This window comes from Haemaphysalis longicornis, unplaced genomic scaffold (assembly GCF_048455015.1).
Source record: "Haemaphysalis longicornis isolate Haplotype H1 unplaced genomic scaffold, Haemaphysalis longicornis Haplotype H1 scaffold_3, whole genome shotgun sequence".
Lineage (NCBI taxonomy): Eukaryota > Metazoa > Arthropoda > Arachnida > Ixodida > Ixodidae > Haemaphysalis > Haemaphysalis longicornis.
The window spans coordinates 97,921,979-98,066,157 of record NW_027526335.1 but is presented as its reverse complement, the minus strand read 5'-3'; the positions used below and the strand labels follow the sequence as shown (position 1 = coordinate 98,066,157).

The 144,179-nt window shown below is 48.9% G+C and overlaps 3 protein-coding genes across 4 annotated transcripts; all 3 read left to right on the top strand.

Annotated features, from left to right (window-relative positions):
- Positions 1-6,726: 6,726 nt before the first annotated feature.
- On the top strand, positions 6,727-13,356 carry LOC144174918 (uncharacterized). The gene has a single exon (XM_077703904.1). The coding sequence runs from the start codon at positions 7,660-7,662 to the stop codon at positions 12,238-12,240; it is 4,581 nt and encodes a 1,526-aa protein (XP_077560030.1). The 5' UTR covers positions 6,727-7,659; the 3' UTR covers positions 12,241-13,356.
- A 29,056-nt stretch (positions 13,357-42,412) lies between these two features.
- On the top strand, positions 42,413-43,869 carry LOC144175345 (chitinase-like protein 3). Its single transcript, XM_077704425.1, has one exon. The coding sequence runs from the start codon at positions 42,413-42,415 to the stop codon at positions 43,778-43,780; it is 1,368 nt and encodes a 455-aa protein (XP_077560551.1). The 3' UTR covers positions 43,781-43,869.
- A 7,228-nt stretch (positions 43,870-51,097) lies between these two features.
- LOC144174917 (uncharacterized) lies at positions 51,098-141,231 on the top strand. Of its 2 annotated transcripts, none has more exons than XM_077703902.1 (4): positions 51,098-51,579; positions 97,227-97,540; positions 136,922-137,047; positions 137,458-141,231. In XM_077703902.1, exons 2-4 carry the CDS (start codon positions 97,236-97,238, stop codon positions 137,882-137,884), a joined length of 858 nt encoding a protein of 285 aa, XP_077560028.1. In that variant the 5' UTR covers positions 51,098-51,579; positions 97,227-97,235; the 3' UTR covers positions 137,885-141,231. The 2 variants fall into 2 exon arrangements, with proteins under 2 accessions (XP_077560028.1, XP_077560029.1); XM_077703903.1 differs by lacking the exon at positions 51,098-51,579 and adding an exon at positions 96,594-96,713.
- The last annotated feature ends 2,948 nt before the right edge of the window (positions 141,232-144,179 follow it).

Below are 144,179 nucleotides of genomic sequence, written 5' to 3'. Positions count from 1 at the left end.
CGCCATTTTATCGAATGCAGTTTTATCGAACAACGTACGTCCGTTTGATCGAAAGTGGGTTTTTGCGGTTTTCATTGTAATTTTCGGGATTTATTTTGTTTAACTGGCCATCGCATTAACCTAACTTGCAGTTCGCTTCATTCTACATTTGCTCTGCTGTGCATTACATACGAAATAAAATTTCGCGCAGCGAAAAACACCGACAGTAAAAGGACGGGACGGGTGCCAGCCCGTCCCGTCATTTTACCGTTAGTGTCTTTCGCTGCGCTAAATTTTATTTCTGTAATATGAATCAACTCACCCAGCAACACGTTTTACTGAATTACATGCGAAAACCTGTCTACATGTGTTGACGCGTCTTGTATTTTGGATCACCCGTGCTTTATTAGAAATTTTTAAAAAATTTTTGAGTCTTCATTGATTGCGCTCAAGCACGTATATACGTCTTATTCATATTATAGAATTTGGTACTGTAGTAGGAACCCTAGCCCCGTGCGCAATATTCCTAAATGTGTATCGGTATATTTAGGTTGGTGTTTCCAAATAGATTCCCTGCGCCAAAGTCTTGCCCTCCCCCAATTTTTCTAGTCACGTGGTTTTCACGCGACTCCTACTCGGACCATGTGGTCACAATGTTTGCATGCGGGGAAAATCGTTCCAAGAACTCAGGAAAGATTAGTGCTATATATGAATGAATCAGAGGTTGGGGGGGGGGGGGTTCCGACATTGAAAGTGAGGCCCCAACACAGGGCGAGGAGTCTAGAAAAACTCTAGTTCTTGTATCTAAATAAAATAGAGAACTGTATGAAGTCCTGTATTTTTTTATTTCAGCATGATTAACAAAACACGTAAATTGTTACTAGATACTTAGAACTAGAGATACAAGGGGACTCCCTATGTCAGTACCACCTGCGCAATGAACAGAACAAAATTTGTGGAGACAAATTTCGCGCATCCCGAAAACAAGATGCACGCAGGAAATAAAAGACAAATACAAAGACTACAAATTCTGTCAAATAGGCTCGCTGTGGAAATATTTGCAAATTACATAGCCAGGAATAAACTAAAAAACGTACTGCAAATTTTGTTATACGAAAGACCGGGAAAAACACTTTCGATAAAACGGCTTCGATAAAACAACCGTCGATAAAACGGCATTCGATAAAACAGCGTTCGTTAAAACGGCTTCGATACAACGGCGTTCGATAAAACGACGCTCGAAAAACTGTCCGGACCTCACGCGTGACACATATATACACAGGAAGAATTCACCAAAACCCTTAATATGTATGCGTACACAGGAAGTCATCTGCCTCAAATCACTACCCACAATTCAGTACACGTGACACAAAAGCAGCTCTAGAGATTGTTTTGTTGTTTTAGAGCGACAACTTGAGAACTTGGGGTTATCATCCGTAAATTTCTTTGGTGAGCCCCTCCCGACTACAGGACTCGGCACTGACATTTTGAGCAGATGGGCACCCTTTTTTTTTCTTTCTATAAAAAATGGAGAAAAGGGTGCCAGTTTCTATAAGAAATGGGGTGTCGCAACCATGGTGTAAGAATATTTAGGTGTTGACACAACGCGGGGCGGCGCGGCCAGATCTTGTTCGCAGCTCCATGCGCTTCTCCGGAACGCCACCAGAGTGCGCCCCGCCACGCGGGCCTATCTTCTCGTCAATCTGCGTTGGTCGTAATGCAGGTGCTGTGGGATCGTTCGGTTGAGCGGCGTGTACGTGTACTTTTTTAGTTGCAGATAGGCACAGACAGATTGAAAATGCTGCCTACACCAAATAATTTTGGGCTACTGTCATTTTTACTCGCAGAAACTGCAGCAGTGCGGGGAACAGCAGCGAGAACGCGGTCGTACGACCCGTCCGAGCTCGTTGACGAAACGCTTTTATTGCAAACAATTTTTTTTTCAGTCATCCGTGCGACCCCAGAGAGCGTAGTTTTTTACCGCCTTTTAGAGTAAAAGGTTGTCCGAAACGCACACGCTGACCTCTGCGGTAGGGGGAGAAGAGTAAGATTGAAAAGAAGTGGAGAGAGGAGTGCCCCTTGCGGGATGCCCCTGTCACCATTAAGCCGTAGAGCCTACGCGTAGCATAAAATGTTGCTTGAGCAGTGTAAATTGCCGAAGCTGTGAGGTAGTACTGCTCGCCGTGTAGAGAATATGGTAAAATTCGTCCAACTCTGGTTCTTTAATGTGTCCAGAGACGTCAGTGATGTTACCGTATAATTCGCCTGTATCAAAAATGCTACCTCCATAGCAAGGCACACAACACACACACAGGGTTTTGCTGTGTAGCGAGACGCCTCCGCCGCTGTACGCGCGAGGGCACGGAACGAAGCGAAACCAAGACTACATATGCGACGTTTTAATGGCTAAGGCAGTGCAGTGCTACGTACTCGACGCGAAAATGGTCAGTGAAAATTTCCCAGGAGTTTTTCTATCAAGCTCGTCTTTCACGCCGATATCGACGGGGATGAGTGGTTGTCTGTCCCACGGAAACACAGGCATGCACGCGCAGATATAAAATACTGACGCGGCGCTAAACTGAGATTGAGGGATGTCAGTTTAGAATAATTGCAGTCGGCGTGATAAAGCGACTTGCTGGACCACAAAATTCTCCAGCTATCTTAAAAAGGTCAGGGCAAATTATACAGCTTTACCAACATATTATGTTGAACCAAAATGTACAGCGGGTAAAAACTGGGCCCGAGATGGCTGTATAAATTTAGCCGCTGCGCTGCCCTGACATACGGCATGTGGTGTGCCTGTGTAAATGCTTCTTTGAAAACAGATTAAAGATACCGCCATCGGTAGCCTCAATTATTTCTCCTAAATTTAAAACTTGGGCTAACTGTTTTTTTTGCATATTTTGACAAAAAACTGCACGTAGACAAAGGCGAAGAAAGGAAGACACAAGAGCTCGTGTTGTTTTCCTTTCTTTGTTCTTTTTTTTGTCAAAATTTGCAGAAGCCTCAATTATTTCGTCCAGGGACCTTGTGACCTCCAGACTTTTGATACTGTGAGATTTTAGTGATCAGGGAGCTCAATTGAAGAACATAAGAGTAACGCTGACTGCGGCATCAGCGAAAGAATGCAAATGGTGCCCGTGTTTTGGGCGATGTGAATAATCCCATTTGGTCCTAATTTGGAGCCTTCCATTGTGGTGTCCATTATTTTCCACAGTGGCGTATCCAGAAATTATTTTCGGGGGTTGCTATACGCCAGACGTAAAAAAAATAACAAGAAATAGATCCTGCGGTGAAACAATTTTCGTTTTTCTCTTAGTAATGTCTAAAGGGTTATTTGTTTCGTCGATTAATATCTTCACGAAAATACGGGTACATGCAGGACTCCGAAGAGCCATATGTCTGAACAAACCAACCTTCCTGTTATCTTTGTTTTTAAATTTTAATATAACGGGTCGGCGTGTTAATAGCATTGCTCTGTCTACGCATCTGGTTGCCCATGTATACATTCAGCAAAAGAATAATAAAATATCTTTGTTCCACGGAAGCCAAAAAAGCATTTACGTGTAACCGACATTTTTAACTACAAGACGCCTTGGGCCGCCGCGACATCCGCGCACAGCGTCGCCTCGCTGTACCGCGTGAGTTCCACAACGATCACTGCGGCAGTGATCGGTGACGAACACAACGTGGAAGCTGAAACATTGTGTCTACTCTTCGGGATTAACTCTGGCAGCAGAAAACACCGAAACGCAGCTTGAACGACGCGGGAAGTCAAGCACGCCGCCCATCCACCGCAGCTGCGCCCGCCACTCCGCAAGCGATAGCCGGCACCTACCGGCCCCCCCGATGATGATGATGGTGATTATGATGATGATGATTGATATTGGTTTCCCCTTTGAAGCGGGGTGATGACATGTCATCTTACCAAAAAGGACTAATATAACCATGTCTTACACCCTTGGTTTAATACTAGCGCTGCTTAGGACAGGCACTAAAGCTTACTAGACACGAAATACTTTTTTTCCCTGTTACAGGTGGTAACTGTCCTAGGCAATATTTCCCTCTCTGCTTTTCGTCCACCAGCATTCTAATCTTCTTTTCGTTCCTTCGACAGCCTTGAAGTTAACTTCCTCTGTGATACCCTTAAATCCTAGGGCTGAATGCGACAGTAGCGTATCGCATTGGTTTGTCGAATCGGGCAAATTCGACGCGTTTGCGTTTACATGTATGTGCATTGGAGACTAGCGCCACCCTGTGTCATATCTGAGAGTTATGATGTCGCATTTCCGGTGTTGTTAACAGTTTCCGGTAACGGGCTAGTTTCTTGTGGGCGTTTTGGCATCTGTCGCGACCGACGTTGATCGGTTGATCGCGGCGTTCGTACACGCGAAAATGTTCGGTAATGCTGCTCTTCGGCTGCAAGTTCTGTTGCTTCTGGCGGCGTGGACGAATCTCCATCTGTTTTTCTACGCCACTGCATTGTCGCGCTACGTACCGGCAGCGTTGCCACCGTGTACGCTCGCAGTACGCGCAAGCCCTACTGCAAGCGACCCGCCTTGTTGGGGATTCGACTGTCGCTGAATGGGCGCACTTGCAAGGTGAGCACTTTGATTCCCGTAACGTTAAATCAATAGTTTGTTATCTGGCGTGTGCTAACAGACAGAACAACGGCGATGCCGGCTAAAGTCTTTCTTAGCTCCTAATACGCGAAGCTTTTAGTGTAAAAATAGCACTGCGAGCTGCTGATGTACCGAACACAGCAACAGAATTCAGGCGTTAGGCTAGGCCGCGCGCTATCAATCAAACTCATCCTCGCCACTCCGCGCTGCGGCATGCTCGCTGTTCAAACTAGCTGTCAACCACGGCGGCCGGTGATATCACTGGCTGCTTCTTTCATGGGGGATTATATAACCAGTAGTGCTTGCAACTGCGCTTCTCGAAATGGAGCTAGCGCCGGGCAGCAGCTACCCCTTTTCCCTTTCAGCTTGTCCGCGTAAATTGGTATAGCGTATCCTTAAAGGCCCGTTCACACTTGCGACGAAGCGACGACCATTTTTTTGTCGCCACGACAGAAATTCGCAAGGGTAGTATTATTTTAATTTCTTTTTTTTTTTTCATACGCTTTTGTGTTGGAGGTGTCTCAAGCCACAACAAGAGGCGTCGAAAGACTGCGTGGGCGAAACCACGGTCACTGACTGGTGGGATCCCGTTGTGCTGACAGAGTTCACAGATGAAGACTGGCGAGAAAACTTTCGGATGACACGTGCCTCATTTGTGAAGCTCGTGTCGATGATTGCACCTTTCATTTCACCAAAGCCAGATTGTGTGCGACCACCCGTTCCTCTCGACAAGAGGGTTGCCATAGCCCTGTACAAAATGGGCAGCTGTGCTGAATACAGGATTGTGGCAAACCAGTTCGGCATTCACAAGAGTACTGTTAAGAAGTGTGTTTACATCTTCTGCAGTGCCATAGTGAAAAACTACCTCGCTGAAATTGTGTGCTTGCCCTCGGAAGAAGTAGTAGCAGCCATAGCCAGCAGATTTGAAAACATGTGCTATATACCACAAATTTTCGGTTCCATCGATGGTACCCACATACCGATCCAGCCTCCAGCAAAAGGCTATCGTGATTTCATCAACCGTAAGATGTGGGCATCTTATAATATGCAGCCTGTGGTTGATGACCGAGGACTGTAAGTTTATGCGTTTCTTTCCTTTGCAGTCAATCGGTTTTACTGTACCCCAAACCTGGTCAAGTGTTTTGTAGCTGCACATTACATCTTAAAGCCATGCCTAACTATGGCATTGAGTTCTTGAGTTCAGACAGGTTCATACCAAGTTACAGAGGCTGGTTCTCACTCTTGGTGGAGAATTGTGTAAATGTGGTTTCTAGGTGACTACACTACCTGTGGAGCACCATTGCTTAATTGTAAATATAAAATCTGCAAGTGCTCATGGGACCTATGCTACCAGTGCACTCTAGACCAAAAAAAAGAAATGATGCTGAAGTCAGAGGTGTTGCATACTTTTTCGCAGTGCGGCCAGGAACATCGTCAGTTTTCGTGATTTTAATACCTTAGAGCGGTGGCACCAGTGCCAAAGATAGAGCAGACTGAAATTTTTAGTGAGTTTTGTGACCATGTCTGCATGTACAGCGGGGATTAAAAGAAATACGAACAACGGAGCACACAGCCTCCGACGCATGCTGCACCGTCTGGCTGTACTGCCAGTAAACTACGCGCACGCGCACTTCGAGAGCGTGTGAGAGTGTGGCCTATATTTATGGGAAATGCTTGATCAAGAAGCGACCCCGGTCATTTATTTTAGGCCGCCTTTTCATGCTGCCTCGCCACTGAACAGGATGATTGCTGAACGGCATCATGCTAGTTGCAATCAGCCTGGTGCGCCATTGGCTCCCGAATGTAGTAGATAACAGGATGCTCAGTGGCGACAGAGCATAGAATATTGCCTCAAAATAAATTGCCGGTGTCGCTTCCTTCTCAAGCATTTCCCCTAACAGTAGGCCACAATCAAACGCTCTTAAAAAACTACGCATGCGCGCAGTTTACTGGCAGTGCAGCCAGACGGTGCAGCATGCGTCGGAGGCTGTGTGCTCCGTTGTTCGTATTTGTTTTAATCCCCCCTGTACTGCATGTCATCTCGCTGTTGCAGTATATTCCTGGCTAATGCTTCAGACCATAATAAATTCACAGTTATAAAGAGTACAGCTTGTTACGAATCGGCCAGCAACACGTGTTTCCCGCATCAGCGACCACGTGGGAATCGACCATGTGCGCCCGCGTGTCGGTGAATCGTACTTTCGTGTCTCGACATGCCGGGTCAGTCACCTCGCTTTGCCATGTGCCACCGGTGGCTGCCAAGCGCCACACCCTTCAGGCACCTGCGCGTCGGAGAGTCCCGCCCTGACCTACCCGGCTTAGACGTTTCGCTATCAGCGCGATCAGAGTTGATAGCGCGACCCCGGCACCTTTCAAGGACACTCTCCCCCCTCTCTCGGACGCCACAAGGGGCGAAGATGACTCGCGATCTTGGAAAGACTGTGCGTGTGTGTGTCTATGATTTCGTGGCGTGTTACTCTTGGGGGCGTTTTTTGGGTATAAAAGAAGCAGCACAAACGCTGATAATCATTCCTGTCTGAGCAGCGAATCCATGCGGTCGCTCTGCTCGTGTCCTGTATTGTAACCTCGCCCGTCGGGGCATTGTATGTTTTTTTGGCTTCGGCTCACCTCTCGCTATGAAGTAAACAGTTACGTTATCCTACTGCTCTGGACTTCTTCACGGCTGCAACACCGGCTGGCCGCTCGCACCATACACGCTACCCATCGTATGTTGGAGGCCACGGAGAAAGGATCGGGTGCCCCCGCTCGGTCGCAACAACTGGTGTCAGCGCTGGGATGACACGGTTGCAACAACTGGTTGGCAGCGGTCGGATGACAACTTCACCTGGAGCCAGCGGTGCGAGACCCAACACCACGGACGTCAAGGCGGCTTCGGACTTCGCAGAATTCATGGCGGTCAAGGGTGAGTGCGGGACTTTTCTTCACTGAGTTTTACCAGGCTTCTGAGGATAGCTGGTAGGGCGTGTGTTTTTGTCGCGTGGGTTATTCGCGCAAAACATTTTTTGGAGCAGTGGGAAAGCAGTACTCTAGACCGGCCATGAATTTGAAAGCGTTGAAAAAACCGCAGTTGTTGGAGCTTGCAAAAGAGTTGCGCTTGGATGTTACGGACGCGCTGAGAAAGCCAGAGCTGATACAGGCTATACTCGCTATTGGGGCTGACGATGACGAGCTGTCTGAGTGCATTGAGACGATCGATGGCAGGGAGACCGCTAAACGTCAGGCTGCAGAGGCAGAGGCTGTGCGCCAGCGTGAGGAACGCGAGGGAAGAAAGCGCGAAGAGGAACGCGAGGAAAGAAATCGAGAACAGGAACGCGAAGATAGAAAGCGAGAAGAGGAACGCGAGGAAAGAAAGCGAGAACAGGAACGCGAAGATAGAAAGCGAGAACAGGAGCGACAGCATGAGCTGGAAATGAAGCGTCTAGACGTCGAGGCGTCTCGACCTAGACGTCAGAGTGGCAGCAGCGTGCAGTCTGCGGCGACTGAGCGACCTACGTTGCGAATGTGTGACCTAATGCGACCCTACAAGGTAGGAGAAGACATCGGTCTTTTTTTGGTCAACTTCGAGCGTACGTGTGAGAGGGCCCAGTTTAGCCGAGACTCATGGCCGCAAAAGCTGCTTACGCTTTTGCCAGGTGAGGCATCCGACGTGATGGCCCGCTTGCCAAAGGAGGAGGCGGAGGACTACCAAAAAGTCAAGTCGAGCCTCCTGCGTAAGTACAGGCTGTCAGCAGAGGCGTTTCGCCAGAAGTTCCGGGAAGCCGAGAAAGCTAGAGGCGAGTCGTACTCGGAGTTCGCCTACAAGCTTAAGGCCAATATGGAAGAGTGGCTCAAAGAGGCAGAAGCTTTCGGAGAGCACGACAAAGTAGTTGAGTGCTTCGGTCTTGAGCAGTTTTACCGCCGACTACCGGAGAACCTGAGACTCTGGGTGCAAGATAGGCCAGGGGTAAAAACTGTGGATCAGGCAGCTCAACTAGCCGACGAGTTCGTCGCACGTCGAGGTGCGCAGGGGCCGAGAGACGGCCACAAAGAGTTCAGGCCGAGGCCTGATAAGTCAGGGCCGAAAGGCAGAGCTCCCCAGGTAGACGGTGGAGCAAGGAAAGTCGTTGTCGGGGATAGAGAAACTGGCCACGACAACGAAACGAGAGCAGCAGACGCTGACGAGCAGCGCAGAAAGAAAGCCTATGAAGCGCGCAGACAGGCTGCGTGTTACAACTGCGGCGAGACTGGACATTTCGCCGCTAGTTGCAAAAAGGGAAAACTAGTCTTTCATGTACTAGATCCGGATGAGGATAGCAGGCAACTTTTAGAGCCCTACGTACGCGAGCTAGCAGTTAACGGCAAACCGTGCCGAGTTCTTCGCGATTCCGCAGCAACGATGGACGTGGTCCACCCGTCCTACGTCGAACCGCATCAATTCACGGGCGATTGCGCGTGGATAAAGCAGGCCGTAGAGGCACAAGGCGTGTGTCTTCCGATCGCCAGGATAACCATCGATGGTCCCTTCGGAAAGCTCGAAACCGAGGCCGCTGTTTCTCCCAGCCTTCCAGCGCAGTATCCGTATCTTTTCTCGAACAGGTCCGATCAGCTACTGCGCGAAAGGGGACTCGTTTTCGGGGAAGGGATAGTGTTCGCGCTAACGCGCTCGAAGGCTCGCGAACTCGGAGCAAAGGTGGCCGTTGAAAGCAGGAAGGATTCGCGAAGAGAGGAGGTTGGGAAGCTTGCTGAGACTAGCAACGACGTTGCTTCCGAACGCGGCCAGTCGGCCTCCTTGCAGGTTCAGATCGCGGGTGTCGAGCAGCAGCAGCATCCAGCCGAAACAGATGATTCTCCGGCAGAGATTTTTGTAGCACCTACGTCGGAAAGTTTAGAGCGGTTGCTGCACGTCGATAGTAAAGCACTGAGCGCGGAGCAAAGAAAAGATCACACGCTGGAAAAGTTACTGGACAATGTAACTGAAGGGGTTGCGAAAAAGAACGTAAGATTCCAGACGAGGGAGGAGATACTTTATCGTAAGTATCGAGACCGGAGAGGGGTGGAGTTTGACCAATTAGTTGTCCCGCAGGTCTATCGTCAGGATTTGTTGCGTCTCGCACACGGCAACTCGTGGTCAGGGCACCTAGGCATACGAAAAACGAAAGACCGCCTGTTGCAGGAGTACTACTGGCCAGGATGCTTTCGCGACGTCGAAAACTTTGTGCGCACTTGTGATGTGTGCCAGAGAGTGGGCAAGCCGGGAGACAAAACCAAAGCGCCCATGAAACTTGTGCCGGTTATCACGGAGCCCTTTCGCCGTCTCGTGATCGACACGGTTGGCCCACTGCCCGCGACGACCTCTGGCTACCGTCACATCTTGACAGTGCTCTGTCCTGCTACTAAGTTCCCCGAGGCCGTACCCTTGAAGGAGTTAAGCTCAGTGGAAATTGTGAACGCCCTACTGTCAGTGTTCGCGAGGGTCGGCTTCCCGGCAGAGATACAGTCAGACCAGGGCACAGTTTTTACGAGCGCACTGACGACGACGTTTCTCGAGAAGTGCGGAGTAAAACTCATTCATAGTTCCGTGTACCATCCTCAGTCGAACTCTGTCGAGAAGCTTCACTCAGTAATGAAGCGCGTTCTCAGAGCCATGTGCTACGAACGAAAGACTGACTGGGAGCTGTGTTTGCCGGCCGCGATGTTTGCTTTGAGAACGGCTCCTCACGAGACTACCGGGTTCACGCCAGCGGAACTTGTTTACGGGCGCTCGTTACGTTCCCCCCTCCGCATCCTCCGGGAATCGTGGGAAGGTAGGGGCGAAGACCCAATGGTTGTAGAATACGTACTCTCGCTAATGGACCGCTTGCACAGGGCACAGCAGCTAGCGGGCACCGCAATGAGCACAGCCCAGAAAAAGTCCAAACCCTACTACGACAAGGGAGCCAGGGCACGTCAGTTTGAGGTGGGAGACCAGGTAATGATTTTGCGGCCATCTCAACGCCACAAACTAGAGGTTCAGTGGGAAGGCCCGGCAAAAATCCTTCAAAAATTGTCTGAAACGAACTACGTTGTGAGTGTACCTGGAAAGCGCAAGCTCCAGCAAGTATACCACAGCAACCTACTAAAGCCCTACAGGCAGCGGGAAGCGGTGGTGCAGATGCTAGTTAACATACCCGAGGAGATTCCCCCCGATATTCCGGAATTAGGGCCGCTTACCCATGACAGCACGAGTAGCCTCGTTAACGACCTAGTAACGAAGGCGGAGCTAGAGCCTGACCAAAAACGCGAGTTGGAGGCACTGTTAGAAGAGTTCTCGGACCGGTTTTCGGATAAGCCCGGCAGAACTTCCCTCTTAACGCATGACATCGAGCTTACGTCTTCCCAGCCCGTACGTTCAAAAGCGTATCGAGTGTCGCCGCGACAGCGCGAGATTCTGGAAACTGAAATCCAGAAAATGTTGGCTCTGGATGTGATAGAGGCTTGCGAAAGCGACTATACTTCACCCCTGATACTGGTTGAAGTTCCTGGCAAGGATCCGCGACCATGTGTAGACTATAGGAAGTTAAACCTTATCACCAGAGACCAAACCTACCCGATACCGAACATCGAGGAACGTATCGAGAAAGTAAGCAGCGCTTGCTTCATTTCCACTTTTGACTTGGTGCGGGGATACTGGCAGGTTCCGCTGACGAAGGAAGCTAGCCGGTACGCGGCGTTTATTTCACCCATGGGCACCTTCCGACCGAAGGTTTTGAGTTTTGGGCTGAAAAACGCGCCATACTGTTTTTCAAGTCTCATGGACAAAGTGTTACGGGGGTACGACGACTTCGCGTTGCCCTATTTAGACGACGTGGCTATCTATTCCGCCTCGTGGCCAGAGCATCTGGAACACCTGCGCTCCGTGCTTTCACGGTTGCGCGAAGCGGGCTTAACGATCAAGGCACCTAAATGTCAAACGGCACGCGCGGAAGTCACTTACCTTGGTCACGTTATAGGTAGGGGTCATCGCCGACCTTCGGAAGTTAAGGTAGCTGCAATCCGAGACTTCCCGCAGCCCCGAACCAAGACAGACATTAGGTCGTTCTTGGGAATCACAGGTTACTATCAGAGGTACATTCCGAGGTACTCTGAGCTGGCTAGCCCTCTAACCGACGCGCTTCGGAAAAACGAACCGCTAACAGTCGCGTGGGACGAAACAAAAGAGCAGGCTTTCGCCGACCTGAAAAATGCTCTAACTAGCCACCCTGTGCTGAACTCGCCAGACTACTCAGAGCCCTTCGTGGTCCAGTGTGATGCTAGTGACCGTGGGATGGGGGTTGTGTTGTGTCAGAAAGCTGACGACAATGAGGAACACCCAGTCTTGTACGCAAGTCGTAAGCTGACGATTCGCGAAGAAGCGTACAGCGCCTCCGAAAAAGAGTGTGCGTGTCTCGTCTGGGCGGTGCAAAAACTGGCCTGTTACCTCGCCGGCTCGAAGTTTATAGTAGAGACCGACCACTGCCCTCTCACGTGGCTGCACACGATGTCCTCAAAGAACGGTCGCCTCCTACGCTGGAGCCTGGCTCTGCAGCAGTATACGTTTGAAGTGCGGTACAAAAAGGGGAAACTGAATGGCAATGCTGATGGCTTAAGTCGGAGTCCTTAAGGCGAGAAATGGCCTGTAGACGCCTGACTTTCTCAAATTCCTTTGTTTTTCCTGAAGCAGGTTTCGCCCTTTATGATTACGTTTTTTTTTGTGTATGGGACATTTCCAATCACGCGAAATGTCACCTTTCAAGTTTGTGCACTTGTCTAAAGTACTGCTGGGCTAAAATATAACTAGTGTAGTTAGTTATTAGCGTATTTTTTCGCAACTCAAAGCCTGGTAGATCTTCAGTGTGGATTTGTCTTCGCACTTGCCGGCGATGCGGTTGTGTGTTGCTGTGTTGTTCTGTTGCTTGCCTGACCAATCCAGAGACGTTCTTGGGGAGCCACTACTCGTCCAGTGATCGGCCATGTGAAGCTCCAGCACGGTGTCGTACAGCCCAGGCCTGGAGTCGAGCGTCTGCTGAGCACTTCACTGCGAAAGCATCCCTCCGGAAAACGGTTGAAGACCCTTATCCATCGGGATCTCGGACCCCCGGCGGAGAAGCTGTTACGAATCGGCCAGCAACACGTGTTTCCCGCATCAGCGACCACGTGGGAATCGACCATGTGCGCCCGCGTGTCGGTGAATCGTACTTTCGTGTCTCGACATGCCGGGTCAGTCACCTCGCTTTGCCATGTGCCACCGGTGGCTGCCAAGCGCCACACCCTTCAGGCACCTGCGCGTCGGAGAGTCCCGCCCTGACCTACCCGGCTTAGACGTTTCGCTATCAGCGCGATCAGAGTTGATAGCGCGACCCCGGCACCTTTCAAGGACACTCTCCCCCCTCTCTCGGACGCCACAAGGGGCGAAGATGACTCGCGATCTTGGAAAGACTGTGCGTGTGTGTGTCTATGATTTCGTGGCGTGTTACTCTTGGGGGCGTTTTTTGGGTATAAAAGAAGCAGCACAAACGCTGATAATCATTCCTGTCTGAGCAGCGAATCCATGCGGTCGCTCTGCTCGTGTCCTGTATTGTAACCTCGCCCGTCGGGGCATTGTATGTTTTTTTGGCTTCGGCTCACCTCTCGCTATGAAGTAAACAGTTACGTTATCCTACTGCTCTGGACTTCTTCACGGCTGCAACACCGGCTGGCCGCTCGCACCATACACGCTACCCATCGTATGTTGGAGGCCACGGAGAAAGGATCGGGTGCCCCCGCCCGGTCACAACAAGCTGCTATGCTCTATATCGATGGTAAATGGTAGTAACTAACATGAAAAAGAGAATCCCACTGCATATCTTTGCAGCATACTACAGACGTGTCATTTCTCAATAGCCAGCCTCTTGCTCAACACAGACTACAGCTTAACATAATTGCACCGTATTGCGAGTGTGAAGGAACGGTGGTATTTTATTTTTATCAATTGTATTATTTTCAGGTTTCGAAGCATCTCGTGCAAAGCCCCTGGGAGCGCGCATGATGCCACTGCACTGAGGCTGTCAACATTGTATCAAAAAAGGGACGAGCGGCTGCCAAAGGGTGACAAGGCATTCCGTGGCCTTCAAATCCCGCTGATGCTGCTGGGTGATGCTGCTTACCCTCGTCTACCATGGATATTAAAAGGGTATGCAACACCATCAGGTGGACTTTCTAGGGAGGAAGAATCCTTCAATGCCTACCACAGCTCGGGCCGCAATGTTGTTGAGCGTGCTTTTGGCAGATTGAAGGGGCGGTGGCGCATAACTTTAAAGTGGGCTGATATCAACTACAAGTTCATGCCAAGTGTGGCAGCGGCAGCCTGCATTCTTCACAATTTCTGTGAAATGAACTCTGAAAATGTTCAGGACACTTGGATGACCACTGTCCGAGAAAGTGAGCAGGGCCTGTACCAGCAGCCTTCCTCCAGGCCTCGAGACTCCAATTCCGTCTGTGATGTTCGGGACTTCTTGCGGGACTACCTTGCACAGGAATTTCCTTTGCGCTCTGCTGCTTGGTAAAAATACTGTTGAATGGCTGCATGCTTGATTGATTGATTGTAGGGTTTAACGCGCTGACGCAACTCGGGCGATGAGGTGCGCCGTAGTGCAGGGCTCCGGATTAATTTTGACCACCTGGGTATCTTTAACATGCGCCGAAATCTCGTACACACGGGCCTTTTGCTTTTCGCCTCCATCAGAAAAGAGGCCGCCGCCACCGGGAATCAAACCCGCGAATGGCTGCATGCTGCACCACCCATTTATAAGACAGTCGTTAATGTAAGCGTATTCCATTCCTAGCGGCGACACACAGTGTGTTCCTTTGGGGACCTGCTAGATAAGTTCTGCCGTGTGTTTGTATGTAAACGCACCTGTTAGGAATGTAATTGTAGGGTTGTTCATTTTCGGGTAAAAGATTCTCACACCCCGACCATTTTTCAGGAGAATCCGGTTAAACCTTATTGCTCCCCGAATGGACCTTTTGAAAGTAGCGATCTGCATAATCGTCCTCTGACGCTCCGCCACTCTCAACCCTTGTACGGCAGGGAGTGGTTCTCCACAATGGCTTGTCTGTTTTTTTTTTTTTTTTTCAGTGTTCAAAGCAAATAGTTTTGCTGTTGCTTTACATAAATGTTTAACAAAGCAATCTGATTCAGCAGTGTCTCAATCATCAGCCTTGACTGAAGCACGGGTCCTGTTTCATGTTTGGCGGGCCATCGTGTCGTGGAGGGTACCATAAATGTGATGAAACGTAGAGACTGCGGTTGGAACCCATGTACGGCAGGGAGTGGTTCTCCACAATGGCTTGCCTGTTTTTTTTTTGTTTTTTTTTGCAGTGTTCAATGTAAATGTTTTGCTGTTGCTTTACATAAACGTTTAACCAAGCAATTTGATTCAGCAGTGTCTCAATCATCAACCTTGACTGAAGCATGCATCATTTCCCATTTAGGGAAGCTCCTAAGAACATAAACAACGCAGCTAACAAAGCCTCTTTTTACCTTCTCTTGATCGTGTCACAGTGCTGCCTTTTGTTAGACAAGCAGCAAAGAGTATTGTTTTCGTAAAGAATGCAGCTGACCACTCGCCTTCTAATAGATCTATGGATAGTTGAACACATACTGATAAATGAAAATGCTCTCATCTTGAGTGCCACTTCATTCATTCCAGGTTACCATGTAGTGGCAGGATATCTTCAGTTCTCATGTGCACAAAATCACTCAAACAACATCATTCTGCACAAACCCAGTTTTGAAATGCTCAGACTAGCATGGGAGTTTGCGCAGATGGGTAAGATATGCTGAAAGTAAACACTGCAAAGATAATAATGAGGCTGACACAAAAGTGCAGACTGCAACCCAGCTTTATTGTCGCAGTTAAATCGTTGCTCTTGCTGCGGAGTCAAAGACTGCTGCGCTGCTGAACTGGTGCCGATCCGACAAATGTGCCTTGTGGCGTTGTAAATGCCCCCTGTGGCATGGCGAAGCCCATAAGCCCAGCTTGGTGGGTATTCATGAGGGCTGACATCATCATCTGTGTGCCTTGTAGAAATGAGCTGGTTATTGTTGTGACCATTTGCTGCATATGAACAGCCTCCTGGTCAAGGAGCGCTTTCTGTTGTTCGAAAAGCTTGTTAATGCTGCTTTAGCAGCTGTGCGTTGCTCTTGTGCTGTGCGCCAGCAGCTCGTGCAGCTCCTCGTCTCCTTGCCTGCGCCTTTTGCGTGGCCTGCTGGAGGGACTGCTGGTTTCGCTGGCTGCTGCATTCAACAAACAAGACAAATCTTCCATGCCAAGAATAAAATAAGTTTGAAATGTGTGTGCAAAGCTTTGTCTTGTCGTGACTTCTCTAGACACTTGTGTACGCCAAAAATATTTTGACACAGACTTGCACGTAAATCCGTTATACTTTATGCTTGTGCACACATGCTCGCAACGGTGCCTTATTTTTCGTTTCCTGTAACACACAATTAACTGAATGTTGTAGTTGGAAAACAAATCCACTGGAGTACATAATTGCTGAGGCACCTGAATAAGGAATATGGAAGATGCAAAAAAAAAACAGTTTCACAAAGCATCTTGAAACAATTCCTGAAATATTGCCACCGAGTCATCTAGCTGTTACGTTATGCCTGTGGTGCGTATGGACATCGTACGTTACTCTCGAAAGTAACAAACTCCGTGTGCACCACGTTTTATAAAGAATAGAAATAAATCATGTACGAGGACTGCCTGCAAAGAGAAGGGAAATATACTTTCGTTTATATAGAACGTGCGCGGAAAGTGACACTCTTCACAACTTACATGGCGTCGCGCACAGCGTGTCGTCTTCGGGCTCGGTCCTGTCTGTGGAAACAAGAAAACAGCGAAATCGCGCTCACCCAGAGAGTATGAGCGCCCACCATCCATTTGCATTGTGTGTGCATTGTGTAGTCAGAAATACTGACATCACTTTATCGCTTCTAGAAAACAGTTGGAGTTTGTGGCTTTAAAAGTAGCCTGTAACAAAGAAAACAATGGAACACACTGCGGTATGTTTGTATTCATCCAAGGGCAGAAATCAGTTCGTATGAGATTGGTCCTCGTCCACGTCGGACTCGTTTCCGTCAGCGGCAACTGCGTCGCTGTCTACGCCGGTGCGGGCCGCTTGCGCCCTAGGTTGGTGCGCTAAAATCGCGTTCATTTCGGCGAAATAGACCCACGCGGAGGGCTCTGCGCCACTCTTGCTTACTTCGTACAGTTCCTGGCGGAAGAAAAAGGAAACCGCCGGACATTGCACAAAAACGCTACACCAAATGAACGTACCTTGTTGTATTTCGCCTTGAGGTTTTTCCAGTGGGTCCTCAGCTGCTGCCAACTCCACTAGTAACCCAGCTCCTGCATCTTTTCTTTGATTTGCAGAAAATACTTTTGGTTCCTTTGACGGCGTGAGTCTAGCAGCGCTCCCAAGTCCATCTCGCTTATTATGGCTAGAAAATGGTAAGTTTCCTAGCTCGAAAATGTTGCGCGCGCCGATGCGGGTGCATTGGAGGCGGACGCCATGTTCTGTTGCGAATTCCTCAGTGTGCGCGCGCGGGCGAGTGAACCAGAGTGAGCCGCTAGGAATAGTCCGCGCGGCACTCGTGGGCGGCGCGGCGGGCGCCTTCCCACAATTCATCAGTACCGCAAATACGATGCGACTGCCGCTACATGCGTTCGGGAAGCCGCATTTGCATTCTCGATCTACCCTGGTCTACGCATCGGATGCGACGCGTCTTCCAAGCGCATTGGCCTGCTTACATGCGATGCGATGCGCTACGGCAATGCGACAAATCCAATGCGATACGCTACTGTCGCATTCATGTAAACGCGCTTAATGTAAACGGGGCTTAGGTCCAGCTTCAACGTTCAAACAACCCGCTCCACCATTCACGGCAACAGCACGCGCACAATCTCGTCTGCCGGCGAGGACACTGAGGCACAGGCACCCCGATGCATGCTGGCATCCCTTTGCGGCAGCCGCTTCCAGTAACCTCTTCACAAGTCCCTTCCTAAGCCGAACCGAAATGTCCACGTGCGTAGGGCGACTCAACCGCATATGGCACTGATGAGCCAGCGTGACGGACCCGCTTTGAGCCTACCAGGAACTCGTTCCTTTGTCGGTCGCGGCTGCTACCTTCGAAGTGACCGCCGTCACCTTGGCGGGCCTTTTGAACGAGCCCAAGCGTGCGTCCCTCCTTGGCATGCTTTTATTGCAACCGCGCCAAAGGGGTCATCTGGGGTGACGTCCATGTGTTCAAACCGTCGAGCACAGCTTGTCACGTCAGAGAACAATTTTAAGCGGGAAACGTTCTCGGGCTCCTCGTCCGGCTTTTCGCGAAGATAGCTCTAATGATAAGAATGGTGTGGCCTAAGCCTTTGTTTCTGATTGACAGGCCAGGGAGGAACGCGCTCCCCGGGCCTTCAACTTACAGCGCCACCTCTTTGGTGGAGAAGAAGCCAAGGTCACACGTGGCTTCTGTTTCAGAGGTCGACGGCTAGAATTTTGGAACTTATTGATTTGCATATTCCTTCTAAGATGCTTTCCGCGAAACACCGGAAAAACAAACCATGGTTTGATAATCACACAAAGGTTCTACTTAATACGAGGAGTCGCATATTCAAACGCTATAGAGAAAATCCCGATCCACTGCAATTTTCTAGACTTCGAAAACTTGGTCTCGAAATCAAGAAGAAAATCAGAGAATGATTTCTCTTGGCTTTATGATTAAAGAAGATGCAAAGGAACTTTGGAAACTTGTAAAATCTAACAGCAAAGACGACGTTGGTATCCCTCTGTTGATCCACAATAGTTCAGCTGTTACTAATAACAGAGATAAATCAAGCTGTTTTAATGATTACTTTGAATTTCTATATTCCACGTCAGTTGCCCAACATCTGCCAGCATTCTTGATCAGCGCACCTGCTGTTATGCCGGATATTGATATTCATTACTTAGAAATATTCAACATTCTCCAAAAACTAAAACCAAACTCGGCACCAGGTCCACATGGGATACCCAATTTTGTTCTGAAATACTGCGCACACATCATCTCAATGTATTTGGAAGCACTGTATCGCAAATCCCTTGAAACCTCAGAATTACTTGAAGAGTTTAAGATTGGCAACATTGTTCCGACTCATAAAAGCGGTCCCGTGACAGTCTCGTCCCGGAACAAATGGTCCCGGAAGAAATGGCCCCGGAGCTTATGGTCCCGGAACTTATGGTCCCGGAACAAATGGTCCCAACCTTAAAGTAGGAACAAATGGTCCCGGAACTTATGGCCCCGGAACAAATGGTCCCATGCACCTGTTCAGGCAAAATGATTCTATAAAACTCCACGTGGGTTCTGTTTAAATTTGTTTTATTTTGCTGGAGTGCAGTTTCTAATTTCTTATGTTTCTTTATTTTTGTTTTCTTTTTTTTTAGATTTCGTTAAACCGGTTAGCTTAATTTGGGCGATTACAATGATTAAACGCGGTATTTCTGCCAATTACGTTATTGTGAAAGTGCAGGGTATTCATTACACGATTGGCCCGTCTTCGGATTTTTTTTGCGTATTTTATCCGGCCTTTTTATTTTAGTCGTCGCATTTTTTATACGTTCAAGACGAACATTCTTATTTATTACTTCCCTCTCTCTTTCGGTGTTTGATTTTTGTAATATTTTCCTTTTTTCGGTTTTTCACGTTTTGATTGTTTGTGAGTCCAGCCGTGTTCCAGGAAGCCGCACGTGTCGCGAGACGCCGCTAGTAAGCGAGGGGGGTGACAGGCACAGTGTCGAGACATGCGGACGTCTGGTCTGATAGCAAACACCAGCTGAGGCGCTCGTCAAGCCAGGCTGTCGCGACGGTCAGCACTGTTAAGTTCGTGCTTCATATTTGATTAATGAAAGCCGCCGGTGGCTCATGTATTGGCATCGCCTCCGCTTCTAGCTGTACGCCCAGTTCCTTTCTTGCAGCCGCAAAGACGCGAAGTTGGGGGTCGCGCAGTGCATGTTTTGTGCTCCTTCCTCTTTTGTGTGGCCAAAAGACTGGGGTGCTGAGCCTAGTTCCCCTGTTGGTATGCGGTCGTTGGGTGACGAGCTGACGGGAAGCGAAAGGGTGCCGTCTCTATTTTTTGACGAATTGCGAAGCTGGCGTCGGCGCTGTTTGTTGACGGTCATTCGCCTTAGGAATTCGCCTCGGGTTGAAGGAGCTCTTCTCGGTAGTCCGGTGGGCGGCGGCGTCCCAAGGGATTATCATCGACTCCCTCACTGTGCCCGCGCGCGCTGCAAAGGCAGGGCGGGAAGGCGACGACACCGTAAGGTGTTAGCCGCGCGAAGACCGCTCTAAACGTTCGGCTTTGGCTTTTGAGGACATGCCGCCCGCCAGCAAAGTATTGCCTATTTTCGGAGAAAAACCAGTTTCTAAACTGCAAGCTGTAAAATTATCGAGGTGCAAAATCTTGATTAGTGTTTCTTCCCTTGATTCGAACTGCAGATATCGAAGCATTTCAGGTGGTGAGCACAGTAACTCAGCTTAGCCAACCCAATAAACCCTCATCGAGTAAAGTTCCCTTTTGAAATAGCGACAAAACGGCGAGCGCAATGCACCAGTACAGCTCTATGTTGACTGACGGTCAACAGTACCGTCCCACTCATATTTTTGATACTTTACATAACCTAAATAATACCGTCACTGTAAATAGGCTCAACGCACTGGATGAAAGGCCAACTGCACTCAAATTTTCGACAACGTGAAAATAATCTCACCTAACAGTTCATATAAAAAGGGTGCGAAATGCATAATACCGCGCTTCAAACATCAACGTGCGCGACGCAAACGGCTCGCGACATTCGTGTTTTCGGAACCGAAACTGAATAGAAAAGGCGGCCATAGCGGCGGCCGGGCGTGACGTACGTGAGGGAACGGAAGCGACCGCGCCAGAGCCGGCGGCCGCTCAGAGCTAGGTGGTGTTGCTCAGAGCCGCCTTCAAATACGCGTGGTAGCGCCGCGGTTCGCATTTTTATTTCCACAGAAGAACTTCCACTAACGTTTGCCCATGATAATGGAGTTGGGCGCAATTCCGGCATCCCGTTGCTATCAATCGAGATGAAGTAGACCGCCCGACAGTAATTTTTTCCATCATGATAACTGCCGGAATAGCAATTTTTGGCATTGCAAGTAAAAAACGGACCCTGATTGACAAAGCTATTTGCTCGTATACGATATCGAAAAGCAGCTTTTATTATTGCCGTCCCCTCGGCTATCACGTCGCCATCTCTGAACGGAACAAATCGCACGCGGGCGGAGATAAATCACTCTTTCTACTATACATTACATGCAAACAGCTTCGTGAATATCAGCCCAGTATTTTTTCCCCTGTGTGCACATCGAGAATCGAATTATAAAAGGGATCTGAAACTATAAGCCCGCCACCAGAGCTAGATGACGCACTAAAACACGAAAACACTTCCTATCTACCGCTGTTTTCTACTTTAGCCAGAGACAGGTACTGTTGAAAATGTTTTACTTTCAAATAAACTAAATCTAACGCTCAAAGTAAATACTTCACTTGGGAATCGAACAAAAATATAATATATTGTTTAGGAGAGGAGCAGCTTAGGTTTCGCACTTCCCAAATACGACGGCCAATATTTGTGCGCGTGTATTTGTTACTACGAGAAAGGCTGATTTTGGTTCACTTAGCTAGGGAGACAAAAGTCGCACAAATTTTTATAGCCGCGTGTAAAAGAACTCTATTTGGGTCGTAAAACTTTTGGAAATGTCTAAAGGATAGAGGTGGCGTTGGGCCAGCCCAAATGAGGCCAATATTGGACGCGGAAGTGCAAGTGGTCAATAATTTATAATATATCTTTTTTTTCTGTGGTAAATGCAATAGGAATGACAAATGTAAGGCAAGTGCTCCTTTCGCGCTATTTTTTTTCTTTGAGTAAAAATATTATTTTCAAGTAAAAAGAGTTTTGCTAACTCCAACACATTCGCAAGCGCCTGAATAGGTTTAGGCTTCTAATGATTTTTTTTTTTGCATTGAGAAAAATGGGGGATATTACTGCCTATGCGGTTAGTTTAAACATTTGATGGCGACGCCGGTACAGCGCGCTGGTGTAGCAGAGAAACCCCGGGTGAACGCATCCCTGCGCCCGGCGGAGCGCCCTGCAAGTCGCCGGAGAAGCGCGAGCTTCACGGGACAGGTTCCCCAACCTCCGACACAGGCCGCTCGGAACTTGTTACGGCGACTCTCCGCCAGGTGCAAATGCCGTCTGCTCGGAGGTACTTTGAACGGCGGTACCTAGCGCTCTCTGTGATTACGAAGCTAAGGATTTCGCCATGGTGATTTTAAGAGCATAGACTACTTATTTGTACACAAAAATTTTTGAGTGCAGTTGGCCTTGGATGAAGTCAGACTCACTTCTCAAGCATTAACAAAATTTTGTATTCTTGCGAGTATTGCACGTCAGCCATGTTAATTTAAACAGTTGTGTTGTTCCACTTCATAAGAAAACTGCATTCACGAAGAAAATTACGGTAGCCCGTTATTGTATTCACTTTAAACACCCGCCAAGGGCGGCCCAGTACACGCAGATTTTTTATTGAAAGGTGCATCACTGGTTTGCCTGGCACTCGGAATAACAAAAAGTACGAACAAAGCAAGCACAAGAGATCGTACACGTGCGACAAAAAAAGGTTTGTATACAGCATTGAGCTCAAGCAAATTCAGCATTAGCAAATATACTGTGTACGAACAGACGCAAAATACAGTGTGCACACATACAAGCATAAATATAAATACATTGACCCCCCTCCTTCCCTCATGCAGGCGCTGAGGCGTAGTAATGGTGGGACCATTTCTTCCTACTTTGAGGTTGGGACCATTTGTTCCGGGACCATTAGTTCAGGGACCATAAGTTCCGGGGCCATTTGTTCCGGGACCATTTGTTCCGGGACCATTTATTCCGCGACCGCATGAGGGTATAGATCTATATCTCTAACATAGGTGTGTTGCAAAACCCTGGATCACATAATTTACACTAAAGTCTTTAGCCACCTTCAAAAAAAAAAAAACAGTTTCTTTGTTTCTTATCAACACGAGTTTAGAACAGGTCACTCATGCGTAACTCATTTAGTAGAATTTACCCACGACATATTTACATCATTTGATAAAAGTTTACAAACAGATTGCATACTATTTGATTTCCAGAAAGCATTCTACTAAGTGTCCCATGTTCTCTTACGTCATAAGCTTTCACTTCTTGGATTACCAGAGAAAATTCTTAATTGTCTCAAAAACTACTTGACCGGTCGCTCACAAAAAGTAGTGATTAATGGCACAGACTCGGAGTTTTCATGTATATAGTCTGGCGTTCTGCAGGGTTCTGTTTTAGGTCCTCTTTTATTTCTTATTGAAATAAATGACATTGGTACAGGAGTCACTTCGAAAATCCGGCTGTATCCAGATGATTGCGTCCTTTACAGAGAAATTAATAACGATTCTGACCAAGTTGCATTGCAAACAGATCTGAATAAACTTTCTTCCTAGTGCGACAAGTGACTTATGTCCCCGAACTTCTAAAAATGTGAGCATATTTGTTTTACCTGTAAACACAAACCAATCCGTACACATCATTGCTTGAAGGGCTCCCCATTATCAGAAAAAAATGAAACAAAATACTTATAACTTCTATTGCTGTTAATGCTTTGCAATGCTAGACAGTGTGCTGTGTTACAAATATACGACTTGTATTTTCTGTTACAACTGATATTTCTCCCCCACCCTCTCTCTCTCTCTTGCCTTTTGATGAGTGCAATCTTGCATTTTATATCGATTATCTGTCCCCCTACTATAATTCCCAACGGGCGATATAAATAAATAAATAAATAAATAAATAAATAAATAAATAAATAAATTGTCTGCCTTCTTACCACTGCACACGCCAATTTCTTGCCTTTCACTCCGCAAACGATGTCCACATCAAACCTCAGTTGCAAGGCAGCGCCAAATGAAGATTCATGCTTTGAATTGATGAAGCGATTGGTACGTAACTTCAAAATGGGTTTTCTCATAAGCAGTGGCCCTGTTAACCATGCCAAATCACGTTCTTGTCCGTTTGTTTGTCTTCCGTCTGATATTCAGATTTGACGGTTATGGTTTTAATTACATTTCATAGCACTTAAATATTGGCCCGGAAACTTTCTTAGACACGCATAAAGAAGGCCTGATATGTTTCTGCGTCAAACCTGTAGCTACAGTTGAGTGCTCGAAAACAGCTACTCATAAATCATCGAACGTAACTTGAAGAGGATGGCGGAGCTCAGACAAACGTGTTTAGTAACAAACTGCAACGAAGCGGCTGACGCGTGACTTATCCGATCTCATGTGGTTACTCGTAGCCTCCTTCGTGTCGGCGCAGTACTGCCGAATGGCGCCGACACTCGTATGGTTTCGCGTCCACGTGGTTAGGCCTTAAAGGGCTATTGAAGCGCTTTTAAAACCGGGCAGAACTATACTTTTTACAATTATTACATTGGTCAGTTCATGCCTATAAAATTTATTTAGGCATTTTTAGCTTGGGGACAGCGGTATTTCTCGTTTAAGTTGACCCTATGCCCCGCCCACTGCTCCCTGCCGCATCGCCGGAAGGGCGAGAAACCGAGAGACAGCGACCGGAAGTAGCGTCATATTCAGAAGACGGCCAGCGACGTGCGCCGGCGTTTCGCTGTGCCCCAGTGGTCCCAATCTTCTGGGCGAAGTTCCGAATTAAGCAGGCGTGTAATCTGCACTTTATTAATCTTTATTGTGTAGAGTTGCTTCCGCGTCGATTTTTAACGGTAATGCTACTGTGTGATTCCCTAAAGCGACTCTTAGATACCAGAGATTTCCTACCCGAGTGCCGTGGCTACTACATTGCCTTCACGAGTAGTCGCGGGACCGGCCGTGTTGTCGGGTTCTCTGTGCTTCCTATGCAAAGCGAAGGGCTCAAACGAATACGGAGGTACCCCCAGTTCCTGATCCATCATTATAAGTGGATTAGAAATTTTGTGGGACCGCAGCGCTCTGGGCTTCCCGAACTTCTGGCTCGTTTTACAGATCAAAGTTGTTGGCTGTGACGACAGCTTAGCTGAGTAGCTAGATTTTAAGAAGAAATCAAGCAAGCTGAAAGCATGAAGCGTTTTCTGCGCGCGGAAGCGCTCATCACACGCGCCGGTCGTGCATGCCCGTACAGCACCCGAAACGGCTCGCACCATTCATGCTGCGGCAGCGACCATTCTTCGCTTCCGTCCAGAATCAAGGCCGTCGCGAAAAGCAAGTGAACGTGCAAGAGAGTGGATGATGGTGTGGTGAAAAATTGTGCTATGGATTGTCATCCAAGGGGATTTTGAAAGAGGTGATTGAATTTGTATCGCGATGCGGAGCGCCGGCCGGTCGCGGAGCTCGTCGACGGTGGCAAATGAACCTGCCCGAGCACGAGATGCGGGGAGAGGCCGATGTGTGGCGTTACCCTGCGCGCAAGAACGAACACAGCACCGATCGCTAGAACGACTATCAACGTAAAAATAAGGTTCCACACACGAGAAAGGGGATGATATAGTGTGGTGAAAAAATGTGTTAAGGATAGTCATTCGCAATAGCAGAGATAGCAGCGGCCAAATATGTGCCTCGGTGCTAAGCCTAAAGTTCCCAACATCCGAGGCGATCCGTGCAACCCAAGCTGGCAGGAGCTGTTGGGGAAGGCGTTCTTCTAAAGTTCGTCGGGGACCAGTGTGCTGCGTTTGGTTCCTCTACCTTTTGGGGGACCACCAGCGTTCGGTTCCTTTATTCTAAAACTGTGAATGTGCACCAATGCCACGTTCCGCTGACCGGCCGAGCAGCAGCGCCCCGGTACCAGCACCTCCGGGCGACGCGGCGACCGGAGGGGGCCGCATTGCTAGCTGTTGCCTGCACGCATCGCATGCCGCTTTACAGAGCTTGTTGCCGCCTGTCCGAATGAAAAACAAAGTTCCACATTCGAGGATGGGGATGATGGTGTGTTGAAAAATTGTACTAGGAATTCTGACTAGCGCTGGTAGTGAAAGCGACGAACCAATATCTGCACAACTTCCCTGCACACGAGAAACAGAAGTCGGCCATGATTCGAGTCGGGGAAGAACCGCTTTCTAAAGCTCGCCGCGAGCGAACTTGTTGCGTTTATACTTCCCTCAGGCTCTCCTATTCTAAGGAAAGATTGTGTGAGCCCTCCATTCACCAGAGGACCTTCTGGCCCGTATCTAAACGAGAACAGAATATGATCTTCAGGCCGAGCGGTCACCGCAGCGCCAGCACTTCATAATATGACGTCATCTGCAGCCGGCCAATCGTGAAAGGCAGCCAGAGCTCTGACCACGCCGCCGGGCAGGGGTCATTTATTTTGATGAAAAAAGATGGTTTGGGTGTACACATATAATAAACATGTTTTTCGAATTCAGCGTCAAGAAAACCATAACGTAATGCCCCCAACAACATTTTTTTTGAAAAGCTCTTCACCAGCCCTTTAAGTCTGGTGGGTGCAGCTTTCTCGAAAGGTCGAGTCACGTTAGTAGCAAATTGCAAAACTGTGGCAAATCATTTCAAATTATTGCAAATTAAAGCAAAATTACCCGAACATTTGCCACAGTGTTAGTTGTAACCATTAGTTGAAAGTCCGCCGTTCATGGTACAAAGGCAGCCCGAGAAAGTGGCTGACGGTTTAAGAACAGAGTTTTAGCACTCCAAATGCCACGTCTGTTCCCTGGTTACCGTGTTGACCCGGACTTGTCCGCGCACTTGTGCATTCGTTTCGGTATAAGTGGGGGATTAAAGTTCATACCATAAACAGCATGCAGCACTGTGGAGGCTACATTGTTGTCAATAGAGCGCCCACTGAGGGCGCCTAACTCACCGTGAATGACGTGGAGGGGGCTTTGAAAGGACCTTTCTGCCTGCCCTCTCGCCAGGTGGAACCGCAAGGCCCTGGCGGGGCCATCCCTCGCCTTGCCCGCGCATTCGTTAGGGTGGGGTGCGCCATCCTCGCCGCGCCTGCGCGCGCAGGTGCAGTCGAGTTCTGGTCGATGCGGTAACAACAAAACAGAAGGAGCATACGGAAGGCTGCAACTCTCTGATAACACCGAGAAGTTCAGCTGAAAAGAAAGCTATGTAAACTTCGGTCTGCCCGGAATTCGAACCACGGACCTCCGAAATGGGACAATGGCACGGATCTCCGACACCACCACAACTACGCGAATCTACTTGAATAAAGGGGTACTAGTTGAATGGCGTTGCAACCTTCGCCTTTGAAATATTTGTTAGAGACTTACGGGGGTGAGGAAGGTCTCAGGGGCTAACCCACCGTGCCGATGAGCCCAAGGACGTGGGTTTGATTCCCCGCCACGGTGGCTGCTCTTATGATGGAGGCAAAAAGCGAAAACGACCGTGTGTCGATATTTCGGCCCGCGCTTGAGATCCCCAAGTGTTCGAAATTAATCCGGAGCCCTCCACTACGGCGCGCCGCATAGCCGAGGTTTAGCTTCGGCGCGGTGATACCCACAATAAATAAATAAATAAATAAATAAATAAATAAATAAATAAATAAATAAATAAATAAATAAATAAATAAATAAATAAATAAATAAATAAATAAATAAATAAATAAATAAATAAATAAATAAATAAATAAATAAATAAATAAATACAAGTAATTTAAACATGTTAATTACAGAATTAGCACCAGGCACAAAAGGCAAAGGATGATGGGAGCAATGACACGACATATAGATGTGTGGCCTTAAACTCTCGGGTCTTGGCAATCAGTACGTCATAAGGAGTGCTTAAACCTTTTACAATTTCTTGTTTCTCTTATCGGATCGAGTTACGATGAAAGAAACTAGGTTTCAGCTAAGCCGTATGCTATTACTGGCAGGCTGAGTGCAACTCCGACATGCGGCCTGCCTAAGCACGGCCGAATGGGATGTGCACTTGACCTGCTTATCGTCGGGGACTTGAATCAACTTTCTGCACCCACACAGCATGCACCTAGGCACAGCGAAAAAAAAACTCAGGGATATTCCAATCACCTAAAACAGCTCCGCCATTCAAGTCTCGCGCGTGAGTGGTAGCTTTGCACTCACGCGCAAGACTTGAATGGCGGAGCTGTTGTAGGTGATCGTTGACGGACACAAGGTTGATTTTTAGTGTCGTTGTGCAGTCGTGGTTGACGTCGGTGGCATGCATTTCACTGACCTTGTGTTGGGCAAGGCCAGAGGAAGCTCGTCGTTTTGATTGACGTTTTCGTACGCCGCTCAGCAAGCGCGGCTTATCGTCTCTAGAGGATGCTTTGCACGCCGAGCCTCTCGAAGCGCGGCCTCTCGAGGGGGCGACGGGAAGCAAGGGCCAAAGCACTGGCCCGAACGTATGAGGATGACGCCCAGGCATACTACGTTGACGCGGCCATGTACAAGAACAAGCCCCTCACCTTCGCACTCTCTGTCATACGGGCCTGCGATGGCAAATGCGTCACAGCCGGTAGCGTATCCGCTCATACGGCAACGCAGGCAGAAGAGGCGGCTATCGCGCTGGCGCTAACTTGTGAGTTGGACAAGGCCATCACAGTATTGAGTGACTCACGCTCCGCCATTGTCGGCTACAGCAGAGGGATCATTGGGCGACCCGCGCATGGACTACTGCCCACAAATAGAATGGCGCGGGCCCACATTAGGTGGTTCCCGGCGCACATGGAAACCACTCTGGGAAGGACGCCAAACCGCAACGAGGAAGCGGACAGAACTGCGCGCGAGCTCGCACACCGCGCAGTCACCTCGCCCCCTCTCTTGCGATCGGAAGGCAACAACGAGGAAAACGAACCGCACCCGGCATTGAGCTTCGGTGAAGTCCTCGCCTGGTATCGCGAACAACGCCGACAAGCACCGAAGCCTCATTCGCTTCTGAGTAGAAGTGAGGGAGTGTTTCTTCGGCAGCTGCAGACTGGTACAGCGCTCACGCCAGCTCTGGCGCGACACATCTGTCCGGACCTCTACCAGAGTGACGTGTGCTGTGTGTGTAGTGTGGTGCGCGCGGACCTGCCTCACATAATGTGGGGGTGTGACGAACACAGAGTGAGGGGTTACCCATCGGAACTACCACAACATGTCGTGCAAAATATGAACTCCCCGACTAGGGAGCTCCAACTCATGGTGATCCAGCAGCTGGAGACAGCTCTGGCCAGGCAGAAGCGCGGGCGGCTTCCCGATCACGTCAATGGTCGGACCCCCCAGCGCCGACGCCTCCGGCCGGACGTGGCCCCGTCTCCGGATCGGCTTTAACACCAACAGCCGACGGTGAGGGCGGAACCCTGTGTGGTGATCCCCCTCACCGATGGTGCAGGATAACCAATAAAAGTCCTTTCTCTCTCTCTCTCTCGCCCGTGCGAACTATCCGCGGCCGGGCCGTGTGGAGCCAATGATCACCTACAGCAGCTTCGACGTTCAAGTCGCGGCTCTTCTGCTGTTCTACGGTACAGAGCGCATGCGCACGACGACACGAGGACGAACGAACGAGGGGCGTACGCTATGGCGTGTCTTTCTCGTTCCGAGCAAGTGTTGCCACGATACGGCGAACGTTGGAGTGTTTTTGTGGCCAATGTTGGCCAATCTCCTTAAGTTGGTATGCTTGGCTTGAACGTGCTCCCGAGGCACGCGTGCACGAGCGCTCGGTCTTTTCTTGGTATTTTTGAAACTGCAGACACGATACACAAACGACTTGCTCAACAGCTTCGCCGTTAAAACATGACATTCAAGTTCTGCTGAAGAGACGCAACGCTACAGCACAGGGTTTCGCTACAGCCCGCTCTGGCTCGAAGCTTAGGAGCCCAAAGTTTCGGAATATACATTGAGCATTACCGCCGTTATGACTCTACGGAAACCACCTGTTACGTTCTCAAGTTTGCTTGCTACTGTCTTTTTCTCAAGCTTCGATTACCATCTTCCACAGGCTCAGCCAATTATAAGGTCAATTTTGCGTTCAGGGTAGGGCAAGCGGTCCTTCTTACTAGCACTTAAGCCACCGACTGTGTACCTTTCAGAAGATCGCCGATTCGCTCCACTCTAGAGATGTTCCACTTCACTTTAATTCTATTGCTTTGATTTAACTAACTATAAATTTTCTTACAAGTGTGTACCTTTCGTATTACCTTTCAATACGCATTGCGGACCGAAGTTTCTGCTTAAGTCTGCTCGTCGGGACAACCCCGCCATTGTCCTTCATATAACCTATATAGCACAAACAGTCCACGCGAGTCGGTCATTAAATGTGCCCGCCGTGGTTGGCGGATGAGGTGGTGTTATGTGGCGCGAAACACGGTACTCGCGCCCCGGGGCGAAGGGAAGAGCGCCGCTCTCCCACGCACTTCCCGAAACCAATATGGAACGGCGGAGGTGGCGCGGTAACAGGCGGCGGCAGTCGCGGCGGCCGCTGTGGCCGCGGCGGCTACTCGCCACGTCCATTACGTGAAATGCGGCCGCGCGCCCAGCAGAAACCGGGGAAATGGAATGGGGGGAGGATGGAAGAAAGAGCCCGACGGATCGACGACGACGATGGCAGAGAGAGAGAGAGCTCGGAGAGACGGAGCGCTGAACTCCGTGTGGCAACAGGCAAATGGAATGCCTCTTCCCGACGCAAAGACAACAACGCCGGCAAACACTATACGCGCATTCCTACGAACGAAAGAGGGAGGGTCGGCCGAAGTGTGGCAAGGGGACCAGGCTTCCGTTTCGGCCAGGGGGCTGCCGAGCCCTCTTTTGGTGCGGTAAGGTTGGGGTGGGCGGGAGTGCTGAGAGCGGGTTGCCAGAGGCGAAGGAAGAGGGATTGCTGGAGGAACGCTTGCGTAGTGAGGGAGGTGACGACAGACGACAAGTTAATGGAAGCCATCTTAGCAAGGGAAGCCCCGGCAAAGCCAAGCGAAGAGGGGGGGATGGAGGCGCAGAAGAGAACCCCGAGATGCGTGCCGCTGCGCTACTTGAGCTCTTTCGTGACGACGAAATCCGAGTGGCCGTAATGGACTTTTTGGTCCGAGGCCTCTATAAACTGGTCCACCTTGTCTTGATGCGTGTTTTCGCCGCTGCTGCTCTTACTGGCGAGCACTTTTGCCCACGTCTACTTTGTTTTGGTATACAGTCTCCTACTTCGCTCTCACCGAGGCGTTTTTTTCTGCTTCTTTTGTCCCGTCGTTGGGATGCGTTCCGGCGTAGTGCTGCATTTGCTCAAAGTAGGCTTCAAAGAGTGGACGACTCGGCTTTAGCTTTCCTCTTGGTATTGCTTCGAGAAGACGTAAGACGTGAACTCCCTCGCTTGCGTGAGCGTGCGCCCACGCTTAGAAAGAGGGCTAGGCGGTGCGAGAAACTGGATGAAGAGGAGCAGCAGAGGCGCGGAAGTGAAAAAGAGCGGAGAAAAATTGATGCACGAAACAAAGATAACAAAGAGAGAGAGAGAGAGAGGGGAAAGAAGAGTGGAGTAGCGGGTGGTCCCGTAAGAAGCCCGGTTTCAGCTCGGAGTCGAGCATCGCCCTTCCAGCGGATTGAGCATCTCGAAGTGCGCGCGGTGTCTTTTGGCTGAGTGCGACTCCGAGACGCCGCTGTAGAACGCGTCCTCTTCCGAAAGAAAGGCGGCGTTCGTGGAGCCCTCCCTGCGTCTTACCTCGCGGAAATAAAACAAAAAGTGCAGGGTACGGCTGACTTGTATCACTCTTCATTCGCACCTACTCTCTCACGGAGAGGTCGCCTGGGCGCAGCGTGTACTACGCGGTGAGCGGTGTTGCGAGCGTTAAAAGAACGTCAAGGCGACCAAAGCGAGAATTTACGACTGTTTTTTTCTTCTGTTTTTTTGCATCGCTGTTTGTTTTAAAATCATTGTGAAGAAGGGGTAAAAGTAAGGCATTTCGAATGAAGCACGCTGTCGTGGTTGAAAGTGACCGGAAGTAATGAATAACCTTTTCGTTAAAAATAAATTATATTTCGGGTGTATTTATTCCGCGTACACTTATGCCACATATATTCGTTTGAAAAATTCGATTACAACAATCTTTGCACGCCACGTAATTTGCAGAAAAGGCTGAATAGACTCCCGGGTTGAGATTAAAAAAATACGTCACCAATATCAGTAATTTCGCAGGCTGTCTTCTTGTTTATAGAACCGGGAATTTTGTCGGGAAATATAGCGCCTATACGCGTAGCCAATATTCGACGCAGTAACTATTCTGGCTGTACAAAGTTCAGCTACACACCAGATCAGATGAAATACTTCATATATGCGAGCATTATAATTTCACACGAGAACCTTGGCATCCGTGGCGGTATAAATGCTCCTGTGTATGTGCAGTAAGCAAAAACCGTAATTAAAGATTTTATTTGGTGTCGTTTTATTTTTTCGGCTTATAAAAAAACTGTCTCCACAAAAAACGAAATGTGCTCCATCAAGTAGACCCCTAAGTTCCAATTTGACTTCTAATAAAAATGTGCGCTTGATAACATTAGATTTGTGATAACCATGAGGCAAGGGTGTCTTTTAGCTGTTTCATAAGCGAATATTTATAATCAAGATCCCCAGGTGGTAAAAATTAATCCGGAGCCCTCCACTGCGGCATGCCTCATCGCCTGCGTTGCGTCGCCATGTTAAACCCTACAATCCATCGATCAAAACTCGACCTAACGAAATCAGATCTTACGAATTTTCCGATCTAACGAACAAATTCTGATTAGCCGCCAGCGCCTGTACGGCTCAATGATTTTATGAACTCGCACTAACGAAGTATATTCAGCGCCCTTCCATATTTAACGAAGTATATCGAGAAACAGACACATTAAAAAAAGGAGCAATTTTGAATGCGTTTCGTCAGAATGCCACCAAGATTATTGCGACACGTCATAAAAAAAAGACGAAGCATCTACTTTCGTTTTTACGGAACTCCAAGGGGTGTCAGAGGAGGCTGACGATCTAGGAACTGCCGGAAGTTCTTTTTTTTTTGTAACACAACGTTTATTTACACAGATGTACATATACTATGATACACTGACATGCACGAGGCGTTGACGACGACAGACGTAAATACTGTCGCGACGAAACCTTCGGTCACGACTCCAGCGAGTCTTCGCTTAGTCACAAAATGCACAACGCATAAGACTGCAGGTACAACGAAAGGTGCTAACAGGAAACTATATAACGGCGCAAAAGATTGCAAAATCAAAAGTGCTAAACAGCAAATGGTGGGAAAGTACAGCTTCCCAAATTTTTAATAATATAGCGGGAGCGACGACCGACCGGCATTTCAGCGCCTTATCACAGTGTTCACCGGCAAAATAGGCGAGGGTACGCGCACGGGCATAGAACTATCTGTTGTGAGATAGTGCTCTGCTCCGCTGTTCTTCTCAGGGCAACACACCTCCTGTTTCTCTTATCTTGCGAGGCCCTGTCGCTACCGCCACAGGTAGCTAAGCAGCGTGGGGCACAACGTCATTCAGATGCAGGGGAAGGGGGTGTGCCACTCTCAATGAAACCGTGTAGCAGACGACACTCACACAGCAGATGGCCCTATGCGCGTGCGCGTACTCTCGTCTCAGATTTCACTGCTGAACACCGTGATAAAGCGCTGACATGCCGGTCGGTCGTCGCTGCCGCTATATTATTGAAAGTTTGGGAGGATGTACTGTGTTAACGTGTATGTGCGTACTCTGGGTTGATGTAAAGGACGCATGATCAGTGAAGAACGGCGTTGTGGAATGGAGTTCCTGCGCCCGTTCCAGGCCAGGTGATGGACGCTATTGACTTGCTCGGGCACTTTGCTGTGGAGGAAAGTCAATGGGCAAGTTGATACTAGGCAAAATGGTAGCATCTATCCCGTCCGCATTCTTCTGTGTGTTCACGTCATTTTTTTTTTTTTTTTTTGTGTGCTAGGAAACATCAATTATCCTTTGTTTGGGCTTACGAAGGAACCTAGGATGCGTTGAACGCCCTTGCGGGCTACGGAATCTCTGTCCGCCCAACGCTCGCGATCCGCACGCAGGAGAAAATAACAGGCTTTGTTTTTGCCAGGAAATAAATTAATTTCCCCCAGAACCGTAGCGTTTTGTTATTACGTTCACCGCGGACTTGTCGCTGATTGCTTAGTAATCGGCAAGCGAGCACCGCCGCGATTCTCTGTTTCCAGTGACTTCGTTATATGTAGTTTTAACTGTATTTCACATTTTTAATGTTCCCATTCCGTATGAGTGAAACCTGCCTTCGTTGAAAATACTGTCTTGAATTCAGGCCAACATCGTGGTCCAACCTAAAGGCAATGAAAATGGCGTTACATTGTCAAAGCTTTTTGGCCCAACCCGAAAAGTCAACTGCTAAGAAAATAACCTGGTCGCCAACGATGGTGTAGCCTTGGCCTGTGTATGGCTGGCAAAACAAGCCACCCACCCACAGCCGCCTACGGTGTACAGTCGGCCATCGGCTCATGCTGCTTGGGCACAGACACATGTGCATGTGGTTTGGTATTGTGTGCATCTGTATATTCGCCCTTGCTCAAATATGGAAACATTTCTTTGGCGTCGTGTTCAGCTAATCATTTGATGCGTGTCAATTCTCGCAACTACGGCCTGCGCAGTCTTCTCAAATGCATTTCAGAGACGGAAACTTAATTGACCAAGCGTAAACGTACAAACCGACCCTACAGCACGGCGAATTTCACTGTCAGATGAATCGACATACCAAGCGTCAGCTCCTCAGTGCGCAATCTTCCGTTTTATTCACTTTATAGAATGTCTCCTCGCGAAAGAGCTCATGCATGTCATAGAAAAGGAGGCATCGGTTGCATGACGCGAAATTAGGAAAATGATGAATGAGAGTCCCGGGTACAAGCCGACGGATTCCACCAGTTGCGACGTCCGATTCATGCGTCTGGCGATTACCGAGTGACCTCAGACGCAAAAATGGGGCGCAAACAAATAATCATAGTCTTCATTTTCGTCCTTGTTGGAGAAGGTCGAGCCAAGGTACTAAATGGCCCCTCAATTGGCCGTACACGGCAACGCTCGCACTCTATTTCGTCTCTGTTCTCGTTTCACTGCGTTACTTATGACTCATGAGTAGAAAACGTTTTGCTCCACAAAACACTGCCATGGCTCATTCTTTATCAGAGGAGTAGCCAAGAACACAAATAATTAAGTCATCGTCTTGTTCAAACAGTGCAGTACTTGAGGGTTCTTCGCAGGCGGGGTTTCGGAGTGGCCGCAGTATAAACTGCAGCTACTCGTTGTTTTTCCGGACGAAAATGCCAAGTTTGGTTGAAATTTCGAGCTGATGAAAAAGTCAGTATGAACTGCCACCTGCGAGGTACCATGGACACAGGTGCGGAATTAGAGTTCAGGAGGCCGCTAGGCAAACGTGACGTGCATGCATGAAGGGCCGGATTAAGGTGGGGGGAGGGGGGGGGGGGGGGGGGCTATGGGGGCTGCAGCCCGGGACCCCCAACTTTCAGGGCCCCACTCGACCATTTGAAAAAAATTGCTGAGCGTGCGTGTTACTCAGGTTGGCATCGAAAACCGACGGCCGGGGCCTTAACCTCAATTTATCTATGGAACCCGACTACACCGTGGCACGTGTACGAGCGAGCAGCCCAAAGTGCCCCACCTTATACTTTGTAACATTTTTTTTTTCAGAAGTGCGGGAGATAAGCTTCACGGTCCGACTTCACTCAATTTTTGTTACGTTTAACTGGTGTGTGTGTGTGTGTGTGTGTGTGTGTGTGTGTGTGTGTGTGTGTGTGTGTGTGTTTGTGCATGAGTGCGTGTGCGTGTGTGCGTGCGTTCGTGCGTGTGTGTGTGTGTGTGTGTGTGCGCGCGCGTGTGTGTGTGTGTGATTGCGTTCGGCGCACGTTAAAGATCCCCAGGCGGTCAAAATTAATCCGGAGCCCTCCACTACGGCGCGCCTCATCGCCTCATCGTCTGCGTTGCGTCGGCGCGTTAAACCCTACAATCAATCAATGTGTGATTGCGGAAGAAAATATTTATTTTACATTAACTGCTGTTACAGCCGGGCTAGTCATTTTTAGTAGTTGCTCCGAGCAAAATAAACAGATGGGCGCATTCTGAGCTTGCTGCTTGTATGTTTTCCAGTGCTGCACTTTTTTGCCCACGATTTTTCTACAGATTGCGGTGAGTTTTTACGTGCACTGTGCACACACAAAAAAAGCTTACAAAGAAAAAGGGCAAGCTCGTTCGATGCTGACCACGCTGCGAGCACATGGCGAACAGTGAGGGAGGAACGAAGAACAGAAGAAAAAGTGGGGGGAAATGTGCTTGTCCGTTGCAATGACCTTTATGTGAAAGGAGCAGGCGACACGTGCACAAGGGAGGGATGGAGGGACTTGAGGTTGTTTCATGCATGGATTTTTCGACAGCGAGATGTCTGGGAGGGGGCGGATGCCTGATTTACAAAACGTTTAATAGTTGAAATATTAGTGCTAAAATGCTATACTTTAGGGAGCTCGGTCCCTATCAGGTTTCCATAAATTGCACGAGGACGCGGGTTCGATCCCCGGCCATGGCGGCCACTTTTTTTATGGAAGCGAAAAGCAAGAACGACCGTGTGTTCGAGATATGGGCGCATGTTAAAGATCCCCAGGTGGTCAAAATTAATCCGGAGCCCTCCACTACGACACGCCTCATCGCCTGCGCTGCGTCGGCGCGTTAAACCCCACAATCAATCAAATCAATTAATCAATGAAGTATAATAAATTGCGAAGAGAAATAATCACCTTCTTTTGTAATGAATGAACACTATTCTGGTAACTGAGGCGTACTGACAACTTTCCTTCGCAACGTTTTTATACAGTGCTATTTGTGTTCTGTTTTCGGATTGGCCGATTTCGATAGCGTAGGAGTGAAAGTGGTGCGTAGGTGTACGATTCGGGCACCTCAGTTAATTAATGAAAACCGCCGGCAGCTCGCGTGCCGGTGTTGCCTGGCTTGTAATGCCACATTCTTTCCTTTCACGCAGTTGCAGGGACGGGAAGTCGCGGCCGCCGAAAGCACGCTTTGTGTTCTATCGCTTTGTGTGGCAAAATGTGCGAATGCTTAGCCAGTGTACTTTTGTTGGTTTGCTGTGCGTTCAGGTTGACCGGGCGGTCTCAGCAAAAGGCGGCTGAGCGCACAGTATAGTGAGAAGAGTTTCAACGTATTATTGTCTCTCGGACGACGTGCACACGGGTATTACGGCTTTCCGATGTTTGGAGCGGCATCGGTAGTTCGTCAAACTGACAGCGGTCAAGATGCGAAAGGTTACCGTCTTTTCTGGTGTGGCAAAAGCAGACGGCGTTTTACGAAGTCTGCGCAGGGTGAAGGATCATCGCCTCAAGAATGCCGCAAGAGTTTAAAAGACGCACATCCCGCCAGTGAGTCTACAAAGTTTGGCTTGCCGAACTGGGGTCTCGCGGTTCGGTTCGACACGCGGCCGCCAGCGGCGTCTCTTCGTCTAGAAAAGGGATTAGCAAGCGACTTTCTCATTGTGTCAGCGCGCGTGGTGACAAAAGCGATGCGGGAAGCGAGGACAGAGCAGGATGTTACCCGCGGGAAGACGGCTCTCGACATTACTGCTTTGTGCAGGTGCCGCCCGCTGAAGGTAATGGCTTGATCGCTCAGCGCGGTCAGGGACTTACTGTGGCAGCTAATTTTGTTTTGGCTCGTTGGTTGTGGTAACTTGTGAGGGGGGAAACGTACTATGACATCCAAGGGAGAGAGAGTGTGTTCGGTCACCTGACCGCGTCTGTGGACGTGTTTAGATTTGTTCCTTGTGGCCAATCAGTGGTCATATGTGAATAATTTTGAATAGGGTTTTTGCTCTTTATTGAACGCCCCCTTTGGAGGCGTGGTTTTGGGGGTCAAAACCATACGTCAGGTTTTCGGGTTTAGCTCGTCTGTCAGCGCCAATCAAATTAACTGCATATTTGAATCTGGAAACGCTGCTTATATAACGAGGCACGCCATTTCTGAAAGGCATATGTGATCGAAAGGAACATGTCAGGCCGCAAGTATGCGAGTGGCGCATCCAAGAGAAGACTAAATATAGAGCGAGAAGAGAGTACTAAAAAGCTGCCAAAGTTGACTAATTACTTCAAAAGTTTCACTGAGTCGTCGCCGAGGGAGGATGAGGTAGCGCGATCGGCAGAATGCGCGAAGAGTGACTTCGAAGCGCCCTCAACTTCAAGCTCTATCGGCCATGTTGGAGAGACTGTCGAGGAAGACAGTGCATTTGAGATGCCTTTTGCGCTTCCTCCATTGTGTGAACGTGAGCCACAGACAGAAGAGAACTGCTCTACCGCCAGCGTCGAGCCACTGTCCCAGCATCCCCGGCAGCTGCAGGGGCCTCATGTACCGGAGTGTTCGACAAGCTGCGTAGATGGTCGGCAAACAACGACCCAGATGCCCGATGCTGCCCGTGAAAGTGAACTTTCCCCCCAAGCATCGGAACCTCTTTCAGTTACCGCAGACCAGTGCCCCGGACAAACTCCACGAAGTCCCGAGGTAGGATTTCCCTGCATTGACAGCGAACCGGCCATGTGGCCCACACATATCTCCGGGAAATTTCAATCCTTATGAGTCGAGAAGGGCCCACGGTGCTTTCAAAATCGTTCAGAATGTTTTCCTGCTTCAGAGAGACAATACACGGGCCAGAAACGGTACCTGTCTTCCCAAATTTTTGTAAAAAAGGTCGCAAATGGGGAGTCATTTGAGTGACACTGGCTTATCTACTCTCAGTCGAAAAGGTGCGTGCACATGTATTGCTTCATGTGTACATTGTTCTCGGCATCAAACAGTCGCAGCTCTTTTGCTACCCATGGCTTTTCCGACTGGAAAAACGCGGAAGAAAAAACAAGAGCGCATGAAGATGCTTTGAGCACCGAAATTCTGTAGTTGCTTGGCTAGCCCGGTCTGCTGCTGCAGAAACTATCGAAGGACTGGCCGAGCAATTTGTCACTCAGAAAGCTTACTGGAGAAAGGTACTAACGCGCGTCGTGGCAGTTATAAAGCTTCTGGCAGAGTGAGGGCTGGCGTTGAGAGGCAATTATGATTTATTTGGTTCCTCCAGAAACGGTAACTTCTTAGGAATCCTTGAGGTGATCGCAGAGTTTGACCCGTTCCTAAGGGATCACATTGCGCGCCATGGAAACAAGGGTAAAGGTCACCCTTCCTATCTTTCCAAATCGATCTGCGACGAGTTTGTTGAGATGATGGGGCAGACGGTCGGAAAGCGCGTTGTTGAAGAGGTACAGCGGGTCAAATATTGTTCTTTAATTGTAGATTCGACACCCGACATTGCCCATGTGGACCAGCTATCTGTTGTGCTTCGGTTCTGCTTGGAAGGGAATGTGTATGAGAGATTCTTTGGATTTGTTCCGAACGAATCGCATACTGGTGAGCATCTGTCCTCAGCCGTGTTTTGTCTTCTTGATGAAAACGGCATTTCTCTTGACAACTGCAGGGGCCAGTCATATGACAATGCAAGCAACATGTCAGGGAAATACAAGGGCCTTCAAGCTCACATAAAGGATAAAAACCCGCTGGCGGTTTATGTGCCGTGCTGTGCCCACTCGTTAATTAAACTTAGTTGAAGCGTGGAGCGTGGACTGCTGTGTTGAAGCAGTGAAGTTCTTCAGCCTAACGCAGTAGCTGTATGTTTTCTTTTCTGCATCACCAAAGCGCTGGAGCTGCTTTCTCAATAGCCTCGACCATGGGGGACAACCTTCTGTTTTGAAAAGCCTGTCAACCACTAGGTGGTCAGGGCATGCAGATTCTTGCGAACAAATTGTTGCCAATTTCCGATGCATCAAGACTTGTCTGCATACACTGGCGTACGAGGAGGCAGAGACTTGTGACACCCGCATTGAAGCCCAGTCTCTTCTAAAGAAGCTATCCAAGCTGGAAATGGCATTCATGGCAACATTGTGGCTTGAGGTTTTGGAGCGGTTCGACAAGGCGAATGTTGCCCTCCAGAAACCTGATCTATACCTGTCAATGGCTGAAACTTGCTGAGTTCTTTAGAAGGGTTTGTGAGGTCCCTGCGATCCCAATTTCAAGCTTTTGAGGAAAGGGCAAAGGCATTGAGTGTAAATAAGAGTTATCAATGTGAACGCACTCGATCTATTTCAACGGAAGACAACAGGACATGTGGCAGCAAAAAGTTCGAAATAGAGACGTTCAATGTAATTATCGACAACCTGAGCACAGCATTACAGGGTAGAAAATCTGCGTACACCATCCTCTGCGAGAGATTCCAATGTTTAGCGCTTCTCAGGGAAGCTCACGGTGATGACGATCTAATCAACCAAGCAAGTGGATTAGTGGAAGCTTTCAAAGGCGATCTCGACTCGACTTTTCCCCCTGAACTAGTCTAGTTCTTTCACTACCTGGAGAGTTTCCGCTGCCATGATAAAAGACCGAGCAGTCTGCTGAAAATGTTAGAGGAAAAAGACATTGTATGCGTTTTTCCAAATGTCTCCATTGCTCTTAGGTAATACCTAACCATTCCTGCAACTTACTGCGAGACTGGACGTTCCTTTTCAAAACTGTCTTTGATTAAAAATTGCTTGCGATCCACTGTCTGGGAGAGGAAGCTGAATTCCTTAGCCATCATGTCAATAGAAAGGGACCTCTTGAGATACATTTCTTTTGATGAAGCCATTAATGAATTTGCGAGTTTGAAAAGCCGCAAGCTTCCATTATTTATAGTTTTTCTGGCTTGCTTGTTTAAGATGAAATTTTAAATGTTATATTTTTCATGGTTTAACTTATATAGTTCTAGTATATCTCGCTTGATTGTTTTTGGTCAATGTGCAGCGGGAAGGATGTCGTTCTGTTCCCATTTTGTCACGAGTGATGTAGTGAAGAAGAAGAAGAAAGTAACTTTATTTCGTTAAGTAAAAGTAACCCTTAGTGAGGAGCTCCCGAGATAGTCAACCGGGCCATCTCTCCGCATTCAATCAATGCCCTTTGCGCTTCCGCACTGGAGTCGGCCAGCCTGAAGAGGGTGTAGCATTGGATATGGGTGAAGTTTGGGGTTCTGTGTGCCCGTCCAGTTGGAGAGTATGATAACTGCTGGTTGTCACCGCAGCTCGGCACACCTGGGGTCTTGGTAATGGATGCAATCGGTGCGTGAACTGTACAGTGGGTAGCATGTATGTCTGAATCTGCCTTAGTACATGCAGGGGTTCTCGGCGCGTGAGTGTTTTGTGTAGTGTTGGGTACTTCTCTGTTTTGAATAGTTGTCCGTAGCAGGTGCCCGGTGTCAACTGCTTCTTCATTTCACGGTTGCGTCCCACGTGTCTTTGGGTGTTGCTGTTGGGGCTTAGGTACCCAACCCAGGTCACCTTGTAGCACGTTTGGAATGTAGCGAGGACCTTGTTGAGTATTTTTGAGGCATTTCTGTGTATTTTGTTGGTTGCAGAGAAGTTGTCGGCATGCGGGCTGCGAGCCCGTGTAAATGTAGACTGTGTCTGACGCATAATTGCGAGAGTTCTGTGTAGCACGCGCGATTTCCATTGTCTTTATATCGGCAGTGAGTTCGACATGATTGCTTTGCGTTGCTGTATTGAAATGCAAACATTGGTTAAAAACTGAAATCATTGTGTTTGATTCGACGGTTATTTCTGGGTTCAAAGGGTGAGGCTGTACCTACGTTTTCGCTGAAGACTTTTTTGCGTTTATAACTTGATGCTTGACTGCTTAATAAAGATGTTTCTTTTTGAAGAAAGTTATTTTCTGTTTTCTGGCCAATTCTGCATGCCACCGCCGCAATTCGATTAACTGTGAATTTGTGATGAACTGACTATTGAAACAAACCAGCGTGTACGTCAGGTAATAACCATCAAATAATAATAGAAATCACGCACACAAATTACTCTCCCGAAGTACCCCAATCAATAAAAGTGATGTGCATTTTATATCGCTTACTAGCGAACGTAAAAGGTGAGCTAAAAAAACACGAAAAAAAAAAAGACAGAACTCTTGTCATTATTGGGGCCCCATGGACTCGGTTAGCCCCGGGCCCCGAACTTTGTTAATACAGCACTGCATGCATGCGGCGCTGATTAAGAACTTGCCAGAAGGAAAGTAATGCTTTGTCAATAGTTTCTTTCCAGGCCTCCCCCCCCCCCGTCGCTGTGTAGTAATAGTTTAAATACAGTGCAGGCCGATTTAATATCGCGGAACCAATCATTATGTCGAGCCAGAGAAGCTATATATATGACTTTGTAGCGGCAATCTACAGTGGCAGCGGCACCAGCATGACGTAGGCCGAGCGCGCTTAACCGACCGAAGGGCTCGCGCGCCCCTGAAATCGGTATACCCCGTGCGTTCGGAACAAAAACAGGCTTTGCTACGTGGGTCCTCTCCTTCAACTCCTCCGTGATATGCGCTCTAGAACTTATTAAAGCGCATTTCATTTGTTTTGTGAGTATGACAAAAACTTTAAAGACATTTACAAACCAAAGAAAGCAAGTAAAGTCTCCCAGTGAAAGAAGAAGCTGACTGAGATCACGCACGCCCCCTGAGATCGCGAGCAGCGGCCACTGGTGATTCGAACACGACCAGCTAGCGCGACAGCAATGACCGGATTCGGTCACTGCAGCGATTAAGAGAGATCTGCGTGTTCACCGCAGACAAAGGTACGGTGTTTGCTGGCAGTAGACCACGTCGAGCGTACATCCAGCACTTAATAATGAACGATTCGGGCACCGACAGCTCAAGCCGCATCCGCCGCAGCCGTCGGGCCGAGGACGACGAGTCCACGCTGCGCTATAGACTGCGCAACCAGAATTTCTGCCTGGTGGTGTTTTTTATCGTCGTTGTGATTACGGTGGCATGTGCATGCACCGCCATCGTCGCCGCGGTTGTCGAGCACTTCTGGACGAGCATCAACGACGCCGACGAGCCGCAGGGCACCGCCGTCGCTCAAGGTTCCGTCGAGGGAGCGAAATCCGTCGCTGTCGACATCCAGCGGCAGTCCGACGACGAGAGCGGCCGGGCCGTCTTCTGCTTTGTGAACCTCAGCCTGGCTTCGGGCTCCCCGTACCGCTTCTCCATGGACAACGTGTCGTCGATCCTGTGCGACGCACTCGTCTTCGTCTCCGTCGGGCTCGACCCGTCGCAGAGTGGCCTGCGCTTCCGGCGGCCCACCGAAGACGCCGAGGCGCTGCAGAGCCTCGTTTCCCTGGGCACGCCTGCCTGGGCTTGCGTGGGCGGAGAGCCTTCGGACTCGGTCCACTTCCGGAAGGTGGTGCGAGACAAGCGCTCCCGACTAGCCTTCATCCACAACGCAGCGGCCTGGACCCGCCGCCTGGGTCTCGTCGGTTTAGTCCTCTACTGGAAGTACCCGACGATCGAATGCCGGTCTAATTACAGCACCTTGGTGAGCACCATGCGAGTGATCTTCGAGAGGGACGCGATCCGCGTGAGCGTCATCGTACCCTGGCAGGCGTCGAAGCGGCGCCACGGTTACAATGTGCACACTACATACAGCCGGCTCGACTTCGTCGTGGTGGACACCCACCGGACGGTGGATCCCTCTTCCTTCCCGGTCACCACGTGTCAGAGCCCGATGCGGGCCGTGTTCAGGGCGCGCCACAACGGCCAGATGGGGCTGTCCTCGGTCCTAGACGACCTGTCCATGGTCACCGATCATCAGCTGAGCAAGACCATGCTGAGCGTGTCGTGCGCCAGCGTCACTTTCACCATGAAGCGGCCCTGGATCAAGATCGTACGCGCCGGCATGACGGCCCTGGGTCCCGGGCAGCCCTTCGGCTACACCAACCGCTCGGGCCTGGCCAGCTACTACGAAGTGACCGAGGCACTGACGCGCAACGCGTCGTGGCATCGCCAGACGCACGGCTTTTCGCGCTGCACCGTGGCCCACAGCGGGGACCAGTGGATCGGCTTCGAGGACTCCACCAGCTTACGCTACAAGAGGTCCTTGGTGCGCAAGACTTCCGGCCTCGCGGTATGGGACCTGCCAATGGACGACTTCGCGGGGGACTTTGGCCCCACGTGGCCACTTCTTCGCGAGGCGCGCGACTTGGTGCATGGTTGATGCGCCATGGTTTCGGGCCTCCTGCACCGATACCAGAGCTTGCGTTGTAGGCCCTTCTGCTATTTTCATGGGCATGCGTTTTGTGTTGGTGTTTATTTAAAGATATATTTGACCACCCGTATACGTGGGGGAACTACATTAGAACTGTTTTTCAATATATTTTATTCGATTATGGGAAGCCGCAATATAAGCTGCAAAGCTGTATGTGAGACGCACGCCATGGCTTAGTCCCAGCCTTTCTATATTGTTTCAATGCAATCAGTAATGAATTTTCAGGCTTTATTTTTGAAGGAACGTAGCGCGTCTGTTTAGGTTGGCGAGAATTTAGTTTCTGAAATTCTGCTTTTCCGGAGCCGTGGCCTCTTGCACGTAAATTGAATAGCTTGCCTGCGCGAGACTTGTGCGGTCTTGCGAAAAGGCGTTTATTGATAGACGTTTCACGCTCTCGCTCGGACATGCATACTGGAACCAACCATTGACATTTTTGTCTTCGTCTGTTCAAACAATTTGCCAAGAAGGCTAAATATAAATCGTAATAAATGGTGCCGTGGGCTTCATCGAGGGGATTAAATCCCGAGGATCATTTCCCTGTTGGATAGTGCACGGGTAGTACGAGGACCACCTTAGCACAGAATTGGCCCCCTCGGAATGCATGGGAAGAACGACTGTGTGCTGAATCTCTTAAATGCACCCAGTGTTTTAAGCACCCGAGTTGAAATTACGTGGATAGATGAGATCGGTCGATGTTGAAGATGGCTCGCTGATCGAAGGCACATAACTGACGATGGTCTACTCCACAATATTTACACTTTATTACAATATTTACAGCTTAGTTACAACAGTTATCGCAGTACCGTGGCTCCAAGAAGAGCTCGAGACGAGCCCGCATCAATCGGGGCTCTCTCCTCCCCCTGTACACCGAACGCTTTGGTTTTATTACACTGGCTTCGTGCTATGGTGCCGGCTTGTCACTTGCCATTCGCTGCACTCCCTTTACCCTGTTTGACTGCAATCGGTGCTTGGGTCCTCTCGGAGAGCAGCAACTTATCGCTTGTTTCGCCAAGGTGGCGGTTTCAGCGGTTCGGGTCGCATATGCTTCGGTGGGGAAGAAGTTTTCTTTAAACATTCAAGAAATCCCTCCTTCCTAGCGCGACATGGTGTCGGCGGATACTATCGCCCATGCGTGGTGTTTGTGACTCAACCTGTTCCTTCCCTGAGCCGAACTCACAGCGCGTTTTCCACTGGTTTTCGTGGAAATGCGGCTGTTGCGTTTGTAGGCAAGAAATATGCTTGCCGCTGAGGAATCGCGGTTGTATGGTGGCAAGAGACATTGGCGGCATTCCTTCGGACAAATAAGCCAGTGACAGCGGCATTGCTGATTGACAGCCATTGTGGTTAATGGCTGCTATGCCCAACGGCGGGTTTACGGACCCCGAGCTGCATTCCTATGAACAGACCTCTAGAACACCGGGCTTGAGCAGGGAAGGGCACAGAGTCAAGGGGGTCAATGGTCAACCTGAGGGAGACGAGTGTGCAGCGGGTGATTGGTTAAAATGAACCTCGGCCGGGCATCTAGACGGACACCAACCAGAAATTTTGGCCGAGGGAAAGTTCGGCTTCGCCATTCGACTGTGAATTCATTTTTTTTTTTTGGTATTAGAGAGGTTTTAAAACACCCGGTACATCGGATGTAAATACGAGGAGAATTAAACTTAGCGTAGCCTCGCGATGTCGGAGTATCGGCAAGGTTTCTGCAGATAGCAACGCGTTTACTTCCCCAACGGTCCGAACAAGAGGATGGAGGAGAATCTCACTCCCGCCTTGCATCCTGAGCCGTTGCTACGGGCAAAGACAGCAGGACAAGCCACGATGCAACGCCGAAACCGCCCGCAGGGTCGAGGGATCGAAACCAGGCGCCGGATAGTATTTTTTTTATATAGTGTAGGGGGAGGGGTGCGGAAAACGACGGTGCGGACTACGACGGACGTCAACGCGGGTGACATCGTGAGTTACTGAAATGCTCTGCATTTAAAAGCGAGAAGGCGCACCCCTGGAAATAACAAGCTTCTTTAAAAACCTCCATAGGTAAGCGCTGACGCGCTGCTGACGCTTGCCACCGTTTTTTTATCTACATATACTGCAGTCCAGTGCGTCTCGATACTGCAATTTCCGAGGTCTGAATCGTTGGCACTTTGAATGGCAGACCGTTAAAAGTGGAACTGTGAGATTGTTTCAGGGTATTAGGCGTATGACATCTCCGATTTACCTAGCAATTTGTGTCCTTCCTTCATAACTAGTAGTCACAGGGTTTGTTTGGATAAAAATATGGAAGCGCAAGAGCTTTGCCGCGGAGATCTGAACTCTCGAGGGCCTATAGGCACCCGATCCTGACTTCGATATAACATATAGGACGGTTTATGCCTTAACATTAGCAGAGGAAATGTATAGTTAATAGGCAGTCTTAGCATATCGTTACTGTGTTTACGTTACCGTTTACCGTGTTTGCGGGAGTCGACTGCGCCGTGCAAGAGTTACCGCGAACGGTAACTTACCGGCACAGGCTTCACCGTCGCCAGCGGCTTCCGGTAAGACGGTAAACGGTAACACAAACACGGTAACGATATGCTAAAACTGCCTAATGTGCAGTACGCGTATTTATTCCTGTAAATATTTTAATTACTGCTGTTCTTTTTTTTTAATTTTGCAAACTTCACGTATGGATCTTTAACATGCGCCGAAATCTCGAACACACGAGTGTTTTCGCTTTCCGCCTACATCACAAAAGCGGATACACTTAATTTCATTTCCCTTTGCAGGTTTACGTGCCTTTGTGGTAAACGCTGGGTGTTCATCGTGTTTGTACTAGTAACGGGCGGTACCCTCGCCGCCTCCCGTAATTTGCATAGAAGAGTCACCTTGGGTTGCCCCCCCCCCCCTTCCCCCGAAAAAAAATCCGAGGTACGTGCCTGACCCACACCAAATCTAGGGTGTGCACTCCGTAGGTGTACGGCACGAATCGGTACCTGCTGCTTTGCGTTCAGTGAGCACTTTTTTGAGTGGGTGCTGGTTTGAGGTGTTAACCTCCAAGCTGTGGCGTTAGGTGTAACGTTTTAAACCGCAAAATGGGAAGTTAGGCCCAACGTCTTGTGTCTAACAGCCTTACAGCACGCAGAGCAATGCCATTCTCATGCTACGTCGGCCTGTGGGTAAGGGCTGTCGATGTTCACCTCAGAACATGAAGTATTTTAATTTGCAGTGCTTATTCTGTGGACCAGGGAGATTATGAACACAGGATAATGTGCAGCATTATTCTGTGGTTCAAATGTGGTTCAAATGCTCAAATTTATTCTGTGGACCGTACCGCAGTACAGTTGATCCTTATTCGTCTAAAGCAACCTAAAAAAATTAGCAATGGCTTAGCTCGGCTATGCCAGGATATACGTAGCGGGAGTTAAGGTTCAACTGGTTAGTCTTAGCTTTCCTGGTTGTCTAGGATTAGCTTGATTATCACGCTTACTTCTGCTTCAATGACACACACAGGTATAGGTGAACACACGCATATTTATCAAGCGGCTCCGGCGCAGCATCACCAATCACCCCAGGGCTAAGCTGGTTCCACAGGCACACGCCGGTATTGCTGCGACGCACGAGCCATCGGTTCCACACCCGGCCACCCCTCGCATGATCATCAAGTGGACCGGGCCGCCACGTGCCGCGCTTGCGCAGCACGGCTCTCCTGGAGGCACGCGAAACAGCTCAACCTCGGCCAGTGTAGCTCACGCTACAAAATACCAATCCACACTCATTTACACACGTAATGCGTCGAATTGGCTTAAGTGAACAGGTTACAGCAAAAAAATTGACTTGTAAAAAAAAAAAGGAAAGAAAACTACATAGCTGCAGGGACTCCAACCCAGGACGCTAGCGCTAAAACCCAAGACTCTATGTATACCACGGTGCCACAGGAGCCTTTTTTTTTTCTTTCGAAACACAACATTTATTTAGAAAGATATACATATATACATGATGCACTGGCACGCTCGTGGCGGTGACCGACGATAGTTCGCGTACCTACTGTCGCCACAGGCGCTCCAGCCGCCTTTAGGTGAACCTTTACTTGAGTTGCAAAGTACGCAACGCAGTGGGACTGCGGTGGAAAAAAAGAAGGAACAAGCGGAAAAATATGGCATTTGGAGAACTGTAATATCAGAGTACATGAACAGATAATTGTGGGAAAGTAACATGTTCCCATGTGCGTGCAAACTCTGGGCAAGGATATACAACGCCTGTTAAGCGCGGAAAAGCGTCGTTACAACGTACTAGTGGGGCAACGTCACAGCCGTTGGCAGCGATGCATGTTTTTAGATGCGACGCTCAGAGCATCTCTTGTCGGCGGCCCTGTCCTTCCTGCGTGCGTCCGATGTTGTCCGCGTGCGTCCGTTGTTGTCCGCAGCCACTCTCCCCCTCTCCTCTCCGATAGCGAACACTCTCTCGCGAGGGTCATTGGATTGGATTGGATTCGATTGGCTTGGCTTGGCTTGGCTTGGCTTGGATTGGATTGGATTGGATTGGATTGTGTTGCGTCATAGCCACGGCACTCTCTCCGCGGTCTCCTCTCCTTCGCGCGCTGCGCATATAACCGGTGTGCCGCTCTCTGGCTGCCTTTCGGTCGACGGTTGCTCTCCGATTGCGCTTGAACCCCCCTCAGCGTCGCATCACACCAGGGTTCCCGCGAAGGGAGGTGGGCGCAATTTTTCTTTGAAGCGTTACACACGCCATCAGTGGAAACACTAAGGCTTCGCTTTAAAACCACATTGAACAGGGTAGTTTACTTGCCAGTTAAATAGATTTTGTTCAAACGTTCAACAGACTCTTCTGTGCTTTTCCGGTTTGCATTTTTGGCGCGCTTGAATGGCGAGTGGTGTAATGAATAGGGATCGGCTTCCTTTAAATGGACCCTGCAATACCCTTTGCGACTTTATTTTATATACTAAATGCTTTCAGGGCGTAGTCAACAAACACACTAAGTATTTAGAATATGGGGTCACAAAGTGCCTCAGCCAAAAATTAGTGCTCTAAGCACATCAGCTAATTCAGAAACTTGCTCAAAAGAATTGTCTTCTTTTCCCGGTCTTCGTGTTCTTCGACCGCTGGAATCACGTCATTACAGCGGTGTAGCGCCTATTTGCCGGCTTTTTTTTCAGTTGCAACAACAAACGAATTCCATAGCTGCGTTAAAAAAAATGCCACAAAACAGAAACGGAAGACGCGTCTGCTGCGACTAAGAAATCACGCAGTGCAGCTCCGGGCCGGCGATAACTGTAGCTTTCGCACTGCTTCCAGGCACGAACGAAAGAGTTAAAACGTTTATCAGCAGTGTTTTAGGGTCCCTTTAAGTTGGAGCAATGAACGCATTTGACTGCGCCGTTAGTGAACATTGCGACAATTGCGATACGTCTTCCACAATCTGGAATACGTATCTGCTGCGACGAGCAAATAGCGCTATGCCGGTTGGTGCTGATTACTATACCAGTCATATGGCTTCTAGGCACGAAAGAACAAGTAAAGGCATTTAATCCAGTGCTGCAGGGTCCCCTTAATATTCGGACTTTTGCTGTTGCTGTCGTCGGCTCTCTTGCAGCACACAAGTGCTTCACAGCAAAACAAGCTTTACAGAAAGAGGAGACAGTGCAGGGTGGTCCGCTATTTCCGCTGGTGTCTTTAGAAGGCAAAAATACGCATAAATGCACATTTACTTGTGCTATATGCGATAATAAGAGTGCGGGTGCGAGTATACAGAATACGATAGTAACAAAGCTGTTTCTCCCTTTCTGATATCGTCGCGCCAAATGCAGTGTACCGATGCGTTGTGCCATGAATTGCTTTATGGTTGCCTTGAAAATATGAACTGCTTACCTGTTTTTGTCTTGTTTTCACAAACTACGTCATTCATACTTTCCTTCGGTTTAACCAGTGCTGATCAATATTTTTTTGCCACGCAATGATGGGTTGCGAAATCGGTTTACTGCTCCTAGTCTTTGAAATCATTCTACTCATGCCCATAGCGACGATAGCAGCATTCGGCTTCAATCTACGTTTGACGCACGTGCACGAAGGCACGAAAAAGTAACGTAAACCCTTTCCACGTTTTCACATTTCGTGCGCTAACCCTCGTTTTTTAAAGGTATCAAAGAAGGTCCTGGTCGACTGTACAGCCTCCTTTAGGCTACGGTAAGGAAGGATTTTCCCGACCATCTTTTTTTATTTGCGCCATAAATGAATTAACAACTTCTACGGCAAGCTTTGAATATATTTACCAATAACTGATAACAACTTGCACTTTTTTGTTCAATGAATACTCTGCTGCGTCCTTGAACTCCTGGAAGGGTTCTGTAATGCATTGCGAAAGCACCTATAGAAACGGAGACGTAAAAGCAATGACTTCATGGTTCAATCACATATTTGGCCGAAGTGCAGCCTGCATCATTGTCATGTGAAATACGGCACGCTTTATAATACAGCGTGCGGAGTAATATTCCTTTATTGCCACACTCGAACTGAAAAGCTATTTGCCCGAGTATTTCATGTTTGGCCAATATATCCGATTTTTTCAAAAACACGTTACGTAATCTCGGCCCATGTGTCGCCTCTCGTTAAAGCGGGCTGCACCCAATACACAAAAGTGAGCCGGGCCCGATTTACGGTTATGCAAGAGAAACATATATCAAAGAAAGGAGACTCGGTTGGCACAAAGGGTGACAAACGCATAAAACACGCGGCGCCGGCCTCCGACAACCACGCTGAGGTAACGCGGAGCTCCTTTCGGGCCTGCCAGTCCGCCTTTCTCTTCGGAAGCCCACCTACGCTGCTCTCTGAGACCTGCAGACCCTTTTACAGCCCCGTGGCAGACAAGGAAAGGAACACTAAAGTCGGGAACAAAAAAACAAAAACAAAAAGAGGCAACGAAGAAAGGAGGTGACGCACGGGCAATGAAAAAAGACAGCTCTCCCATAAAAGCCGCAACCAACTACAAAGCACCAACCTCTTATGTTGATTGCGGGAGGCGTGCGTTAAGTCGCGGCCCCGGGTTTCTTTCCCCCTCTCCCACGTTGAATGATCCGTCCGATTCACTTGCACGGCGTCGAGCCGGGGTTTCCTCTCAGCCCCTCACCGCGCATCTGGGGCTTGCTCTCTCCCGAAACGCTGCGCGCCGACAGGAAGTTGCGTCACGAAGTCGTCACTTCCGCAGCGGCGGCGCTCGCGTCCGCGCTCGCGCGCGCGCGCCGGCTTGCGCGTTGGAAAACGCCTCCACCGGCGCGCCCCCCAGTTGCGCGCGAACCTCTATAGCGTACGATACCTACGTTCGCTGTGCGGCGCGTTCAACAACTCGCTTCACGCGTCCGCCGCTGTGCTGACACCGTGCCGTGCGTGTTTGTGTGTTCTTTCGAACTCGTACGGAAGCAGTGCTTTTCCGCGATGACGATGTGTTGCGCAGGACCTCCGCATTGTGCTGATTCGACCTGACTTCTGACGCTCTTTTAAAATAGCGGCATCCGAACCGCAAAGTTTTCAGAACCGGCGCTTCGTCGGTTCGTAGGGATTGGTTTCGCTTTCACGCGCGTTGTTTGACAGATCGCGTGTTCGCGCCCTTGGATTTTACGAGACGCGATATTACTGGTGGTGCTTACTGGAACTCCAATCGCCGTTCACCAGCGGGACGAACTTGAACTCCTCGGACACTGTCAGCTTTGACAGCGAGCGCCGCTTCCAGCCACTACGTCCAAAGCTTTTCATTCTAGGTGAGTGCTTTCTCCTACGTCGCCGCTTGTTCAGAACGTCGTTAACGCGAGCAAATAACATCAGTATAGACTACCTGGCAGTCGTGGCAGCGAAGCGTCAATTTCGTAAGGGGGGCATTTTGCTCACGTAAGCATCTGATCGCGTAATGATGCCCCATCGGAGCGAGAGAGGTCGGCTCTGACGGGAGCTGGCGACGATGCATAATTACGAAACCCGAACCGCGCGACTGCGCTCATACGGGTCTTGTTTTAGCACTTAATTGGACAGGAGTGGTGCAAGCCATTAGCGGCGCCGTAATTAACAAAGTGCTCGCCAACGGAGCATGTACCAACGCGGGGGCCTTTTCGTAGATGCACACAGCTGCGGCCGGGACGCGCTGTACGTGCAAGAAAATTTATGCGCCTAAAATTTAGGTCATCAAGCTTAATTTGGGAGGGAGCACATCACATTCGCACTGCGCGCATATTTTCTACAAGTACAGCGTTCTATAGTGGCAACCAAGCTTTTAGTTCTATACAGGAGTTCTTTATCACCAATCAGTCGTGCCCTAGAGTTTAGTTTAAATTATTTTTATGAGTGGCTTGTGTTCGTCTCCGCTACCCTAAAGGCAGTCGGTAATATCGTGTAAGGGATCTCTCTAAGCGGTGTTGACCGTTGTAGTTCATCGTGAGACCGGCACGACACAGACACAATTCAGTTTTAGCAGAGATACGGAAAATAATAAAAAAGTTGTTAAAAGGTTCTACGAGTTTGGAGAAAGGGTAACAGACAGCGGACGTGTATATTCAGTTCGGATTATAGAAAAACTCCGCCGAACAAGTCGGCGGTCTCCACGAAAGTGTCGTCGTTAAAGAGCCGCCAGGGCCGGACGTCAAGGGCCCTCTGATCCCCTTTTTCTTCTTCATCTTCTTTGGTCTCATAACGACGCCACGTGCTGCGCCTTTCTCCAGCTGTCAGGGAGCGCTGTAAAAGTCTGCGACAACCTGTTTACCTCCGAGTGCTGCTCTCGGGCCCTTTTACGGAGCACGGTCGTGGATTCGCGCTTCCGGCTGCCAGCGGTTGCGTGTGCGTTTACAAAAGCCCCGCCGCGGTGTCGGACTATAGTGCCAGGATGCCCTTCTCGCGCCGCCGCCGCCGCTGTTGTTATAGCTTTATTACACCTTGCGAAGAGCGAGCGCCGGTCGTTTTTTTATTACTATTATGGTTACTCCAGCGTTATCTTTGCTCTTTTTCTCATGCGTGAGCTTGTCGCCGGTAGGTTATTGCTTGGGGCGGAATGCACGCTGAGGTCGCTTCTTTTTCTGAATCGGTGACTGTTTCCTCCTCCCACGAGTTCATCCGTGTTGTAACTGAACCTAGAGCTTTAGCGCCTATGTTTAAAAAGGTAATGTTTGCCGCCTCCAGTGGCTTCTAGGCTTTGGTGGAACGATGCTTGCATGTGCTTTTTAAAGCGGAACTCTCACCAGTAACGGACGGCGTCGGTCGTCGCGCAATACGCACTGCGGCAAAGGCAACTTTACGCAATGAGTGTCATAAAACGATGACGATGGTAAGAGGTGGCACATCAAGAGCCTCACACACACACACACACAAACTATTCCCGCTGTCAGAATCGAATTTTGGACCCTCGAATTATTGAGCCAATGCCTATCCGATCGCGCCATTCCGACATGGTCGAAACAGTGTCGATTTGGACTTTGACTCAGATTGCACGGGAGAAAGCTTTGCGTTTTAACCGCATTTTTTTAACAAATAATTTTTTTATCAGTCTACAAGTATGAGCCACCAAGAAGCACAGGGTGACAGGATGACCTCTCTATATCACACACACACGCGCACATTATATATATATATATATATATATATATATATATATATATATATATATATATGTATATATATATATATATATATATATATATATATATATATATATATATATATATATATATATATATATATATATATATATATATATATATATATATATATATATACATAGATATATATATATACATAGATATATATACACATAGATATGTATATAAGAGCATAAGTTATTTCTATAAGATGATACGTGAAAAATGATGCGCCAACTTCCTTTCCCCGACTGAGACACTTGAGAGTGCGAGATATATCGGGACGGCATTACGTAGGTGAACGGAGGCCTCAGCGCACATGTATTTGGCCTTCTGCGTACAGATCGTATCGCATTATTGAGAGAGAGAGAGAGACAGATGTATGTAATGTTAACTATAGTGCGCCGTTGTTCCTATGTCATTGAATAAAATTAGTCCAACTATTAATACCTGCACGTAACAAGGGCATCACTATCGTTAGGGCGACCCTCAACCAAGCCTTGCGAGTAGCAACATATACTCTTTTTCACCGTGAGGTGTCACGCTCTTTCGAGGCGGGAGTAATGACGGGGTTGAGAAAGGCCGCGGACATTCAAATGCAATGGCTGCGCTCACTGCGGTCATGCTTGCGACTATAGGAGCGATATTTAGAAATGCTTCGCATTTAAAATGTCTTCTCTGCTCTTTAACGACGAGTACCGTAAACAAGGAATACGTTGTATGGCGGACGCGCCGTCTTGTTGAAACGACACTGGCGCGATACCTTCTGGCATGAAATGGGCAACTGGAGGAACTCTTTTTTCGTGGAGTGTAAGATTCTGTTTCAAAACTGGCCTTTCGGTATTTTGTTCTATTTTGGTAGGGACCCGCGGACTTTCTACATCGACTGTACGCAGCGCACGGGAGACAAACGACTGTCGGCTAACGGAATCACACACAGGAAAAAAAAAAAAAACGGAAGCCATCATGAATTATAGCAATTTTGAGACAATTCTTGAATAGCATGCGAAGCTACTTCAGAGTCACGGATTTAGCCATTATTTTCTTTAAAACACCCTGGCTTTGAGAGGCAGCTGTTTTTGCTTTCAACTGTGCGGTTTTCTTTCAGGCGCTCCACAAATCCCTCTTCTGCATCAGTTAACATGTTCAAACTTCAAAGAAGTGGTAAAGCCGAAATACGTCCTTTCTACTCATTTCTACGTGCAGCCAGAGTCCTAGAAGGACTCTGGTGCAGCTAGCGACTCGAGCACCCCAAGCGGTACATTTGGTGTGGCGCACTCTTTCACGACTACGCGCCCGGCTGCGGCGCATACCATCCTGTCACGAAGGTGCGAAGGCAGATTCCAGAGACGACGGTTGGTAAGCGGCCTCCCTGAGGCTCACGCAGTGAGGATGATCTGGCTTTGTACGTGACTTGAAGCCCCCGTACAATTACGTACGCTTCGAGGCAGCTCAGAAGCAGCGTAGGCCGGTTGTCCGCTCTCCACGCTGCGTGATGCTCTTGCAAGGGGAAGTCCGGTTGCTCCTCTGGCACGCTTCTTGCCCGGGTCGAAATTATAGCAGCAAAGAGGGGGCGGACGGAACTTCCCGCTGTAGGGGCAGCTAGGTGCTCTTAAGGGGTACTACGAGCCCTGAACTGCAACTTGTTCGGCACAGGAAGGCTGTCGAGAATCGTCGTTTTGTAGGAAGTGGCAATACAGTTACGTCAGCGAGAGTTGTTCTTTTTGCACGTTTATGATACTCACTCACTCACTCACTCACTCACTCACTCACTCACTCACTCACTCACTCACTCACTCACTCACTCACTCACTCACTCACTCACTCACTCACTCACTCACTCACTCACTCACTCACTCACTCACTCACTCACTCACCTGTGGCAGTGTTCCTGTGAGGGCAATGCCATTTCTGGCGATATTCGGCAAAATAAAATTAGTATTAGGGGGAGTGAATATTGGAATAAAAAAGGAGCTAATTGCGGTGTTCGTTTAACAGACAGAAGTCATCTTACTTGAAAGCTTATTAAGCTGAAAGCGTGCTCTGGACCGTGGTACGCGTCCTCTGTGGTCTCCCCTTAGGGAATACACCGATGGTGACATGCCTAAAGTAGTTCACTGATGTCATGGCTGCCTCTAGTGGGCAAGTGTTAACATATTGTGTGCAGTGGCGCAATGCATCTTTTGTATCCCCTTGGCTAATAGCTGGTCAATATTGAACCCTAGGAGGGGGGAGGGGGGAGCATCCCGCGTAGACTATATGCTCCTAAGGATTCCCTCAATGACTATTGTTTCGGACAGTGCACATTTATCATTTCTTTTCAAATGCGCACAGTCTTGCCGCTGTTCAACAAACCGAGTTTTCTCTTTCACGAGAGACCGCAGTGTTTTCTTAGCTTAACTTTTCTTTAGATCTGTTTCACCAAGCATCCGGACGCTTCCCCAGTCCCGGCACTTGGCCGCCGCGTCACCAACCCCTCGGCGCGTCAGAACACCGAATGAGAAGCGAAAAGCAATCTCCGCCTTTTCCCACGCTGCGCGTCAACGAAGAGAACTGCGAAAACAAAACAAAAGATAAAGCTGCTTCCAAGAGAGGCCAGCGTAGAAATAACGAGCTAACCGGGGAAAAGAAAGCGTATTGCACCGTGGCTGCAAGCCAACGAGCAAGTCCCTGCGTTGCTGTTGCCACCACCAGCGCACACGGCCACTAATTTGAGGCGCGCGACGGTATAGAACGTCATTGTACCGAGGGGCGACCTCCGGAAATCCGCTCTACCGTGATTGAGAACAAGTCCCTCCTCTCTTTCTGGTTACCATGAATCTTTCCCTCCGCCTCTCTCTCTCTCTCTCTCTCTCTCTCTCTCTACATGTGCCCACCGCGCGTAACGGTGGTGTTGGTAACGCCCATTCTCTCTCTCTCTCTCTCTCTCTCTCTCTCTCTCTCTCTCTCTCTCTCTCTCTCTCTCTCTCTCTCTCTCTCTCTCACGCACACACATGGCCGCACAAACAAGCCCGGTCGGCCTCGAGTGAAACGTTCGGGAAGGGACGAGTTAATGAGTCGTCTTTCTACGCCGCGTGGAAACGGGAGGCTGTATACAACGGGCGATAAGTCCTCGCTACCCGCGGCCTCGTTATCTGCGCTCGTTACGGGGACCGTAATATGATTGGTGCGGCGCGCCGCCCGGTTGACGAGTCGCGTCCGCCGCCCGCCCCCTTTCGAAAAACAGCCAGCTGCTCGTCTCGTCAAACGAACTCGGCGAAAACGAAGCAGCCCAAGAGGAAAATGGAAAAGGAAAACAGACGGCATCAGGGAAAAGTCACGCCGCTGCCGCCGGTCGATGGGTGGTGCCATAGGTCATGACAGGGAACGGTTTCTTTTGCCTGCTACGCATCTGTCTCTTGTTTTTCCCCGTGTTTCTTTTATCCGTCAGTTTTTTTTTTTTTTTTTTTTCGTGGCAGTTCCTTGACGCCGCGACGAAAGCTGGGCGCGCGCGCGCGCGCGCGTAGGGATGCGATCTGAGTGAAATGCGAGAAGAGGCAGCGACAGCAGCAGCATCCGAGTTCGGTTCTCGTCGAGCTAGACTAATGAAGGAGTTCGATTGAGGAGGAGAATGTCTCGTAGACGACGCCGACGAGACGGGGACGACGGAGCAGCCAGCGGAGGAGCCCAATTAGGCGGGGACGAACTGATGAATGAGGAGACGAGCGACGACGCAGCCGAGTTCTCTCCCGAGTAGAAGTTTCCCGCGGTGGGGGAGAAGGAGAAGAGAAAAAGAGGAGGCGCATACCGACAGAAGCGTCGGGAAAAAAATAAGCGCCAACCGCAGCAAAAGAAAGCGGATGCGTTGCGGGCGCTCGTCGCTAAAAGGAGGAGGATACTGGTGGTGGTGCCGAAGAAAAATAGAGAGGTGAAGCCGAGGCTGCGGCCCACTAAACGGCGTGACGAGCGAACTCTCGAGAAGAGTGGGGAGAAAGAACAGCTCGCTACGTTCGTCGTCTGCTTTACGTTCGCTGTGTATTTAGTTTGCGTCGGCCTTTGTCCGTTTTTTTTTTTTGTTACTCGCCTGGGTAGCACCTTTGAAATTAGCCTGGCTTTCTTGCGTAACGCGGTGTGCAGTTTTTAACTTCTGTTCTATTAGAGGCGTTTAACGTAATTGCCTTTTTTTGTTCGTTTGGCTACTCTCTCTACCTAATTGGACCACTTTTTGTTGTTTTTTTTTGTGCTAAAGCTGGAGGCATACGAAGACTACAGCTAAGAATGCATGTATGTATATTACAACGTCAAGCAACGACTACCGATATACGCTTCGTAGAGCGTAAAAAATGATGCTTAACTTTCTTAAGCGAAATAGCGATTCTTATTGAGCCCCTAACGGAAATGAAATCCTTGGCATTTCGAGGCATGTGGTTTCAGTTAACCTTATTTTCCAACATGAAATCTTGAAAGTTCAAAAGTGTAGTTTGGCGTTGCGTCGAGTGGTTCGTACTGTGTTAGCCTTGTAATTATGAATGTTAACTTAACGGGCCTTATTCAGCAGCGAGTATTTTCTGTCATGGACTGGACACCCAAATTCAGCGAATAAAAAAAAAACAGCGGAAAAGCCTGTTTAAGGAATCAATCACGTTAATATAAACCCATATATCTTTTTTTTTTTTTCTTGTGTAGGGGCAGCAGTTGAAGAGTTATTCATAGGTTCGGCTCCAGGTTTATTAAGGGTGGCAGACACCGACGTTTTTAAATTTGCATTCGGCCTGCACAAGCCAAAGCATTTCAGGGTGAGCCGGTGGGACGAACGGGCGGCATGAAATGTACGGACTACGGTGACTAACTCTCACGGTACTCAACAGCTGTGCGCCAGTCGTCGACATACACAGGCTGTCGCTTCGAATGAATTATAATTGCTGTGCCTGGCACCCAAAAAAGACTCTTTTCTAGCAATATTTCAAATACAAAAGCCCGACATTTCGACCGCCTGTTGCCCACGGCTCCTAGCACAGCGCCGCACAGAGTAGCACCCCGATTAGAAGCAGACTCGCTCAGTAACCCACCGCTGGCAAGGGCGGCGACGTCTGCTCCCGCAAAACTGAAGTCCAGAAATCGCGCGCAAACTAAATTACCTCGCTTTCCAACCGAAAGATAAGAGAGTAACGAAAGCTCGTCCCCGAGGCGAAGTCCGAATCGAAGCCGCCGCCGCCACTAAAGGGCAAACGTAAGCAATCCCCCTAATGGCTTCTGATTGAAGCGACAGGGCTTGGTGACCGGCCGGCGCAGCTCTTCCCATCTTATGTCATCCTCTCCTTCGGAAATCCTTCTTTCATCCTCCCCGCAGCTCCGGGGGGCGTCGTACACTCGTGTGCGCAGGGCGAGAGCAGTGCACAGCCATTAGGGCCATTGTTGTTGACCCAGCGAGGGCGGGTGCCGCGAGACGGGTGGTCGTCGTGCATTCAGCCTTTTCCGCGCCGACGACGTACAAAGTTTCGTTTTCCTCCATTTTTCTTTTTTTCTTTTTCTGCGACTTGTAAAATGCGAGCCCGCGGGCGGGCGTGATGCGTGCATACGCGCGCCCGTGCGTGCGCGCATCGTACTCGGGTCGGCGTGCATGCATGCGTAATGCTGATTGGAAGCAGAGATCCGGCGCCTGGCGGAGACGTGACACGAGCGAACGATACAAGCGCCGCCGCTTGAATGTAGTAAGGCTTTATAGCTAGGAAGCCGTCGTTGAGGATAGAAACGCCCTGTGATTCCACGTTGCGATGTCTCTGTCATTGCTATTACTATTTCTGATGGCCAAGGGGGTATACTGTTCTTAATTTGACGAGCAAGTCTCGCAGAAACTTCGTTTTTTTAAACCGTTGCCGTAGATGTAAGGCTTTCTCTCACGAAGGTGAGGCCTTAAGTGCTTAAGTGATACACCATCTCCTTTCCGTTTAAGCTGGCGGAATTTTTTTCCCGTCTTTTTTTCCTTCCTTTATAAGCCTACTGTAGGAAAATGAGCCATCTTGTGAATGCGTCGGGCGGTGGCAGGCTAGTGAATGGCGAAGATAGGACGGGAGTCATTTCGACGCCAGTGTTTGTCGGGCAGGGAGGGCCCTGTGTTTGCATATGCAGGGTACGAAAAACGGTAAAAAAAAAGGAAAGAGGGAGTGTGGACACGATGGTTCCTGTGTGGTCCAAGGGCGTCGTTCCACGCGCACCAACGCAAACGGTGGCGGCGGCGACAACCATCATCACGCACGGTGCAGGGGTGGGGCCCCCGGTCGGACCTCGGGTGTGTTTCCGTCGACGCACCGTGGGGCCCGAAATTCAAACAGGCGGGTCCGTCCACGCCGCAAGCAGTCGGTGGTCGTTACTCACTCCTCCCCGGTCGCTTTGCAATCTCAGTATGCTTAGCTGGCGCTTCGTTGAACGTTCGATATTCACGGAACGTTTCAAGCTGGAGATAGGTGTGAGTTATTATCTCGCCTCCGGCGTGTGAGGCACGTGGACGGGGAAACGCCCTCGCTATTCACCGTGGAATCGTCTCAGTGTGTTCTTTATACCTCTTTCAGTAAATATATACGCGCATAAGAAATACCTCATAACGCCAGATTGTTGACTCGATTGGTTGATAACACGCTGGAACTGTCGCTTACGAAGCACAGAGGACGGGTGTGGAGTCGACATGGCCGCACTTATGAATTATGAGCCCGTCCGTTCATAGTTTGCTCTGCCACGCCAAGCAGTTATGCAGATTGGGCTGTCAAAGCTCCACTGCACGCTGCGAGCGCGCTTCATCTTCAAGCACTGGTCATCGTTGGTAGTTGGTACGTTATACGTCTACGCTCTCGTGTTGCGGCTTCACGCCGGAGCTTATTATAGAGCACGGGCCTAGAGGCTCGATTGTGCGGCTGAGGCAACCATATGACTGTGTGCGCGCGATATACACTCGCGTAGAGATTGCTGTAATGCGCGGAAGTTCGCATACGCTAAACATAAGAACTCACGTGCTTGCTCGCATTCAATTCCCGGAGGTCTAAAAACTATGGCTCTACGCAAGCGTGTTTTCAGTATATGTCAAATCGATTTTTTTTTCTGCTTGCTTTGTTCTTGATGACGCCGCCAGGGGACTATAAACATCCGCAGTATACTCTGCAAGAGGGAACAATAAGCCATACCTTTACAGCCAAGTAGGGAGGGGGTGGGTGAGGGGCGGAACCAATTTTTTTAATTCAAAAATTCAACGAAGAGTAAAAATGAAGAGTTGCTGAATATTTGGAGGGATTGGTAACCGTGCGAAATATGATGACAGGTTATCCATGCATTCGTACATTCACGAACACTCGCACCTCCTCATCGGCTCGCGACATCAAGGGCCAACAGGGTCCTCGAATAGGGACTTCACCGACATCATGCATCTATGGTGTTAAAGCTTGTTTTCTCTCTCTCTCTCTCTCTCTCTCTCTCTCTCTCTCTCTCTCTCTCTCTCTCTCTCTCTCTCTCTCTCTCTCTCTCTCTCTCTCTCTCTCTCTCTCTCTCTCTCTCTATCTATCTATCTATCTGTCTGTCTCTCTCTCTCTCTCTCTCTCTCTCTCTCTCTCTCTCTCTCTCTCTCTCTCTCTCTCTCTCTCTCTCTCTCTCTCTCTGTCTCTCTCTGCAGTTAATGTAGATGTATCATGGTTGCAGTCCTCAAGAAGAGCGATTTTGTGTACCGCTACCGCTTATTCATCCGCCGTTGTCTTTTCATTAACGTGCGGGACGGGAAATACCCCCCGGGCCTACATGTCCTGATCTACACTCGACACAGTAGTGCAGGAAACAAAGTTACACGCGTTGGGTTCTCCGTATGGAGTCCACATTCAGTGCAGCCAGTCCAGGAGTTAAAACAAATAGTCCCACTGTCTCTTGTCATTCCCCTGCTCACGTTATAGTAAGGAAGGGTGGTGGTGATGATGTTGATCACGGAGATGCCGGGACAAAAATATGAGCGGACAAATTCTTTATTAGGAGTTAGGCAGACACGAGACTCTGTGATAACTCTGAAACGCCGTGTAACTTGTGGAAGTTCGAAAACCGAAAGAGAATGTTCAGTGGCCTCCGGGACGCACGTGAGATGTCGAGGCGTGTGGGAACGGCTCTTTGTATGGTAACCGACCGCAGAATCGACCGAAGTATAAGGCTGCCTCAGAACACTTCCCTTGTTTTCGAATTTGTGCGGAAACGAAAACGACGCAGTTGTGCCTTTTTTTACTCGGAAACTGTCGTTCTGGGTTCAGTTCGAAGTTTCCGGTTGCACACGCGCTGCGTAAATATATCTAACAACGATGTGCACTAGCGCACATGCTGGGTCCATAGAGCTTGCACATGTCGTGTAGTCGGAAACTCGTGAACCTGACTTGACGGCTCTGACAGAGCAGACGCGTTACACCACCACTCTCCGATGTGTTTCACAGGCCATCTGCGACTTGTTGATGACACACGGTGGGGATAACGCTGCCAGTAGCGGTGAGCGCAGTTGCGCTAGCAGGTGCGTCTGAATGCTGGGTCTAGGCGTGTGCAGTCGCTGTCTAAACGAATTTTAATGCACCTTACGCACTGTCGCCGCATTACTTACACGTGCCAGCCTCTCCGCCATTATCGTTTCTTACATTAGCAGAACTTGCTTGCAAGTCAAACAGCCTGCACTTAGGAAAAGACTGAACTTTTTTTTTTCTCGAGATGCTGGTATATTACGCGTCAACGTGGTGGTGCCTTGGGGCCAAAAATCCACAAATTGAGTCACTTCGTTAATACTAGGCCGGGTTCAGACTGTTGCCGCAACTGTAGTAATAGCTTTAAAGAATGACGTCATTTCACGTCTCAGACAACCGAACCGCGTGACTTGCCGTTTTTTTTTTTTTTTACGTCCATAGATCACGATATGGCTTTTCGTCGGTAGTCTGAACATGGCCTTAGGTTGAGTGTTGGCCTATACTTACGAACTCACACTTTCTGTGCGTGGACATGTTTGCCGTGCGTACAAATTTACCCGAAATTTTCAGTCGCTGGCAATATTTTTGTTATTCATTTTCTAACCGACCGTCAATGCTACCTGACCGCTAAAAAAAGACTAAGCAATGTCAGGAGAGTTGGCTGTCCGGAACGCCATTTTACCTTTATACCAACCGGGCGGATGCGAAAAAGGATTTAAAAAAGTTCCGAAAAGCCAGTGCGAGCATGACACTTTTTTTTTTTTTTTTTCAGATCAGTTCACGAATGTGATACGCAAACCACCCGCCGCTTCGCCGTATATACACTGTAGCACTAGGAAGCGCCGCCGAGCAGCAAACCGCGATCACAGCCGACGGACGCCAAGGCCATAGATCTCTTCCTCGTACGGCTGTTCCTGTCGTTAAAATACTTCCGCACACATATTTTATCGTGCTTCTCTACTCCTCTCGATCATTTTCATCTGCGCGACGGTGTTACAGTACTGCGGTTGATGCCGTGACTTTTTATACTCGCCTGTTTGCTCCCTCGGTGGTGACGGCGTCACCCTTTGGTAAACTGGCGCCGACGAAGACGCGGTCTGTTGCTGGGAACAAGCGAAAGTAGAAGCGGGGAAGAACGGAGTTCGGTGATCGTCGGTCGCGCAAAAAGGAGGATGTGCAGGAGAAGGGACGGTCTCGCCAAGTGATGGTTCCCATCAGGCAAAGTGTGTCCCGCTTTCCCTAACGTGCAACGGGAGAAGCCGTCTTGCCTTGGCCTCCCGGTGGGGATACTGACGAAAAAGGTGGCCAAACGGGAGGCATTTATTTGCTCGCCTGGGCCCCGCTCTCATCCTCTCACTCCCCGCCTCCTTCGTCTCCTCGAGGCCGGTCGATCTCCGAGCAACAACGGTGGTTCTGTCCGGCTCGGGAGGCTTTCAGGGAAATGGAGGCGACCGCACATGTGCACACGCTTGCGCGCGCGCGCGCCCTGCGCACTCTAGCATAACCACGGAGGGACAAGGTTGGCCTTTATGCTGTCGCTTCACTTATTTCTGTGACGTCAGCCGAAACGTTATTTCGAATTTGGCGCGCTGACGTTCTGTGTTACGTCGATCATGCGCTGGCTTGCGACATTTCTTTGGGTGAAGACTCGTGGGCACGCACGTAGGCTCTCTCGCTCTCTGGAGTACGTCTCTTCCTCCGCGACGGGGATACCTGGAGCGGTGACATTAGACAGGAGGAAAAAGAAGTAGAAATAAAAATCCTGCTGTACAGAGCGCGATGATAATAGATGAAGTGTTCGTGTTTGAGGAAGGTTTCGCTGTTTGACGATGCCTATCGCCGCCGTTAGCGGCTTCAACTCTCTCTGTGAATGTGGCGGCGAATGTCGCCTCACGTGGAGTATTGGTTTACTGGATAACCGGGCTAAGGATCTCTTTATCCAACACAGTGATCTCACTGACACCTTGCGTCAATCGAACTTTGAATCGACAGAGGCGTTGTCATCGTCCACGTTGTTTTTAACGGCAATTTCCCAGTCCCTGTTCAGAAAGGCCACAGTAGTTATCTATGCTCTTACCCGCGCGGTGGCTCAGCGGCTAAGCTTGGCGTTGTGCTGCTGAGTACGAGGACGCGGGTTCGATTTCCGACCGCGGCGGCCGCTTTTCTGATGGAGGCGAAAAGCAAAAACGCCCGTGTGTACGAGATTGCGTACCGCGTTAAAGATCCCCAGTAGGTCGAAATTAGCTTGGAGCCCTCCACTACGGCGGGCCTCATCACCTGCGTCACGTCGGCGCGTTAAACCCTACAATCAATCAATCTATGCTCTACCCCATTTTTACTATCTGTCTCTGCCTCTATGTCCGTCTACATCAAGGAGGTAGTTTTATACAACCTCCTTGGTCTACATACATATAAGACTGGACAAAAATGTCTGATGAGCACCTGTAACCTATGGAGCAGACGACCCTCTCTTTCCTTATATTTCTCAGCCGTGCTTAAGGCCCTGCAGTGTGCTGTCTCGTTGCGTGGGAATGTATTTAGTAGGCTTAAGGCTTTGAGCGCTCCGAGCAAGTGTGTTCAGGTAAAAGTTGAAGTTCTTTTAGAGTCTTTTTTGAAAATTTACGCGCGCGAAAAAAAAAAAAAGGAATAAGAGAGTTTAGAGCACCGAGCAGCCCGAGACAGTCGACGCTCTAGCGGTGTCAGCGTTAACTCATCCAAACGTTGACCGTGACTTTGATCTCCGCTGCAAAGGCCAAAAAAGGAGGGACTCTGAAAGCCACTTTTCGTGTACCCTGGAAAGCCATTTCTTGTACACGCGTCAGCCGCTCTCAGGGCGCTCACATTCCAAATGTGTATACCGCCTCCTCTCGTCGCGTCGCCCTCTCCGGTTGCGCTAATTACCGTCCGGATTCCCAGCTTCTTCCGCCCTTCGTTGTGGGAGGCTCGCGGCGTTGTTTGCTTCTCTCTCGCGCGCGCTTCTTTCTTCGTGGGAAACGGTTGTTAGCAGCAGCTGAAGCGGATCTTCGTTAAGCGAAACCAAAAGCAGCCGCCGACCGACTAACGAGCGACAGCTGGCGTCTTTCAGTCGGCGGCGGCCGCGACGTCGGCGTCGTCCCGTGTGGCACTAATCGAAACCCCGCCGAAAGAGAAGGAAAAAGCGAGGAGAACGAGAAAAAAGAAAAACGAAGCGAAGGCGGGGGTGCTTTGGAAAACTGAAAAGGAAGCCCATTTCCGTCGTCACCTTTGGGCTTCTGGACTCTGATTTAGATACGAGAAAGAAAACTGCGCTCATGCACTCCGTACAGATGGTTAACCGGCGAAGCTGTAACGCGCGCACGCACCGCCCGTGCCGGCGACGCCCCTGCCGGACCGTTGTCTGTTTAGCTGTGCTTTACGCAGTGGCTCGCTGCGCATGCGCTCTGCTGCCAGTGGGACTCTTTCTTGCTCTCTCCGATACGCAGTTCCAACTTACCAGTGTTGGTAGGTGCGAGAGGTAGCTACTTCATCTCTATCCCATCCAATCTCTGTCCCGTACTTCTAACTCCTCCACAGCTTCTTTTTTTTAGCGCATGCGCACAGAGTAGCGCTGGAGGAGTTTTTTGCGTACACAGGACCGCCTGATTTTCCTTTCGTCTACCCATATAAAGCTTCGCCTTCAAAGGGAAAGAGGGTGATGAAACAGCTTGGTGTCCACGGACGCACAATCGGGAAGGAACCGTAGTTGCACCTGTTCGCAGACGGAACTTAGCATTGATGCGCTGTTTGTACCGGTACCGCCTGTTTTCACGTAACTAAAAGCGCTCGTGGCAGGAGCTATGACAACCTGGTCAGAATCTAGTGAAGCAGACGGCTCTGCGCAAGTAGTTGTTTCTGTCGAAACACATGATAGATAAGAAGGCCTGCTCATGCCCTCGTCGCCCTCTACGCCGCATGACAGCCTTTGATAAAATATGGTGGGAAGCGAACATTTTAGCAACTTTCAAAGTCCGCCTTTAAAAAAAAGCAGCCAGTCGGCCACTAATGTGACTCCTGTATTTTTACCCTGTCGCTAAGTTTGATGCGACGATGCGAGCCTGTCATCTCCCCGCCGTATGGTCCTGCCCCGCACCCCGCTGGCTCCGCGCTGTCAACGCAGCCATCGGGCGACCAGTCGTCACGTGGAGCGCGGGAGCGTGCGAAACGACTTTCCCACGGCTCAGCGGCGATCGCTCAGTCATCGACTGTCCTGCTCCGACGCTCATCCTGCTCGTTCCGGCATTTTTTTGTTGTTTTCTGCGCGGAACACTCCGACGCTCGGACGTTTGTTTACTTATACGTGTTTTGGGGTGCGGAAGAGAGCGATGCCTGGTCCTAATACGGTGCAATGAGACAAGCGTGTTCAAGAAAAGTACCAAAACGAGACCTGTAGGTATTTTTATAAAGACAGAAAGTTAGCGATGATTTAGGCAAGCAATAGACCTTACAGTCTACAGTGACGATGGTTGGCTGATAGACTTGGCTTTGCATCCTGTTTTTATCTCCGTCCACAACTCATTCGCTGAAGTTTGCCGCAAGGCAAGGGCAGAAGCGCCAGTTTACGTATCGTAGGGATTGGGGACGTCGTTAGTGCGGTAGTATGTCAAAGCGCTCATCACCGTTGTCGTAGGTGAAATTCGAGAAACGTGGGCGTCAGCGCCCTGCCCGAGATGATAAAATAACGGTAAAAGCATCACTTATCAAGTACCAACTGCCGCTCCTGAGAAACAGAAGGCTTATATTATGTATATTAGTATCTTGGCTATCGAGAAAGGAAACATAGAGGCCTTTGTCCATTGCATCAGGCTTCTTCAGCCTTTGGTGAATACCGCTTGTACACTCACCGTGCGCTATTCACACCTCTCTTAAACAAAAACGCAAACATTTTTTTTTCGGGTGAGGAGCACTGGGGCATTTTCCTCATATATGGCCATTGGTCACTCTGGCGAGTTGCGGCTTTACGAGCTGTAAGCAGATGGGAGAGTGGTTTTCTCTTCCTCCGTGGGGGCGAGCGAAGACGTGATTGGTTGCGGATGCTTTTTTCTGACACATTGATTGCTGTCACCCAGGCCGTTACGTCTTTTTTTTTTCCTTTTACACACTAGGTATTCCAGCCACTTCCCCCCTTCCCCTCCAAAAAAATGGAAGCTTTTCTGAATACTCTGTTGCATGCAACTGCCGTGGGAACATTTGTCAATTCGATAAAGGACAGATTGCTGGATATTTATCGTTACCGCTATTATAGTTCAACGTGAGCCTGGATTGAACGTGCGTGTGCCAATATATATATGCGCAAGGTACTTCGTTCCGGGGTTCTATAATTTTTAATACGCCGAGTAAAAGAAAAAGGCGAATCACGGGACGTCCGGTATGGTGGATAAATTGAGCCTTTTATTAACATTTTGCAAACGTTCAGTGGAATTTTCATAACCGCGAGAATACCATGAGAGGAACGTTTTTTTTTTTTTTTAAACCTATTGCACCCTCAAAAGTTCCCGTGGGTCTGCTTCACTACATTGCATTGGAATGAATGTGTCATAACCTGCGAATTTGAAGAATACCGAGGCCAAGCACACGCCTTAACCAAAAAATGTACAGCGTGTGGACTGCACCAAAAGCACTAATTAGTAAATCCCGCCCTGCGTTCCCTTCAAATTTTAGTTTGAAGTCGAGGAACACATGTCTCGAAGCCGTTGAGTGTTGGGAGCTTTCGCCCGTAGATGTTCCCCACCCATTAAACGACCGCTAAAAGTTGTGTCGGCATTGGGAGCGGGGAACCTTCATTCTCCGGACACTGGCGTAATACCTGAACAGTCTCGACGTGAACATTTTTATTTAACCTTTGTTTTCTCTCTAACTCTTGCCTTCCGAATCTCTCACATTCATTTCACTGCATTGTAATCATCCCCATCTGGCGTAGCAAGCACGGCCGCTAGCAGAGCTGACCGCTCCATCCCATATGAAAGAGTTTTCTCTCTCTCTCTCTCTCTCTCTCTCTCTCTCTCTCTCTCTCTCTCTCTCTCTCTCTCTCTCTCTCTCTCTCTCTCTCTCTATCTCTATCTCTCTCTCTCTCTCTCTCTCTCTCTCTCTCGATATGTACATAACTTCAAGATATCTTGTCACCTCCCTTGGAGGTCTATGTTCTGAAGGAGAACAGTGTACGTACGCGAACATTGAACGCTCTCCCTGTCTGTATCCTTCTATATTCTCCCCCTTACCTCGTCCATGCAAAGAGATTGCCACGGAGGCATTACAACTGAATACGAGTATTTCCGCCCTGATTTTGGCAGGGAAAAATAATTTGTTTTTCAAGTGCCATATCGCGTTCGCATCACCAAAGTGCGGAAATGTTATCACCGCTGGAACAGATGGTGCTCACAGGACGACGCACCTGGAATTGTCGGTGGCGTTCCCAAAGCCTCCCGGTTCCGTTCTTTACGCCCTCTGCCGCCTCTCTGCAGTGCTCTCGCGACTGACTGAAGTGAGCGAAATGAGCATAAAAAGAGTCACAGACGCCATTACAGGCGTTCACCCTGAAGGTCGGGGTCTCGGACCACGCAACAACACGCATCAGGTTTCCTTCGCATGAAAGAAACATGAGGGGAACAGGTACACCCATCGCCAATCGGCCCACACTGCAGACGCACGCGGCGTCGGGCCGCGGCCTTTGAAGAATAAGAGCCATTCAGGGAAATGAGCCCCCTGGCACCGCGTCGCTTCCCTCGTCGTTTGGAATGTAAAGCAATACGCGTCCACGCTGGAGGCCACAGATGCTCTCCGCATGCTCCCTCTCCAGCATCCACAGCGTATTCCCTCCCCCCACAACAACAACAGCGGCGGCGGCGGCACAAGCTCGTGCACCGATAAATGCGCTTAGTGCCGCGTAGCCCGACCCAAGGCGCGGTGGGGTCTCTTTTCTCGGGCTCGCCGCGGCGGCGGCGGCGGCGGGAAGAGGAGTACTTATGACTTCGGCGTTGTGCGCTAGAGTGGCCGAATGCTTCGCCCGCGGCACCACTCCAAGCCCTGTCCGGAGTGCTCGTCGAGCCAAGCGGGGGGAGCCTCGCGGCGTCCAAATGGCGGACAAGCCAGCGTGCCTGTTGCTAATGGAGCTTCTTCTTGCTCGTGCCGTGGGGGCTGCCTGTTCCACTCGAGGTGTCTGTTTTACGACTGGCGACCGGCGCGGCGAGCAGAAAGAGGCGGTGCGGGAGGCCCGATGGGAAGGGATGAGGCCGCGGCGGCGGCGGCGGCGGGCCTTTTCGGGAGACCCTCGCTTCCACCGCCGCCTGGCACGCGTTCCCCGCTGCGGTTCAAGTGCCCGCTCGTTAGGCGAAACCTCGCGCCGTCTTCTCGTCGTCCTAGTCGTTCCCGGGGCGCCGCACTTAGCCTGAGTGAACATCCTGTTGCCTCCTCGCGATCTGGTCGGCCGCATGTACTCCCATGTTTTCCGCTTTTTTTTGTGTGTGTGTGTACTTGATCGCCGCGATTCGCCGCCAGTCGATGCATCGAGCTGGGAGTATTGTACTCCCACCTTCAGCACTCTCAGGGGGATTCTCTTTGGTTTACTCACTCGTTCGTTCACTCGGGGCGACAGTGGACGAAAAACGCATTAAATAGCAGCGTTTGAAACCTGCGCGCGTTTGTTATTGAGCGTTTCCAGTGTTGTTCTCGCGTTCGTAACAGCTGCTTTAGCGAGAGGGAAGGATCGTGGTACCTAGCTCGCACGCAATGAATTTTCATCAGCTAGGGCTTTCCAGTGTTTGTCCTTTCAACGTTGTCCGCAGCAGGCGAACACAGACGCTATCCGGTACCCGCACTCAACCAAAAATGAGGCACAAACAACATGATTACCCTCCGCGGTGGCTCAGTGGCTCAGGCGTTGCGCTGCTGAGCACGAGGTCGCGGGTTCGATTCCCGGCCGCGGCGGCCGCGTTTTTGATGGAGGCGAAAAGCAAAAACACCCGTGTGTACGAGATTTCGGCGCACGTTAAAGATCCCAGGTGGTCAAAATTAATCCGGAGCCCTCCACTACGGCGCGCCTCATCGCCTGTGTTGCGTCGGCGCGTTAAACCATATACAATCAAATCAATCAAACAACATGATCATGCAAACTAGGCCCAGGCAAAAGTTGGTTCACATAACACTTTGGCTAGGTAGCTCCAAAGCTGCTCAAAACCAGAGTATGGGTGGGAGGGGATGAAGTCTGGGGATTATTCAACTTAGTCTCCTAAGGTGTGCCACACCAGAAAAAGAATCCTAGCCATTCTACTGCAGCGAAGCCCTAGTTCGGTTTACTGTTTCTGGTGGTGTATTGTACCGGTGGTTGCTCAGGCCCCTTATTCCCGAAAACAGCATGTATTCTTTTAGGGGTGGGCGATTGGTCGATTAACCTTCCGATTAATCGATTAATCGATTAATGCTTTAGTCGCGATTAATTTTTTTAATTGGTGAATCGGTTGAAGTGTAGTCCGCCACGGGAGGAAAGCCTGCTATCTTGAACCCTGCGTGCGACTCCGCGTTTCCTTTTTTTTTTGTTTGCGTTTTTACGTCCCACGTACCAGCCTTCTCCTTTCCATTAGCGGCCGCCACCCTCAACTTCCGCGTTGCTTTTGTCCAGATCGTCGCCGTCAGTTTAAACGATCTATTGAAGTTGCGCCCACAGGCGAAGGGGGAACGCCGTGCTGTTCACGCCGCACAGCTCTGAGCAGAAAATGCTCTTTGGGGGCCCGTTTAACCGAAACAACATGCTTCAGCATCGCGGAACCTCCCCAGCGAAAGCGATCGGCGGCGGCTGTTTGAAGAATTTACACCCTCAAAGCCATTAAGTAGATTGTACAGGACCATTGTACGCTGGACAACGAACCCTGCGTCCCAAGATGTCTTCCCAAAAAGACCGCCCGCGACGATCACCGTCTCCGAGCGAGAAAGCTGTGAGATACGCTTGCCGACAACAGCCCTCGCTAGTGGGGGACTCACATGTGTCGAGAGTCGAGACGTTGCTATGCGCTGTGCATTGGCGCCTTGGAACTTTTTCACGTCACATGTTTTTGCGCCTCGTCAATTATCCATGGACCTCCAGGGAACAGAGCTGCCTTTGATGCCTTTCGCGCATGCGCTTTCCTGGTTGCGCTCAGCTGCTGGTGGCAGTCTCCATTTAGTGTTCGGCCAGTACCGACATCTACGGCTATACCAGCATCAAAGGCAAACTCGCAGGAAAATTTGGGTTTAAAGTAAATTGTAGAGGCGAAGTTTGCAATCCGAAGCGAGTTCTTTGCCTAAAGTGCAAAAGGGTCTTTACCTACTGTGGAAGCGTCAGCTCGCTTCAATACCACTTGCGAGCAAAGCACCCAGGGCAGCCACTGCAGCAGGAATCCTCGCAGAAAACGCAGACCACAATCAACGCCTACACCGCAAGGGCCCTTTCAACGACAAAGGAAGAAAACATCGCACAAGCCCTTGTTACCTGGATTGTGTCTTCTAGCCGTCCTCTGAGCATTGTTGAAGATGACGGATTAGCGAACGTTCTAAGGATTGCCTCAGGAAGAAATCCGACGTTCAAGCGGAACTTTCTACTGCCAGTTTCATCAGCTTAACGGACTTCTGTGGCTAACGATGCATACCTCGGTGTGACGGCTCATTGGACAGATGACGACTGGGTGCTCCGATCGGCAATACTTCGGGTGATACACGTTCCGGAGCGGCACACGGCGGATCAATTGGAAGCTGCCATAGACTGGGGAATAGATGCTAAAGTGGTAGCTGTGTGCACGGATAATGCCCGAAACATCTGTCTTGGGGTGGAGAATGCGAACTTTCAGAACTTGGAAGTGCGCAGCTCATACTTTGCAGCTCTGTGTACAGAAGGCGCTCAGTGTACTTGGCGTGGAACGTCTTCTTGCGGTTTGTCAACGCGTCGTGTGTCATTTTAAGCACAGCTCAAGTCACCAGGCAGTTCTTTCAATTGCAACTGACCTTGGTATGCCCAGAAAGAAACTTCAGCAAGACATCGCTACGCGCTGGAACAGCACACACAGTTTGATTGAGCTCAAGGAACCTTTACGCCGCGCCATGGAGGACGCGACTGGCAGCAAGACACTCACTCCGCACATCACAGGTGCCGAATGGGGCTTGTTGGAGCAGCTTCGGGATACGCTCAAACCGCTGCTTGATGGGACCGAACTCCTAGAAGACAAGTACGTAACGCGGTCCGTGCTCATCCCTGCCTTGAAGCTACTCAAGAATGGCATGACGATGAACGGCTGTGACCCCGCTTTTATCTGCCGCTTCAAGGCCATGCTGGTGTATTCCGTCGAATAAAGGCTCCTTGCGTGGCCGCATTACAGTGATTACGAGGTGGCCACATCTCTTGATCCGCGATTCAAGAGCCTCGCTTGCATCGACAGAGATCGCCACGAACATGTGTGGGAAAGGCGTTCTCAGCTGGCCGTTAAGTCGTCCGCCACGCCCACTGAAAATACTCCCAGCAAAAAGCACCATTTTGTGGCGGAAAATGAAAAGCAAACCACACCTTGCCAGGTGCCGTTATACCGCTCTATGGCAGAAGTAGCCGACGACGATCTGGATCCTTTGGAGTGGTGGAGGGTGCAGAGCTCACTCCTTTCGGAACTAGCACCGGTTGTAAAAATGCTGCTTTGTGTTCCGGTAACCTCAACGCCATGCGAGAGTGTGTTCAGCACAGCGGCGATGACTGTCAACAAGAAAAGAAACTCTCTGCTGCCTGAAAATGTTAACAAGCTTCTTTGCCTCCGCAACTGGATGAATTATCATTGATTGTCTAAAACGATTTGTACAAATTAGCATCGAGACCGTGAAAATAAAAACAACCATAAAGAAAAACTGATCATTTTTTTCTTTTAAGCCTTATTCATTTAATGAACACATCCGATTAATCGATTCATTAACCCAATAAAGGCAGCCGATTAATCGTATTAAAATTTTTGATCGATGCTCAGCCCTAATTTTTTTATAGTGTGCGTCTGCAGGACGCTGGGTCGGAAGACGGCGTTTCCGAACAGCATTTCCGCATTTCCGAATTTCCGAAAATTTCCGAACATTTCCGAATTTGCGAACATTCCGCATTTCCCGTGGCGTTCGCCGCCGCGCACAGGTGCACGGCCTGTCGGACTACGGGCGCTTCCTCTATTTGCAACGGCCGTTTCTGTCTTTATGCACTTTACTTGAGTGTTACGAGTAAACTACTTTGTTTACGGGTATAATTTTTTTTACCGAAACGTGCGTCTTCTGGTTTGAGCCTTGTGTGTCTCCGTGATTTGGAGCTGATTGTACCTAAGGAGCGTCTTCCCGATTGGTTGCAAAAGTGGGGTACGGAATGCGCTTTTTGGCTCGCGGTATATGCGGTTGAAGCGAAAATAAGCTGGCTTCACTGGCTTCACGAGGCCGGCCCGGTGAACTCACTCGAGATACGCTGCCGCCCGTCATCGCGGCCATACGCCGGGAAACCTTCACCGGTCAGCTATGTTCCATTAAGTAATTATGATTATATTTCCTCTATTTATTTAACTGAGTGAAACATGATGGTCTTGTGCCCTAAATGTTACTATTAATCAGTAAACAAGTTTAACGGCAGAATTCCTCTGGAACTCTCCTTTGCTTCAGCGGACGAAAATCGTCGCTACTCTGTCAACGTGGATGACCAACAAATTTTGTTAGCACACGACATAGAGAACACAGAATTTAGGAATGCATTTTCTGTGGTTGAACGTGGTTAAATCAAGTTTGTCTAGCGAGAGCTCAGTTTTCGCGCCGATAGTGTCCAGTGAACGCGCACACAATTGCCCCGCAAGAAAGAAACACGAACTCGGCTTGGCGCCGTGGGCGCGAACGCGCAGCGAACGTGGATACAGCTAGCGCTACCTTGCATCAATTTCTTCCATCCCTCTCTGTACCCCACCGCTTGGAACGAACGAGATATTAGGCACTTTCACTGCACAACCGCACGAGACGCTGCCTTGACCTTGGCTGAGCTTGAAGGTCAACTTGACGCTGCGAAGATAGAGCCGTTTTCTGGGTTTTGATTTCGAGTAATAAACTTCGCTTAAAAGTGGTTGTAGACGGGATTGAGGACCCGGGAGCGGGAGGATGTGCGTTTCTTGACTCTCGGGGAGCTAGAGGCCCCGCAGCAAATGTACATTCCAGTAATATGTGTAACGTAAGAACGACGGAAGCGAGACCGAGGCCATGGTTGCCCGAAGCGGGAATGGTACTTTAATGGCACGGCGAGTTTGCTCGTGATGATGATAATGACCGTTGCATGCCCAGCGGGAGATTTAACAATGCGCATTCCAGTTAGATATTCATAGGAACAATGTCCATTCCAGTCAGATATTGCCATTCCAGTCAGCAATATGCATTCCTGTCATGTATTCATAGCAAAAGTAACGCGCATTCCACTAAGATATTCATAAGAACATAAACACAGGAACATTCGTAGCCGTCACATGAACATGCAAGCAATAAATCCTTGACAAGTTTTCTTGTATTATTTGAATTTTCTTGCACAAAAACATACATTGGCACGAACCGGATGTTTCCATTCGGTTGTCATTATTGCAGTCTTAGCGCGGCCGCTGCACGTTCGCGTAGGAAGCGGCCATGCATTAGTGACGCGGAACCTTGGCATCCCAGCGTCGGATGTATGCATCTCAGAGAGCTAGCTTTATCAGCGCTTTGTGTTCTTTATATACGGCTGCGGCGATGTCTTCAGAAGGGAATGATTCATGGGTTCGGTCAGGAAGCACGAGTCCTTTACTCATTTCCCGCTTCCAAATGGAGACGAGCATGATGCATCACTTGCAGGGAAGACTTGTAAGGAGCGCCACGGGGTTTATTGACTTTGTATTACACAGTGACGGGCCTTCCAGGCAAGCGTTTGCGGAATCGAGATCAAGGACGCTTCTAAGTGATGACGCTCTCGCGGCCGCCGTCGATTGTGCTGAGATGGTTGTCTGGCCTCGGGAGGCTCGTCCGCTGGTTGGCATAAATGTTACGTGAAGAATGCGCTTCAGTGGGCGTCAGTAACAGAACTTGCGTCGCAGTACGATTATGTACAGTCTTGAGAAACATTTCACTGAACAGGGACACAGCTTTTGGGCGACAGTGAGAAAAATATAGGGAGTACAATGAACGTACACGCCCGCTGCAAATTTTAGTAAGCATGTTTCTCGTGACGTCTCACTGAACAAGTAAAAAAGCCGAGATGCAAGCAGCTGGCTAGCCGGTGGTTCACGTGGAGCGTTGATCCAATCTTCGTTTCGGCTTATCTCCCGCTTTAGTATGGGCCGTGTGGGTTTACCAGCGTGAGTATAGGCCCTGAGCGGAAGAGTTTCTTCGCCATGACGTTAGTTGCGATTGCATGAACGATGCGACTCACGCTGTGAAGGAAAAGCCCGCAGCAACATATCGCCAGTGTCAGTTTTTAACTTACTTTACGTTTGCGTAGAGCTTCTTGATTATGCGTCATAGAAGTTCTTATTTCGAGTGTTTTCCTTGCACTACATTGCGTTCCATTTTTATTTAACTTTTCTTTTCACTCTATTGCTGCTTTCCCGATCTCTCACATTCACTTCACTGCATTGTAATCATCCCCATCTGGCGTAGCAAGCACTGCCGCTAGCAGAGCTGACCTCTCCAGCCCACATTAAAGAGCTCTCTCTCTCTCTCTCTCTCTCTCTCTCTCTCTCTCTCTCTCTCTCTCTCTCTCTCTCTCTCTCTCTCTCTCTCTGTTTAGGAAAGAACTTCTTAAAGTTTTTTTTGTGTGTGTGTGCTAGAATGCTGGTGGAAAACTTTGTTATAAATTCATCATCTCATAACCACCTCCGTAGAATTTGTGCTTACTGCGAAATGTTCGTTACAGAGAGTTTTCGGTTCGGACGGTGAATGGCACGGAACCTTAGTAACCTGCACACAGAGCCGTCGCTCTAACCAAATTTGCTGTTACTTAAGCTAATTGAAACTACCCAAACTGAATTCGTGTCGTCGAGCATTTTACGGTACCGAAGTCGAGACGCTAAGACGTGAGTGAGAGGAGGCATATTTGGAGTGAAGGGGGTTGAGCTGTACCGGCAGGTGTCTCGTTTTCTGTGCAGGATGTCCGTTACTTACCGCGACGTACTAATGGTGGCGTTGGCTGCCGGCAAGCATTACTAGCGGCGACAACATCAGTAGCGAATTCTTCGGCGAAGAGCCCGTTCTACGTTTTACTGCGCAGGAACACTTGCGATTTGCAGATCATTTTTTTTAAAGACTGACTGGGATATAATTTCATTTCTTGACTCTTGCAGATCTAGCGGCCCCCACAACAGCTGCACGTTGGTACCGGAGAGAAAAACAACGCAAAACAAAAAGAAAACTAGGGGGAAGCGTACGATAGAGTTACTTGCGAAGTAGAAATAAGAGACCGAAATGAAGAAAAACGAACACTTCGAGGAAAAAAATCTAATAGGCGAGTAAGCGCTCGCAGAGGAGCATTCCAGGAGCGTTTTAATTCGCCGTCTGATTGCTCTTCACTTGTTTTCGCTCTAAGACTCGCTTATTCACACGAGATAAAACTGTTCATGATATCGAGACGCGTATTCAGCAAGCCATTCATGGTAAGGCAGAACTTGCATGTATTCAAGCAACTTCGCCTGAATTTTCGCGTTGCCTTTTAAATCTAAGCGGCTCGCTCAGGTTCCAAAGAAATTTATATGCAGCTGTGCCGCTTGGTTGTCGCGAATTAAAAGTCTGGGTTTCGAAATGAACTTGCAGCATGTGTTCCTTTTCATGCGTACCTTGCCCGCCCAACTCAATTTACGCAACCCTGCTAACGCGAAAAGAGTTGGCTTAAAAACGTTGGCAGTGCCTGTCAAAAGCCCCAAAACACGCGCGGAACCAGCCCGGCTTCTTGTGGATCGAAATGATTTTTTTCTGCGTTCTTTTAAGACAGGCAAGAAAAGCAAGAAAACCCGAATCCTTCCCGGTGCTTAACGTGCGATGTGAATCGACGTCCGAAGGTCCCGACGCACGCAGCCGCGGAACAGTATACGCTCAAGCACCGCCATTTTTCTTCAACACTGAGACAGGCTTTTCATAAGAACTTGTACTCGATAAACACTTAGCTCTTACGCTATGCGCTGTAAGAGTGTCCTATTCACTAATATTACACCTACGTGCATTCACGCTAAAATGCTGTTTTGATACTTTCTTTTGGACCAAGTACAGTCGTATCACGTTCTCTTTTGTGAAGGTAGCTTCTCCTTGTTGCGAACGCTGATGCAGGGAAGCACCCTTGGAAGGTAGTTTTCGTAACGGACGGTGGGGAACTGGTACTGGTACTGGACTGGGTACTGGTACTGGACTGGACTGGTACTAGACTGGGAACTGGTACTGGACGGTGGGGAACTGGTGGGGAACTGGTACTATGTCGGTGTAACAAGCAGGACCCTATTGTCTCGAAGCCGTCGTGTTGCAGTTACTGTTTTCTTCTTTAGAATACTGCTTCGGTCGCCAAGGCCGCCCCTTTCCCCGACAAATACATGTGGTGCGTGTTTATGCGCCTCTCGGCGGCAAGACGAGGCTATTGAAGAGACCGTCTCTGGCAGCGCTTTTACCGTTCTTGAGTTTCAGCGTTGTCGGAACATTCCATGACCCCGTGGTGTTCACTCCCGCGCGCGGGTGCAGCACTCTTCAGGCCGCGGGCGCTCCGTCTGGTTACAAGGACCGTTTCTGTCTCCTTAGGTGTTTCCTGTAGAGTTTTGTGTCATTTTCATTTTCCACGGCAATAAGTATTTCACCGGAGTGCGCACCTTCGGGTTTGAACTTTGTGTCTGTCCGTGATTGGTCCCTTTTCTTTCGAGAACGCGTCTGATTGGAGCTAAGAAACATCTTCCCGATCGGTTGTGAAAGTGGTGTCCAAAATGCGCGTTTCTTGCCAGTGGGAACGGTCGAAGCTAATATAAGCTCCCATTACCGGCTTCACGGGGCCGGCCCGGGGCACTCACTCGAGAGACGCTGCCGCCCCCCATCGGGGCCGTATACGCCGGGAGACCTTCGCCAGCCGGCTGTGCTCCGTTAGAACTTTTGATTATGCCTCCTTTCTTGATCCAACCATGGTTGAAATGTTTATCTTCAGCGCTAGCTGTTAGAATCACTCATCAACCAAGTTTAACTCTACAACTCCTGGAACCCCTCTAGCGCTTCACCACCGATACCACTATCCTACCGTAACGGTAACGGTGAAAACACGTAGCTACACTGTGGTGGTTTTAGGAAGAACACCCGTTCACATTTTACCGCTTAGAATGCGCAGGGAAGATCAAGGGGTGAAATTCTGAAAGAAGAAATGGCGAGGCTCCTCCTTCATCTCAATCTTCTCGTTTCTGTCGCGATAGCCGGCAAGGCCTTTTGAATCGCGCGCGGTAGTACAAATTACTTTCCTACGCGGCACTGGCGGCGGCTGTGGCGGCGGCGACGACGGTTCCCGTGTAAACACGCTGATCTATAACCGACACTTCGGGACAAGCTTAAGCCGTGCTTCTTCCAGCCGGCCACACGCACGTTCATCGTCAATTTAGCTTCCCGTTTTTCGAGAAGCGGCGGCGACCGATCCGCGTTCTGGGAAGCGCCGCTACACCATCCAGCGGACGGCGGCGGCGAGCAGCAAACGTGAGGAGCGCCGCGCTTCTTTCAGCGTGCGCGCATCCCAGCGCGGCGAAAGGGGACGCGGCGCCGATGCGGGGCAAGAGGCGGTGTTGTTTACGCTCCCGGAAAGGGTCCTCGTAAAATTGGAGGGCTGTGCCGATGAAAGAGCCGGCAGCTGTGGCCGTTGTGCGAATGCCGACCGGCGCGGCGGCATATTTAAAGTACTCTCCGCTTCCCTATTACGAGCGAGGCACACACACACCAGTTGGGGCGTAACCCAAGCGCGGCGAGGGTACCGCTCATCGTTTTCGCCGCAGTGGCATGCAGGGCAGCTTGGCACCCACGCACAAAGCCGCCACTTACTCGGTGGGACGCGGCGTGCTCGAGCATTTAGACCGTACGGGTTGCGCCAGTGTGGGAAGCAAGCGAGGACCGAGTTTCGCGGAGTTTATCCTGCTGGCGTAGTGTAGTGGTCGGAGAACTTTTCCACAACGCCCACCGACTGCTTCGGCTGCCGTCGTCACGCCTGCTGTTCGCAGCTTGTGGGGAGCGGGATTCCTTGTACGGCGTCCCGAAGCGCCATTTAACGTGAATGTTCAGTGAAGGCCGCTCATAACGGCCCTGCTTATAACGAGATGACGCTTATAACGAATGATAGTTAAACGATTGTCAACGCGTATTTGCATGCAATAAAAGCCGGCTTGTCACGAAATAACGTATGTGGCATAAATGTAAGGTTCGCTATAAGCGCGATCGATTTCGTTCTGTTTATGTTCAAGGACTATATTTGTTGCCCCATCCTGCTTGGGCGGCAAATGTGCGTGAGCAACAGCCCTCTTTCCAAGTAGCCAAGCAGTTTAGTGGCGAGACGGGTTTCAAACAGGCTGTTATTAACTTCTCTACCGCCCTTCCCGTTAAGGAAGGGTAATTACGGCTGTTCGTATGAAGCATGAAGCTTGTCTGTTTACGTCTTCAATATCATCGGTTATTAGTTTGGAGGGCGCCAAGGTTTTGAAATAATTCAAAAACCTTGGTTTTAGAGGCTATCGCCATCGCACACTTATTAAGATCGCCCTAAGAAAGACGGGTCAGCATTGACGATGTCGGAAAAGAAAAATAGTTATCGGCCACACTTGTCATTCTGAGGAAACTGCTCTGCTCTTATCTTGCTGCAGCGCGAGCAGCGCTGTGCATGATGAGAGAACCCGGACAGAAGCGCTAAAATTTTCTAAAGGCGCTTTAGGTCCCATCTTTAGCATTATTTAGTCAATCGAGAGCGAAGCTTACAGCTGTAAGTGTCCTGAATTTTCTAAGGACAAGCTGAAATTCCGATTCCCTTCCCACATTTGCTGGGCAGTGAGAAAGTACAGTCAGCGCAGCTCTTTGCAGATAAGCGGACTTTCTAGTGGCTAACTGTAGAAGCGAGGTTGAGGCGAACCAGTTGGTGCGCATTGTTTGCATGCAAAGCAGTACGCAGACAGAACGGCAGATATGAATAGATGTTGCACAAAGATGTGTGGCTAATTGGTCGTTAATTAAAGCAGCAAGATGAAGCTGAAAAACAGGTAGCGTGGCAACGCTGTGTTGATCGTTGACGCGTGGTCCGAATTCCTTGAATTACATGCGTTTGGCCAACTAGTGATGCCGCGTGAACCAAGCTTCCCCAATTCTGTCTGTCTGTCTGTCTGTCTGTCTGTCTGTCTGTCTATCTGTCTGTCTGTCTGTCTGTCTGTCTGTCTGTCTGTCACTCTCTTTCTCTCCTTGCTTTAATTTAAAAAAGTCGCCTGAATGAGTGCTGGGCACTGAGCACTGGGGACTGCTGCTGTGAGAGTAAGTTTAGGGCAGATCAAAATCGTGGCTTACCAATTACAACTGAAGTGGGATTATAGAAGTTAACGGAAACCCACAAATTATTCCACAACGTCGGAAGCTTCGTAAAACAGCAGAAGAAAGAAAAGTAATAGCGGCAAACCTATTGGCGGCAAACCTATAGAAGATGGTTCGTAGTATAGCGAAATTCTGAATACTGGGCTTTTTAAAATCAGGTTACGAGAACAGGTCCTTGATGTGGACCGTAAAATGACCGCCGCATATGACTTTTAGTCTGGGATCATCTTCGCTGTCCTGACGCGTTTCCTAATAATAATGATCGATGCTTAACCAAGGCCTGCCGCTACGCGCCGCTCTCTAGTAGCCGGATCTCACGTTCCCTGACATCTTCCCTGTCTTGCTGGAAGGGCAAGAGTTGCGTGGGAGCGAAGCCCAGACCACTCCATCGCAATGATTAAATTTAGCGCTGCATGAGCCTCCTCGATGCATGCTATTCCCCCGTGAATCCATCAACATTTTACGGGCTCTAATTTTCTTTCACCTTTTGCTGGGCGGTCTTACTATACTCTTGGCAGAGTGGCAGTAATGAATCACGCACAATGAGGTCACGGGCATCCGGCTAATTTATGGCCCAGATCCCTTTCAAAAGCTTCTCACGACCTTGTCCCACGCAGCTGTAAAACCAGATGCTCGTGGCCCAAAGCCCCCTCTCGCCTATTTTAGGGGTCGCCCTTCCTTATAGTCTAGAGAGCGGCTCGCTCTTGTATTGACCCGCGAACGGGCTGGCAGGGAGGAGTAAAATAACATCGAACGATGTCGCAAGGCGAGCTTCACATTTGGATTAACGACTTTCGTCTCACTGCATTACTGCAATAGCCAGACCGTTGACACCATATTCGAAATGGTGTATGCAGTTATGTTATCTTGGCGCTCAATGGGGATGGTATACGATGGAAAGAACCTGTGGTGGCATGCCGTCCTATCGCCACATTGCATATTTGTAGCTGGGGTGAGCGTAAAGAGACCATGGCTTATACATCCGGAGGATTTTTCTTCTTCTCATCTTTCTTATCACCATTCGCCTGGCACCTTATTCTTCCTCTATTCATTTTCTTGCCTCTTTTTTTTCACCCCCATCTCCATCTTCCTTGTCCTCCTTCGGTCTTCTTCTTCTTCTTCTTCTTCTTCTTCTTCTTCTTCTTCTTCTTCTTCTTCAGCATTCATTTTTATTTTACTTCGTCTTTCTGTCTTTTGTTGTCGTTATTTATATCTTTTTACTTAATTCCTCACTCTTTGTAAAGCAAAAATTGCCCCACGCTCAAATGCAATACCGTTGCAAACTGCGGATTAAATTGTAGAAAAAAAATCGTGTCTCGCTGGTTGCCCTTTCCGAGCAACTTTTGACCAGCGCATTCCTCACTATGCAGCATATAGGTATACCCGAGTGAAAAAAACAAATGCACAAACCTTGCTTCTACTCTCGCCCGCGACTACCAAAACCCCATTTTTTCAATCAAGGCACCGCGGATAGATGTATCTTAGTGCAAAATTCAGTGTCAGGTTGCTCTCCCCGCTAGTTTGAACATTCCCGCGAATGGAGTACGCTGTAGCGACGTGTGGGGTCGTTTCGAGCGCGCGATCAAAGCGCACCGCATTGTAGCAGGCCGTGGCTGGGTCCAGACCGGTGCTTCAGCTGCTTTTTTTACGCTAATGACGAAAAAATGCTGCAAAAACGAAAAAGCAAACACCAGAGAGCGAGTCGAAATAACAGCCTCCCAAAAATTCTTCGCTGCGACCGCATCGGCTGCACAAACACGAAAGTAGCTAACAGTAAACAAGAGGAAAGTGCTATGTTCCGCAACTCCTTCGGCCGCACTTACTGTACAGGCGCACAATGGACACGAGTACGAGCGGCTGCTCTCCGCACTGAGTGACTTACTTCCAGCCCGCTTGTATATACACTCCGCTCTTCGCTTGCGCCTGTGTGTGCGCCAAGCAACAGAGCAGAAGCCGGCCGGGTGGCTTCAGTGCGAGAGTGAAGGCTGCATTATGGAACCATTTGGAGCTGCTTATCTCGAGCGACGAGGGTGCGATATGTCTAAAACAACCTCGTCGCCGCTCTCGTCGTAATGGACCGCGGGCGCGGAAGAGATCTTCGCCTTATTTGCTCGCTTCGCCACCGGGCACTTACTTTGTTTCGCGCGCTGGCCTTACGCTTCCTCCCTCGCCCCTCTCTCTCCTCCGCTGGCTCTTTTGAGAGCGGTCATCCGCGAGAGTCGATTGTGCGCGGCGCTGCCGGGGCTCTTGTTTCTCTTTGCTCTGCTCTGCGGCAGCGGTGTTAGTCGAGCAGGACGACACGCTCGAGCGTCTGCCACTGCTGCGACTTTTGCCGCTGATGCTGTTGTCGCTGGCGATACCTTCGGTGCGCGTATTGACGAATAGGCGGTCGCCCCTACTCATTTGGTTGGTCCTGGTGGAAAGCTGCAGAGAACGTTAGCAAGGTAAAAAGCAAAGCTGCGGAAAAAAAAGAAGGGAACGAGGAAATGTTGCAAACGAAAGGAAAGTTTGGAAGGCCACAAACGCTAGAGAGAAGTAGTTCACTCTAATAGCCAGCTGTTTTTTTTTTTTTTTCCTCGCGCTGTGACCGCTCGTGCGGATCGTCAGATATGCTTACATAGGTATGGTTGTGTGTTGGTCAGCTATGTTTGCCTTCACGTCCATCACGTGTGTTGGTGTTGTGGGCGATGTGTTATCTCCGGTCCCTCTCGTGTGTGTTACTTTTGGGGACCGGCCAAGTAATCACTACTGTAGGCCACCTTGGCGACTTTCGGAGCACTATCTTCAAGAGATTTTCGCCGACGCTTTCAGCTTAGCGGGAGAAAGTTTTTTTTAATAACTTTGAGGCGACGTTACGGGTCGCTTCTTCTTTGTCATCAGCCGGCTCCCACTTTGCGTTCTTTTTCGCTTTCTTCTGTCCCAGAAAAGAACGAGAAAGTACGACAGTTGCTGTGTCTAGCCCTCTTTTCTTGCCTTTTAACGCGCAGCTTATAGACATTTGAGGGGTATGGCAATTATCTTGACAAAAAATTGCAGAAACTCCCTCCAAGTAGGAAATGTTGGATAAGTGCTTTAAACCGCTCTGCTATAGAAATAATCATTTTAAAGTAGGCTTCACCGTTATACACACGTGCGGGGTTTGAAAGTCATTTTTCAGGGGCACCATAAGAAGTCTTATACAAAAACATGAAGGCCCAGGCTAGGCCTAGGAAATATCTCCATAGATTCACATGTATCGCTATTCAGCGTTACACACCTAGCTTCTACCGGTCTACACATATACACAAACGCATTGTGGGTAAGACATTTTTCAGGTGGTGTATAAGGAGTCTTATATAAAAGTACGATGGACCGAGGGCCTCTTAATAAACACCACCTCCATAAGAGCACTCCAGAAGACACCATGCATTCCTATTAAACGCTTCAGAACCAGTTTATTAAATTCGGCTTCACTGCTGTACAACAGCACCCTGCTAAAAAAACATCTTTAGGTGCAATAGGAGGTTTTTTTCTCAACGTATGAATGCTTTAGTGCTCCTTATCAATAGCAGTATCTTATGCGGCGAAAAGGGGACACATTAAAGCGTTAAAGGCGGACAGAAGGGTTTCCTCGTTAAGTCCTCGTAGAAATGATTAAGGATCAAAAACAACAACAAAAAAAAAACAGCAACTTGAAAGCGCCCTTAGTACAGGCGGCATCGTGCACGCGTGTTTATGCAAAAAGGATACCTATACGGCTGTTTCTGGGTACGAAGTATATTCCGGATAAGTTCGCGCTGCCATTATTGCAGACGCCGAGGATCTCGTGGACTTCGACTATTGTCCCGGCAAAGAAGCACAGCGTGGGCCAAATGACACGTGACATCGAAAAGAAACGCCACGACCGACACGATTCCACTCGTATGTGTGATGTAAATCTAGGAAACAAGTATATATACCAACACAACAACATGGGAAGCTAGATCGGTAGAACAATCAATGCAGAGTGGTCGCCTTGAATTCTGTTCTTTGTTGCGTGCACTATCGGTGAAGCGAATACTCGTAGTAGCAGGAGCCACAAGGTTTCGCGCTGCCACATTGAGGAGACTCACGTCCAGACTGTCGTCAACAGTAAATACGGGTGAACCACGGCGTCGATATGAGTGCACTACTTAGCTGTTCTTAGGGAGTGACTTTTTGCTACAGATATAGGTGTGTACTGCAAGCAAACCAGCACTTGACATCGTAGTAGAGTATAATTATTCCAGCCTGTAAACTGCATTTTCCCTATTAAGAAGACATTTACTCTGAAGAAGTGTTGGACAAGTACCCAGCTTTTGCTACCCCATACATCTCTTTTTGGTATCTAGCTCTGGTTCAAAACTTGCATAACTCCGGCTGAGATACCGCTCATGCCATGCTACCCCATCGTCGTGGCGCTTATAGCCGATGCGGGCGTGCAGCAACATACGACGAGCCTCGCTGCCTGGTTCGCGCTGTTTTATTTTATATTTTCCCCCGCAGCTCACGGCGTTGCATTGCGGGCATGCATGGCGCGGCCAAACAGCGAAACGGCGGCGCAGTGGCCTGATTTGAGCCGGGGGCTTCTAAATTATCGCAGGGCCCGCGCCACGCGCTCGCTCGGCTGCGCAATTAAAGCCGCTTATCCGTTGCCGGAGAGAGCGAGCCGAGTGTGTGTGTGTGCGTGCGTGAGCAGAGCGGGCGTTCGTGCGGCGGCGGCAGCGCCCGCGGGGGCCAGCGTGGGACTTTGCGAGGCTCCGCCACTCGCTACTTAATTAAAGTGCTAATTACCGGACCCGAACTAATTACGCGTGCGCCGATAACCCGATCCCTGCCGTCGCTGCATCAGAGGTGCAGGCGTGGTATACATACCGAGGCTGACGCTGCATGCGCGGCCAGAGAGCAGCGTTCGTTGGAGACGAGGCTCGTGCGAGAGCGCGGGCTCTTCTGGCGGGATGCTCTCGTTGTTTGCGCAGTTCACCGCCGCGTTACGGCGTGTCGCTTATATCATGCCTAACAATGAGATGTTGTTTACGGGAATGCGCGCCGTTCCGACCCCTTTTTCCCCTCACCGCTCTCAGTTCCCATTGCCTTTGCGGCATCGGAGCCTCTCAGTGGCGCTGTACAGCACAGTCCGCGGAGTTTTCTGTTGGGAGCGGTGTCTTTGGGAATGTGTGGGACGCGGCGGCCGTACAGAGACTCTGGCGAGGGTTAAGGGGGCACGAGCGCCGTACAGCTAATTTATGACTTGGATCCCTTTCGAGAGGCTCTCACCACCTTCTCCCACGCAGTTGTAGGACCAGATGCTGGCGGCTCAAATCCCAATCTCGCCTACAAACGGGTAGTCCCATATAGCCGAGCGAAGAAGCTCGCTCTCGTATGCAGCGTGACCGAACTGGCCCAGAGGAATTAGTAGGAAAAATCAAATCACGGCGGCAGGCGAACATCGCATCTAGATTAACAGCCCTTGTCTTACTCGATATTATAACAGCCAGAATGAGCAAAATATCTTCGACGGTAATTCTAACAATCATTAGACCATATCACCGGCGCCACTGGTGATTGTATGAGGGAAGAGGTAGAGGTGGATTTAGGATGTGTGCGTCTGGTGAACCTAACAAACATGAAGTAAATCTCGCCTTGCTTAACCTTAAGTGACGGTAGCGTCCGATTTCTGTGTAGTGAGGAAAAGAACAAAAAAATCTGGCAGAGTCTTCGGTGGCGACCCCAAAGTAGTGTTTAGCGTGGTATAATTTTAGACATTATTGAGGGCCCGCAGCGGTTGTGGCTGCGTGTGGATTGAGAAGCGGGAGGAACATGCTCTCCGTTGTACTCCCAGCCCGAAGGCGCTTTATCTATGCATGACCGACACACGGCCCCGGGCCGCGGCAATGACACTCCTTTCGTTTCATGAGATAAGCGCCGTAAATGCGAACACATTTTGAAAAATCGTCTCTGAGCAAAGTATGAACACACACCTAAGCGGTTGGGCACGTACACACGTATATAATATTCTTAAAAATCGACCTGGGGGAAATTTCGTCTACGGATTGATTGATTGAACATCTGTTATGGCAGGAAAACCGGAGGTACAAGAGGTGTGCGTGTGCGTGTTTGTGCGTGTGTGCGCGCGCGCGCGTGCGTGCGTGGGTGCGTGCGAAATGGATGCGAACTACAGTGTGTGAGAAGACCCGAAATGCGCTCCTCTCTTCGGACCTTTCCACACTTGCGAACGTCTGTGCAAGGGGGACGGGATATAAGACTATATATATATATATATATATATATATATATATATATATATATATATATATATATATATATATATATATATATATATATATATATATATATATATATATATATATATATATATATATATATATATATATATATATATATATATATATATATATATATTGCACCAGGACATCGTCGCACAGAGGGGCAGCTTACGGTTATGGAGCTGGTGGAAAATTAGAGCTAAGCACCTGGTACAGGTAATTAACTGAACTGCTTTCTTTTTCTACACACGGGGGGCCCACTTGGCCGTAAAATTAAAACTTTCCGGCAATCTTACGGCAAGGAAAAGAAACTAATCCTGGAAAGATAAACTTCGAAATAACTCTCAGAAGTAGAAATAAACTCTGAAAGAGTGTAAGAAAAAAAAAAAACGAAGCGATAGCCATTCATGGACCTTACGATCCACTCAAAGACAACCGTTCTTTTTTTTCTTTTCTTTTTTACGCTTTATTATATTATATCCTTCGCGAAACTAGCCGCGCGGCAATCTGCGATGGAGCAGCCGATTCGTCCAATAAAGCACGTCGTGGTTACCTTTGAGATGATTACCTAACGAGCGGACAAAATTGGATACACGGTGAAGACAAGTACATACCCAAAAATACGCCTATCGTGTACAGGCAGAATTAGGGAACAAGAACAGAAAACTCGCCATAAAATGTTCCCCAAAATACGCGCAAGTACTTCTTGACTGCTGGTTTTGCGTCAGTCTTTATTATTTTCCCCCTTATCTAGCGCGCTTTCTGCCTCCGGGTCTTCGATGTTTATGTTTGCATCGGCCCCGTTTTAACAGAATTCATTCTTCCCTCTTGCTAATGAGGCGGCTCCTCTCGCGCCGGCCTTAATTCCTTTCGGCGAGGCTTAGGCGGCGTAAAGCAAAGCCGGCTCTCTTAATTAGGAAGAAACGATGTGGGGTAGCCGTAAACGAAGCTCAAATGAGGAGGACGAGGCGGACCCCTTCTCCTTCCCCCTTCTCCTTACCCCAGCGGCTTCGCTTTCTCGAAAACTCTGTCCTTCGCAGCGCTGGTCAGGCAGCATGCTCGCCTGTGCCTGTGTGCGCTTAAATGAACTCTTACCATTTTGACGCATGCCACAGTTCGTTTATATGGGGCCATGAAGAGAAATCGGAAGTCTGGTTTATTCACCAGACTGCATCGTCCCAGTAACAATGACCCAATTTCAACACAAACTTCCAACAACTAAACTAGGTATGAAGAAGGAGAGTGACGACTCCTCAGCGACTTTCTCACCGGGTACTGATGGCGTCAGAGGGATTAGTTTGCGTTAACGTGCAGTTAGCACGATGATAACTCCATTTTTATGATTCTCTGTATCACACACCTTCAGGGGACAATTTGAAAGTTTTGGGATATTTTCTGTTTTTACAGTTGCGAGAAATGTCTCTCGAGCTGGAGTTGAGTCGAGGCAGTTGCCAAGGGCTCATTCTTTTCAATTAAATTGTAAGTTCTATAGATTGTCTGTATGGTTTTTCTAAGCAATTCGAGTACATCAAGAAGTCGAGTAGAAACTGGAGACCATAGCACGCTGACATTCCAAAAATAGCGTCCATCTTAACTGAGCCGCTTTCTCCGAGAGTTTAGGAATCAGACGTGCGATCTTACGTTGTGAAAATAACTCTGTGCGTAACACGCTCATGGTTTACTGCGCAGTCGTGGAGTAATTCAGACCAGCTTAAATTATTTTAAGTACGCCGAAATCACCCCTATTCGAAATAAACCAAAACTTCTCCTAGTATATGGATCGCCGTTGTATCGAGCCGACCACGCTGGTGCAGGCACCGAGCAACAGCATAAGGCCTTACTCACTGCGTAAATTATAGCAAGGTTAAATCTCTAATCGACTTTACAAACTTCTTGTAACCTGAATTTTAAGCAGTACGCACGACATATACTTTCGTTCAACGCCCGACGGCTACACAAAGCAAAGAACACGGAAAAGGAGCGACTGAACATTGTAACCGATGTATGTTGCATGCGCGGTATTGATCTTCCGCGGTCGCAGAAGGAGCTTTCTTTCTCTTATACTTTATAAATGCCGCATGAAGCGCTCCCCATTTCGTTTCTGTTTTTCATCTAACGGTGCTTGAGGCCTGGCCCATGTTTCCTAATGATCTTCACCGCGCCCGGTCGGTGTTGCAATGCACGCGACGGCTGTTTCCGAGAACACATATATACGTATGCGCATTTGTCCCGTCAGCGGACTCTGAACTGCATGCGCAAATTAACATTTGTTGCACTTTAACTGCGGCCGTCACCCTCCGTAATTTCGACTGTTCGTGTTTTTCTATTTTTCCCACTGAAAGCAGACTGCTTTTACCGTTTGTGTGTTCTTAGACGTATAAAGTAAACGGCACATATTAAGCTTGGTAGGGGCTCGTACGAGCCCGGCGCAACGATCGTTTATTAAAGTGGCTCTCACGCGCTCTGTCTCTACGTCATGAATTCAGAATATATATATATATATATATATATATATATATATATATATATATATATATATATATATATATATATATATATATATATATATATATATGCGGGTTGCGGCTATACTAATTAGAATCTCTGGGACTCTGCTAAGCGCACGCACGTACGACGCGTCCGAAGCAAATTGACGATTGGCGCACCGCTGCTAAGAGATGGGAGGCGGCAGGGAACTTGCATTAAAACGTGAGTCATTAATTACGAAAGAAACTGGTGAGGCGACAGATTTTCACTGTTCGTACTCCCCCGCCTGCTATATTTTTCATTCGACCGTAAGAAAAAAATTTGTTAGTGTTATTTTTGGTCCAACGTGTCCCTTAACATGGGAGAATGACAGATGTAATGCGTAGGGAAATTGATTTCTTCATTTCAACTTTTATCGCTGGCCAGAGGTCGGCGAACTCACTCATGAGTCCACTCACTCACACTCATTTGGACTCAAACTTGAGTTTGAGTTTGAGTGAGCGCGAGGCTAGTGTGGCATGGTGAGTTTGAGCCGAAGGAGCACGACTGAGTTTTTGTCCGATTGAGTTTGAGTACGCCTGATACCTAGTGAATTCTGAGTCCATTTTGAGTTCTGAGTACACTTTGAGTTTGAGTACAATTTGAGTACTGAGTACATTTTTAGTTTGAGTCCATTTTGAGTTCTGAGTACATTTTCAGTTTGAGTCCATTTTGAGTTTGAGTACTTTGAGTACATTTTGAGTTTGAGTCCATTTTGAGTTCTGAGTCCATTTTGAGTTCTGAGTCCATTTTGAGTTCTGAGTCCATTTTGAGTTCTGAGTCCATTTTTAGTTCTGAGTCCATTTTGAGTTTTGAGACCATTTTGAGTTGGAGTCCATTTTGAGTTTTGAGTACATTTTTAGTTTTGAGTACATTTTTAGTTTTGAGTACATTTTTAGTTTTGACTACATTTTGAGTTTGAGTACACTTTTTTTTTAGTTTTGAGTCCATTTTGAGTTTGAGTACATTTTGAGTTTTGAGTACACTTTGAGTTTTGAGCACACTTTGAGTTTGAGTACATTTTGAGTATGAGTAGATTTTGAATTCTGAGTACATTTTGAGTTTTGAGTACATTTTGAGTTTGAGTACATTTTGAGTTCTGAATACATTTTGAGTTTTGAGTACATTTTGAGTTTGAGTACATTTTGAGTTCTGATTTCATTTTGAGTTTTGAGTCCGAGTGAGTTCTGAGTTTTGCGCTCAATGTGAGTCTGAGTTTGAGTGAGCGCAGATGTGCTGCTCAGCATTGAGTCTGAGTTTGAGTGAGTGGGGATTCGAAAAAAAAATTGTGAGTGAGTTTGAGTGAGCCGCGCCAACTTTGCTTAGGTATGTCGCTGGGCAAACAAAAGAAAAAAAACTGCCTGCGCTCATCCAGATAAGACGCCGCCCACAACGAGAGCTGGTGATTAACCGTTGCGCGATTATGATTATTCTTAAAGTGGCCGTGTTTAAACATGAAAGCAGTACGACTTCGCTTAAGATACTTACGAAAGACATGAGTACTGTAGCACCACGTTTGCATATGTGAGTTGGGAGAGAGCGAAACCCTTGGAGTAGCACCAGGTGCCTAGAGTTTGATTCCACCCGCCGTGGTGGCTCAGTGGCTAAGGCGTCGCGCTGCTGAGCACGAGGTCGCGGAACGAGGTCGCGGGTTCGATTCCAGGTCACGGCGGCTGCTTTCCCGATGGAGGCGAAAAGCAAAAACGCCCGTGTGTACGAGATTTCGGTGCAGGTTAAAGATCCCCAGGTGGTCAAAATTAATCCGGAGCCCTCCACTACAACGCGCCTCATCGCCTGCGCTGCGTCGGCGCATTAAACCATACAATCAATCAATCAATCAATCAATCAATCAATCAATCAATCAATCAATCAATCAATCAATCAATCAATCAATCAATCAATCAATCAGTTTGATTCTCCTCGAAACGGCTCCTTGCGTTCTGCCTTGTTGGCGTACTTTCGTGAACTACGCAGACACTGGCGGTACATCCGACGTCCAAGCCTTTTCATCAGGAAACACTACAAGAGTCACTCAGGTATCTCGGGCGAACTGGCGGCTTCTCGTGGCGTACTATTGAGCCACGGGAGGCTGGTGATTTTTTTGGTGTTTCTCATTTTGCTTTTCATATCTGGTGTAGGCGGCGCATGCGCCATGATACTGCGACGAACACACACGTGTTTTACGTCGCGCGGGAAGTACCCCTTATAATAAACTATCGACCGCTGCCCCTGCGAAACACGTTAAAAGGACAGCCAAGACTTAACCGAGCTCCAATCGGCATCTAAAGTGGAATGTTTTCTCGAGAGAACATTTGTTCTGTGTCTAGTCCGCTGTCTTCCCTGCTTGAATCACGTCAGCCTATGTGTCGGGCTTACGGTTCTGCACTTGCGGTACATATATAGCTATGCCCGGCATAAATGACTCTTGTTCTACAGGCATTGCTAGAAAGGTCCTGTTCTTTTATACTGGCTTTTGCGGTTAAGACTCTCCTTAAAACAAGATGGGAGAAATAAAAAAAGGAATTCAACCGATATGCCTTTTAGACTTGGGATTGTTTAAGTTTCGTTTGCGCTCAAGCTAGAAGGTTCAAGCGAACAATGTCATTTGTTATAGGTCAGTATGTCATTTGGTATATGTGGCTAAAAGTGGGCAACGGGACGGAAGGTTAAGCAATGTTGGTATGCAAATCACCCATGTATCTTAGTGGCATGCAGCAAAGTCTTTCTCAAACGTGCGTCGCCGTCAGGAGCAAAGAACACTAGACGTCTCATGCCTAGAAAGTAATTATCCCCTTAGTCCTTAATACGGACCGACCGATGGAAAGGCATTTTATGCGATGCTTTCAAATGACAAATTAGTTCGAACGCTCTACCCAACTTTTAAAGACAATAGTCTTTCTTGTACTTAAGTCTGACAATTTTGGTCTGTATGTCAGTCTGTCCCTCGATTTAGCCGCCCAGCTAAAAGTTGCAAGATCTCTTGCACGAGACGTTTATTGAAGCAAAGTATTTAACTAATAAATGCAGTGGCTATGTTCATACTTGTCAACTCTTCGTTTTACTTTCTCGCCCATCTCGATTACGCGAACTGTCCGCATGGCGTTCGAAAAACGTTTTTTTCTTTTTTTAATGAAGCGTCCTGTTAGCGGGATCCGGCGTTGCGCTCCATCTTCGATTCGAAACTTCGGAAAATATGCGCTTACGTTCTTCGCCCATCGCTACAGGCCAGGGTGCGAAGTCTAACTGTCGAACGCTTCGTCGTGTTCGGTAATCTTACCCGCACTGCAAAGCTCAGATTAGTACCATCTGAGGACTGGCGCCATGGGCGTCAGCGCCTGGCGGTCGTTACGTGCCTAAGGGCGCTATACTTAAAAGAAGCAGAGCGGGACCTACGCCGAGCCGCTAACGACCCGCAGCTGGCAGCGGCTCGCTTTGCTGCTGCCTCAAGAACTGCCCCACCGCGTTCCGCTAGCGTTCGCCACGCTGGTCTCCTCCGCAGAAGCGGACCCGGTTCTCACTCGTCACAGACGCTGCATGATCCCGGCAACGTCCCGCGCTGGCCGAACTGCCGACGGAAGCGGGTCTAACTTACAAGCGCCACCCAGGCGTGAGTTCGTGAGTGCATTGTCTGCTTTGTTTCGAGGCAGCTCCTTTCGTTGAGGCTTCTTTTTTCGCTCTCGGGTCTTTCGCCTCTTTGTCACCTCGTATTTGTCGTCATTTTACCTGTGGTCCTCAAAACGTTGCTATTTTGCGAAGTAGAGTTCTGGAACTTTTTCCTGGTTGAAACGAATGACAAAATCCGGAGTGGGGTTGTCGGGAGTCGAATCCGGAGTAAACTGTTTCTTCACTGGTAGTTAGGAGAGTGTCTTCACTTGCTGAACGGTACACAGGCGGTCGAGAATAAAAGAAAAAAAGTGGAAACACAATTCACAAGGATTACGTGAGCTGCGTTACTGAGAATGTAAGGTGTGCGTTTGGGGTGGTTGGGGGTCTGAAAGGAGAACCGAGAATATGGAACGTAGCGTGGACATATTCAAAGCCTGCATCCATAAAAATCCTTTAGTTTTTCCCAATTCATTTGGATGCAAATAGTAGTAAACGTAGTGTCTGCGTTCTCATAAGCAAATAGTAGTATGCATGGCACAAGGGCATCGAGGCCAAAGAGTGCCACGTCAGAGTGAGGGGTCCGTTCTTATAAGCAAATCATTGATAACGTCAGCTGACAGAACCAGGGACATTTTTAGTTCTTTCTTATACATATAAATAGTAAGAATTGGGAAAGGGGGGGGGGGGGGGGGTGGAGCCTACCCGAGCACACAGGTGGAAAAACGGAGGTCAGAAGGAGAGGTTAAAACTACAGCCGAAAACGAGGAGCAGACTTTTAAACCAGGCTTATGCCTCAGCCACGCGAGGAGAGACTAGGGTCATTGACTAACAGAACATCATCAAGCGATAATGGTGTTCACAGAAGCGCGGAAAAAACGTCATTTTGTACAACGTCAATCGTAGCTGTCGTGCTAGAATTTTCAAGGCGTCTTCTAATTCCGAACAATGCACAATAAAAATTAGATTGAGATTGTGTCGAAAGCCTTGCGGGAAACTCGACGCTCCTGTATTTACTTCCTTTTAGAGTAAAAGATAAGAAAACTGTTGTTTCTCATCTAATTTACGTTCTAAGGTCGTGAATGAAAAAAAAAAAATCCCTTTTAACTCACGATGAATTATGCAGAAGATGCTTGAACCAATTATCCTAATAATAGTGTTCCGCCGACTTTACCACGCCCTACTGTTCCGAAAAACGAAACCCAAACGGATATTCGCTGAGCCGAAACCTTAAGCCGAGAAAACATCGCGCGGCGCCCTTTACTTTTCTTTCTGCCACGCAGTCTACTTCGTGGCAGCTGGCTCCGGCTTCGCAAAGGCAACACTGCAGAAACGAAGCAGACCGCGTGGCCGACAGACACGGGTGTCGAGAAACAACTGTCTGACGTGTCGAGAAGAAGCAAGCGCGCTCGTCCAGGACGAGTACAACCCCTTCTCCTCTCCAGAGTCCGCAAGAAACCCCGCCGACACAGGGCCGGGTAAATGACAAACGTAAACTGAAACAACGCAGGCGGTTCTCGAAGACACGACGATGAAACACGCTCAGAGTCAGCGAGCCGTCCCGCGCTGGCGCCGTGGCGCGTAGAAGAGACCGTTCTCGTCCGCCGCAAAAAGTGAGACGCCGTCCCGCGTGTCTTCGTGTCCGTCAAACGAGCCGTGCTGCCACGGCACTTCTTCCTGCGACCGGCGACCTCTTTGGCCCGCTCGTGCTGGGAAGAGAGCCAGGACTGCGAGACACCCTCTAGATGAGCGTACCTGCACTGAGTCGTTGCTTCACCTCGTTGCTTCACCAGTCGGGCTTCACCTCTGGTTGGTTCTTTGGAGTGGCGGCGGGGCATAACATGCTCAACTGCCGCTCTTGTCGCGTTCTAGCGTGGCAAGAATGGCGTGCACATGTATGACCATTTCATATGCCAGTGGCAACGTCATAAACAGGAAATGAAGCCAGCGAAAGAATGGGGACTAGAAGGAGACGAGAGGACTTTGATGGGCGGAAGTCCAGCACCGTCGTTTGTTCTTGCCTCAGTTTTCTTTCCCTATCTTTAAAAGGTCCAGCAATTCGCCAAATTCGTGACAATTTGTTTTATTAACAGCCGTGGTTTTGGGTTTGGTTGACCGCGCGCCTCTTCACCTAAAGTCGTTTAATCGAGGCACCCAGAATGAAGTGTCTTCTTTTGTGCACGATACCGAGATATACTTGAACCCAGGGTTCAAGTTCAAGAAAAAAACGTAGGTTCGAATGAAAACATACGCGGAAAATCACACTTGTAACTTCCGTATTATGCTAAATAGCCATCTTTCGCCACAAAAAAAAAAAAAAAAAAAGAAGGCGAAAAAATTTGTAGAAACTCCAAAGTAGAAATCGTCAAATAAAAGGTTAAGCCGCTGTGCTGTACACCGAGCTTCAATAAAGTCGGCTTCGCTTACTATGTACGAATTCGTTGCTACTAAGACTTTAGGGGCAATACATCAAGGTATGATGTCCCGAAAGCCTCCCAGGACCTCCCCCAGGACCTCCCCCAGGTATCCTTTTACATCATACAAAATGAGCCGCTCTAAAATCGGCTTTACTGTTATGCACAAACGTATTGCTGGTGAGATATTTTTATGGGGCAATATAGGGCGTTCCATATCAAAGTATTATTGCCCTAGCGCCTTTTTAATAATATTATTTTTCAAATACGGCGAAAGTGTGACAAATGACGGACTGGTATCATCGGCCCCACATAGAAATGCTTGTTAAGGAAATTATTGTCGCTGTTGCCCAGCATGTCGCTGTTGTACAGGCAAGGTCGAATCTCCCGACAGCCGTGCCTGGTGACCATCAAGGCTTTCCGCGTGAGGTTCTACGGCCTGTCGTTCCCTGAGGTCGCACGTGTTCCGCCACACCCCCGTGCTCCGATGCCAGCAAAAACCGCGGGATCGTCCCCCCTGAGGCGAGGAGACTAACTCAGCCGTCACCAGGCTTCATTAGCGAGACCTCACTCCCCTGGGCCTTCCGTACTCTCCGACGGGGCGAGGAAAAGAGGCGAAACTGACCACAGGGGCCGCGCACTCTGCACCGCCTCCTTTGCAGCAACGGGGGACTCTGCCGGCCCCCGCTGTGGGCAGCTGCTTTTAGTCAGTGGGATATGTTCCACGCAAGGCGGTTGGAGCCAACACCCTGTAGATGTGAAAGCATTGTGACGCTATCGTCGGAGGTGATAGCGCCAACATCGCGAAGTTTACCGAAAGTAAACTTCACTGCAGTGAATACTACAGAATTTCGAATCAGCTTACAAAAAGAAGAAAGAAAGAACTTTGGGGAAAAGGTGATAGCAGGCCTTCGATTGTCAAGAAGGCGATGCTTGAGCCGCGGCTGCAGAGGGCCGAGAATGGGATCTTGGATCCTCATTCCCGGTTTGTTTTCTCTTGCGAATGCGAGTGTGTCGTCGGGTATTCCTTTTCTCGCGTCCTGTCGCCGCTCCTCTTTCCGCGCTGCTCCCGTTGAGGCGAAAAAGACGGCGAAATGCAAATACCCGTTTCCGGTCACAGCGGCGCCGGAGAGGAGCCACGTTGCTGTGGGAGAAGCGGAAGTCCTTGGAAGGGTGATACCGCCTGTATCGTATGTGCGTGCCTGCGGAAGCATCGGGTAAAGACATCGCGCGAGGACCTCGGTTTTGCGCAGCTCAGAGAGACGTCGGAAGAGGTGGAGATGGTTCATTTGTAGTTCTTCGCCAGCCATAGACGACGTGTGATTTCTCCTGCTTAGCTCCTAACGGTTCCCGTTTGTTGACCAAGCACAAAGGATTCGGGCTATCGCTCGAAGTGGGTGGCGACATAATCGTTTGCCTTGCAGTACAACCTCTTTCGAAAGGTAAACGAGCAGTGTGGTCGGTATCAGCATGGAGAAAGTATTGGGGCAATCTTGTGAGATCGCTGCTAATTCTAGAAAGGTATAGGCTGTGTCAGCGCCAAAATTGTCGGAACTATGTGAAGTGATAGGTTATTTCAGCTCTCCAAAGTTGTGCATGGCTTCGCTCGTCACGAAACGCAGTAAAACCACACAGAACACATCGGTAGTGTACTGTGCCGCTAGTCTCGGAAACGCATCAGCAGCCAAACGGTGGAAGCTCTTCAGCCTCCATGTTGTTAGTTTTTCCTGCAACTCTTCCGGATCAGCTTATGCACATGTATGTTTACGTTACGTACAGCAGCAATTTACGTTGTTTTGGAGCTAAAAAGTACGATATGCCGACAGCTTTAGTAGCAGTGCACGGCTACTATGATTTTAACCAACGGGGTGCGGCCAATTCTCTGGTTGTTTGGTGGTTACTTTCGAAGGAGCATTGACGTTTGCTTAACCGGGCTTTCCTCGCCTCCCCCGCAGGTCATCCCGATGATGGAGATCAAGGCGGAGGTACACCGGTGGAACCCCGAGGTGCACCGGAGCCCAGTTCTGGGCGGCCCCGGTGCCGGAAGCGGTCCCGTGCCCATGATGTCGCCAGCCGCCCTGAGTCATGCGGGCCCCGAGTGCGCGGGCTGCCAGAAGCCGATTCGTGAGCGCTTCTTGCTCAAGGCGCTGGACCAGCTGTGGCACGAGGACTGCCTCAAGTGCGCCTGCTGCGACTGCCGCCTCGGGGAGGTGGGCTCCACCCTGTTCACCAAGGCCAACCTCATCCTCTGCAAGAGGGACTACCTCAGGTGAGCGAGCGTGCTTTTGTTTATATTAACCCGCCGGGTGCATTACGGCAGCAAAAAAGGAGGATAAGTTCAACGAATGGGAACCGAGAAAGAAGCTTCATTGATTGCGGTACCAATTTGTGTAGGGTAGGCAGACGCTCTTGAGAGCTCGGTGACGCTGCGGACGAGATGAGAAAAAATGGCCACGTGTCTGCTCCTTTCGTTGCAAATGTCGACGAAAGACGATAGTCAACTGGCTCCCCTGCCAAGTAAATGCCTCCCTTCTCTTTCCCGCTCACCTCTCATGCTGTTCGTCTCCCGTCTCGTTCCTCCCAAGATAATACGCTAGAGGTTTGCTCAAGGCAATTCAAATTTTCCGCGTTCCACTGCTTCAAGTCGGCTGCCTCGATGCCAGCTCTGCCGTACGGCGGAGACGCGCGTGAATCGAGTACACTAATCCAACGTTTATAGAACCACGTTTCCCTGCTCCGCGAGCGTCCCGAGCGTAACGTGGAGCCTATCTAGTGGAACCTTTCGTTACTATTGCCGTTTGATTTCTTTAATGCCATCAGAAGCTATAGTAGCGCGGACAACAGCAGGCGGCGGTTTTCTGCAGTTCATGTAGTATTTCAGTTGCTATCGCAAAAAACCAAGCATCCATGAATTTTCTAATAAAGGAACACTGCAAATACCACTTATGTATTGATTTTCTGCCTTATATTTGCGTAATGTATTGTTCTTGTTCAACAATGTTGACAAGTATGAACATTGACATCGGACTTAGACGTTTTGATTTGGCTGTGGGTATATAAGACTACTACGAAGCTTCGATTTCACTTTTACCGGGTGGCTGAATCGAGTCCCAGTAAGACAGAATGACAGACATATAGACAGACCAAAATTTCTGCATTTAATTTCTGCGTCTTTAAAATCAATTGAAGAATGAGCTCGCATGGTACTGAATAGCAGCGGTTAAGGCGTACGGATTGGATCTCTTTGCCTTGGTTTCCCTTGCGCCACTGAACACTAACCATCATCATCAAAGCGAACGGAAATATTATTCGCCCTGGTGTGGATATTATCAGAGTTACAATTACGCTGGTGGCGACGGTGATTATGAGATTTTTCAGGAGTCCACTGTATAACTTTCATGCGCCCAACAGCCACTAGAAACCTTCTTTTCTGGATTTGATGAGCAAATCGAAGACTTCTGCTAGTAATGGCTTGTAGTTCTTTGTAACCTGCTCAAACGAAAGTCTGTATTCACGGTGGGCCGCCAACACAGCTAGGTCGGAATCCGTGAGAGCCTAAATAAAGTGCGTGAGGGTTTCGATACTGCTCTATTGAAGTTCTTGCCGGTCATGGCGGGGAAAACACTTCCTCGCGGGATCAATTTTAGTGCGTCTCTTTACACGTTGCTTCCACATATCTAGCATCCTGTGGGAGACATAAATCGCGTAGTTATGATGATGATGTCGGTGACAACGATGATGATGATGATGACAACGATGACTATGATGATTATGAAGCTTCTACCGAAGGATTTAGGCTGATGCTTTCCCTTACTGGAAGGGGGACGTGGATCGTCGAAGAAAAGCACTTGGAGACAGGGCGCTGTTCTCGTTTTGCATCTCGTCTTTTTCGCAAATCTTTTCTTTAGTAACTATGTCGATTGATTTGATTGACTATGATGTTTAACGCGCCGACGCTGCACAGGCGATGAGGCACGCCGTAGTGGAGGGCTCTGGATTAATTGTGGCCACCTGGAGAACTTTAACGTGCAAGAAATCCCAAACACAAAGCCAAAAAGCGGCCGCCACTGCCGGGAACCGAAACTATAGCACCGGAAGGGTTACCTGTTAAAGGAATGCATGTTACCCGCATCTAACAGCAAATCGGCCTCTGCGACTTACTGTCGAGAGCGAGAAACGGACGCGATTGAAGGCATAACCCGAGACGAGACCGAAGCATATCAGTGATCCACCATTCCAACGCATTACTCGTTCAAATCAGAGACAGTTACAGAAGAAACTGTTCGTTTGCCCAGAACTGAAGCCGAACTGTGCTGTTTTCAGTGTTTCTCAGAGCAAGAACAAAAGTAGGTGTATACATAGCTTTCAACGACTACAGCAGGAAAAAAAAAACACGTCCCGTAGGATATGGGGGCGACGAAATGCTGTGCACGGCTTCACAGCAAGCAAATTCCCCGCAACCTACGCGGCTACGGGGGCAGAAATTCCGCTTACAGAAGCACATGCGACCGATACTGAATCACGGCTCAGCGAGCAAGAAAAAAAAAACGCAATAGAGCGCACAAGGCGCCTCGTCGCAGGCGGGCCCGTAAACGCGGCATGTTCACACCACGCGCATACCACGCAACTCACTCGAAAGGAAGAAAACTTTCCGGATAGTTTGGCTCGCACGCTTGGCCACGTTTCTGTTCCCCATTTTTGTTTTTGCGCAAAACCGGCAGGCGTGCGTCAAGCAACAGCGCCCTAGCTACCACGAACAGTCGCGAACAGCAGAAAGCAGAACGCACGCAGTCCCTTGCCCGGGTGCGCTCAGCCACGCGGAGTCACCGCCGTTACGTCGCTGCTTGCTGCGCTAAGCGAAAAAAACTCGCTCTACTGTAAGCCCACGGTCTTGGCCAACCGTCGCCACGCCAGAAGAAAAGGAGCAGTCCAGGCTACACTTAACAAAGCGGGAACGACGCCGCGAACCAGCTCTCCGGGCGTCTCTTTCAGAGAGAGTCGGGAAAGGGCGATTCCATTCTCCGACGTGTGCGCGGCGGCGTGTACTACAACCGGCCATGCTCGACGTCGGAGCTATGCAAAGCAAATACCCTTTGGCGGCTGGGCTTGCGAGCCAAGAAGTGGCTGAGTACGCACGCAAGAAGCGTCGCCGCCCACCTTAGTGAAGGCTGTCCCGCGAGTACAGGCGGAATCTCCTATTTTCTCTCTCCTGGGTGGGTAGCGAAGAACAATCGAAAGAAATGACGAAACAAAGGAAAAATGTGAGGGAACGGAGGAGACGAAATGTGAAACGGGGTTGGGCGCGAAACGACCACTTTGCGCTCTACTCACATAAACACGCGGGCTGTTGGAGGAATGTGGCGGTGGTGTGAGGACGACGGTTCGCGCCGAGCGAACACGCGTTCAAGCGCGAAGGAGGGAAGCCGCGGTCCGAAGCACGGCGGCGTTTGCGAGTGCGCGCGCGCGACATCGGTTCGGCCCACAGTCAGTCGTGCGTGGCACGCGCGCTCTGCTCACGCACGCGTTTTCGCTCCACACACCACTCGCGGTGGTGGCTGGCTGGCTCGCGCTTCCTCCCACCCTATACCCTGTTTTCCTCATTTCAACGTCTTCCTTCATCTGATTCTTTTTTCTCTCGCGACTTTAAAACGGGTTCGCTGCATCTCACCTCAGCTTTAGTCTTCGCAAACCATTCTTATAAACTTTTTTCTTCTCGCCACGACCTTTATCGACTTGCAGGAGAAACACAGTTACCGGAACCGACTCAGAAAATTTTTGTCCGCAGCCGTGATCCTTGCACCTGAACGCAACGGCTTGAACGGGCGAGCAACTGAACGATGCGGAGAACGGACCGAACGCGCGGGGGGAACTGACGGGGCCTATAACGCTGGTTGGCCTGCCGGCGGCGTCGCGCATTTGGTATGCGCCGCAGGCAAGCAAAAAGGCCCATTTATGACGACTCGCGCGTGAAAGGATTAGGCCGCCCACGGTTTCGTTCTCTCGGGTCTTCGCGCACTTTTTTGCTGTTTTCCCCCACGTACGCGCTGGGGGTGATGTTGGGAAGGGGGCTAACGTCCCTCAGTTTGCATAGGCATTCCTGCCTTCATTTTTGGGGTGTTTTATACTTGCCCGATAGGCATCCCCTTTGCCATTGGAGCGGCGCTGGCCGTCGCGGCGTTGCGAGATTTAGAAGAGGAATAAATGCAGCGCAGCACAAGGTTAACGGCCATTTCGCCCGTTCGGGGTTGGGTAAATGTTTTTGCTTGCCACGCGCGCGCGAGCGCCGGGGAAACGCTAACGGCGGGGGCGGCGCGCCGTCCACGCAGAAATCGCCATAACGGCCCCGGCGAATAAGTCATATGTGTCGCGCCCTTCCCCTCCTCAAGTCTTTCAGGCAACGCCGCCTACGCGTGGCGAGACTCCAAACGCTTACTCGTTTTTGCCTCACTCAGCCGTTCGAAAGGCTTAACTACCAGTTGGTCTCCCATTGTTTTATCTTGGTGATCCGTAACGCCCAATTTAGTCAGCCACAACCCTTACGCCTACGCACTCACCAGGTGCCGGCTTGTTAGCTAAGTGGCGTTGCTTTCGACAATGCACCGGGGGCGTGCGGGTGTGGTGACACGGCGTCGACGTGTTGTTGCATAGCCACGCCGGGAAAAAATGCGCCTCGCTCAGCTACAGCTCGAGCGCTGCGGCACTTTATGCACGCACGCACCGATGAGCCCCGCGAACACGTCCGGCTGTGGCGCGGCTCTGAACGGCCGAGACATTTGCGTGCGTGCGGCCGCACGCACGCACGCCAGGCGCCCGATTCCCGGTGCTCCATCAAGCGACATGGGCGGCGAGCGCTTCACGCACAATAAACGCGGCCCGCATCCCCCTCTCCTCTCCTCTTCCACATCACACGGCTCTCGAGGCTAGCTGTGGCGTGGCGGCGCACCGCGCATCCGGCTGTCTCGTTTGCTGCGGCGTCTTCCTTCGCCGGTGACGGCTTGGATGGTAGTCGGAAGTGGTGTGCGGTTAAGTTGTCGTGCATGTAACGTGTGACACGGCATAAGTGAACAACCGCAGATGCGTTGGCAGCCGCGCTGAAGCGTCGTCGACACTGCGTGCGGGAAAAGAGAACGCCGTGAGAGTGTAATACAGTGCCGCTACAGTACCTATAGCACATCCATGTATGCGATTTTGGAAAAATGCCTAAATGCTCTGAACAGCAGAACTAGAGCGAACTGGTTATAGAAAACACAAGCAGTCTTTGTGATGCTCTTGGCACCGATTCTGGTGTCATGCCAATCCTGGAAAAAACTCTGGCAAACTCACAATTTCAGCTGTCGTTTTTAGGTAGTTTAACGACTGCGGTTAATGGCGAGCTTTCGAAAGCGCTTATTCGTGGGCAATTTGGTCCGAATGCCGTGGGTGCCGGTGAAAGGCAGGGCGTGCAGACCATGAACGTGGAAAGCTTTGTCAGAGAGGTAACACGGCATGCTTTTATATCTAACTGCTCTCGTTCCACTCATTTTCGTTAAATCGTGGAATAATGAACAATTCAGCTGCGGTCTGAAAGCGAGTTTGTTAACTGAGAGAAAATAACGATGTTTTGATCAACTCCCTTCATAGTAAATATCTGTATACGAAATGTTTTGCTCGTTCCCTACTGGTTTTGTAGAACTATACTTCACTGCAATCGAAGTGCGCTGTAAAAAGAGACAAAAGGCGGGGAACACTACGGGTCGTGTATAATTACCCGTAAAGCTGGTAATAACGAGTGTTCCGCTGACCCCCAGAAACGATATATAAAGGACTGCATAAATATATCCAGTCTCGTCGTTTGTTGGCCTCACGGAGCATTGTGATCCTTTGAAAAACCCACAACGCAGCAAACATTCAAGTTACACAGTGAGCCCTCGTTATCCAGTTATCCTCGAAGATCCAGTAAAAAATTCCGTTTTATGCGGAGCCTACTGCATCTAAATTAAGGCGAAGGGCATAGAATTGAAACAAAACTCTTTCACACGTTACTTTAGCAAACTCTGACTTGCTGAAGCATTGAAAAACAGGACGTTAGCAAACCTCCGATAGTCTCAAGAAACTGCAGTACACATTCAGTACAGCAGGGATCATGTAGCTACGGAAATAATCAATTTATTCCCTTCAAGGACTCAAGAAACTCCCTGTAATCTCAGTCTGTACGTGGCCTGTCGATTAGCTGCTGCTTTGATCTTACTCTAGCGCTAAAGAACATTTCGTCACATTTTGTTTTTAAGCTCTCTAGTATCGAAAGGAATGTCACCCAAGTGGATAAAGTAATGAGCTTGCTTCTTTAATAAATATTGGCGAGAGGAAGCGATCTAGTTTATGCTTTGCACATTAACATTTTAGTCATAAAGCACGTTTATTCATGGTACACAAACAAACAAAAAAAGTCGTTGAAAGGCACGCCAGCATTGCCGAGGATTACCAATAATTGTAGGCCGCTACGTTGAGTGTATATTGCTGCATAATTTGTTTTTCTCGTGTAAATGAAATTCCATTCCGTCATTATGAACCCGCAACGTTTGTTATACGTCTTCGCTTCGAACGAAATACCACTTGAAATTTAGATGCCTGGAACTGATAGTTTCTCGGTTAAATAGAAACCACCTTGTGCTTTAAATACACGGGAACCATACGGAAACACCTATCGGTCCGTCACAGATAGTGGTCCATTGTTTCCGGATCAATTATGGCGAGAATATTCACAGACCGCCGCTGTGAGTGACGCCAAACACGTAAATTGTCCGGAGCCATACAGTGTCTCGTCTGAATATGTTGACGTCCCGGTAATATTCGTTCAGCCCCACGGGATTTAGAAAGCTGTGCTGAGACATTTAAAGGGACCCTGCAATACTTTCGATAAGGGCTTTAACTCTTCCCTTCGCGTCTGGAACCACAGCGAAAGCTATAGTTATCGCGAGTACGTAGCGGCACTGCGTGATTCGCTCGTCGCACCAGATACGCCTTCCATTTCTGCTTTGTTTTTGTGGCTTTTTTTTAAGTTGCTATCAAACAGCGTTCATTGCTGCAACTGAAGGAAAACCGGACAACAGCCGCTACATGGCCTTAGTGACGTAATTCGAGCCGTCGAAGAACGTCAAGACAGGGAAAGAGAGAAAAATCTTTTAAGCGAGTTTACAAGTTATCTGATGGGCATATAGCAGTAATTTTTGGCTGAGGTACTTTGCGACCCCCGAATCTAAGCACTGGGTGAGTTGGGTGACTACGTTCTGCAAGCAATTAAGATTTCAAAAAAAGTTGAAGAAAGTGTTGCAGGGTCCCTTAAAGTAGACCTCTGGGTGTCCTCGCAACTGTAACGAAGTATCTTTAAGAAAATCTTAATATACAGTAAACACTCTTTATAACAAAATCACTTTAGTAAAAGTGTTTCATGGTATTCACTGCAGTGCATTCAAAATAAAGCGACCACGTTTTTTACTATGTGTCGCTTACAACGAAGGCAGTATTCTGTCGTGAGGGCTGTGTTGCGACGAGGGTTTGCTGCGCTCAATCTTTATGGCTTCGTGTGAATTGGACAGTTGTGGTGTCTGTGTTTATAGGGGGAATGAAGGGGACGTCCAACACAAATTTTAAACTTAACTTTGAAAGAGGTTTAGAGAGGATCAAATTAATTGGTCGCAGTAATCCTCAGCCGGCTTTGTTTCAGGCGAAAATATGGACAAATAAAAAGAAAGACACGCCATTTTGACGCAAGAACTTTAACATATATGAGCGCCTTGTTCGGTGGCTTACAAAACTCGCCATGACATTTCGGTACTGTTGTATCGAGTGAGGCCTGACTCCAGTTTTAGAAAGTCATTTCACATCGCAGGCGACAAATTGCGTCCCTGTTTCGCTAATCGAAAAATGGGATCCGCGCTACTAGCTTCTATGTTTTAAAATTGCAACTGTAGGGAAACAGGGAAATTAAGGGCATCGGGCAGTGTTCCTCTCTTGAAACCGAAAGCCCTCCATACCTACGCGTCAACGGCCTATTCTCGCTGTTGCTATCTATGGGAAAACCTCATTTTATGCGAGGAAATGTCTAAAAACCAAGGTAAAATGATATTCCGCACCCTGAAACTCCCTGTGATCTAGGATTTAATTTATACAACAGTACGAAAAACGTGCACAATATATATATATATATATATATATATATATATATATATATATATATATATATATATATATATATATATATATATATATATATATATCAAAGATGCAGTCTTTATTAGCAGTGCTATTCGGTTACTTGAAGGTGCTTTATAGCGCCGGAGGATTGTCATTTTTGTGTGATACAGGAATAAACAAATCAAAGTCGAGAAAAAATCCGCCGTGATCGGACGCGCACATCGAACCCACGATCTCCGCATAACGCGCGCGGTGCCTATATACTACTTGTATTCGACAAAAAGTTAGGCCACCATTTTACGTAGTCACCGTTCTTCTATATAAAGCTCGAACTTGGCTGAGACGGAATTGGGATTCTTTTCGTTTCGATGAAATAAGACATTTTCAGTATTTCTGCGCCGAGACCAGGCTTTTTTTAACGTCTCAAAGTCGGTTTATGATACCTCTATTCGTCATTGCTTATAACCAAACAATTTATGAGGCTGGCTACCGGAGACAATTTTGGTGGCGCTGCCTTAATCGATCAATCGAGATTTCCGCACGGATAAGCCTTCGGTGTCGTTAAAACCGATTCGCTCAAATTGGCATAATATTAAAATATTGTTTTTATTTGTTGTGAGCCGGCTATTTGTTGGAAGCTCCACCAAATAATGCTTCGGTGCGCAGAAAGAGCGATACTGCCACGCTGAGTCGTTCACGTAAAAGTGTGATACTATATAGTTTCTTATGCTCACTCGGCGGCGAGGAAACAAACGTGAAATCTTTCAATTGGCGTTTTATCAAGCTGTGACCACAGATACGGTTTAAAACCTCGGATGCGTGCAACAAAAAAACCAAATAGCGCACTGGTTATGATTCTGTTATGACCAAATAATTTTATGACCAAATCACTTAAGAATGCCATATCTGGGGTGCGGTTTCTGGAATAAAGATGCCATTTTCGTGACAGGGCACGGCCGTGGGCCCCTTACTGTTAATGGCTGGCATTGTGAAAAAACTCCCACCTCCCCTCGCGGGAACCCCTGTGTAGATGCGACGCATAGCGGGTTCACGTTGCAGCGTTGGACAGCGGAGGAACGGCGCTGGAACGATGGAGCGGAGCGGCGCAGGCACCGCGTTTTATAGCACGCATAACGGTGAGGGGACGCGCCGGCGCCAGTGCGTCTGCCGCGGCTATGACGCAACACAATCCAACACAATCCACTTTAATCCAATCAAATCCAAGCGAATCCAATCCAATCGAATCCAATCCACTGCCCTCGCGAGAGCGTGTTCGCTATCGGAGAGGAGAGGGGGTGAGCGGCGGAGAGCGCAGCTGGCGCGGCGAGGAGAATGGGGGAGGGGTGGACGCCGACAACGCCGACAACGCCGGATGGATGCAGGGACAAGGCGAGTGAATGAGATACATTCGCATCTAAAATGAAATTGGTCACGAAGGGTAGCAGACGACGCGCTTCGAATGCTCCCGCCTACGGTGCCGCACGCTGACGCTCCTGAGTGCTTCCGAGCAACGCCCTTTCTCGCTCGCGCAGTATTTTTCACGCCATGAAATTGATTCAGAGGCTTCACACTTGGACAGAGCGGTATTGTCTAGCAACGCTGTCTTTTCGTGGCGGGGCTATCTTTCGATCTGTGAGCTTGATTGACAGCCTTCATGCACAAGAGATGCGATTCGGCGAGGTAGGGCATCGTGCGCCTTCGCGCTAAAAAGGCGGGTGAGAGCAGGGGTAGGCACGGCAGCTATTGGTGCGGGTGGTGCAGAAAACCGTCGTTTTCAGGACAAGAAAAATGGCTGCAAACGGTGGCTACAGAAATGGCTGCGGCTTAGCTCGGCTAGGCCGGCTATGCAAGTGAAAGCAGCCGTAGCACAGTTTGCCAACCGAACTCATGGCTAGCCGAGCGTTCCGTACTGTGAGCACTCACTACCGTCGTTTCGTCAGTTTCCGAAGCCGTCGTCGAAGGCGAGGGGTACACTGCCGCCTTTCAAGCTCGTAGGTGTCGTATTTCTGCATCCTTCTCCCTGCGCTTATCTCGCAGAAGTTCCCGTTCGTCACCTTTTCCGCCTGACGCTTTGCGCTCCCGTACACGCGTCTCTGCTTTAACTCACTAGCAAGCCGAGTGACGTCTGCAGGATGGTCCGACGCAGCTTGCCGCTTTCGTCACTGGGACCGAAGAGATAACACAATTTCGGCACAGATAGGCCCGGGGCAGTATTCTCGTTTTTTTGTCCGTTTCAAAAGTGTCCGTTTTGAGCAAGCCCTGATTGGTTTAAAGCGAACACCCGGATGAGACGCTATGCAAGCACGGTGGAGCTACTGCGTTGACCCGCGGCTTCTCGAAGCAGACTATTTGGAGCAAACGATTTTTCGTCGCCTTGTTGTTGGTTCTCTGGCGGAAAAATAAACACATAAAAGAAAATTTAAAATGGGTTTAGTCATTTAAAAATGTGTTTACAAGAACAGCTGCGCAAAAGTCAACCCAAAGGCCCCCTACGACTGGAATAATACATCATGATAAAACGGACGCAAAACGGACAAACACGAGTATATCGCCCCCACCCGCCGCGGTGGCTCAGTGGCTAAGGTGTTGCGTTGCTGAGCACGAGGTCGCGGGTTCGATTCCCGGCCGTGGCGGCCGCTTTTCTGATGAAGGCGAAAAGCAAAAACGCCCGTGTGTACGAGATTTCGGCGCACGTTAAAAACCCCCAGGTGGTCAAAATTAATCCGGAGCCCTCCACTACGGCGCGCCTCATCGCCTGCGTTGCGTCGGCGCGTTAAACCATCGCCTCCTGTATTTTTACAATGCCAAACGCATCAGCCCGGACCGGCCAACCAAGCCCTCTCCCTCTACTCCGGCCACTCTCCCCCAATCGCCAGCCTTCCCAGTGCTTTAATCACGTGACCGGTTCATCCTGGGGCGACGCGTGGTGGAAAACGGCAACCAAGCTATTTTGTTCTGCCACTTCTCATAAGGGGCGCTGCAGTGATCACATTTTCTTTGTATGAATGTCAGATTGCTGTTTCGAACCCCGCCATACCGGCAATACTGCTGTCGTTTGTTCGCCAACAGTGGCCGTAGACGCGGTGGATGAGCTTCAGGCCGTTGCAACGTGACGCGGCGCATTCATCGCCTCCGCTTGTTTGTTTTCTGGCCGACCTGTCTCCTTGATAGCAGCCAAGGGTAAAAATGACTGTTGATAAAGTTGATTTAACTTGGCGGCTCGGGCTGTCTACGGCTCATGTTGTCGTCGTCCTTCGTCGTCATATTCTCATGTGGTCGCGGTACTAAAACACCAGGACACTCGTTTCCCAACGCCTCGCGCTCGAAATGTTTCATGTACTGTACGTGGGAAAAACACGTCGCAGAACAACACACCGGGACACTCGCTTTTCGTTCGCGCTTCCTTGCTTCCACCTATTACACGCCGTAGTCGCTTTAGTCTAAAAATTTGCAGTTCTACGTTTCCAATTTCCCTTTTCCACCGTCTTCATAATTGGGATGTCTGGCGCTGTGTGCTAAGAGAGACTTACAATCTTTGAATACATGTATACAGTGCATGCTTCGCCCCTCCCCAGGTTTCGTGTTAGTGGCCGAGATGGCCCGGTCATTTTTTACTCATTAGGGCCAACAAAAAAAAGTGATCATCAGGTAAGTCTACTAAGAATCTCTGACGAACTATACAGGGATTCAAAAATAATAATAATAAACAGCGACAAACATCGTGCTCGGCAGATTTTATTCGGACTAATATTGAAGTGGTGTGGAATTCAAAAATTTAGAAGGAAGTAATAGATAAGAAAAGCGCTTGACGTTTGTTGGTTCCGCAAACATACATGCCTAAATCGCCTAAAATGCAGACGGCAAATGGGCGGGTTTTGTTTTCTGGTTTGTATACATATAAATGAAACTACGGCGAAGTCTAACTGAAACTTTCACACGCTATTAATTGTTGTCGCAGAACGTGTATTGGCACAAAGAAAAAGTATTGCGCTAATTTTATAACGGTTAAAATTAGCCTATTCGTTTTCACTAAAGCTCTTACTAATGACCGGCGTTGTCCGGCATAATCTCAGATGACACGCAGACAGAAATGGTTCGCGCAATACTCCAGCAAACAATTCCGCGTTATATCATTTTTGTATTTGTACCATATATTTTTTTTTGCCTCCAATGTAAATACCCCCTCTCGCAGCGTGTTTGTCGCGCATCGCGCATCTTTACGTCCACTAAAACATTCAACCAGGTCGCGCAGTTTGAAGGAAATGCAAATTGGAACTCTCGCAATACGCTGGCACGGCTATATGTCCTCGAAGCGAGATTCGTCTCGAGCGTATGCAAAAAAAAAAAAAACTTAGTAAATATAACTTCTGTCGGCGAGCATTGATAGCGTCGATATAGCTTTGAAGTTAGTTTACTGCCGTTCGTCTTGGACGCGCCACGCGCACAAATAAATCAAACATGTAGTTATTGATGGGTTTGGCGTTTGCATGATTAAAGAAAAGTACTTTTTTTTAATAAGGCGGGGCATGGACGGCTGCAGGTTTAATGGGAACCATACTTTCGCGAATGTCGTACTTTACGAAGAATGGGTTTGAGCTAGCTAATTGGTACTGCATGATCAGCAACTTCAAGCCCGAAAATTCTCGGACGCAGGACGAGACGGGCAAGGACAGCTCATGTCCTTGTCCGGAATGTCCTACATAAGAACTTTTTCCCGCTAAAATTGTTAATCGCAATTTATGTTTTTAATAACAACGGCTGCGTGAGTGTCGTTCTTATTATTTTTACTTTATTACGAAATAAAAATCTTTCCATGCCTGCCATTGCTTTCCGAGTGCCCCCACAGCCAGGACCGTGTAACACCCTGGATTTCCACAAAAAAATGCACAACTGGCGGAAATAACACCCGTGTTTGTTTTAATTTAGTAGATTGAATTAACTGATCGAACATAATTTCGAAAAAAATAGAAAGAAGCACAACACAAAAATTTAACAACAGCGAAGTGACGAAATAAAAAAAAAACTGTGCGCACCCTGCGCGCTGGCACCGTTTAAAAAAGCCGCCTGTACTAAAGAGTTGTTCAGCGCCAAGCAGAAAGCTTTGTCACGGCGCCTACGCGAACTGACGCAACCAAGAAGCCGGAGCGAAGTGAACAGGCATCATAGGGGGAGGCCAAGTTGACAGCCACGAATCGTCCGCTTTCGAGTTGACTTTTTGCCCCGCTAGCCCGCTCCCGGCCCGGTTCATCCCGCGACCCCATCTTGTGGCGAATCAGCGAACCAGGCGTACACCCGGCCCACGGCCGGACTGGAGCAGCGGCGAGCGCGAACTGCGCGCCCGCCGCTCCTCCAGCCCGGCCGTGACCCGGCTCTCCCATTGAGAAGCGGGCGATGCGTTTGGCATTGTAAAAATACAGGAGGCGATGGTTAAACCCTACAATCAATCAATAGAGAGCTTTAGCTGACCGTTTTTGACGCTCCGCTATGCTCCCGACGGCCCGCTAAGCACAACCGGAGCGTAAGCAGCCGAATTAAAGGCTTTTAGCGAAGCGATAACCGTATCTCCCTCGACGGGGAATGATTCGCGTGACTGGTCGTTTCGCGCGCGCGTGTAAACCGAAACTTATCCTAAAGGAAACACAAGAATTTGTATTTGGTCGCCCAAACAAAGCAAAATATGGTGTTTCTTGGCCTCACTTAACCTTTTTTGTATAATGTAGTCGCTGACATGGTATAATTTTTCTAAATATCAATAAACAAGCCGATAAACTTTGGAATAGCCAAGCCAAGGCTCTCTTTCTCGGCGCTGCATAGAAGCAGCCCCGCGCTTCGGTCGACGTTTTTCGCTTCCGTCCTAGAGATCTTTGATGTGTGTGGCACCATTGCCTATTCGGAAGCGCTTTCGCGGCTTCGTCGGTCGTGTTTCAACTGAAGAAACGAAGTTCGCCGTAGCGCGCTCGCATCGCGTGGGCAGCCATGTTGTTATTCCGCATGGTAGCGTAAGCTGCCGCGACGGTCCGCTAAGAGGCCCCAGTTAGCGGAGCGGGGACCCGCTCCTGTATCGCCGGTAGCGCGCTAGCGTGCCACGCATGCGCAATGGCGCTCCCGCTTGCTATCGGAGCGGAGCGGACCGTCAGAAACGGTCAGCTAAAACTTTCTAATATATCGCCCCAGCGTCCTCGCTAGCTTCTTCACGCCGCGGCGGCGCGAATGAAGGGGGAGGGGCGGCACTCGCCCTTCGGCGAGTCACGTGGTATCACTGCAAGGTCAAACTCTCACGCACGGCGAAACTTGCTGTACTAGGTCAAATTGCTTTCGCAATAAAACACGTGTAATCCGATGGGATCTAAACCGGGTTTCCACAGTAGTAGCCCGATGCGCTCCCACCGCGCTATCTTTGTAAGTTGCCAGCGATTGAACAAAAGTTAAAGGGACCCTGCAACACTTTCGATAAACGCTTTCACTCTTTCCTTCGCGTCTGGAAGCACGCACTGCGAAAGCTATAGTTATCCCCAGCAGGGAGCGGCACTGCGCGATTTGCTCGTCGCACCAGATACGCCTTCCGTTTCTGCTTTCTTTTTGTGGCTTTATTTTTAAAGTGGCTATCGAAACGCGTGCATTGCTCCAACTGAAGAAAAACCGGCCAACAGCCACTACATGGTCTTAATGACGTTATTCGAGCGGTCGAGGATCGCCAAGACCGGGAAAGAGTGAGAACTTTTTTTGAGCAAGTTTCAAGGTTATCTGATTGGCATAGAGCAGTAATTTTTGGCTGAGGTACTTTGCGACCCCCTAATCTAAGCACTGGGTGTGTCGGGTGACTAGGTTCTGCAAGCATTTAAGATTTCAAAAAAAAAAAAAAAGTTGAGGAAATTGTTGCAGGGTCCCTTTAAAGCAGTGCGTGCACTTGACAAGTGAACGTGCTGACCCGAGAGTAGAAGTCTGATTCTATTCGCCTGCGTTGCGTCGGCGCGTTAAACCCTACAATGTGGCGTGGCGTGCGCACGGGTCACAAGTGTTGTTAAAGTATCTTGCGCCGAAAGGCGATGAAACGAAATCAACGAAAGAGACGCAGACACCGCGTAGCAGAAAAGAAGTTGCTAACAAGTATCGCCTCGCTTTCGCCTTCATAGCAAGCAGACTTAAGGCCCAACCACATGCACGCGTAAAACCGGCGTACTCGCGCAACGACGTAAACCGGCGTAAGCGCGTAAGGAACCGGCGTACTCCGACGTACGCCGAATGCATTGGTACGCGCTTGTTACGCCGAAGTCAGAGCCCGCCAGATATCGACGCAAACTTTCGGGCGCACGGTGTTGACGTACACCTCTGGGGGTGATGTTATCGGCGGTCAGGTGGCATAACAAGATAGGGAATTGATAAATAAGCTAACTTCACTATTAATTATGCGATAAAACGAAGAATTTGTAAAATACGGGGAGCAAACCACCGGATAAAAAAACGCGAAGCAACGAGCAACTATGGGAGCAAGGCAGTTTACGCCATACGTAGCGGAGGGTTTTGTTCCTGGCAAGTATGCATACTAATCCTTAACGTTTTTTAATGTCCCAAGAACTGTTTTAGTTGTTTCTGTATTAAACATACGTATTTTTGTGAGAATAGGCATTATTTCTTTTATTTGAGTTAATATGTAGTTGAACTGGTCGCCACAAAGTTGAGTCCGGAGTAGTCAAGCCACACTGCGCGGCGCATTGGTTTACGCGCGCGTTGCTCCGATATGTGGTTACTCGCCCTCTCCGACGTCGTCGGTCGGCGCAAAGATGTCGCCGTAGGCGTACGTCGTTGCGCGAGTACGTCGATTTTACGCGTGCATGTGGTTGGGCCTTTACGCGCTCAGAGGAACTTCTTAATGTCACTGGTGAGGTAACAATGACTTACGGGTCGTAATATAACGGAGTGCTCTATTCCTTCCTTCCCCTCCATCTGTCATCTCCCCGTACGGCTCTACCGGAAGGCTCAGAGCGGCATTCGCTCGCAAGCGTTATGCGCCGGCTAAAAACGAACGGGCAACCGCGGTGCCGCATCGCAGTAGCGTACATGCAGCTCATCATCTCCCACCCGCATTCGTCTAGTGGATGGAGCTCAATAATTCAGCCTTCGCGATGTTGCTGCCGTGATCACAGTGTACGCCACCGTCGTTTCTTAGCGTCTTCATTTCCGCGGCCACGGCGGGGCCGCCGGCGTGGTCCGCGGTACCATCACCTCCTCGGCCAGAATAGAGCCCCATAATGCGTTCACGAGTGATGCCTGTCTTGCAACCTTTTTTGAAGTGTTGAGGACAAAGGAAAGTGAAATGATGCACCCGGCACTTCAATGACAGCTTCCGTCATGCGACAAAACAGTGTCACCCAGAAAGGCAATGCGACTGCTCGTTCATCTGATAGGTGTTTGCTGGAGGAGCGGGTACTGTGCCTGTGCCGCCCACTCGCCTCAAGGGACCATAGCGTGCCGGCACGCGCGGTCACGAGAGGATCTCGCCGCCTCCCATCACGCCTTCGCAAGTTTCGATCACGCAACGTGCCGCTCATCTCATTGAGCCCAGCGCTGACTCACGATGCGCGAAAGAAGAAAAAAGCATAAAGAGGAACAGGTACGCGCTGTAAACACCCTGTGGGTGCACGCATATCTATATATCTATCTATCTATCTATCTATCTATCTATCTATCTATCTATCTATCTATCTATCTATCTATCTATCTATCTATCTATCTCTCTCTCTCTCTCTCTCTCTCTCTCTCTCTCTCTCTCTCTCTCTCTCTCTCTCTCTCTCTCTCTCTCTCTCTCTATCTATATATATATATAGGTTCGGTCCCCACTCTGGGCGCGTGTTTTCCTTTCTTTCTTTCTTCTGTATATTTAAAAAAAGAAATGTGTACTTAATTAACCATAGTGAAAAAGAAAAGAACCTCACCACACCCCCATGCCTCCTTTGGCATTGTAGACTGCCGACCTATCTTTCTGTATTTCCTCAACGAGCCCCTCATTTCCTTACTATATTATTCTGCGAAAGCCTAGCGAGGGTCTCGGTTCTGGCAGCCTTGATGCCTAGGTAGCATAAGAGGGCCTCCCGCCAGTAACCCGCTCATGACAGGCTGTAGACGTTCGAGTCACGCCCCGGGGGTTGAAAAGAAGGTCCCCTTCTCCCCGTGTAGTCAGAGTGGCGCTGGCTACCACCCTCAAGAGTCAGATACACTTCTAGTAAAATATAATTAGCCCAGAAAGTGAAGGAGAACACAGTCGCCCAGATAGCCGATTGGTAAGGCATTCGACATGTAATCGAAAGGCGTGGGTTCGGTCCCCACTCTGAGCGCGTGTTTTTCTTTCTTTCTTTCTTCTGTATATTTAAAAAAAGAAATGTGTACTTAATTAACCATAGTGAAAAAGAAAAGAGCCTCACCACACCCCCATGCCTCCTTTGGCATTGTAGACTGCCGACCTATCTTTCTGTATATATATATATATATATATATATATATATATATATATATATATATATATATATATATATATATATATATATATATATATATATATATATATATATATATATATATATATATATATATATATATATATCAAAGTTGCAGTCCTTATTGCCAGTGCTGTTTTGACGTTTTAACAGTGTTATATATATATATATATATATATATATATATATATATATATATATACATATATATATATATATATATATATATATATATATATATATATATATATATATATATATTCACGACTCGATTTTTCTGAGCGTCGCTGGCTACCACCCCCAAGCGTAGGATACCGTTACATCGACTTTAGTATCCAGGAGAGTGGTGAATTACTTCAGTTTTGTAATTACTATAAATTACTTGTAATTACCAGTGTTTGTTCGGTATTGAATTTGTTAATTTTGAATTAGTCGTAATTACACTTGGAATTACCTTACTAGCGATTAAGGAAAGAGTCATAATAATGGTTATGATGATGTCTAGGTTTTGAGCGTGTGTGTGTGCAGCGTTTTATGACTGGGCCAGACAGATGTACCCTTAGCAAAATCTTTCTAAGAAGGCTTCGCCGTAGCTCGACACACGTCCTTGCAAGCTAAACGGACGCGTCCTTCGGACCCACGTGCGCGTCGTGTTGCGCCGGCGAAAGATTCCGCGCGTGAGAGTGTCTGGCGGGGAGCACGTGGCCGTCTTCGGTGGCAGAAGCCCGATAGCGTGAGAGAATGGCAGAAGCCGCGAAGAGAAACCCAGGGGGTTACGTCTCCGTCGGGACGGGGTACGTGAAACACGTCCAATAGAACCGCACGCATGCGGGTCCACCAACGCGACACGGCGGCCTCGGGTGACGATGGTTGTGCGCGAGCATTCAAACGACTCGCGTGGGAAGGTTCTAATGCAGCTACCCACGCAGCTAATTTCCCCCTCGTGTTTTTTTAACTTGGGCTACTTAAACGCAGCAATTTGGTCTGTCTGTCTGTCTGTCTGTCTGTCTGTCTGTCTGTCTGTCTGTCTGTCGGTGAGTCGATTCAGCCTCCCGGCCAAAGTGAAACAGAAGCTGCGCTATAGTCTTGTATACCCACAGCCAAATCTAAACGTCCTAGTCCGGTGTCAGTGTTCGTACTTGTCAACATTGTTGAACAAGAACAAGACATTACGCAAACGTAAGGCAGAAAATGAGTATATAAGTGATATTTTCAGTGTTCCTTTATTAAAAATTTCATAAATGCTTGGTTTTGACAATAGCAAATGAAATACTACATGAACTGCAAAAAAAAAAAAAAAAACCGCCGCCTGCTGTTGCCCGCGCTCCTGGCGGTATTTTAGAAATCATACGGAAACAGGAACGAAATGTTTCACTAGATAGGTTCCAAGTTCCGTTTGGAACGCTCGTGGAGTAGGGAAACGCGGTTCTATAAACGTTGTAGCAGGGTGCCTGGATTCACGCGTGTCTCCGCCGTACGGCAGCGCTGGCATCGAGGCACCTGACTTGGAGCAGTGAAACGCGGTATTTTTAATTGACGAGCAAACCTCTAGCGTGTTATCTTGGAATGAACGAGACGGGATAGGAACGGCATGAGAGGTGAGTGGGAAAGAGAAGGGAGGCGTTTACATGGTAGGGGCACCAGTCGACTATCGTCTTTCGTCGACGTTTGCAACGAACGGAGCAGATACGCGGCCATTTTTTTTGTCTCACTCACAACTCTTTGCTTGTTTTCCTTTTATAGCACCATAAAGTAATATTGAGGCGACACGAAAAAAAACTTGTTTCTATTTTGCGTTTACGGACAAGAAATGGTGTTGTTTACGAGCCTCCTAAGTATGCGTGTGCGTTTTGTTCATAGTCGAAGGCATGTTAAAGCTTTGATTAAAAAAAAAATCTTGCGTTTTCCGCAGTTCGTGGATGCGCCTAGACGCACTGAAATTAAACGCCCAAACGTAAAATTGTTTTGCTTCGGTGTGGTACGTTTGCGACAGACTGATTATGAACCACATGAAGAAAAGGGAAATACCTGGAAAGGCTACGAACAATGTCGAAAAATTTGCTGCGTAGAAGCATAAAACGCAAATGCTGTTCGGAGAAACATTGTAAACCTATTTGAGAGTTAAAACAAAATCACGAGTTCATTTGCTTCACTGGCCATTCCTGACACGATGGGAGCACATGACTAGAAAGTGTGTTATTTCTATAGAAGTAACATTTGGTTTGTTTACTAGGGATTTCCGAGATAGGACGCTCGCTTTGCGTTAAGCACAAAAGAAGGGCTAGGTTCTGGGTCTTCAAATTTGTCCTTTCCGGGCCAAAGCGTCTACTTCGGTATCCCCAAGGTGCATATTTTAGTTCTAAATTTTCGAAATCTTGTGTTTCCTATCGTAATTTTTTATTTATAACCCACTACCTGCTTCACAGCTTCTCGCGATCCGGGATAACCCCTTGCATTAGAACCTCAAATTTCCACCCCTGCACGCAATAAATACATAATTGCGCATGCCTCAACACACGTTACTGCACCCGCTGTTCCAAGTGACTGACGCCAAAGTTTGACGCTAACGTTGACCAGCCTCCATTTTAAGTTGGTATAACTCAAAACTCAGCGCTCTATATCTCACAACTCCTGCCTAAACCGCGGCGTAGGCTTAGCGCCTGAGACATCCAGCTGTACGAGCACGCCGTTACCAGTGGCACGAGGTCACGAGTCATGTCGGCACTGATGGAGCGGCGATCCATAAACGCCCGTGCACACACGACGTCTGCTGCCCATCTATTGGATCAAAGGTGCACCGTCTAAATCATTTCTGAGCCCTCCATCAAGGCTTTTCCCTTGTGGCGCAAGTGATTCTTACGTACGTTGCACCGCCAACTTTCACGTTGGAGTGAAACGAAAATTTAAAAATAAAAAAAAAGAAGAGGAGGACAGAGATAAACGGCGCGGAGGAGGAATTCATTCGTTTGAGGGACAAACTGCATACGGGCAGCAGCGGCAGCGCAGCGGGACAGCCTCACCGCTTCCCAGCGGCGGTCCAGACCACAGCTGGGTCGCATCAAGCGCTTCTCCAGCGGTGCCTTAGAGAAAGCAGTCGGCTTTCTTTCTCGCTCAGACAGCGGGGAGCTCAGCGGAGGACGCCGTCCTTCTTGACACGGGAAAGAACGGCCGCTGCGTCGACCAAACGCGAAACAGCCCGGCGTGATGCCGCCCGGCATGGAAGCAAGGAGTAAACGGGATAGAGAGAAAGGAAGGAAAAGAAGTGAGAAAGATGTGAGGCAGCGGGAGGTCAACCGCACGCGCACGTGTGAGCGCGCGCGTCCGGTGGCCGTCGCGGCGTTTCTTCTCGCGGCTGCTAAAACACGCTGTCCGCGCACAATAAACCGATCGCACCTGTCTCAACAGCGCTCGTGAAACGGAGCTCTGCCTGCGGCGAGGGGCACTGGCCTCGTTCAGCGCGTCACATTGTTCGTGGGGGCGCATTAGAGAAAGAGCCCGGAGAGGATGGATGGAAGGACGTGAAGCCCCGGATGGGCGTGCTGCTGACAACGTGCATCTGCCGGGCTCCGACGGACTGCGCATTTCACTGCCTCCTACACGCTCGGTTGGAACTAACAGAGTGAAGTACACTGTGTAGTTTAAACGAACTGGGATCAGACGAGTTCCCGGATACGTTTCACAGACATTTGCTTTCTGGCAATAGGCAGTGCGAAAATATTCATTTGAGATGCACTCCCGGTGAGGGGAATATTTTCCCTGGAATCTTCCGAGTTATTCTTTAAAAGACGCTACACTTAAAGGGTGTCAACAATACTTCCGATACACGCTTTTACTCTTTCTTTCGCGTCTGGAAGTAGTGCAAAAGCTATACTTATCGCCAGCACGGAGCGGCACTGCGGCATTTGCTCGTCGCAGTAAATACGCCTTCCATTTCTGATTTGCTTTTGTGGCTTTCCTTTTGAAGTGGCTATCGATCACGCAGTGCCGCTCCGTGCTGGCGATAAGTATATAGCCTTCGCAGTGCTTCCAGACGCGAAGGAAACACTCAAAGCGTTTATCGACGTGTTGCAGGGCCCCTTTAAAGTTCACGCACATTTCATCGCGACGTGAGTAATCCCGAGACATGCACCCTGTCCACGTAACGAGTACTTTATAAAGTCAAGGTTCACTTCACAGCATGCACCGCGTACTGTGTAGCAAGGACCATTCTTCGCGCTGTATAGCGGTTGAAAGGACACCGGTGAGAGACACCTGCGGACAGCTGCCACTCTGAGACTCACGCGACGAGCTTTCACCGGACGTGCACGGTACAGGTGCGAATAGTTGGCGCGGCTGTGCTCACCCGATACCCATTGTGTCCGCCCGAAAGACAAGCGCCAACGGAAACGTCGGAGGCGCGTTCATCTTACCGTTCTAACTTTTATTTTGTGTGCGGCGCTCTGCGAGCGGATGCTCCCGAGTGGTGAATACTCCGCCTAGCAAGTTCTTTCGGAATGTTTGGGTTTACGTTTCCTGACACAACGTCTGCAATTTTCTTCCCTTATATTTTTTTTTTAAAGTGAGGAGGATGAGGTGTGTTATAGCTGCCATTCCGTGGACTTCGTTGATTTCGCGAAGCTGACGTCGCGCTATACCAGTGGTTCTCAGCCATGACTGCCCCGGGGACCCCTTTTGGGCTTGCGATAGTGATGGGGGACCCCACGATGGAGCGTATGTTGATCTGTGCCATAATGTCAAACAATTTGTACTTGAATCTGTAAGTCTTCTAGACACCTATATGCTGCTATTTGTGGGTTTCTTTTCTTTGTCTTTCATAGCTGGCGTGTTGGACAAAATGCAGATGTCAAAATATGCGCCACGCGGAGAAGCTAATGTACATTTAATCCGGCGGATCCACCTTTTTGCTTTGCAAGCAAATGCTGGCAAAATCGAGAGAAAAATGGCGGGTGAAACGTTTGGCGGGAAGCTTCGCGGACCCCTGAAATGCTATCGCGGACCCCTTGGGGTCCGCGGAGCCCCATTTGAGAACCACTGCGCTATAGGCACATATCTGGGTAAAGTTGTGAAGGCACTGTATGGTTTCATCATTATTATTATTGTGACATCACGAACGGGTCGCGAATGTTCCGCTTGAAGAGAGGGTTCAAAAACAGAAATCGTTGAGGCCGTTGCACTTGCGGACGTCTGCCCCGCCGAGTTCCAACAACGCAGCGCTCAGTTTCACGTTTACAGACCCAAGCAGGAAACGCACTGGCGTAAACTTAGAATGAAAGTGAGGCAATAAGTACCGTATTTACACGCGTAATGATAGCACTTTTTTTTTTCCAGAAATATGACGCAAATTTAGGGGTGCGTTCATTACGCGAGGTAAATTTTTCGCGAAAAAGTTTCAGCGCGGAAAACGCAAGCAAGTTGAAGGTTAGAATTTTTACGATAGGTCTCCTGAACATGATAAATATAATAAATAAAAACACAGCAAATACCCCACGTACCACCGCCAGCCGCGTTGCAAAGTGACGCGAAATGCAGTGTTTTCATGAATTGGGGAACGCACCGGAATGAGTTTGCTGCGAGGTGACAATAGGTCGACCAATAAGTGGCTGTTGCTGTCACAGTGCGGTACATCAAAACTGCAGACACGGCTGCCGACGCAGCAAGCTGAGCGCGTTTTTTTTTTCTTTGTCTTGTGAGAACATTATGTGCATTTAGTGAGAGTTTCTTCCGCACCAGTAATGAACTCGTGCTAGCCGATATCGCTAATATTGGAAAATTCTGCGGCAATAACGTAGCCGTGTCCGCTTTGAAAAAGGAGGAAACATAGCTAAGCACGACCATCATCAGCTAGACTTGACACACATACGACTTATGTCTGCGGCAAGCTCAGGGTGCTATCATTGCGCGGGAAATAAAAAAAAAGTCGTATTTTGACGACGAACGTCAGGGTTGCGATTATTACGTGAGTGCGATAATTATGCGAGTAAATACGGCACTTGACGTTAAGACTGGTGACCCTGAACTGAAAGTACGAGCTGGCTTTAGAGCGTACACCAAGCGCGCAGTTTCACGGCGCAAGCGTGTGCCCTGAAACCAGCAATTCAAAGTTAGTTACGGCATTGCAGTTGGGTAGTTGGGCTCCTGGTATAGTTGCATGCGCTTCCGCCGTCGATGTTTGCTTAGTGCTGTAAGCTTTCTGGGAATTAAGCGCCAACCTGACTTCCGCCAAGATTTTAAATAAAACGTTTTCGAGAATACGAGGCGGAAACAAATGTACGGACGAGAAACATATGCCTATTTTTTCAAACCTCAGCCTCGCTGCAATTTTTCCTTGATAACAGATATACGCCTGTTTGATTGCACAACGAATTCGAAAAAAAAAAAAAAAACCCTCAGTGCGTGGCAGTGACAGTTACGAAGAAGATCAATGTGCAAACAAACAAAAAAGTCGGAACGTTTCTCCGTGCGGGAGTTATTAAAAATGATAAAGGAGGTCACTCCGCGCAAAAGTAGTGCATCTGTTCTTCATTCGCGCTGATACTAAGCAAATTTTCTATTAAAAAACAAAACAAAACACAAAATAAAACAAAACGAAGGTTAGACAGGTGCTACGATCGAGTTTACCCGCCCACATTCTCACGCTCATTGTCATCTACACACCCTTAACTCATTGCCCCGTCGTTCTCACTTCTACTTTTCTTTTTCCTTTCCAACGGCGGGCGCGTTTTGAGGACTCTATAGACCGGCTCGTGTCGGCGGGGCCCGCATTGTCAGTGATGCAGAAAATAGGCGGCAGGTTGTTCGCGGAAGAGGAATAATAGTAAAAAGGGCCCGCATACGCTCGTAAAACGCACGCGGATACGCTACGTGCCTTGCTGACAGGCCGCCGGCAGTTTTTCGTTCGCCGCAGCAAACACCGCCGGAGCAAACGGCCTTTTAGATGTCGCCATGGCAGTTTTACTGGAGTGATATGGTAGGGTCGTACAATAGAAGGGCTTTTTTTTCGTCCTTCCCTTTAGCAGCTTTGAACTTTGTGTGATAGTCGGGAATAAACATTCACAGGCGTTACAGAAATATGTACGCAACGCGTCACTACAGAAAACTTTCGCCGCTGGTGCAAGGTTCTGCAGAAAATTGCACTATCTGACAAGAAACGTAGTTGAAGGCATGGTGAAAGGAAAATGGCGAATTTCAGGCGAAAGAAAATAATCACAGCTTCGTTCACACGTGGAGGTGGAGATGTCGCATTACAAACACACAAATAGCATTTTTTTTGGTCAACCCGTTAATTCTGGCAGTATAGAACTATACCTTCGAACTGGTTTTGCTGGAGAAAATGATCCCTACGAAGGCTCCCTTTTACGGCTTGGTCAAACTATCGATGAGAAATCGATTAATCGTTTTATAAAAGCGGTAATGTCGGTACCCTATATGTAGCAAGCAACAGTTTAACTAAGGTACGAGGGGAGAGCAGTTATATTGTTGGAATAACGCACTTCCTGGAATTTTTATAATTCGCGCGAAGGAAAAAAAAACTGAGTATCAATGACTAAAAATTAAAAAAAAAAACGTAAAAGAACTGCCGCACTATTTCCTGCTTCATAAAAATAGACCGACAAAAGCTTCGGAGAGTAGAGTGGCTGTCATCGCAATAACTTCGGAAAATACACTGGTGAGTGAACTCTCCTATTAAAGGAGCTTAAACACTTTAGAACCTCCAAGCTTAGTACATTGCCCGTAAGCTTTATACTCGTAATAACGCTCGATTTCAACCCAACACTTGCCTACGCTCCGCGATAGTTTTATCAAAAGGAAGGCGGTAAAATCTCGCAAAGCTCGCAGTACCTGTTTCTTTTTTTATTGCACGGGGATGGTAATTCAAAGCCGTTGTACCGATCTCTCGGAACGGCCTCGCATGCTTGAAGTGCGCGCGCCTGTATTTTCTGACAGCGGGAAACTTCGGTTCGCGCGGTTTGTTTGATTGATTGTAGGGTTTAACGCGCCGACGCAAGGCTGGCGATGAGGCGCGCCGTAGTGGAGGGCTCCGGATTAATTTTGACCCCCTGGGGATCTTTAACGTGCGCCGAAATCTCGTGCACACGGGCGTTTTTGCTTTTCGTCTCCATCGGAAAAGCGGCCGCCGCGGCCGGGAATCGAACCCGCGACCTCGTGCTCAGCAGCGCAACGCCTTAGCCACTGAGCCACCGCGGCGGGTTCGCGCGGTTTGTGCAAGCTCGACGGTTAACGCTTGCGCCTTTTCTTGCCAGGCTCATGACTTGCCGTTTGCTGCACAGACCGCGTTGCCTGTGAGGGCACTTCCCGCGCAGAGCATTGGCTACATCTTGCTGTCGTTGTTCGTTTTAAACTCAGATTTGGTAGGGTAAGAAAAGCGGGTTTTGGTTCGTTTTAGGGGTATTTGTGGCTGTACTAGGAGCGCAAGTTCTACCATAACCGCAGCCCACTTCGCTCGAACAAAGAAAACTTGGCAACAATCTCCAGCGCCTTCGTGCAATCATTCATCAAAAGTTCATACGCTAAATTGGAAAGCAATACAGCTGTAACTGTTCACCTTCAGCGGTAACAGAAGGCCAGAAAACCTGGCAAAAAAAATGTCAAGAACTACAGAGTGATTCGTCATTGCGGTGAAGTAGCTGGGCATGCCTCCGTGTGCACTTTGTTTAGCATTGCACATTGAGGGATTACAAGGTGGAACATACGGACCCTCACCTTTCCAGTACGGCGCATTTTCTAGTTGCGGTGCTGAATTGCGCCGCACTGTATTTTATGTCTATTTTAACTTTTGAACCTTGCTTTTGAACATACAGCTCAAAGGCGAGACAAACTATGCATGACCAAGAATGAAAGATGCTGGTTGGCGGCGTAGTGTTAAAGCACCAGTTCCTGTTCATTTTCAGCGAGGACGAGCGTGCAGTAAATCATGCGACACACACACGCACATACATACACACACATACACATACATACATACATACATACATACATACATACATACATACATACATACATACATACATACATACATACATACATACACACATACATACATACATACATACACACACACATACACACGCACATACATACATACATACATACATACATACATGCATGCATGCATGCATACATACATACACACATACACACACATACATACATACATACATACATACATACATACATACATACATACACACATACACACGCACATACATACATACATACATACATGCATGCATGCATGCATACATACATACATACATACACACATACACACACACATACATACATACATACATACATACATACATACATACATACATACATACATACATACACACGCACATACACACGCACATACATACATACATGCATGCATGCATGCATACATACATACATACACACATTCACACACACATACACACACATACATACATACATACATACATACATACATACATACATACATACATACATACATACATACATACATACATACATACATACATACATACATACATACATACTGCATGATGAAACAGTTCCTACCCTCGAAACACGCACCGTGCGCCGTGGTGAAAGTCAGCAACTCGTTGATTTCCTCTCCAAACATGGCGCGCATCCCACTATAAGTGCAGCTGTTTGAGATTCGGCCCCGATCTCGAACAAGCGTAATAGAGAAGGCAAAGGAGCAAACAAGGGCATGCCAAGAGGAGGCGACGGAAAGAGAGACAGAGATGGGCATGCTCAGAGAGAGAGATAGAGAGAGGGAAAGGGAGGGGAGCAGCGATGCCACCTGGAGGCAGCAATTAGAAGTCGCTCCCGTGGTGCTGCTCATTAGGCGCGCGCGCCCCTTAACGCACGCGGCTAGTGTGGCGTAATTTTAGCGCCAGGTTCGCCTTTCAAGAGCCCGCCTGAGCGATGAGGAGGCGATGGAGGAAGAAGAGGAGGGCAAGAAAGATCCGCCGTAATGAGCGACGCACGAGAGCTGCTTTTTACGCAGATGTTCGGAACGTGTGGGGTAAAGAGAGGGACGGAAGAAGCAACGAAGGGGAAGCTAAGGGGATCACACCCCTCTGCCCTCTACCCTCGTCACCGGATAAAAAACAAGAAAGCGGGACTTGAGAAACGCGGTGTGCGTTAAGGTGAGATAATAAGCTTCTTCTGCCTGCATGTTGGCAACGGGCCATTTTGCTTCAGGTTTTTTTTTTGTTTGTTTCTTACATACCCTCCGCCACGTTTAAGATAGATTTCAGAGTCATGAAGTAAACGCGAAACTGTAGTCCAGAATCTGCGCAGCAGCATTCGGAGTTGACCTGAACTCGCTTACCGTTATAGGTTCCCCGTGCTTGCCGGATATGAGACAGGACCCTTTTCGGCCACCTTTCACGTCAACAGAGCATTTCCTGTGTGTCTCAATCTTCGGTAAATGTGCATCTGACTGGGCTGGTCGGCAGTCTGTGGCCGGTGGAGCGCTGCGGTTGCAATGGGGGTCATTAGACTGCGTGTTGCCACGGTTGGACACTGCTGCTTTAGCATACACATTGTGACTAACTGTTAGTACTGGTATCGGTGTCCAGAATCTGGCCGTTTCACGACCGCCGCCGCCACCACCACCACTACCATCACAATCATCATCATCAGCAGCAGCAGCATCATTATAATCATGAACAGCAAGAATAGCAACGACAACAACAACAGTGAAGTCCATTTGGATCCACTGCAGGGCGAAGGCTTTTCCCATTTACCTCCACACTATCGTGGTATCTCGAATTATTGGTATACCGAATCCCCAGAGGGAAATTTGCTCGATGCCCGCATTTTTGCTATTTTAAGACGTGACCATCAGAGTGCCGGGCAGCAAATCGAGCGTTACGAGTAGTTTTAGAAGCCACGACGTTTTTTCTGCGACCCTCCACATTGGTCCTACAGGCTGGAATTGGCTTGGCAGTTTAAGGGCATCACAGAGATCGTAGCCGTTTTGTCTGATGGCGAAGCGCTCACAGCTCCTTCGGTGAAATGTGCCGTGCACGGAGTGTATCGGCTTGATCCCCAAAGGTGGTAGCTATTTTGCTTTTGCTGGTTTTGCGTCGTCCATTGCGCAGACGGCAAAACGTAAACCAAAGGCCCACCATTCAAAAATAGCATTCGGAAACTCGCGAGAGGTTTCCGTACGCAACACGAAGTGAAATTCTATGTGCATGGCAAACTGAACTTCGCAGTAAGGATATCTCGTCTGCGTACTACTGCAGCCATACATGTGGGCTCTGCTTTATCTATAAAATTGTCCTTGCGGAGAAAAAACTTTTTACTTTACATCGATATTTTAGGATGGGCGCTGCGCAGGGCCATGGCAGGCCATCATTGTAAGTTTTCGTGCGCTGTTTTTGTTGTCGTTCGCCGGTGCGGAGGTTTGCATGAGCTGGCATGCCGTATGTTTGCAACGGGTGAGCTCACACACACGAAAAAAGACACGAGAGCGATGAGCAGGAAACACACAGTGTGAGTCCTATTGTTCCCTTGTGTAGGTCCTATTCTTCCCTTTCGTCTCTCACAATAGACTTCGCGGACACAAACACGGACTAGGAAAAAAGAAAAGGCGTGACAAGGCTAACATTGTAGCCAGCATGACGAACAGTGTAACCGAACATGAGCCCACAATACCTTAGACATATTGCGAAAACGTATAGTGCGTTGTACCCACGACGAGTATTTCTTATCCGCCTCAAATCAGGGCTTGGAACTTGATTGATTGATTGTAGGATTTAACGCGCCGACGCAACGCAGGCGATGACGCGCGCCGTAGTAGAGGGCTCCGGATTAATGTTAACGTTCGCCGAAATCTCGTACAAACGGCCGTTTGTGCTTTTCGCCTCCACCAGAAAAGCGGTCTCCACGGCCGGGAATCGAACGCGTGCCTTCGTGCTCAGCAGCGCGACGCCTTAGCCACTGAGACACCGCGGCGGGTGCTTGGAACTTGCAGCCGAGCTGGTTTTCCGATAGAGGGGAAAAGGACCCGTACACAAGCGATGGCAGCATTGCTGCGTGCCAGTTTATGGGGGGAAAAAAGAAGAAAGGTTGGCGAATAAAGTAACATATTGTCGCCGAGAATAAGCTTATCGCGCAAGTATAACAAATGAGATTGAACGAGGGGCAGGACAGCCGGAGGGTATACGCGAACCTGACGGCGTGATTTTGACTTCAGAATTCTGAGCAATGTATTGGCTCATCGGCGTTGAACGCTTCACCTGCTGTATAGAGAGCCACAGAAGCGGTAAAATGATGATTTAACAGCTACTAGGAGAAGTGACCGAACCATTTTTTTTCTGCCAGGTTAGGCGGGTTCGGTGTTAGATCGCTTGTAATATTGCCGCGAACCATGTGTGGGTTTGTTTATTTATTGTTTGTTTACTACCCGGCCACGCTCGGCTCTGTTATGTGTCCCAAACAAAGCGCGTCATCCATTCTTTATTTTCATGCCGCACGGGCTATCTCATTCAGATAAGCGGACTGTTTCGCCCTAACGTCGCTAGCCCAGAATAATCTTCTGTGATCTACAATGTTCTGGATGTAAATCGACGGTTCCAGAAACACTCGCGCCGAAAGATAAAAGCCTGCAGAGCAGACGCCGCCGGCATTCGAATCGTCGACGCTCGCCTTTGCACGTCACTTTGTTGACTGCTACTTCGCCGCCTGTATTCTTTGAGTTGTCAGGGGAGCGCAAGTTCGCTTCAATAAACTTGTTTTCCGTGAAGACAACTGCGTCGTCTTTGGTCACGTGACAATATGCCTTTCATGTCACGCCAAAACGCACTGCAGGAAAGCCAACTTTACACAGTGGGTTTCCAAAAGCCATGATGATAAGCGAAGGAGCATTAGGTACCTACAAAATAATAAAATAAAAAAACACTTGCCGTGGTAAAATCGAACCTGGGTCACCGCGTTATGAAGCCGCCGTCTATCCGAACGCGCCTTTCCGACACGGTCGAAGCAGTGGGGATTTTGGGCTGTGACTTGTCCCAGGTTGTATGGTAGAAAGCTTCGTGCTTTTGCCATCTTTCTTTCAAGAAAGGGACTTTGATTTTTTGTACGAGTTGCAGGACGCGACTACTACGTAATGTTGGCGTTTAAAGTATCGTTCACGCGGGGCGAGTTTCGTAAGAAAACCAAGCGCGTAGACTGCAAGTTCGCCAAAGCTTTTTTGCTTCGTGCATTATAAAGTGAAATTTTTATCGAAACCACGTTTAACTGTTAGAACATCATAAGCGGCCGCTTTTGTGATGGTGGCACGGCGTAACCAGAGGCAGCCGGGGAGCGAAAGTTTCGGAGCGCTCACTCCCCCTTCCCCTGTTTTCGGCCTTTAAACAAAACATAATGTAGATGTTGTTTACGAGTCAAGTCCCGGGAGTCCTGCAGTGCATTCAGATTTTTGTGTGGACATTACAGTGAGCAAAACAACTAACCTTCGCATTTAATGAATCTAAAAATGTACTAAAATATTGTTTGGGCGCGGGCTCATTTTTAAAAAAATTTCCCGCCATTAAGAACAGCTTCAGACAGCTATATATTCGGCCTTCCTCTACACAACAGCAAATGATAATTTGGTACTGAAAAAAAAAAAACCTTTCTGTTTAGCCGTTTCTTTTTTACCGTCCTGTTTTCCGGTTCCCTCCACGCCACAAAAACATGTTTTTCCCCACCTCTCGTTGCAGTACCTAAAAAAAAGTCATTTTTTCCCCCCTGCGCAACCGTCTGTGTTCTGGGTCATCCCGTTTTGTTTCGCCTCCGCGTTACACTGCGCTGGACGCGAGTGCTCTCGCGTTTGCTGCCAAATAGCCTCCAATAGTAAAAAAGAACGCGTCGTTGGTCTCCTCCTTTTGAAATCCGCCCGCTTCGTTTCCCCGGCATTCAAAAACGGGCGCTCGAGCTCCTCTGCCTACGGTCTGATGCTTCCTATAGTTCTGCATGTCAAAGACGACCAACCGTCCGTACGCTTCGAATGAATGCTCCAGAGATCGGCTCGTACACTCCGCTGTCTTTGGCGGCCTTTTTACTGTCCGCCCTACCTGCCTTCTTCCCCGCCGCGCTTATTCTTTGGCGGTCTTCTTTTGTAAGAGAAACACTCATATCGCATGAACAGCGTGCGACCAAGAGTGCGTGGTCGATCAGAAGAGATACATGTGCGCCTTTGTATAGAAATTTTGTTGAAGGTCGTCATTGTTTGGCCCGTGCTTTGCACGCATAGTTCACGCCTCAAGGAATTTGCCCCACCAAGCTGTTCGGCACGCTTTCTTAGCCGAGATTTTTTGTTTGTTTGTTCGAGAGCGAAGGCCACGTACTGTTTTTAACTGCCTGCTAAAACGGAACCTGAGCCTTCCTTCTATAAACGAGCGATGATTTCGATATGCGTGATGTTTGTATATTCACGCCTTTCGTACCGCGTCGTTCTATAAATGTTACAATCTGTGGGTGTAGTATATCATGCGTGCCATTTTAATAGGCCGCCGCATAAACTGGGAACTTCAACAACAACGATGACAACAAAAAGCAAGCGAAATATCACGAAGTTTTATAAGCGGCTTGAAACGCTTTGTTTCAAATCGTTCCACATGTTCTGACTGCGTTTTATAAATGTATACAATGTATCTGAGCCGAGCGCGTCTTTTTTTAGATCTCGAATTTCTTTTGAATGAGGACCTAAGACGTGGCAGTATACGATTTTTGTGTTTGCACTATATATTTTTCTTTATCACGCGTTTGCTGGGCATTATTTGCAAATATTTGTAAACCATCTATACTCGTCCGGTTATCTTCTTTGGGTTTATAAGTCAGAAATGCTGCAGTAATAATATTAATATAATGAAGTATATAATCTCAATATTACCGCTAATAACAATAATGTTATTATTATAACTGCGTTATCATCGTTATTTTTTTATCCATTGGCTGACAAGCTGTCAGCCCAAAAAAAAAAACGCTTTAAGGACGGGGGAAAAAAAAAAACAGCGCGGTGCACCCCTCGTGCGTTCCTCCGTCTAAAGAGGACGATGGTTTGAACGCGAAGCTTTCTCGGGGGGGACTCCATGGTTGTCGTCGGAGTTTGGACTCTGACTCGCATACGGTGTGGACTCCGACCTGTTGAGTTTTGACTATGCAACAATAAAGTTATACCTAACCTAACCTATGACTGACACGCAGTTTGGACTTGATCGCAGCGGCTTTGACTTTGAACCTTCGCCATTTCATTTCGCACGAAGAAAGCTTCGCGTTCAACCATAGTCGTCGTTACACGGAGGGGTGCATGGTTTTTCTAATTTCGCACGTCCACGCACGCCTCTTCAGATCCAAACTGCTTAGACCATGTGGTAATGGCACAATCGGATAGACGTCTGCTTCATAACGCGAGGGACTCAGGTTCGATTCCGACCTCGAGAGGAATTTCTTTTCTTGAGGCGCTTCCACGGTCATCATCTTCGTCAGTAAACGGTGGCTATCCTGCAGTGCGTTTTCGGCGCTCACGGGCCAATCAGGGATCGAGACACAGAAAGCGTCAATTTAAAGCATGCCAGGATTCCGCCTCATTATTCTTAATCTAAAATTCCACCTTTGTAGACTTGCACACTGCGTGAAGGGAAGGCGGAGTTATAAATGGCTAAGCTGATGCTTATCCAGCACCCGCCACGGTGGCTCAGTGGCTAAGGCGTTGTGCTGCTGAGAACGAGGACACGGGTTCGATTCCCGGCCGTGGCGGCCGCTTTTCTGATGGAGGCGAAAAGCAAAAATGCCCGTGTGTTAGAGATTTCGGCGCGCGTTAAAGATCCCGTCGTGGTCAAAATTAATCCGGAGCCCTCCACTACGGCGCTTCTCATCTCCTGTGTAGCGTCGGCGCGTTAAACCCCACAATCAAATCAATTATGCTTATCCAGCGTTGGGATACATGCTCTACGCAACCAGAAATTTGACTACTGCTGAAACGCACCCAAGCAAACGTAACCAAAGGAATATCGACAAATTGCATCTATTCTTGTGCATATTTAATTGGAAAGGCATAGCTTTAGGCCTTTCTGTGTTTGTTCCAGTCGTAAAATGCAACAAAAAGGGGTAAACAAGACCGCAAGAAAACAGCGCGTCATCTTTTTTCTTTTTCTCACAGAATTTAATGTCTCGCCTTCACAAGCGGCATGTGCGAACGAACTTTGCAAATCAGCATAAAATGCGTTTCGAAATGTTCGCTCTTTAACGGCATTATGAGGGGGCAACGCAACCCAGGGGCGCTGCATTGCATTCAGAGAGCGGGAGGGCAGTAGGCGCTGCCGACGCGATCTTTGGTAGTCGTGTCTCGCATGACGAAGCAGTCGGGGAGGGGTTTCTGAGAAGACGCACCAGATTTCACCAAGAGCCTCTAGACGGGCCCTGACCTGGCTGTCCATAACAATGATGATACAATACGAGGGTCGTACGGTATGCTTCCGCCGCCTTATCCGGGCCCTGCTATTGGATAGACCAACCCTGGTTTGTTTTTTGTGTGCGATGCCTCCCAACGCTTCTTGTTCCACTCATGTTAACGCAGCCGCCTCCAAGTAGAAATGGCGTTTTGGCGGAAAGCGTAACCACAGACGAACAAGACAGTAGAACTACGGTACATACGCCCCGCCTGTTCATGCTCGTTGCGTGTTGGCGGAGAAGGTGACTGACTATGGCGGCGTCCGAGCACAGTGGCTGTGTAGTTTATTTACACCCATCGCAAAAACGCGGCAATAATTGTAATTTCTTCCTCTTTATTGGCGCAAACGAGCGACGACATCTTTGCACTGGTGGCAACGGGCGATCCAGCGCCGCGTAAATAACAAAACATGCCTTCATGCTCCATTTCGAAACTTTTTTTTTTGTTTTAAACTCTGTGAAAGCAAACTTGAGAAAGTAAACTTTGACATACCTCGATACCAAACCCCCGAAACGACGACGCTTTTTATCGTGGCGCACTGCGCGAGCCTTGTTGGAAATTGAAGTTTCTTCGCGTGGGATTTGAGTATGTAAAGGACCAATAAGAAGAGGAGGGGATTGTCGCAGGAGGTGGAGATACACCTTTGCGATATGGAGCGCCGTAGTCGCAGAACATAATAAATTCCGAGGAGATCGGAATTCTTACCTTTGGCGCAAATATTGCGCGCACATGGGTACTTTCTCGCCCGTGGACGGGAATCACATTCCCGACCTCACACTCACGACAGTGCCGCACTGTATACCCATCGAGCCGCCCACGACAGCAATATATAAAAGACGGGGCAATAAGGGAGTAGGCGATGTACGCCAGTATTGCCCTGCATTATTCTTGTCCTTGTCTCTTGTGGACCATGGTTGTGGCGTCGTCAAATACTATATAAATGCTAAAAGCCTGCCAGCATTACGCATGTTGCTTACTGAGCGACAATTAAGTAGTTTCCGCTGAACGTTACAAAAGCGGCCATCTTTTTACACTACAAATAAGCTTAAGTTAGACGTCCAGTTTGGGGGAAATTTACGAGGTTGGCAAGTTTCTGCAAATAAAAAAAAAATCGACACCCACTAGAAATCCAGTTATAGGGCTAAGAGGAAAGCTACAAAATTTTCTAGGGTAAGAACTTTGTTTTTCAGCGATGAAGTTTTCTGAGAAAGCGGGATACTGCATTTCAGATGGTTGTCAAATTTTCCTGAGCATATGCTAACGTTCGGTTGACGTATGATGTTTTAATCACTCTAACGGGCGCGTCAATATAAAGCGCTTGGTCCGGCCTTCGTATTAAGCGCTCTCAAGATGTTTTGTTTTTCCTTGTAATAAAAAAAAGCAGTTTCGCTGACAAAAGTCTCTGCAGCAGCTGAATAAGCATGTGATGCGCCAAGACAACGTATGCAGTGCGCAACTTCCGTCGTCGTCATGTCGCCATGGTTTAAAAAGGCGATTAAGACAACATGCATGTTTCTTTTATTTCGTATGAGTAGCCTTGGATGACTGGCTCAGCTTCATTTTGGCCCCGAAGGACGTTGAAATAAAAATATCGTAACACGAGGGAGATACCAGGTACTGGAAAAAGTTTGAAATCTCGGCCAGTACAACTTCGGTACTGAGATAATTGGTAAGGCGCTACAAATAGAGTATCAGTGTGTTATTTCCAAGCTAACGTTCATGCGACGCAATCAAAGAAAATCAGTTGCACCCCTAATTTGGCTCAAAACACGTTTTTTTTTAACGTAGCTTTTCTCAACAGCACGTCAGAGCTGACCTCTCCAGCCCACATAGTTCTCTCACCCTTCCCCTCTTCCTATCTCTCTCTCTCTCTCTCTCTCTCTCTCTCTCTCTCTCTCTCTCTCTCTCTCTCTCTCTCTCTCTCTCTCTCTCTCTCTCTCTCTCTCCCCCCCAACATTTGTTATTGTGACGCCAAAGAGAGAGTGCGAGGAAGCGGACGCGACGATACGGATGCCGTGACGTAGAAGGAGTGTGCGTGGACAAATTTTTGCTTTTTTTAGCGAGGCCGGCTTCACGTTGAATAAACATAATACCCCCGCTATGACGAATAAAGCCCTCGGGACTGAAATCCGACTTCATTATAACCGGTACGTCGTTAAAAGCGGGGATTATTTGCTCTCATCGCACCAAAGTTGGGACTGCGGAAAATTTCGAGCAAACCAGAGTTCAAATCAATAATGCGATTTCATCAGAACAACTGTTTACTGTATTTCAATCAGTCAACAACAACAACAAAAAAAAAAATAAAACGCTCGCTTTCTCACTATCTCCATATTCATCTCTAAATGAGAGTATATACGGCTGGACAACAAAGCTGGGGGCTCGCGGGGCTCCTCAAAGACGTTTGACTCCTGCGTTCGCTTCTGCGCGCAAAACTCGGTTTGAAACTTCCCGCGCTGATCCTCGGCAATAAGGAAATAAAGCAATAAAGCATACAATATAGGAAACGGCTGCCCATATTAGCAGAGGCTCCGCTAAAGAACCTTAAGCGTCGCGGCAGTAACCGAAACGCCCCACTGTAGGCAATTTGCATAAGTTTCTGGGAGTCGTTTCGCCAAAGACGGCGGCACGTGCGACGGGTGGGGATCGCTATGCGTCTATGCCGGGAAAGAGATGAGCGGCAAGCGGCTTCTCTGAAAGCCGCTTCTTTCGCGCACATTTCCGCGGAGGAATTTCCCCTTATTTCGCCCTCGCGCTCCTAAGCCGTGTAGCCCATTTTGAGCTTGTCAGAAGCGAGAGCCTATTTTAATGGGCTCCCGCTTCGTAAGCTTCCTGGATGGCCGATTGGCAGAAGGCAGTCACACAAACGATGAACTTACACCCCTTGTCGGAAACCATTCTTTGGGTATCTAATTCGGTCTATAGGATGAATCTCGGCATTTGAGTATTTCTGCATTGCCAATACTTTTCTTTAATGCTACCTGTAACGTTCCTCGGCAACCTCCTGTGGCAAGCCGCCGGACTATCATTTTCACAATGGTGTAGGCCGCTATTGCATTTCAACACAAGGCTTTCTGCTCACAATTCACGCTCGTGCAGACACCATTGAGGCGTTTTAAAAGAGATAGCATCAGTAGCCACCAGACACCACAATTATGTGTTCTCCTTTAAGTTGCGGGTGTGTTTTGTCATACTCTGTCCTCTTTGCGGTATATTTGATTTAGTCGTTTTTCTCGGCGTGGCGCTCTCTCACGGACAACAACACGGAAGAGTCTTTCCAACTTTGTCTGGTTTACTTTTAGAAACACCTTGTCCTCTTCTATGCAGTTGGCTTTCTGTCAGTGCGCACTAGCTTGCGGTGAAGCACTATCTACTGGAGGCTTTGGATGCTGGTGCCGGACGGCACAAAACTATCGTAGCCTTCCAGACACAGCTGTTTCTCTCTGACCTTTACCAAAACGCTTGTGTGTTCCTCTCTCTCTCTCTCTCTCTCTCTCTCTCTCTCTCTCTCTCTCTCTCTCTCTCTCTCTCTCTCTCTCTCTCTCTCTCTCTCTCTCTCTCTCTCTCTCTCTCTCTCTCTCTCTCTCTCTCTCTCTCCCATATAGTATATATATAGTATATTAGTGTGCATGCACGCGCAATTTCACCAACCTACTGCTGATATTCTGCGTCACCGTTGTTCAGTTTTAAGGGGGAACTTTTTCCAGGGTGAAGCGTGCACACGTCGGCATAACTATAGTAGAACCACCCGGAAGTGACCCGCGGACCTCAAAAAGGACGTCGGGGAGGAACTATCAAGAAAGGGGCGCGACCAACCGAAGGACGACCAGGGGCGTCTCTAAAGACTTGTTACTCCGCACGTCGGCCGTAATAAAGGGAATCGCAAGGCGGAGAAGGAGGAGGCACAATCGCCCGGCGGGTCGGCCCTATTTCTCGCCCGATGAGCCCCAGTCACGACCGCGCGGCACTCTCCGCCGGCGTCATGCAAGCCGGGGCCGCACGGTCCAGGCAGCATATTTAATAGAAGAGGTCAATTAATAGAGAGAAGAAGGCCCGGCCGTCTCGGGACCTCCGTTGTGGACGACCACGCCCCTCAAATGGCGCTTCGGCGTGTCCCGAGCCACTTAGGGGCTCGGCTGCCCTCTAAGAGCGCCGCTCCGATCTCTCTTTTTTCCGCCCTCCGTGTCCGAGGCCACGGGCGCAGCTCGGGGCGCGCATTAAGAATATCACGGAAGCGTCGCCGCTATCCCAGAGGGGGAAAAAATGTGAAGGAAAAAGCTACGGACAAGCAGAACATTAAAAGCCGCGGGATGTTATGTCCCAGCACCGCCTTCGCTTTCTCGGAGGGAACGACGCTGTGAGTGCAAAAAGGAAAAAAGAAAGAGTGGAAGAGACACGTCATTTCAAGCCCGTTGTAGAGTAGACGCGCAGGGTGGCCTTTAAGGCGACGAAGGCGGAGGGGAGGAAGTACACGACCCGCAATTTGCGGCTCTTTCATGCGGCGACGGCAGACATGCCGGCGGGGCGAAAGCGAAACCTCGCGGCGCGCCGGCGGGAGAGCCGCGGTGTGGGCATCGCATGCGTGGAATGGGCGATTAAAGGGGGCAGCGAATGTGCCGCCGCGGTGAGATGGAGGACAACACCCGGCCATTAGCGGGGCAGCACTGCCCGGGAACTCGCATGCCTGCTCCCCGCCGCCACGCCCGCAGACGACAGCCACGCTGCTGCGCTCTCCGAGCGTGCGTGCTTTGCAGCGGCCGTCAGCGCCGCCGACGTCGACGTCGTCGTCGTCGTGCGCTTACTTCATTAGGGAGAAGCCCGAGGCGCGTGTCACGCTTCTTGCCCATTTAAAGGCGCGCTAGAAGGCGTTCAGGGCACCCCCTCTCACTCTGCCCCTCTCTCTTCATTTATTTTTTATTTCCTTCGAAGACATGGGCGGTCTTTTACGAGCAAGCTGTAGGAAGGGCGTGAACGTTTGACGTGTATGTTGAGAGAGCTGATTAGCCTGTATTCGATATCGCATGCAGCTCCCAAAGGGTTGCTCTAATTCTCTCGTGTTCTAATTATCTAGCGCTTTAGTTTCTTGAGTAATTTTTTTTCCTTTAATGAACCTCACTGCCTGGCAAACTTATGGACTTAATGCGAATTGCTTGTAGCGACCAGAATCTGGCATGTTTCTTTGAACGCCAGAGAAACTATAGTTCGTTCCACAAGCTAGGTGCAGCACTGTGGAGGCTACATTGTTGTCAACAGTGCGCCCACTGAGGGCGCCTAACTCGCCGTGAAGGGGGTCCTGAAAGGACATTGCCTTCTCCCCTCTCGGTAAGGGGAACCGCAAGGCCCCGGCGCCTTTCGTCGCTTCTTTCGCGGTGAGTTAGGTGCCCTGAGGGGGCGGGCTGTGGACAACAATGTAGCCTCCACAGTGCTGCACCTAGCTTGTGGAATGAACTATAGACTTTATAGAGCATAACTATGGCAGTCGAAATGCGCTGTGTCATGACAATGTTCGCCTTGTTTCTTGCCTTCGCAGGTTATTTGGCACAACTGGCCTGTGTTCGGCCTGCAGTAAAGCGATTCCGGCCTTCGAGATGGTCATGAGGGCCCGGGGGAACGTGTACCACCTCGAGTGTTTCGCCTGCCAGCAGTGCAACCACAGGTGAGGGCTCGCACGCCAGCTCATAGGTTGAGGAATTTTCTGTTCTGAGCGAACCTTTCTATCCTAATTTGCACGCCAGCGAACTGGCTTACATCATGTGCACACGACGCGTGGTAGACTTGTCCGCGCTTATGATCTCTAGGCGTTCTGGTTGCTGCATTCTGTATGCTTGGTATGCGCTGTCACTCGTATGGCACCGCTTCATCAATGCAAGATGCAGCAATGGATTGCTTCTTGGGAGACTAGAGATAGCCAAACAACATGAACTCTAAACATTATCGTGTGCACCCGTACCGCCATACTCTGGCAAAAAGCCGCGTGTCAAACTTATATATGTGATATTGTACTAGACACCTTTATTGTCTGCTAACCGCACGCTTCGCTCTGCTTCCTCCCCCTCGTTGGTGCAGGTTCTGCGTTGGCGACCGCTTCTACCTGCACGACAACCGCATCCTCTGCGAGTACGATTACGAGGAGCGTGCGCTTATGGCGGGCGTGCCGCCACCCTTCTACGCCGCGGCAGCTGCCGGCGGCAGCGGAGGGCCCGGTGGCGCAGCGGCCGCCGCAGCAGCAGCCGCAGCGGCGGCGGCACTCAACCACCACCAGGCGGTCAACTCGCTCCCGGTAAAGCGTCAACAGCAGCAGCAGCAGCAGCAGGCAGCGCAGCAGCAACAACAGCAGCAGCATCAGCAACCAATGTCCCAACCGCAGCCACCGCAGCAGCAGCAACAGTCCCAGGCGGTGCAACAAGCGCCACACTCTGCGGTCGACGAGCCAGCGAGGGACGACCGTTCGAGCGGCTACGGCAGCGGGGACTCGCCATACGACGGCCGGTAGCTATGGCGAGCCCCAGCGCCGACCATGATCTGCGCTGCGCGCCCCTTTGTCGGCAACGGCGCCACCGCCAAGAAGAGGAAGACCAAGAGGTAGACGTCTACCACCCCTGGTCCGAAACAGGGAGCGTCAAGGTCGTGGGTGCGGCGACGGAAGGACGTGTGCTTGTGTGCCCTTTTGAGGAAGGGACGCCGTTAGAGATGCATCGAAGACACACTTCGTCGTGCGGGAACACGTCGCCGACAGTGCTCTGAGGACATAAATGAGACGAGGGGGGGACTTGGAGAGGACATATGACATTGTTTCGGTCCCTTCGTAACGTGGCAATCGAATGTTTTCGGTAAGTCGGTGAAGATCCGCACGATTTACAAATGATTCGAAACCAGCCTGCTATCCTGCCACAAAACTTTATGTATTGTTTCATTTTATTAGTTTATTGAGTTTACCAAATTAGTAAACTAATTTAGTATTCTTCATCACGGACAACCAGATACCACGAGCTCTAGCCATGGTCTACAAGCTGTGTGTGGGTAACTGAAAGCTATTAAATGCAGTTTTGAGGATTAGTCGTTTATGCCCGGACGAACCCTCAGGCTTGGAGAGCCATCGTCCTAACTATTCAAATAAATAAGAATAACGTGTCAAAAGACTGTCGTTTTATTTTATTCCTGCTAATCACTAAGTGGGAGAGAACCATTTGAGTCGTCTCATTTTGTCCATGTCACTGCACTGTTCGAAACTATTTGCGACCACCTTACAAGCCCGCCATCGTCTCACCCGATGGCACCTTTCTTAATGCCGGGGCAAATCTGATGTGAAAAGCTGTCTGGACTGTTCCCGGAACGTGCGTGCATGTGTTTTTGTTGGCGGAAAACAGAAAACGACCTTGTCGACTGTGAGGGGGAGTGCGCCATCATCATCGCCGCGACCACTGAAGCATCCACTCGGACTTTTGTGACCTTCGGTTCTACGCCTCCGACGGACACTCTTGCCACTGACGTTGAGAGAAAACAAAAACTGTTCTGTGCAAGCAACCACTCACTTAAGCTGTGTAAAGGGGTTGCGAGTCCACTCGTGGGCGCTCTTCAGGGCCCTCATGTGTCCTCATTTCCTTCGTTCCTAAGTAAGAGCAGCTCACCTATTTATCTTTTCTTCTGTGTTTTACTGCAAAAAAATCACCGGAACTTAACTTTTAACAGCAGGTTCCTCAAAGGTGAAAGTCGTGCAAGATGACGTGCAATTACTGCTAACTTCAAAGGGCCCCCGCACTTTCACCTTAGCGGACGTTTGTTTGGTTTCTGAGCGGATTCGTTCTTAAACTGGTTCTTCGGTTCCCATTCACCTTTCTGCGATAGATCTTGTTTCGTCGCTGTGTCAGTGTGTGCTTTCCAAAAACGCGAGCTGACGTTTTCAAGGGCATTATGTTTTCGCAGTAAGCGCAAGTGCGTGTGCATCATGTCTGCGGAAGCACGCATCGACGTGAACATGACCGGTTTGAGTGACTAGGAAAAAAGCCAAGGGTCCGTGCGCGACGTGATTGAGCTACTGAGCGCCGATGGGGCGGAGCAACTTATTGCGTGAGTGTCCATTAAGTCACGTGCCCTTTCGCACCCTATTTACTGACTGGAAAGAAATGGGTGCCTTGTGTGAGATATGCCTTGTACATAGATACACGAGAGCCTTGTTCCTGTGCCACGCTTGTTCCTCGCGACGCCGACGAGGCAATCTGTTCTCTCTTTTGTTTTGACGTGTTGGTTTTTGAGCACCTTCAGCTGGGCGACTACCGTGTACATTATTCCTTGTCGTTTGCGGAGGTGTGCGCCGTGAGAAAGAGGTGGCGAAGTTTACTAGCACCAGAAGTGAACGACCATGGCTAGGGGTTAGTCAGCAAGCCGATGAACGTTTCGAAGTGGCATTTTCGCGGTAACTGTAGAAGCAAATGAAACACCAAAGACATACCACCAGCACAAAATATTTCGTGCTTAAACGGACGAGCAGCACTTGAGATACATCGCTTCGACTACAAACGGTCAGAGGGAATTTTTATAACTATTGGGAACAACTGTGAATGGGTATTAGTCGGAGAACGCATAAGGAAATTAAGCTGCTATGTTTTTTTTTATCATTATTGTTTCCTTTACGCAACAATAGTAGGCAAAGGAAGTAAACAAGCTCCTTTGGTCCACTTGAGGATGTGGCTGTCCGTAGTCATGTGTGAAGGTCGCGAGATTCTCAGTCCGAAAGCACGTTTAGAAGGGAGAGAATAGTGCGGAATCAAGTGCAATAACCACACAAGTCAAGCAGTTACTAGTCAGGAGCCATTCCTAAACGTCGCGCTCTGTCCTCGACGAATGGAACACTGAAACCAAATACGGGAGAACGCTTGCTGGTTCCGGATATTCTAGGGACATTTGGGGAAGCATCTAAGGAACAACACGGGATTCCTTGCCTAATAAAACCTTGTTTAGGAGGCATTTACTGTTGTTGTTGAGGAGATGGCGGTTAAAACTGCAGCAAACTGTGTAGAACCGAACGCCAATTTAAAGCGGCCAGGAGTGATAAACTGGTACCCAACAGCAGGACGTACGTTATTTGAAATCAGTTAACATTTGCGCATGCGATGCAGCCTTTGTACGGACTTCGTCCGTGGTATTATCTCGTAGCCTGGAAAAGGGCTTTTTAACAATGACATAACCACATTAACTGCGCCGGAGTTTCGAACTTCAGTTCGCTCCTTTTGTTAGTCATTGTAAAAAGGAAGTATTCTTTAATTCCATAATAATCATTGGTTTTAAAAAGAATCGAAGCTGTATACTATTTCCACTGAAAACAGAATAAAAAAACGAGCATGAAACGTTGTAAAAAGCTAATAACCAAAGACATTCGAAATTCAGTCTTCTAATTGGAGGAATCTTCAGGAAATCAGGTTTAAATTGCAGCCGGTGGCTGGTAGCACGTACGATTCGCGAGTGGACAAGTAAGAATTCCAGCTACGAGACGATGCAACCTAGGGAGCTATAACCACAGGCCCGTGTGAGCTTTCCCTGTCCTCGAGATCTCAGCGACTGAAATGCAAGCCTGAAAATTCACCGAGGCACGAATTCGCCGAGGTTTGGCGCAAAAGGAAAGAAGGAAGGGGTGCTTTGACTTTTCCGATGCGTGGATTGTTTTGATTCAAGTGCCCTCGTAAGAGTTCCCGTGTTCTAGTTCTGGATCTGTTGTGACGGGTTCAATATTTGGCGCAGGCAAGCACAAGTTCACAGCTTGCCCCCTGTTTCCCTTTAAACCTCACAGTGATTCAACAGTGTCCGCTCTCTTTTTGGATATAATATAACGCTACTTCCCAATGATTGTCTTTCGTTCTTGAACCTTCCCAGCCTTGTGCCCCACGTGCGCCTGAAAGCACACGGGGCAGGATGGTCACGACAGAAGGTGAAGCAATAAAATTTTATGTTTGGCTGTCGTCGCCAAGACTAAAGCCTTTTGAAAAAAAGAAAAAAAAAAACTCAGGAAGACGGTCCCCTGGACACTACTGGAAGGCCGCCGTGCTTCCCGGTACTTACAATGTACCATGCGTGCCGAGATGTAGAGGGATTGTTTTGGTGAGTAGTGGCGTTGCGGCGGCTTTTAACACGGTTAAGGTTACGGCAGTTTGAACAGCGAAGCTGTTTAAGCTATTAGTTCCGCCCTATAGCGTTACCAGAAAAAAAATACCAAGAAAGAAGACTAAGCGCACATGTGTGCGCGCCTTGTGAGGAGCGCCCGGCGTCGGCCATTCTTGCGCCACGGGAGGAGCTCACAAGACTACAAAAAAAAAAAAAAAAACCGAGCGCACGTGAGTGTGCGCCTCGTGAGCAGGGCCCGGCGTCGGACAGCTCGACCTTCGAGAGCACTCTGCCCCCCGTTTGTGGCGTGATCTCTCGCGTGCTGTTCTCCTCGCCAGTTCACGCGCGTTCGCGCCTGAAGTGGGAAGCAGAGACGCGGAGTTCGCAAAGCCGTTTACCACGGGTTCTAGCGGGTGCTAACGAGGTCCACTGCGGGAGAGATGGGCAAGGCTTCGGACGAAACGATCCGGACCTGCCAGTCATGAAGAACTTGTAGCGGCAAGATCGCAAATCCATGTCAGCTGCAACAGCCGTGTCTCCAACGATGGGAGAGGGACTGCCAGCTCTGCCGTTTCTGCAGCCTTGCACACCAGTGCAAGCTGCACCAATCTTTTCTCCCTCGACACAAGACAGCGATGGACACCGTGGAGCCAGAACAGAGAGAGAGAGAGATAATCAACTTTTATTGAGCCCAATGAGGTATTGGCTAGTGCACGCAGGCACCGGATGGAGTGGAACCCTCTTCTCGGGTCCCATATGTGTCTAGCAGCTCCTGGCCCCTGGCGGCCAGCGCGAGCTGGGTCTTCAGGTCGGGGCTAGAAAATACGGCGGACTGGTTTTCTTTCGATGAAGTCGGCTTTTTTCAGGTCACGCAAGATGCGCTACACGGGAAAATGCGTTTGAAACTCACAGCAGGTGACGTATTTTGGACAATGCGTTAGAGTTAGCGTCTCGGGTGGCGTTTCCAGTTGGTCAAGCAAGTCTTCTGACTGAAACGAAAGCCTATGTCAATACTAGAGGCTGAAAATCCAAATGTAACAGCAACAGGTTTTAACGAATTGTGCGGCGGTAACCACTAACAATTAGGCGGCCCGTATCGCCTAGCCGCAGTAAGCCTATTGGGATTGTGCGAAAATGAGCCCCAAAAATCGTGTCCCGCAAATAAGCACGAGCATGAGAAAGATGACGTCGGGCTCGCAGAACATTCCCAAATGATTGATATGGCTGCTTCCGCAAGTCGTTAACCTCAGCGGCCACCGCATGTTTTATCAACATGCGATGTCCTCTGAGCGCATTTCACCGCAGATGGCAACGAACTTAGTCGGTAGAAGCACTTTCCGGAATAACAAGTGCACCATTGATTAGCCATTAACCCCACTTTCAGGCTTACCTTAGCCCCCAAGCAATTTGACATCAAATTCCCCCGCTCCATTATATTCAGCAGCGTCAAATATTGTCCTATAGGGATCACTTTTTCGAAGTTTGCGTCATTGTGGGATGTGCAAGCGTGTCACGGCTGTTCTTAGAGGCAGATTGATGCAGAAGTAAGGAGAGGATTACGCTGGGAATCACTCTCTCGGACGACTTTTCGGTGCGCGCACTCTCGCGTTCTATCCCACAGTACCTGCAAAGCCAGAAATTGAAATAGAGGGCAATGCAATGTCCTTCCCAATGGCGGTGGGACTGGCCAGAATCCCCGACTGCTTCTCGGTTTTCAGCCTGGTATGATTACGGCATGAAAACGAATAAAACCCAATACACCGAGCCCTCTAAAGTTGGCTTAACTTCTATACGCAAATGCATTGCTAAGATACACATTTAGGGGTAATATAAGATTAAGGTGCGTCAGTCAATTCCCCGTGATAAACGAATTGCCGCGTGCGGTCGTCAAAGAATGATTCCGCATCAAAAGGTCCTATCCACGAAGTAATACTCGAAGTAATCCGAGTAATACTTAAGTTTGAATACTTTGCGCCAGGTTGTCGAACCGGAACCGAACCGAACACGTATTTTCCCGCCATTTTGGTGCTGAAACCTAACCGGAATGAATTGAAGGAACCGTACCGAACCGGTTCAGGGAACTCTTAGAGTGAACGGGAAAAAAATTGAGTCGGTCGGAGCAACTTCGATATCCTCGGGGCCTTTGGCATTTGAAAATTATGCGGCGCTGTCCTTCTCAGCAAAATCCGGAAAGTTTTTGAGGGACTACAACCTAAATGCTACAAAATGTCCTTCTTAATGCACGTATTGTGCTGTTATGTTCATTCTGACGAAAATTGACATCATGCACTGAACTTAGTAAACAGATGCCTAATGCATATTCTGTATTTATCCAAGGGTTTTACAAGTATTTATATGATGTAAGACTGTCGGCAGCAACCAAACTGTAAGGAAGAAAAGAGCGATCAACTCGTTCGACGCGAAGGAAGTCCGATAGCGTTCTTCAATAACTTTCTCCCTTTGTGCTACCGTTGCGCCGCCTTGGAGTACCAGTGACGCGTACCGCTGCTTGTAAATTCACCAAGTTGTTATCTTTATAAAACCGAATCGCTACCGCCTGTCGCTGAAGTGTCATTAGCATGTTGCTGTCGCCGGTGTTTCCATATTGTAAGTGAGTCATTATAGCCGTTCCTTCCTTCTAGCCGGTCTGTTAGCGGCTCGAAGGTGGGGAGAAGGACATCCCTCTGAACGCC

Excerpts from the sequence above, each read along its gene's own strand:
- LOC144174918 (XM_077703904.1), top strand. The coding sequence starts at position 7,660 with ATGAATTTGAAAGCGTTGAAAAAACCGCAGTTGTTGGAGCTTGCAAAA.
- LOC144175345 (XM_077704425.1), top strand. The coding sequence starts at position 42,413 with ATGAACGATTCGGGCACCGACAGCTCAAGCCGCATCCGCCGCAGCCGT.
- LOC144174917 (XM_077703902.1), top strand. The coding sequence starts at position 97,236 with ATGATGGAGATCAAGGCGGAGGTACACCGGTGGAACCCCGAGGTGCAC. Across the intron at positions 97,541-136,921 it reads TGCAAGAGGGACTACCTCAG|GTTATTTGGCACAACTGGCC; the intron begins GTGAGCGAGCGT and ends TTGCCTTCGCAG. Across the intron at positions 137,048-137,457 it reads TGCCAGCAGTGCAACCACAG|GTTCTGCGTTGGCGACCGCT; the intron begins GTGAGGGCTCGC and ends TCGTTGGTGCAG.